At 34.2% G+C, this 144,179-nt stretch overlaps 1 protein-coding gene across 1 annotated transcript; it reads right to left on the minus strand.

Annotated features, from left to right (window-relative positions):
* Window positions 1-53,297: 53,297 nt before the first annotated feature.
* On the minus strand, window positions 53,298-54,059 carry LOC308264111 (jupiter microtubule associated homolog 2-like; the record flags this gene model as incomplete). Its single annotated transcript, XM_080697239.1, has 1 exon — window positions 53,298-54,059. One exon carries the CDS (start codon window positions 54,057-54,059, stop codon window positions 53,298-53,300), a length of 762 nt encoding a protein of 253 aa, XP_080553365.1.
* Between the last annotated feature and the right edge of the window lie 90,120 nt (window positions 54,060-144,179).

A 144,179-nucleotide genomic window follows, 5' to 3' on the forward strand; every position in this document is an offset into this window, starting at 1 on the left:
CTGCGGCCTCCGAGGCCGGGATGAGAGCCTGCCATGAGGCAAGGCTGGTGCTGGAGGCAGCAAGGCTGGGATAAGAGTCTGCTGGGTGGCCCAGCAAGTGCTGAGGCCTTCAAGAATGGGATCGGAACTTGCAATGTGGCATACACAGAGAAATATCACAGAAAATAAAAAATCAGATGCTTTCCCTAATATGCAAAAACTAGGAAGAAATGGATAATAGGAGGAAATCTAGTTGAAGAAAGGGCCCTTTGGAGGATCAATTAAGGTGATCCATCAGAGGGGATGGTATGGGGGAAGATGGAATCTCTTTAAAACACATGATGTACATAAACAAATATATCAAAATTAATCACTAAATCAAGCATGGGATTGAGGGAGGGGGAGGGAATGGAATGGGGATTGGATAAAGGCTAATTGGATGTTATGTGCTTGGTATCCTCACAAGTCTTGTATTCCATCTTAATATTTGACTACAGTGTACCAATAAAAATATATTAAAAAATTTAAAAATTAAAAATCAATCACAAAATGGCACATTCTTCACAAAAGGATACATAAAGACAGCCAATATACATATGGAATCTTATTTGATATCATTTAGAAAATAAAATCATCATGAACTATCATTCATACCTGTTCAAATAGCTACAGTAAGGTCAATCATTTATAAAAATGTAAAGAAAATGGAATGTTCTTGTGTAGTTAATGTGAGTTTAAAAGGTAAAATCACTTAAAAAGACACTTTGTAGTTCCTTATAACAAAGTACTATATATGGTAACTTGATGGCAAATCAGTTACATACTCAGATAGTTACCTATAGCAAGTAAACTCATTTCTTAATGAAAAAATGTACAAAAAATATGTTTATAGCCAATCTATTTAATATTATTTACTTATTTATTTTGTGATATTTGAGATTGACTGAGTGCTCAGTGTCATTCTATGATTTAGCTCTATCCCCAAATTATTATTATTATTACTATTATTATTATTACTATTATTTTTATTATTTGAAATAATATCTCCCTAAATTTCCCAAGATGGCCTCAAATTATGATCTTCCTGCCTCAGACTCCAGATCAACTGAGATTGCAGGTGTCTACCACAACTCTTGTTTGCATTTTTATTTCTAATGACCAATCGTGGAACAATTATCTATCAAAAGGTGAATGGTAAAACAAACTTTGGTTTACTTAAAACATAAGTAACTACTCAATAGTCAAAGAAGACTACACATTCATGCAAAATGGGTGAATCCTGAAACATTATATTGAAGCTGGGTATAATGGAACACACCTGTAATCTTAGTACTTGAAAGACTGAGATAAACAAAATCAGAGGTGAGAGGACTGCCTCAGCAAGCTATGAAATTCTTAGAAAATAATGAGACCCTGTTTTAACATAATAAGGTAAAGGGTTAGAGCTCAGAGATAGAATGTTTCTAGATTCAATCTCCAGTACCACACACAAAATAAATTCTCAACAAAAAATAATATTAAACACAGAAACCTACTATATAATTTGATTCATAGGAAATTCTAAAATAGCAAAATAAATTAGTATAATATAAATAATTCTAGTGTTTTCAAATAAGAAAATAGTTATATGTTGGCAGCATAGGAGCCCTGTAGTACTTTCTGGAGTGTTTAAGGCATTGGCTCCATTTTTCTATATGTTTCAAATCTTGATTACACTAATAACTACATTTTTTAAACCTGATCAAATATATCTTAAAGCCTATTCAGTTAATGTATAATATAAAAATCCAATTAGTTTAAAACCTAATGGAAACATGAACCTATTCAAAATATCTAGAATATTTTAAGCATTATAAATATAACTATTTTATGATATTTTATTATAATTTTAGCTGTTTCTTGTTTATATCTTGGTGAAGCAGACCTAACGCTAAAATTTTAATAATTTTATATTTTTAGAAGATAAAATCATAATAAAAGGCTTAGAAAAGACTAGAGAAAAATAATAAAACAATTTTCTTTCCTTTATGCTTAGGAGAGAGTATTTTCTACTTTATGGAGAGAATAATTGAATAGACTTTTAAAATTCAACTGGAAAATTAAGTAGCAGCAGTACAGGATATACTAATCCTTCATTAACTTGCATGTGAATATGAAAATATAAGAAATTATATTAAAGTACAATATGAAGAATGGTATTTCAAAATTTCTCACAGATCCTAAATAGACTGTAAGAAATTCCCAAAGGGAGTAATATATACAATGTATACCTATGAAAGCTTTTTTAGTAATAGGTTCATTAGAATATTACTGGCAAGAAGCAATCATCTAGCATATAGCAATCAACAAGGTAATAAACAGAAATATTTTAAGGAGCAGATGGTTAATGATATTAATTGATCTGCTGGATTATAAAGAAAAAGGTCCAATCTTATAGAGACCTTGAATCTACACTGAAACTTTATTTAATTTTATAACAATCTCATAAAGATAGTGAAGGCTTGAGTTTTTTTTGTTTTTTTTGTTTTTTTGTGTTTTTTTTGGTGGTACTGGGGTTCCTGGAAGCCCTTCTACCTCCGGGCTACGCTCCCAGACCTATTTTATATTTTTGAAACAGGGTCTCTTACGCCAGCTCGGCTGGCTTCAAACCTGCGTGATCCTCCTGTCTCCGCCTCCCAAGCGCGGGGATTACAAGTGTGCGCCACCACGCCCGGCAAGGCTTGAGTTTTAATATCATATTTCTTTCTGAGTCTTATTAAATTCAAATTTTAGCATGATTATCAAAGCTTTATTAAAATTATCCCTTTTGGGTTTTTTTGTTTGTTTTCTTTTTTTTTTTTTTTTTTTGCGGGTCTGAGGATAGAACCCAGGGACCCAGGGGCATTCGACCTCCGAGCTACATGCCCAGCGCTATTTTTATTCTTTATTTTGAAACCGGGTCTCTCTGAGTTGCAGAGGGCCTCACTAAGTAGCTGAGGCTGTCTGCGAACCGCGATCCTCCGGTCTCAGCCTCCCGAATGCTGGGATTACAAGCATGCGCCACCCCCGCCGGCTCTCCCTTTTGGGTTTTTATAAAGAAAAGAATGGATGAACAACAAATCTATGTTGTTAAAGAAACATATATTATTTATATTTAAAAGAAATATGGGAAATCTCAGTTCCAGATGTGTTTTTTTCTTTATCCTTTTTTTCTTTATCTTTTTTGCCTAAAGATTTTTATTACTTTAATATTGAGAGAAAGCTTTCAGGAAGGCTACTTTAAAAACATGATAAATTAGTCATTGCCACATTTGGGATTTTCTAAATGTAAGCATTCTAAAGATCAGTTATATAGTGATTTTATGTTGGTACTGAAACATGGAAAATGTGTGTGTCTGTTTGTGTGCCTGCACACGTACAAGTGTGTGAATGTACACATATGTAATTTGAGAATAGATAAACATGTAACTTATAAATCACATATTTCTTATCCATCTACTAATAGATACAATATCTTTAGCAATAATGCAGTCTTCAACAACTGTATCTAATGATAACAGATTCTATGAAAAATAAGCATTTCACTTCCACATATGAAGACTATTTAGTCCAATTAGAAACTGAGCCAGCCTGTAGTGATGTTTTCCTTCCTTAATTTTTTTATAGAAAGATAAGTAATTGATTAGAATGGTTTCATAATCATGACTAGAAAATGAATAAAATTTAAAAAATAATTCCACTTTAATATATAGCAGTATATAACTCTTTGCACTAACATGAGTATATAAAATAATAATTATGTACTTATATAGAAGTAAAATACCCTATTTTCTTTTTAAAATGCATTATTCTCGGTATGCTTTATTTTTGTCTCTTCTTATTTCTTTAAATGACCATATTTTTATATATTGAGAAATATTATCAAATATTTTTCTTTTGGCTTTCGATTAATACCTACCCTTAATGTTAAATATTTTACATTATTTCAATAGGAAAAGCTTCAAAATAATTGTTTAAAAATACTCAGCAAGGTTTAGAAGGAAAACAGTTTTCCTTTCATAAAGGCTATTTTACTAGCTCTCCTGCAAATGCTTATACTGTATAACTACCATTGTTAGTGCCTCTGTTTCACATCTGAGATGCCTTATTTTATTAAAATGAAATTTCAAAGACACAGTAAACTTTTACCCATCATGTTATTCCCAAGGTTATGTTAGAAGATATATTTGTCTTGCTTAGCCTAAATTCTACTTCCCTTTCATCTTAATCTTACCAAAATAATTGACAAAGATAAAATAACAAATTTTGATAGGAATTGCCAAGACATCCTGCTGCCTCGGCATCTATGTGTTGAGACCCCCCACTCCACATAGTTAATCGGCAGAACGCCCCGAGAAAGAGGTATCGTCTCTGGCCAAAATATCCCCCACTTTTACCCTTCATGACTATTAATGATTCCCTTTAACTTTCTACACGAATTGCTCCAGTGATGTGAAATTAGGACTATAAATAGAAACTGAGTCTGTGGAAATAAAACCTCTAATAATTTGCCTAAACGTCCTTGGCTTTGTTCAATAATAATAAAAACTGGCCAGAATTCAGATGCTGTGATAAGCATTCCAGCTGCAGCAATTACAAAGGGTCTCTGACCCTCACTATCACTAACTTAGGTTAAGCTATTAACTCAGGTAAGGTAGTTCAGTTTAAGGAAACTTTGTTTACCCTTGAGATCCTGCCTAGAGACAGAGAAGATAAAAACCTTGTGTGTGACCTTAAAGCAATTTAGTTGATAAACAACTTAGTTGCCCAAATACAATAGACTCAAGGAGAAAGATTGGTGGCTTTTACGCCCAGTGTAAATATTCCTGAAGACAGAGAGGCTGACCGCATGGTTAATGAATATGACAAAATAAAGGACAGACGTTCTAAATATATATGTATGAAGGAAAGGAAATACCGTGTAAGAGTAAGAAAAGCATTTTTGCATGAAGAAGAGCTTATCATAAGAAAGTCCCAACTGGGAAAGAAAGGAATTAGAAAGTTAGAAGCAGGTTGCAGAGGGTTTGTGACAGAGAAATGGGTTATTAAAGATGGTTAGACTTTTAATAGGCTTATTGTCTAAAGAAGAGTGTTCAGCAGTTAAGGAAATATATCTGACAATTAAAACCAAGAACTTTGTGGTGTTGTTTGTGGTATTTTGTCTGCAAAACTGTGTTGTGAGTTTGCTTAAGCTTTCAGATTTAGGAGATAAAAATGCCAACACCTGGAGAAACTTTATCACATCCACCTGAATCACCACGTCTCCCCACACTTGCTATATGAACTGAGCCCAAAAGATGGAAAGTTCCAAGAAAGCCAAAGAAGATTCCCCGAGAAACCCCCAAGCCTTGGCCATGCTTGTTTATTTTGGGAAGTGGCCCCCTGGGACTGCTTATCTGCAAAGACCTTGGAAAAGAATCAGGAGTCAGGAGTCAATCTCTCGAAGATCAACAGCCAGCTGAAGGACTAGTTTTATTACCTTTGTTTACATGTCATTCATTATTACTTCACAATGATTACACCCACCTCCCTTTTCTCTTATTATTAACTTTACTGGTGAAAGGTATAAATTTCTTGGAGTTTTTGTAATAAAGTGTCATTGGCTCAAGAAGCCTTTGTCCACCTCAAATTCTTTCCCAAGCGCCGTACCTAAAAACTTAGGGAATTCATAGAGGGGAAGGAATTGCTGCAGATAAGTTTCTGCAGAACTCCACCTGCCTTTTGCCCCATCTTTCTGAGGCTCCCGGTCGCGAGTGGACTTGCCCCCACAGGACTGAGCCAAGGAATAATATATTCACTTGGATAGTAGAAAAAATGAAAACACAACTTTTGTGGCATTAAAGTTTAGAAATAAATGGAAATTTTTAAAATGAAAATATTTAGTGAAAGAAATCAATGTAAGTAAAGTGTAAGAAAAAAAAAATACTGGAACCTAAAATGTGGCCTAAATAGGTAACATCAGGGAAGGTAGACAAGTGTCACAAGATTATTCAGAGATGTGAGTAGCTCAGATTTGGAACTCAGACAGGAATTTCATGGAAGAAAACTCAGGATAAAACACTGTAATGGAAATATTCTCTCGGCCTTCCCCAGAGTAACCTAATATGATGATGACTCTGTCTTTCTACCTCTTCCTTTTCCTCTTCCTCTTTCTCTTTCTTCATCTCTTTCTTTTCTTCTCCCCATGCACATACACACTTGGTGTGGCTTTGAGAGATGGATGAGTTATGGAAGAAGTACAAACAAAACAAAAATCCACTTTAAATTTTTATTTATGGTGCATAAACAAGAAACATCTAACATAAAACTTATAAACAGTGTTCTACAGTAACACATAGATGCTTCTCAATGGAGGAGGAAGCAGACTTGTTACCCTCCTTGATGCCTCAGTGAACAGCAATGTAGAGCACTTGAAGACCTCAGAGCACTTGAAGACCTCCTTTCAGGCTTTAGACTCTCTCTCTCTCTCTCTCTCTCTCTCTCTCTCTCTCTCTCATTTGACCATATATAAAGGTAGATACATAGTGTGGGGGCCACAAGGAAGTACGTGCTGACAGTGACAGCGTGATCCAACTATGCAAGTATCCCACAAGTTTGCAGGTGTGTGGTCCCAGCACAGCGAAGGATGCATGCACACATCTCACACATGCATATCACATAGTTATGTTCAATGATTAAGCAAAGTGTAGCACACATGTGCAATGACTAAGCAAACTGTAACATACATGTGGTTGTTTAGTACAGAGCTCTATATAAATGAAATGTCTGCAGCATAAAGTGGCTGTTCACTGTTTATTTTTCTCCAGGTGGCGGCTGCATGTGCTATCTTCATCCAGGAGATCTCAACTCCTTCAGCTGCCCCTCCACCACTGATCTGACAATTGGCATAGCTGTCAGGATTCAGTGAGTTCCCCTAGTGCCCCTCCAGAGAAGCAGCCAGGAACTGGAGGGAATGTGGCCCCAACCACACTGCAGCTCTTATTATTAGCATGCTTGGCAATTTGGACACTGTCAGAATATTGGGATAATGTAGTATCCCTAGCTAGAATGGGACAAGGAATATCCCTAGCCAGAAGAAATCTGAAAGGTTTTATTTTTTATTTATTTATTTATTTATTTATTTATTCATTTATTTTGGTGGTACTGGGGTTCCTGGAAGTCCTTCTATCTCCGGGCTACACTCCCAGACCTACTTTTACATTTTTATTTGGAAACAGGGTCTCCTAAGCCAGCTCACGGCTGGCTTCGAACCTGCGCGATCCTCCTATCTCTGCCTGCCAATCGCGGGGATTACAAGCGTGCACCACCATGCCCGGCAAGATCTGGAAGGTTTTAAAAGCTCTGAAGCCAAAGCCAGGCGTGGTGGCTCACGCTCTTAATCCCAGCATTCAGGAAGCAGAGACCCGAGCATCGCAGTTTGAGAACAGCCTCAGCTACCTAGCCAGGCCTTTCTGAACTCAGTAAGATCCTGTTTCAGAAATAAAAAGGCATGCTGGGTGTGGTGGCACACGCTTGTAATTCCTGTGCTTGGGGAGGTGGAGACAGGAGGATCGCTCAGATTTGAAGCCAGCCTTGCTGGCTTAAGAGACCCTGTTTCCAAATGAAAATATAAAATTGGTCTGGGAGTGTAAAAGGGTTTCCAGGTATCCCAGTACCACTAAATAAATAAATAAATAAATAAATAAATAAATAAATAAATAAATAGGCTAGGACCAAGTGTGGTGGTTCACACTTGTAATCCCCACTCTTGAGAGGCCAAGACAGGAGAATCGTGGGAGCCAGCCTCAGCAGCTTAGTGAGGATCTCAGTAACTTAGTGAGACCCTGTTTCCAAATAAAAATATAAAATAGTTCTGGGATTGTAGCCCAGAGGTAGAAGGGTTCCATTCACGAGTACCACCAAAATAGGTCTGGGAGTATAGCCCAGAGGTAGAAAAGACCCTGGGTCCCATCCCCCAGTACCACAAAAAGGTAAAAATAACAATAAAATAAAATAAAATAAAAAGGCTGAAAAGTAAAGCTGGGGGTGTAGCTCAGAGGTACAATGTCCCTGGGTTTCATCAACAGTACTGCAAAAAAAAAAAAAAAAAAAAGTGCTGAAACCAAAGGACCTAGTGGGTATAGACTAGAAACTCAGCAGGGGTATCTCAGCTGACCTGAGCATTATTGGAATTGGCTGCAATATGCAACATATCCTGGATATATTCTCTATAGCTGAGTATATACTTGGGTTGGGTGTATTACAGGGATGGACTGTGCAGATAACTATTGGAGAATTCCAGCTACAAGTGTGTGTGAGACTATCACATGAATATGTGGAATGAACAGTACTAAAGCTAGAGGAGAACAGTATAATACACCCAGCTCATAGCCCATTCAACTCTCTTGTGTGGCCAGTTATTAAAAACCAATAGCTCCTGGTGCATGAGAGTAGACTATCAGGAGTTAAATGGAGTGACAATGCTTTTGCATGCAGTGGTACCCAACATTTCAGAACTGATGAATTGCCTGTTACATGAACTGGGACAGTTCCATTATGGTGTAGCCTCTTGGCAGAAGCCTGAGGCATGTCATGGCTAGGTGGCACAGGATTTAGCCTCTTGGCAGAAGCCTGAGGCTGTACAGTTATATGATTGTACTGATGATGTTCCTCTTCCAGAATTAGAAGCAGCTGTAGGCAGTTTCCAAGCCACTCTCCAGGAATGGGGGTGGGCTATTAATGAGGACAAAGTTCAGAAACTGGGATATTCTGTCAAATTATTGGGAGTTGTTTTGTTGAGTAAAACAGTGGTATGCCTGGAACAATCAAACAAGAACAGACGTATCTAGTTCTTTAGGGATTTTGGTAGAAGCAGTGTACTAGGAATAGCCCAATTGTATTTTAGTTACAGCTATGGAAAGGGGCAGCATCTTGAATTGTGATCCCATTACAGGTACTGGGTCAGTGATGGTGCAAACCACCTACATATTGAAGATTGGATGTGTTAGGATAAGCAGCCCAGTTATGCCAAAGATGGCGTCTCTCCAGCTTCTCTTCCGGATTGTGCTGGCTACTTCATAGCCAGCCAAAGGGGGCCACGGGATGCCCAACAACCAGTCCCCTGGTAACACACTCACTGGGGTATGAACCAACCAATCATTAAATGTCCCATACTTTGTGTGATCTTCCTCTGTGAGTGGAAGTCCCCTCCTTTTCAAAAAATCCCCAGCTGCTTGATATAAAAGGGAGCTGGGCTGTCTTAATAAAGCTTTTGCTTGCTTTCTTACTTGCTTATCTCTGACGGCTGGCCTTGGGTTTTTTCTGCGCCGGACTTCCACCTTCAGGATGAGCTCCTGAACTCAGACCACCATAATAGGGATAGCCCAAATGCTTACTCTCACAGAGTAGTGTATATATTTACAGCAAGGAGCACAATTTTCTAGTAGCCCCTTAACTGAACATCTACATACTGTGCTTGGGACAGTATATTTCTTAGTGACAGCCCCCTCTACACCCAGAAATGTAGAAAATTCTCCAAACTCCTAAGAGGAAGGGAGGGTAGGACCCCTCAGATAAAGTAACAGCAGGATGTTCCACATTTTGAAGGTAATAGGGAACTTGGAAGTCTCCTAAGGTAATGGCAGGAATGCTCCTTATTTTAAAGGTGATAAAGAGCTCAGAAAACTCCCAGCTGTGACCAGAGGTTCCTCATAAAATGTGAGCACATTGCTTGTATCTTCTTGGAAGAGAAAGACTTACAGATAATGGTTTCTCTTTGCCCTATCATACAGTTCAGGTTAATGACAAGTAATAGCCTGCCTTTTTGGATACACACCTTTGTAGAACTGTACAAAATTCCCATTACTAAGTGTACACCAACCTACCAGTGAAGGCAGCTGAATTCAGTCCTTTCATGGTGAACAGCCTCCACTACTGCAGAAAACTGGATTACTTTGTGAACTTGGACCTACAATACCCCAGAACAGGATGAATGATGCCTTATAATAGAGTCCCTCCTCTCTATTGGGATATGCTATGGAAAATGAGTTGGATGGATAATAGAAGGTGGTACTATAGATGCAGATCCTGTGAACATATCACTTTTTTTTTATAGAACAAGTGGGCTTGTCTGTGTCCAAGTGAATTGTTGGATGGTTGCCCCAAGAACTTTGTTTCCGGAGGTAGTACTATATATGTAGAGCTACAGGCAGAATCCTTGGGCCAACATGTTATGGAAGATTTAACTTCGTCTTGACAGGCTCTTTCGATCTTTAGGCTCAGTTTAATGCTCCCTGGGTCAGGTTGTGTACTGCTATCCTCTAGGGTGTGGAGTATGGGAATCTAGAGAAAGTATAGGCAGTGGCAGCATGACCCCACTCAAGCATGGACATTTGTGTGTCTTTCACAGTTGCAGTCCCTGCAATCCCAGTGCGGTTGCAGGTGTGCATGGTCTATGCATGGTTGTATGCACCTCCAGGGTAATAACAGGTTCACATACATCTCATGCAAGTGCATTGAATGCAGTTATGTGCAATGATTAAACAAAGTATAACATCCATGTGCACATCTGCCCCATTTTGTTCAGCAACCTATCTATGGAATATGTCTGCAGAATAGTCACTGTTTGCTATTCGTTCTCCTTCATATGGCAGCTTCACGTGATTTCTTCATTCTTTGAATTCCACTGCCAGCAACACATCTGGCCCCCAAATGGGCTTCTGATACAAGGTCAATTATGCCCAGAAAAAGAAGATATTTTAATCACACTTTGCTTCACCAAAGCAAAGAAATGGTGGTAGTTTAAAGTCTTCTTTGTTTCTTTGCTTTGGTTTTCCACTTGAACACTCTGTAGAAGTGAAGTGTTGACTTAAGCTTGAAAGAAAAACATTTGTTTAAAAAAAAATCCCTACACCTCACCCAGGATTCAAGAAACAGTTCTCTTCCTATTTGAGAAATCCGCATGTGTCAAGTTTGAATGGAGATATCTTACTTGGGCATGTATTACATGAGTAAAGAAAGATGTTTTAAATTTCTATGACCAGCAAGGTCATCTCATAAATTTCCATATCAGGATAGATTTTTTCTGAAAAATAAATAAATAAATGTATGATAGTTTCACCTAAAAAAAAAGGAAAAAATATTCTCTGGTAAGAAAGAAAGCAAAAAGAAATATTGAAATGTTATCTTTAAGTCATCAAAAGCTTGGTATCAGACAAATGAAACTGTTATGTGAGATTATCATCATTAATATTGGATAAATTGCTATAGAACTAGATGTCAACCACTAAGCCAAGCATGGGAAGGAGGGATGGGGAGGGAACGGGGTGGGGATCGGATAGGGGCTAACTGGGTTGCATGTATGTCTACAAAAGTTTTTTTTTTATCCCATTATGATGTATGAATACAGTGCACCAATAAAAAAAAATTAAAGTTGTATTTTTCCAATTTAAGCCATATTTCTCTCCTACTTACTGGTTTTACTGATAAGATGAATTCTAGGGCATGATGTACAAAAGGAAGAGGTCTGAAATAGAAGAGATAACATACATATTGCTTAGCAAATGCACCACAGCTTCAAGATAGAACCCAGAGTCTAAGAGACACATCAATGTGCTCAGTAAAGCATAAATAAGGACCTTACCCCTTGATTTTGAAGGTGCTTATTTGCAAAAGTGTAAAAGATGAGTCAACTATTGACAAGCAGAACCCCCAAAGTTTTGAAACAAGAAGAAGTTATGTGCATTTGCAGTGATGTCAAAAATAACAAAAAAACAAACAAAAAGATAGAGAGGCTAATCAGAGGAAAATATTCCTGAAGTCAGAACATCATACTGTGCTAAATTGTCTTTTCTGGTAGCTGAGTAATGAATTTTAAATCAATAGTTCTAGTGTACATTTATATATGAAATTCTCTGCAAATGTGTTTTACTCTTTAACATTGTAGATAAAGCTGTTGTAGCAGAAAATTGCAAATGACTCAGAAATGGAAAAGAACAGATGAGAAATTCTAAAAAAGCTTGACAAATACATGGTGGAAGGATTCTGGTTAGGAGGTATCAAAATAACATTTGTGGACAGAAACATTAATTTTGTAGCATATGCAAAATTCATGACGGTGTTGCCTGAAAATATTTCCTTCCAAATTTTTGGATTTTTCTGTTTACTACTATGCTGCTATGTACATTCTCTCTAACTTAAGTAAGGGTCTTTCTGCTAAGACTTTTTATTTTTATCCTCCACAAAGTGCCCTAGTCTACAGGAACCTCTGCTTTCTGTTTTTTTTTTTTTTTTTCTTCTTCTTCTTCTGATACCTCTAAAATTTTTGAGCTTCTTTTCTTTTCTGTTATAAACACAATACTAAATGCATTTTAGTTAAGATGGAAAAATGAGGGATTATTGAGGAATAGCAAAGAGAAAATTTCCCCCTTAAAAATGTATTTAAGTTTTTCAGTAATTTTTCTATTATTTCTTTACAAGATTAAATACACATATTATGACATTTTTTTTGTGGGGAGGCTTGTGTCTGAGCACATTTTTCTGTGTTCTTTCTATAGTTATGTCTATAACACTAAATTCACTTTCAAATATAGAGAAAATAAGGCAAATGTTTGTATAATGATCAAATTTCTGACGCTTGTCACAATGTTTCAAATCAGCCAAATCAAATTTTTTATTTCTTCTTTTCTAACCAGTTAAAATATTGAAACAAAATAAAATTTATTCAAAGGGCTCTGCTCTTTTATCTCAAAGGTCAGATTAATTAGTTTATTTCTCTTAACCAGGTTTAGGTTTCTTTGTCTCGTATCATTATATTTAATAAACACCCACATTTCATGTTCTTTTTTCTACTTATCTTAGAAATGGGGGCTTCAAAGTGGTCAGGATGAATAATCCCTTCGTAGTTTAACCAGTGGAAACACATGTATGGAGCGATACTCAATGTGAAGCTTTTGTCTCCAGCCATGTCTTTGTACACAAAGCCAATTGGGAATAAAGCCAGGAGTTCAATTACAAATAATACTGCTGGGTGGCCACAGTTTCAGAAACTCTGATAAATGCTAGCTATAGGTTGGCAGTCAAAATGGAGTTGGTTCTCATCAAATTTGCATTCTCCTGAATATTCATAACCTCTTCATCACTGAAGAGCTTGCCAGTGTTAAGAATTAAGATTCAAATATGGCATTGAAAATCCACAAAAGAATTTTTCATTACAAAAGAGACCTAAGATTTCTATTTAAAATAGAAGATAAAAGTACAAGACCAAGAGCAAAGTGTACAATGATGACAAGATAAAACTAGGCATATATAGAAGAGAACAGGAAAGCTAGTGCAAAGTGAGAAACCTTCTGATTCTAACAGAGATGTAATTATTAAATGCATTGTATGTGTTCAACATTGTAGAAATAATAAACTCTAAAGAAATAATAGATATGTTACAAGCTACATCAAGTTTGATTATAAACTCACGTCAAATTTTTTAAAAAGTTGAGTATTTTGGAAAAAATATTACTTAAAATTAAATATATCTTTTGGAAAAATGTCAATTACAAGTTTGTGAGCTAGAGAGTAATTTGTAGGGCCAAAATAACTGCTAAAGGACGAATGATTCTTGTAATGCAGGTACATTTGGACCATGCCAAGGAGGAATGGTTTGATGTCTTAACTCAGGAGAAACAGGGACAAATGTGACCCTTTTTATTCATTTCCTGTATTTGTTGTAACAGATTACCACAAAGCCAGTGGTTCGAACTCACAAAAATTTATTCTTCTGTGGTTCTTATGACCAAAGTCCAAAATTGCATCATTAGATCAGAATATATCAGCAGGGTGAATATACTCATGAAAAATCCAAGAGACAGTCACTTTTTTGCACCTGTAGCTTACAGTGATATTGGCATGTCTTGGCTTGGAGCTCTAATCTCTTTATTTTGTAAAATTGTCTTCTCCTTGACCATTTGAGTCAGAGTGCCCTCTGTCATTCTTTTATGGTCACTATGATTGCCTGTAAAACCTAACTCAAGAATTCTAAGATAACTGTTTCATCTCAGGATCCTTAATTTAATCATGTCTGTAAACATCTTTTTTCATATAATGCCATTTACAAATTTCAGGGATTAGGAAAGTTATCCCTAGGATTGGGACCATTATGCAGTTTACTACAGCATAGCAGCTCTGTGATATGGCAATTAGGCTGAGCCAAATGGGCAACAAAAACAGGTTCACTGAGAAATGAAAAAAAAAGTGTTTGGACAAGAATCTGGAATTACTTTATTAATTAACATGAAATTTAGTGTAATCTATATTACCTAATAGATTACCTAATTACCTAATAGATGGTCTCAAAATTTATTTTGTCCAAATAATTCCTTTTAGCCAATAATATATCATTCCACAAAGTTCCTTTAGATATTTTTACCTTCCAAAGTTTAAGTGTTTAAGTATAAAAATATTTTGAGTACAATGCTATTTAAAAGACATGTAATGATGTGACCATTGTAATCCAATGTAAAATTTTACATTCAACTGAAAGATTATTTATAATATGCTTAATATTCAATCTGAAATTTTTAATAATTGTGTCGATAATTTGACCAACATGTTCCATTTTAAAATAAGATATTACTACCAGTTTAGTATCAAATGGTATACTCAAAAGTAATAATATTTAATACTTAAAAAATCTTTTCTCTCTACTCAGATTGTAACATTTCAAAATTTATTAATTTAAATGTGAAAATTGCTTTTACCTTTTAAATTAAAAATTTAAACAAAAATGAATTTAAGGAAAAGAACATACTTTTATGTATTTTGTGATATGCTACTACTCTAGTCTGATCATTTTTTTTCTACACAGTTTTCAAAAGTACTTAAAAAGTAGTAATAACTGCTTCATAATTTTATGAATGATAAAATAAAAGAGAGGGTTCATTTCACCAACTGACTCCACAACAAATTATCTGAAAATTATTTTCCTAATTTTCTAATTAAACTCCATTGTTTCATTTACTAAGCAGTGTCTGTAAATAATGCATGTTTTAAAATATATTGAAAGTTAAATAAAATCAGAGAGAACTTTATGAAATGTATAAAGATTAACAGAATGATACCAGCAATATATTATCTACCTATCTTTTGTACTAAGAAATTCATGAGTAGTTTTATTTCATATCTATTAAAAACAGCAATGTTTGTAGCTGGGCGTGGTGGCACACACTTGTAATCCCAGAACTTTGTAGGCTGAGACAGGAGGATCGCACAGGTTTGAAGCCAGCCTCAGCTACTAAGTGAGGCTCTCAGCAACTTAGTGAGACCCTGTTTCCAAATAATATATAAAATATGTCTGAGAGCATAGCTCAGAGGTAGAAAAGCCTCTGAGTTCCACCTCCAGTATCACAACAACAACAAAACAACAACAAAACAACAACATAGCAATGCTTGCAATACTGAACCTCAAAGAGAATTTATTTTTAAGTATTTGCATTTTTGTTAATGTAAATTTGTATTAATTTATGTTTTATTTTTATATATGTTCCTACATTAATAATAAAGTCTCTTTGTATAAAATAATATTTCTTTAGGGAACACTATCTAGCCCAGTTAATATCTGTCTCTAGCACTATCTGAAGACTATGTATAATCTGTATATACATATATGTATATATATATATATATATATATATACACACACACACACACACACACACACACACACACACACACATATATGTATATATAAATTAATTCAGGAAAATAATTTCAGATGATGACATCTTCACATATGAATAACTTGACTTTTAAAATATTTTCTATTAAAGAATAAGTTTTTTAAAAATGAATTTTATCTACTCCAGTCAAAAATTTTTAAGTATTTATTGAAATATACTATCAGATAGTACATTGACTCTTTTGGGTGGGAGTGGGTGGGGACAAAGCAACGTTATCTGGTTTTTGAATTACACACACACACACACACACACACACACACACACACGAGAAAGGAAGAAAGAAAGAGAGCTGACTAAACTAGAATAATTATATGTATTCATTCAGAGGTGTCGATTACAAAAAGAAAGAAAACCAGAGGTTTTAAATTGCTGACAGGTCCAAGTAACTAAAGATGAAATTGAGATCAATGCAGCACATTTCATAGAATTTTTACTGACAGCAACCACAGGGGAGAAGAATCATGCCCACTAAACGAAAATGATAGAATTATTATTCTAAAACATTTTTAAAATGAATATTTTCTAAGTTCTTTTGACTCTACTAGAACCTAAAACCATATTCAACAGATTAAAAGGGAAATAAATAAAACAGCAACAAAGAAATCTTCTTTACTTAGAGACTTTTGATCAAATTTTTAAAAAACAGTTTGAGTCAAACCAAAGTCAAGTGTCTGAAACAAGTACATTTTCTGAACAAAGATCAGGGAAGAAAATTGCATTACTAATTGGCACCCATTTCTTTGTAATTTTGACTTTACAGCCTTTGATATCTTTTAACCTAAAGTTCTAAATAACAAAGAATATAGCTGGGTGTGGTGGCTCACACTTGTAATCCCAGCATTCAGAAGGCTGAGACTGGAGGATTCGGGTTCATGCACAGCCTCAGCTATTTAGTGAGGCCCTTTGCAACTCAGTGAGACCCTGACAGGTCCAGCCCGTCAGTGGTGAGGCTGAGAGAGATGATGAGCGCCGACTGCCGAAGAGAAGCACACGGAGCCAGGAGTCGAGTCAAGCAGGATCTCGTTTATTTTTCTCAGGCAACCAAATTTAAAGCAAATAACCACAAGGAGGATATCCAACAGGAAACTATTCTAACCTATCATGCTAAAGGTCACTCTTGCGTGCGGAAAGCACCTAACTTGCAGCCAATCATTATCCAATGCATGAGGGGTTCACAAGCACGGAAGCATTATATGGGCCAATAAGGCTCAACATTACCAAATTGGGCAAGCAGGGGCAAGGGGAGTAGTTATGCCCTCCCCACATCCGTTCGGCACTATTTTGGGCCACATGTTGCATTTTCATTGCAGAAGTTCTCGTGGTTTGTAAGGCCGCAGTTGTGCAGACCCCAACAAGACCCTGTTTCAAAATAAAGAATAAAACTTAGGGCTGGAGGTGTAACTCGAAGGTAGAATCCCCCTAGGTTCCATCCACAGTACCAAAAAATAAAGAGAGAATATAACTATATGTTAAAAAACTCAGAAGGATTCTTACCTTGGAAAGAAAGTTGCAATAGTATTCTGAAACTCTAATTCTTCTGGTATGCTCATCTATGGTAGATTTTATTTAAATTATGAATGTTTTATTATAAAATCTGCTTGTGTGTGTGTGTGTGTGTGTGTGTGTGTGTGTGTGTGTGTGTATGTGTGTGTGTGTACTGAAGATCGAACCCAGCAACATGGCCTATTTTTATTTTTTTATTTTGAAACAGGGACTCACTTAGTTGCAAAGGACTTCACTAAGTAGCTGAGACTGTTCACAAACCATGATTCTCCTGTCTCAGCCTCCCAAATGCTGGGACTACAAGCTTTGGGCACCATGCTGAGCTCCCCAGGGACATGCTACCTCTGAGCTACATCCTCAGCTGTATTTTACTGTATTTAATTTTGTTTTGTTTTGTTTTGTTTTTACTTTTTATTTTATTTTAAAATAAGGTCTCACTAGGTTGTTGAGGTTAGCCAAGAATTTGCAACCTGATCCTTCTGTCTTGGTCTCCCAAGTACCGGAATTAGAAGTATTTACCACTATGCCCATCTTGTTTTTAATTTTAATTATTTAAGTATGTTGCTGTGATAAAGACCCAACATAAAAATGTCTTAAGTAAAATGTGATTTTACTTTTTTTCTAATGTAATGATATTAATATAATCTACCCAGGAACCTAGCACCATGGGATCATAGACCAAGGCCCTTCTTTTTTTTGGTTTGCTATTCTGCTGGTATCTTTCTAAAGAACATGGCCCTAGAGGAATCATTTCCATGCTTGCTTTTATAGACAAAACAGAAATTTATAAAGGAATGGTGGGGTTATTCTTTAAAGTACAATATAAAATTTATATTCACTAACACCCATCACATTCCATTACCCAGCATTTTACTTTATTTTCTTAGAAATGCAGTCTTTATAACATGGTGCTGTGTATCATGTGCCAAGCTATTATCCACATTTTCTACAGAAAAATCAAAAGAAACTCAGTCAAAACATGTAGCTGCCAAAATACATTTTATTCTTGCTTTGAAGGTACTATCTGATACTCAGGAACTGATATGTTTTGATTTATAATTGGAAGGCACTGACAATTTCCTATTTTAATATACTTTTATTGGTGCATTGCAATTACATATCATAGTAGGGTTCAAAGTCATATGAATATACCTGCACACAGCCCTTGGTGTGTTTCCTTGGTATCCCATATGGCTTCCTGTCTTTCTCTGCACATGTCATATTAGTAGGGATACCTTCATGTAAGGATAAGTTACTGCTTAAATTGTTCAAACACCTCAGAACCACGCTTTATGGGAGACATTCAGGGTTCATTCAACAATAACTTTTTTTGTGTGTGGTGCTGGGGATTGAACCCAGAGACATTCTACCTCAAATCTACAACCCCAGACTTACTTTACTTTTATTTGGAAACAGGATCTTTCTAAGTTGTGGAGAGCCTCACTAATTTCCATGGCTAGTCTTGAATCTGCTATCCTCCTTCCTCAGCCTCTTGAGTACTGATATTTCAGGCATGGGCCACCACTCCCAGCTTACTCTTGCAATTCTACCTCAAGACCTTTGCAATTGTGTTGCCTCTTCCTAGAATACTCTTACACTAGATCATAGACAGTACTTACTTCCTCATTTTATGTTTCTGTTTGAAATGTTAGCATGCCAAGAAGGCAATTCTTAACTAATCAATTTGAAATAATACATTCTTTTCCTCCTTTGCTCATTTAAAGTGATTGAATTTTTTCTTACTTAGCATTCATGCATTTAAATAAGTATTTGTTATTTATTTTCTTTTGTTTCACCAGAACATAATTTCCACGAGGAATGGGACTTTCTATGTTCATATTCACAGCGCAATCTACAAGGCTTAGGTGAGTATATAAAGATTTTTTTGGCTCTTAATAAATATTCAGTAAAGAGGTCAAATTATGTAACTGATAAAATTTCTAATAGAAGAAAGCACGTAGTCTTTGAACAATTTTTTTTCTCTCTTTCTCTTACTCTATTTTTTTGGGGAAGGCTTCTGCAGGATGAAGTTACACTCTGAGCCCTGTTTTACTTTTTATTTTCAAACAAGATCTTGCTAAGTTGCTGAAGATCCTTTCAGGTTACTGAGGGTAGCCTCAAATATTCCATCCCTCCGTTTCAGCGTATAAGTACTGGCATTAAAGGTTTTGGGCAGCACACTGACTCAATAAAGCACTTCAAAACATTTTAATAAACCAATGGTTGTGGTAGATTTGCTAGAAAAGTTTATAACTTCTCCCAGTCAACTAAAAATTTCAACTTTAACTTGGCTCAGTCTCATTCCATACAAGATGTTACCTATTACTGTCTCACCCAGGTTAACAGCAATGTATCATCTATGTATTCATATTGTTTTCAAATATGATTGAAACTGAACTAAGTCTTCTCATTTTATACTGATAAAACAGAGAGCGTTTAACCCAAGATCAGATATTTGTACAGAACACTAGGTTCCCAGAGTCATACATAGCTTAGGAAATGTTATGATAAATGGGGTCTCCAATCAAAAGTAGTTTTTAGAACCATAATATATGCAGAGTGTGCAATCCCATGTTTAGAGAACAGGCCCATGCTCCTGGCTTTTAATTTCCATTGGTAAAACATAACTATTTGTCATGAAATACAAGAAATTATTGCTTCAGAGTGTTATAAGTTTTTGACAACAATGTATCTTTACTAACAGAATGTGAATAAAAATAGAGCTATTGCTGCAAAAATAGAATTCATAGGAATATCTGTCTCTGTTACCCTAGGGACACACTAGCAGAAAATTGCAAGATATCATTTCAGTAAAGGATAAAAGTAATTTCAGAAGGTTTGGAAAAGCCAGCCAACTTTCTCATTCATTTATCAAAGACCCTTTAAATCCCATTTCAAAGCAAGTGAAACAACAATAAATATTTACAAATTAAATTAATTTGTACTGAAAGATTTTAATAAATAAAAGGTCAAAAGAACATAGTACAGAACCTTTAGCTCTTTAGAAAATCTGTAAGTAAAATTTGACTTCCAGGGAAGAAAATAACAGAAGAAAATAAAAAGAAAAAAGAGCTATTCAAGAGATATTGGTCTTATTCATAGGCATTGTTTAAATTAAATTTAAATTTTCAAATGGCCTCAACATGTAAATTGTAGCAGGTAGTTAATAACCAAAGCACAGATTAAAAGTTTCCATTTTGATTAGTATTGGAAAGAATTTTTAAAAAGATTTTAAAATAATTAGGACTAGAAGAGTAGAATACTTATTTTCCTAAATTGCAATGGAGAACTAGAGGAATTTTCCAATGGAGAAATAATTCTTTTTGGAACAAGTTCAGGTAATTTCTTCATTTTTGTGTTTTAGCTGTCTTAAATTGATTAGTGTAAAATCACATTTCCTAAATGTTCACTGAACCATGTAGCCAAAATATTTATTTTGAAGCACTGTTTGCATATTTTTGGTTTACTTATTTTTATTGCACATCCAGCATTTCCATAATATAAATTAGAATTTGACAACAATCATACTAACATAACAAAAAAAACTGAAAAAAAGAATATACTCATCCTGAAAAATTGCCTTGGTTTGAGCTGCTTTATAACATTGCATTTAATAAATCATGAAACAGCTGGGTGTGGTGGAGCACACTCATAATCCCAGCATTTGGGAGGTGTAGACCAGAGGAACATGGTTCGCGAACAGTCTCAGCTACTTACCGAGACACTTCACAACTCAGTGAGACTCTGTTTCAAAAATAAAAGGACTCAAAAATAGGTGTGTAGGTATAGGTCAAAGATAGAATGCTCCTGGGTTCCATCCCAGTACTGCAAAAAAACAAAGCAAAACAAAACAAAGCAAACAAACAAACAAAACCACCATGAAACAAAAGTCAAGAACCCTATGAAAGGCTAACTGCAAATACAGATTGAGGGTAGTCTCTGTTAACAAAACATGTCAATGGGAGTTCATCCTATGAAGGAATCATAAGCCTATCGCATGTTCAAGCTGTTTGTTTCTGTTTGTGTTCTTTATTCTTTTTACATGCTTGATTTTAGTAGACATTACTCAAATCTTAAAAGAATTCTCAGTTTCTCTCTTTCCTTCATACCCCACCAAAACATTTAATCAATTTTGCTTATAGTTCTCAAAAATCTGTTATCTTGTTTTAAATTCATGTGTAAAGCCATTGTACCAATTTAAATCAGCAGGTGGAATCTCCATTGAGGTAGTGCCTAAATAAATATCCTACCTCTGGTTGTTTTAAACTCAAAGCAACTGCCTGACCTCAGAGAAATGAATTGAAAACACAAAACTTTCCTATGCCAGACTTTGAGATCCTTCAGTGGTCCTCTGTCATAAAGTTGAAGTTCTGCGGAGTAACATTCTTGTCACCCTGTAACTTGGACCTTACTACTCTCCTTTGCGATTTTGCCTCTTTCCCATTCACTGAATTCCGTGTGGTTCCTTGAACTTATCCTCTAATTACCTATCTCTTGACTTCATTCAACTGTTTTAAAGTGTGTGTTATGTGTTTAGTAAGTACCATGTCTGGAATAATAACAGCAATGATAATAATAATAACTTTTTTTTGTTCCTACTCTATATCAGGTCCTATTGTAAATAATATGCATATAAAAATAAATTTAAATCTAATAACAGATCCATTAAAAAGTACTGTTATACTTGCTTTCCGCATAAGGGATCTAAGACAAATATATTCTAATCATATTATTCACATAAAGCTGTTAGGTTTGCGCGATAAAGAGACGAGAGAGACCAGGGAGCGCAGTGCCAGATTTATTGCGGTCCTCTTGGGGTGAGGCCTGGACAGTCCCGAACACCTGAGGGCCCATCAGAGGCTAGAGGGAAAATGCCTCTCTTTTTAATGTATATGTCTTGGGGTGGGACTACGTGTGATTGCTGCTTCTCTCCATGTCCCCTGCCTTGTGATAGCGCCTGCCTGCCTAGCAGAGTCTCCTCCTCCTTCTCCAGGGTTCTACCTCCTGCGGGTAAGGGGAAGGGGAAGGGACCCAATTTATCAAAAGCCAGCTAAGTTAATTGGGAAGAGTAAATATAAGCCCAGAAAAGCAAGTTTTAGATTTCATAGTGTTGAACATTTTTGATATGTTACTTTTACACATTACTCTAAAGTTAAATTTAGAATCTACAGCTTTCAGAACACCTTCCATGTATGTGTGCGTGTACATGCTTCCATGTATGTGTGAGGTTATACATGCTTGTGTGAAAAAGATGCAGGTTGTCTCTATTCCTTGTGTAGGGCATTCTATTTTCATTGAAATGCAAGCAAGCTGTCATAGTATTGGCTTTATTAAAGGAGATATCAAATCTGTTTCCAGTTTATAACACTAGAATCTACAAGGATCCAAACACACAATATAATGAAAAATGTTTATTATGCTATATTCATATCATTTGTATGAATCATGTTTATATGAATATCAAGGATACATATGCTTTTAGCTTGGTGGGGTGGTGCATGCTTGTAATCCCAGCATTGGGGAGGTTGAAACCAGAGGTTTAAGGTTCACAGACAGCCTCAGCTACTTAGCAAAGCCATTCATGTCTCAGTGAGATCCTGTTTCAAAAAGAAACAAAAGACGCCCGGCGTGGTGGCGCAAGCTTGTAATCCCCACACTTGGGAGGCTGAGACAGGAAGTTCTCGCAGGTCCGAAGCCAGCCTCTGCTACTTAGTGAGGCTCTCGGCAACTTAGTGAGATCCTGTTTCCAAATAAAATATAAAAATGGTCTGGGAGTATAGCCCGGAGGTAGAAAGCCTCTGGGTTTCACCCCCAGTACCACTATATAAATAAATAAATAAATAAATAAACAAACAAACAAAAGACTAAAAAATAGGGCTGGGGGTGTACCTCAGAGGTATAATCCCCCTGGGTTCCATTATCAGTACTGAAAAAAAAGAATATATATGTTTTTAAAATATATGACTTGGTAGTTTTATGTGCTGGTGATAGAAATATTTGTGTGTAACAATTAGTATAAAAATTATGCCTCACAATATAATGTTAAGATAATTATTCAATATAAGTTAGTTTTGTTTTGTTTTGTTTTGTTTTGCGGGCCTGGGGATGTAACTCAGAGGCATTTGACCTCTGAGCTATACCCCCTACCCAATTTTTTGTTCTTTTTTTTTTTCAGGTCTGGGGATGGAACCCAGGGTCTTTTGAAATCTGAGCTACACCCCCCCCCCCCCCCCCCCCGCCTGCCCTATTTTTATTCTTTATTTTCAAACAGGGTCTCACTAAGTAGCTGAGGTTGTCCGTGAACCATGATCCTCTGGTCTCAGCCTCCCGAATTCTGGGATTATAAGCGAGTGCCACCCTGCCCGGCTCAATATAAGTTTTATTACATGGTTAAGACAAAAATGAATATCCATAATTGTTTTTTACATTTGTTTCAAGCAATTTTGTTATAATAGATATCCATTTTGAATGTAGGTTATTTAATTTTGCGAATATCCTTATCTAGTTTCACTATGTTAAATGTATTTTGGGGCACATAATCAATTTCTTTTTTATTTTTAGTTTTAAAATGGAAATGAATTAAACAATATTTTCTTTTTTCAAGTAATATAGTCTTTTCTTCATTTTTTTATTGGTGCATTGTAGTTATATATCTTAATGGAGTACAGGATGGTAGAGACATACATGCACACATCACTTATTTAGCCCTTCTCTAATTCTCATTTCATTCCCACCCCTTTTTTTCTTATCATGTGAAACAATATTTTCAAATCAGGGATACTGGTAGCTTAACTTCTCAGATTTTATTGAGCCCTAGGAAAACTGCTGAGATATTTTGTGGTTTTTCATCATACTTAATATTCTGAAGTCTCAATAAGAGCAAAACAATTTCTAAAAATAGGAACATATCTAAAAAGAAATGTCATTACCCTGAAGGCAGAAATTACTGATACTGTTATTTTCTTTTCAGGTAAGCAAATTTTAGAATTTCTCCATTCCTGCTGGAGAATACTCAGGGATTTTCTCTTTTAAACATCTCAGAGATCATTACATATTTTTATAGAAGTTTTTGTTTATGAAATATTTTTGAAATCTAACTTGTGCTAACTCATGTAAATAATCTTTTAAAACACATGCATATGCATGAAAGTACAAACACACACACACACACACACACATCCATTCTAACAGTGATTATTGTTTTAGAATAAGGAGCAAAATTCAGCAATATTCCTGAATTAAACCTTGCATTTGACTTTTTCCATCTCCAACTACAAATGACAACTGCTATGGTGTTTGATCATTTGACTAGTGCCTATCATCAGATTGGTGGTGGATGGATTCAGTTCCAGATTGCTTTCTTTGTAGCAAAAGCCATTTCTCAGTAAAATATATTTATAGGTTGTTGAGCCTTGCTACTATCCTAATTTTCCATTTCTACTTTCTTTTCTGTTTCCCTACATCAACGAACCCATGGTTACTAAAGCTATCACAGTTGAATATACATTTTGCTTGTCTGGTTTTCCATGTGAAAGAATTGCTCAAAGTCATCCCAATGTTTGTCATATTCTTTTTCATTCCTTTCTCTTCAGATTTTTCTGAAACTTTTAAACTGTTATTAAATTATAGTATATTACTGTCTATTTCTCTTTATCTCTCTTTCCCCTACACACACACACACACACACACACACACACACACACACACACACAATGACAACGTAAAAAAAGTTGTTGAATTGTTGTTTCATATCATGATATTCCTACAAAAGAAAGAACTCATATAATTATATGGACTATATTTTGGCTTTACAGTTTATTTTTTAACAGCAGAAGTATTAATAGTAGTTGGGTGTGGTATTAATTAAGTATTAATACTAGTTGGTTGTAGCTTTAAACCCACGACTTGGGTCCTCCAGTACTGAGACAGGAAGACCATAAGTTAGAGGCTAGAGTCTGCAACTTAGTGAGGCCTCTGGCAACATAGAGAGATCCTGTTTCAAAGTAAAATATAAAATAAAACCCGGGAGTTGCTCAGAAATAAAACACCCCTGGGTTCAATCACCAGTACCACAACAAGTACAAAAAATAGTATTATTGCATCTCTTGATATTTATTTACACACTCAAGGTTTCTTTTTTGTTGTTGTTTTACTTGATTTAATATTTTTGAAATAAATTATCACTAAATTACTGTTTTCTGGCCTTGAATCTGTGGATCCTTATGCCTTAGCCTTCCAAATATTGGGATTAATATGTGTATGCCCTGGATTCACTCAAGGTTTATAAATCTTATACCATATGCTTAGTGAAAAAACTTCCCAAACAGTAATCATTGTGTATATTATGTCATATCACTTAAATATTGCAAGGAAAAACATGACTATTCATCCAAAACTTTTATCAATAGCATGATGAAAGTAAAGTGTAAGTCATCAAAAAAACATGATTTTTCCACACAAATTTTTATATCAAATATAGCAAATAATTTTATGTGTTTATATAAATGTATCACTATGAATCTACTATCATATATAATTATATATGTGCCAATACAAATATTTTTTGTAGTACTGGAAATGGGACCCATTCTACCTCCAAGATCCTCCCCAGTCCTATTATTTTTATTCTATATTGTCAAACAAGATCTTGCTAAATTATAGAGGCCTCACTAAGTAGCTGAGTCTCTCTGCAAACCCATGATCCTCCTGTTTCAGTCTCTGAAGTACTGGGATTACAAGCATGTGTCACCATGCCCAGCATACCAATACAATTTAAAAAAATGCTCATGAATAACTTCCCAAATAAATTGAAGTCAGAATACCACGATGACATATTTATATCCATATTTATAGCAGTACAATTTACAAAAGCCAAATTATGGAACAAGCCTAGGGGTCCAGCAAAAGATGAATAAAATATGAAATTGTGGTATATGTACACAATAAAATTTTACATAGCTCTAAGGAAGGACAGAATGATGGGTGGAGCTAGAGCATACTATGATAAGTGAGATTAGCTAGTCGTAAAGTGAAGGGTCATATGTGTTCTCTCACAAGTGGAACCTAGAGAGGAACTGGGAAATAAAAAGGACTTCAGGTAAACGAGGAGACATACAAGTAGAATAGCCAAAGGAGACTTGGGATGGAAGAAAAGGAGAAAAACCGGAGACATGATAAAGGAAATAGGTAAAGTAATTCTATGCATATATAAATATATATGAAGTTATTAATATGTATCTCAATAATATTTACTGGGAGAGGAAGGAGCTGGGTGGAATTTGAAGGGAAGCACACCACATTCTGTGTCCATGCATGTTACTGTCACACAGAACTTCATTATGTTGTACAATTATAACATAAAAATAAAAGAACATTAATAAATAAATAAATTGAAAACTCAAACTAAGTTCCCTGTTTTATCATCTTTACCAAATATTTTCTAACATTTGATTTTATACATATTTTATTTTTTCTGTTAGGAACATTAGAAAAACAAAATAAGAGTATTCTTATGTTTGGGGTGAAAAAGGCTATAAGTTGCAATAAACATAAGAAAAAAATTCTTAAAACTTTTCTAAAACACCTCTATTAATTCTGAACAAAGAGATAAAATAATTTGGCTAATTTTGAATCAAACTACAGGTCAGCAACAAATAAAATAAGTAGAATTTTTTAAAGACCTCAAGAGTCAACAGAGTAACTTGCATGTAATAAAACGTGGTAATCCTATCTTTTTTCCAAAAGGATTTTTGTTTCCTTATTTATTTATATATTTATTTATTTACTTATTTATTATTATTATTATATTTTGGTGGTACTGGGGTTCCTGGAAACCCTTCTACCTTTGGGCTACACTCCAAGACCTTTTTTTAATATTTTTTAAATTTGGAAATAAGGTCTCTTATTTCAGTGAGGCTGGCTTCGAACCTGCAGGATCCTCCTGTCTTTGCCTCCCAAGCGCATGGATTACAAGTGTGCATCACCACGCCTGCCAATTTATTTCCTTATTAAACTAATTTGGAAGTTATCTGGTAAGTTGTTTTATATGTGGAGGAAAACATACCATTTTGGAGGAAAGAAATTTTTTTTTCTTAGAATAATTGCAGGTGGTAACTATGTCCATGACCTTGAAATATAAAAATAAGCAATTTATTTATTTTTTGTGATATGGGGGTGGAACCCAGGGGCTTTTCTGCCTTTGGGCTATGCTCCCAGATCTATTTTAAACTTTATTTGGAAACAGGGTCTCATAAAGTGTCTGAGTGCCTCACTCAGTAGCTTAGGCTGGCTTTGAACTAGTATGATCCTCTTGTCTCAGCCTCCCAAGCGCTGGGATTACAAGTGTGCGCTGCCATGCCTGGAAAAATAAGCAATTTTAGAAGGAAATAAGAACTAAAGTTCAAAGTATTTATACATTTTTAAAGCTTTTATCTATTATTTTTAAATTAATTTTTTTTTTTTTTTGGTGGTACTGGGGTTCCTGGAAATCCTTCTACCTCCAGGCTACACTCCCAGACCTACTTTTTGATTTTTATTTGGAAACAGGGTCTCTTAAACCAGCAAGGCTGGCTTTGAACGTCTGTGATCCTCCTGTCTCTGCCTCCCAAGTTCAGGGATTACAAGCGTGCACCACCATGCCCAGAAAATTTTAAGTTTATTTCAGAAAATAATTTCTTTTTTAAATGTATATTTTGTATCAATTACTCCCTAAGTTATTTGATTTTATTTTAGTATTTTATTATTTTTAAACTCACATTGTCATAATCAGGTTAGCAATCACATTAATGAAGTCAATTCTCATCCTATAACTTAAAAGCCTTGTCAAAAATAGAAAATATGAGCCTGCCGTGGTGGTGTATGTTTATAATCCTAATACTTGGAGATTGAGAGAGGAGAATCTTAATTCATGGACAGCTTCAGCTACTTAGTAAGACCTTGGCAACTCAGTGAGACCCCATTTCAAAGTAAAGAATAAAAAATAGAGATGGGGGTTTAGCTTGGGGGGTAGAATGTCCCTAGGTTCCAGCCCCAGTCCCACAACAACAACAACAACAACAACAAAAATAGGAAATATGAATCAATCTTAAAAAATCAGAAGCCTTTTTGTGTGCCTGATAGAGACCTAATATCTAGAATATACAAAGAACTCAAGATACTCAACACTAAGAAAACAAATAATCGAATCAAAAGATGGGCAAATGAACTAAATTAACATTTCATAAAAGAAAAAAAATTAAATGCTCAATAAATGTATGAAAAAATACTCAACATCATTAGCAATCAGAGAAATGCAAATGAAACTACCCTGAGATTTCACCTAACCCCAGTAACAATCATTAGAATGGCCATCATTAAAAACACAAACAACAACCAATGCTGGCGAAAATGTGGAGAAGTGGGAACTCTAATACACTGTTGAAGGGATTGCATATCAGTGCAGCCACTTTGGAAAACAGCATGTAGGATCCTCAGAAGAATGCGAATGAACCTACTATATGATCCAGCAACACCACTTCTGAGATTTACCAAAAAAAAAAAAAAAAAATGGAAACCAAACTACCAAACTAATGCATGCATATCGACATTTACAGTAGGACAATTCTCAATTGCCAAACTATGGAACCAGCCAAGACGCCCATCACCAGATGAATGGATTACAAAACTGAAATGTGTATGTAATGGAATTTTACTCAACCATAAGGAAGAACAAAATTATTCCATTTGTGGATAAATGGTTGAAACTGGAGAATATTATGTTAAGTGAGATTAATCAGTCTCAAAAAGTAAGAAATAGAATGTTCTTTCTTTTTTTTAAAGCAATGCTCGTGTTTTTATTTCTTTGCTATATTAACATACAAAAATACACACTGTGTTGAAGCTAGGTAGAAAAATCATAGGAAAATCTCTAGACAAATGAAAGGAAACCATAGATGAGTGAATAAGGAGGTCTAACTGAGAATGATGGAAGGGGAAAAGAGGAAAATTCCTTAAGGTACATGATATACATTCACAAACATATCAAAGTCAATTACTCAGACAAACATGAGAAGAAGTGAGGGAGGAGGGATTGGAAGGGGAATTGAGAAAGGGCTAAATAAGTGATAAAATGCCACTACCATCTTGTACTTCATTAAGATGTATGACTACAATACACCAATAAAACTTTTTTAAATAATAGAAAATATGTCCAGGAGAAAGAAGAACAATAAGCAATAAGGACTTACCCTCATTGAAAATATTTACAATAGTTTTTTAAAGTTACCAGAATTAGGTAACTTATAATTTCTAGAGAAGTCAGATATTTTGCAAACCATTTTGTATCAAAGCTCATAAAAGAAATATACCTAGTTAATAATAATATAATTTATGTCGAGTACTTTCATAAAAAGGGTAAACATTTTAATATTCTTATGTATTAGGAAAGCTTACTTTATTCTTAATTATTTGCCTTGGGATTTAGAATCCTAGTGGAAAATCAAAATAAAAAGAATATAAAAATAATGATAACACTAGACTTCTCAATTTCAGGTTTGCCAAGAAAATGGTTGAATAGCATTTTTACTTCATTTTTTGAGACATGAGGATAAATATTGAATATACTATTTTATATTATTTTTCTATAAAATATACCTACTTCTCTGTAAAAAGAATGATTTTTCTAATAAGAACAGCTTTTGGTGTTAGCAAAGTTCACATTTCAATGTTTGTATTTGATGCTGAGAGGCACGTCAACTACAGGATACTTTCTCCTTTTTAGTGCTTGTGATTAAATCTTCACAAATACCTCCACAAACAATTATATTCTTAAACTAATAATTTTCTTTCAGCTGATAACATTTTATATAAAAACTTGTACATGTGCAGAAAATGTAACAAGGACTTCTATTCATTTAGCTCTTCAATGTTTCCTTTCAATTATATAAAAATTGAATTGAAATTTTATGTAATACTGATTTTATTACATTGCTATTAAACAAATGCTATTTCTTTTCTTTTCTTTTCTTTTCTTTTCTTTTCTTTTCTTTTCTTTTTTTTTGGTGGTACTGAGGTTCCTGGAAGCCCTCCTACCTCTGGGCTACACTCCCAGACCTATTTTTACATTTTTATTTGGAAACAGGGTCTCCTAAGCAGCACGTGCAGTTGGCTTCAAACCTGCAAAACCCTTCTGTCTCTGCCTCCCAAGCACGGGGATTACAGGTGTGCACCACCACACCTGGCTTAAACAAATGCTATTTCTATTATTATTATATATTTAATCCTAATGGGTTTATATATCTATCTATCTTTATATTATATAAATATACCTATCTTTATTTTATATTATATAAATATTATTATATATTTAATTATATATTTAATTCATATATATATATATATATATATATATATATATATATATATATATATAGCTTGAAGGTAGAATGCCCCTGGGTTTCATCCGCAGTACCACACAAAAAAAGAAAATATAAAAATGAAATAAAAAAGCTAGTCATTACATATATTAGATGAGAGATTACTGAAAATGGCTTGACCCATTTTGGATTAGTATTTATCACTTATACACTTCTTTCAATCTTCAAATTATAATGTTACATTATTTATTCTATCTAAGAAGAAGTATATATAGAGAGCGCAATTTGGGAGTAATTTATTTTCTTCAAGTACCATCTGTATAAATGAACAATTTTGTTATTTTTGTACCTTTCTCTTTCTCTTTACTCAATTTTTATAAATATTACAATAAAATTATACAATACACAAAAATAGAATAATTACCTTTATTATTTATGCATTTGTATGTTGATACTGGATTGTCTATCCTTCCTTTAGAAACTACTCAGTTGTACTAATCTACAATCCCACAAGCACTGTATGCTCCCTTTTCCCCTCATCCTTTCCAAGATTTATTATTATTTGTATTTTTACTGGCTGCTATTCTTACAGGAGTGTACTTTTGATTTACATTTCCCTGATTGATAAAGATGCTGAATGTTCTTTAATATATATTTTTGGCTATTTGTATTTCTTGTTTGAGGAAATATATATTAAGTTAAACTGTCCATTTTATTGAACTATTTTCCCCCTATGTAGTTAGGTTTTCGGAGTTCTTTATATATTCTGGATATTAATTGTCTTTCAGAGGAGTAGCTGGCAAAGATTTTCTTCCATTATATATACTATCTTTTCATACTCTTGATTATTTATTTTGCTTTGCAAAAGCTTTTTAATTTGATGTTAGCCAAATAATTAGTTGTGGATAATCACTTAGTCATTTTATTTATTAAAAGAGGAACCATGAGAGAGAATTAAAATATATTATTATTATTTTTTTGCGGTAGTGGGGTTCCTAGGAGCCCTTCTACCTCTGGGCTATACTCCCAGACCTATTTTATACTTTTTTTTATTTGGAAACAGGGTCTCTTTAGCCAGCACAGCTGGCTTCGAACCTGTGTGATCCTCCAGTCCCCGCCTCCCAAGCTCGTGGATTACAAGCGTGCGCCACCACACCCAGCTATTATTTTTAAAAATCTCAAGTTACTGAAAACAGATGAACTAAAAATATTACAATATTATCTTTAAGTCATAAACCAAATGCTTATAGATGAGAGGGTATGTGTTATATAACTCATCTATTCTGAGATTGTAAACATTTGTGATTATCTTTAAGGCATTATTAAGTTTAAATTTTATTCTATTATAAAATGATGTTTATAATGACTATAATTTTGGTAAATTTTAGGCAAATTTTATATAAGTTCATGAGATGTTCGAATTTAAGTATGATCTTGTATAGTTAGTTACATGTTTATTTACATTCTTTTTTCTTGGTGCACTATAGTCATACATCTTAATGGAGTACAAGTTGGTAAGGGCACAAATGCACACATCACTCATTTAGCCCTTCCCCAATTCCCATCTCATTCCCTCCACTTATCTCCTCATATTTGGCTTATTGATTGATTTTGATATGTTTATTAATGTAAGTCATCTGTATTTTTCATATGAAAAAAATAAAGAGTCCAGTTGAGTTTAATTTTATTGTGAAATATATTATACTAATTAAAATTTATGCATGTACAACTCTGCCTAAGTAAAACATTGGAAGACTAAGACAAATTTCTGAGGCTTGATGTTCTCCTATATAATGCTAATGCCATGCCTGAAATGTAAAAATGTCAGATAATGAAGACCTGGTGGTACCTCTGTACATGTTTACAACTGAACATGCTTACCACTGAGCTGTCCATCAACCAAAAAGTTGATTTGATCCATTAGTACTTGGAAATCTTATTTGATGGGGTTTAGATAGGTTCATAGCTATGCAGCATGTTTCTAATGCTGGCACAATATTAAACTGACTATTAAATTAGTTCTTATGCATCAGAAGAATTAATAATATTACTAATCTTATCTTAGTAAAATTTAATTTTTTTCTTATTTGTCGGTTGGGTTTTTTATTTTACATTGAGTTGGGTATAGGATTATAAAAATAGAAATCTAGCAAAACAATACTGGATTCCTCAAGTAAACTACTGAATGGATTATCTGAAAAACAAAAGGAATAAAAATGCAGTCATAGTAAAATAACTCAAGATGCATTACTGTTCTGACTGCAATGATAGCAACTAAAAATATAGCAGTCCATAATTTGCCAATAACTTCAAGAAAAGAAAAGGACAGTTTTTACATTTTTATGTACTTAACATCACAAAATCCATGACAAATTTCAAAAGAAAGTCGGGTAAAGTACATGAATAAGTATTTAGAAAAACATTTGGATTTTAAAGTTCACTTCTAAGAAGTCTTTTTGTTTTGTTTTGTTTTGTTTTCAGTGCTCAAGCATTTGTACATATTATCTTGCCTTGTCTCATACTTTCTCAAGGAAATGCTTTACATTTTACATTTACTTAAAGATACTGTTAAAATTGTAAGAAGAAAAATCAGCAGGAAACAATAATGAAGCTTCATAAAGTTGATCACTATTATATTTTATCTTGCAATTTTTATATGATTTTATTTGTTCTAAAAGAAAAAAATATTATATTCTAGTCTCCAATAATAAGCAGGTAATAGCTGGGTATGGTGGACACACCCATAATTTCAGTACTTGGTGGAGGAGCTGAGATACTAGGATATCAGCTTCAAAACCAGTCTCAACAAATTAGCAAGACCTTCAGTAACTTAGCAAGATATTATTTTAAAAATGAATTAATTCATAATTGAAAAGGCTGGGTAGCTCAGAGATTAAAAAAAAAGTTCCTGAGTTTATTTCCCAGTAACCTCCACACAAATAAATAAATAAATAAATAAATAAATAAACATACTTAGCCTAACATTCTATAAGTGTATGTTAATGTTTTATGATGCATATAAGAAAAATGACTTTTTTTCAATTTTTTAGTTTTACTACCTCAAATAGTAGCAATAATGTTTATAACTATTTAAATTAAGAAATTAAATTACACTGAAGTTCAATTTCTCAGCCATAATATCCATATTAGTTAAGATGTATGAATGATTGTCACTGTAGTGCAACAGAAAGGCCAAATTAAAGTTTGAAAGACCACAAAAGTCACCTTTGATAACAAATAGTTACTACAAACCTGTAAGTCTTTACCTTTATCTCCTCCCTCCCTTTTTCTGCCCCCTCCCTTCCTCTCATTTTTCTCTTAGTGATTTCCTTTAGTGAGCGGGGTGGAACCCAGAGGCTTTCTACCTCCGGGCTATATTCCCAGACCCATTTTGTATTTTATTTGGAAACATGGTCTCACTAAGTTGCTGAGAGCCTCACTAAGCAGCTGAGGCTGGCTTCGAACTTGTGCTATCCTCCTGTCTCAGCCTCCCAAGCGCGGGAATCACAATCCTGCGCCACCACACCTGACTGTTAGCAATTGTTTTTGGTGAAAGGTAAATTGTTGAATGCTTTGACTGCTACATCATTCTGTAATTATTAATGTTAATTAATAAATAGAATTGACATAAAAACTGCCATGTATTATTGAATAAGCTGCCAGATATTGCCACTTGATTCAAACTACACGTTATAAATGGTAGAAATTAGGTTTGCATTAAAATTTTGTAAATGCCAAAAAAAAAGTATTTCAAAGAAACATGTCACCATTCCAAGATGAATATTTTGTCCTAACATTCTTTTCATTTCTTTCTCTTTTTTTTTTGTTACTAAATTCTGTTACAGTATAGCAAAGCAAAACACTCATTGGATATCTTTTTTAATTAAGTTCTTAGAAAACATGAAAAACTTAAAAGAGAGACTAGGAAATAAGTAGACACATCTGGATTTATGCATGTGTTATAAAAAATGGATGAAAGTAAACAGAACTATTTATATAATATACCAAAATGAAACAAATTGATTGACAAGAGATGCTGAAGCGTGAAAATAATTTTAGAGTTGGATTGAACATTCAGTGAAGAGTCAAGTTATTATAGAGCTGAAGAAAAAAATAAAGTCATTTAAACTGTAATCACTAAGGTTCATGCCCTTTAAATGTATCCAGATAAAGATGAATATTCAAGTATTTCTTTTGTATATTTACTTAATATTTTGGGATAGCCTGATTATATTGTAGGTCTATTTGTATTATTACTTTTTTTTCAGTATTGGGGTGGAATCCAGGGGAATTCTACCTCTAAGCTACACCCCAGCCTTATTGTTTTATATTCTTTATTTTGAAACAAGCTCTCATTAAGTTGCAGAGGGCCTCAATAACTAGCTGAGGCTGACCATGAACCCATAATCCTCCTGTTTCAGTCTCCCAAGTACTGAGATTACAAGTGTTCACCACCATGCCCATCTTATTTGTAATTTTTTGAAGAATTTTCAAACTATTTTTATAGTGGCTGAGCTAATTTATATCCCAACCAATAGTATAAAGGTTTCTGTTTACCCATACACTTTATTTTGAATAATAGACATTACAATAAAAATTAAATGTATGCCACAATAGCACTTATTTGAATTTGCTAATACATACTGATCTGAAGTATTCCTATATATCTATTGGCTTTTTTATTCTAATAAAATTTTCTTTTTAGATTATCTGTCAATCTTTAATTAGCTTAATTGGGTTTTGCTATTGTTGATATATTTATATATTCTGAATCTTAATCTGTTAGAATTATAGCTTGAAAATCTTTTCTTCCATTTGTAACGTGTCTCTTCACTGATTGTTTCCTTATTATGCAGAAGCTTATGAGTCGGATATAATTTTATTTTTTAAATTTTGCTTCTAAGAGTTTGGGATCAATATAGATTAGGGAACTGGTAGAGGTTTTTGAACAGATTAGATAGAAGCAGGATAAACAGTTTCTATCAAATTAGGTATTAGACATGGTCTAAAAGAAAATTTACCCATCATGGATTCCATTTCCTTCATGGTGCTTTCCTCCCACATAGAAACATCATGTTACTACTGACTTCTCAGGCACCATTACTCTGGTGATTGTCCAAAGTCAGAAATGTCTTCTCATTTCAGAATTTCTATCCTTTACCACTAAGGAAAACTTGTTTCTTCTGGGCCCTATTCCCTTTAGGCCATCTCTTGATTGTTAAGTTGGTGGTCCATTAATTTGATAAATGAAGACATCACAATACTAACTCAAATTCACTTAAGCTTTTGGGCATCTAAACCAAGTTTATAACAAATCCTATGTGGATTAAAAACAGGAAGTGTGAATCTAATTTTCCATTGGCTAAACTAACTGGATTGGTGGCCATTCTTTTCTTCTCTCTCACATTAGGAAAAGAGCCTGGAGGGAATGGCTCTCATGAATGTGTTTTCTAAAATAGGTGAAATTTCACACTGTTTCTTCTCTTAGAGTTAATATAAATAGAACATTGTGGTGCGGTGGTTTATAGCTGAATTTAGGAGTCAGATTGAATTAGAGTCTTGTTCATACATGTTCTTTATTAGATGAAACCATAGCTATTATTTATAATTTAATACTGGCCCTTTTTCCACTCATGACCATACATATGCAAGACTTTATATTTCAGGAAAGATTGACAGTTTAGATAATTGTAGTTTGCTGTAACTAAAATATGCCATTGATAGATTTAAATAGTGATTGAAATATATTCATGCATATATGTATGTGTGTTAAAATATTTACATATGAAGGAATTTATATACCTAGAAACCTAATATGAAATAGCCCATAAACTTAACATATATGTGTAAATTCCAGTGTATTATCTCTTACTAAAAATCACAAATGTGCCTAGTGAAGGCATATTTAATGAAAATAAATCATCAACACTGACAGAAAAATAGAATTATAATATGTGAATACATTTATTAATTCATATTGCTTAACCAGCATAATGTAGAAATGTCCATAGATATTTGTAAAAAGACTTTAGAAAGATAAACTTTAAAAAAATTACTCAATATCTTACCACAATTATCTAGAACTTGTGCTATAAACTCTGTTTACATGAAGATTTAAGCACCATGTTTTATTTGTTCTAAGAAAGGAATAGAAAGCATTATTTTCTATTTCCCTCTTTATTACCTGTGTTGAAAAGCCAAGAGTAGTGGTGAAAACATTAGCCTTATATCCAAAATTTTAATTAGAGGTTAATGTGCTCAATAAAAAATAAATTCACAATAAAGTGACTTATCTGTGAGAGATGGGAGGAGGGAAGAGGGAAATATACAGCATGTACATTCCTGCAGTCATAAACATATCAAAGTCGACCACATGTAGCATGCCAGACCCCTGGAGAAACTGGGCCCAGTGGCCTGGATCCTGGGTGGGGGTCGCACGGGGCACACCAGCCGGGACCCGGGTCGCGGGACTCTGGGCCCCGGGCTGGACCGCGCGTAGCATGCCAGACCCCTTTAGAAGCTGGGCCCAGTACCCTGGGACCCAGGCAGGGGTCACGCGGGGTACACTAGTCAGGGCCTGGGTCACAGGATTCTGGGCCCCACACGGAGTAGTACGGAGCACACTGGACCCATGGGGAAACCGGGCCGGGTCACAGTGCTACTGAGTGCCTGATCCCACTACCTCCTCAAACCAAACATACTGTCTTCTCTTATTGAGAAAAAAAGAAAAGAAAAGAAAAGAAAAAGAAAAAAGAAAATTATCGGAAAGGGGTTAAGAAGGCCGTTGCGGAAGCCAGGATACTGGAGATACAGACAAAACTTATCCAAATGCAATGAAACTTATGGAAAAATTCCCCGTGAAGGAGGACTGCTGTTTCTCTATATTGTTAAGCATCTTGGACATCATCTGTAAGGAGAGAGTTTAGCTGAGACCAAGGAGAAAGGCAGTATTGAAAGCGGTCTGCGCGATGGCGGTGGAGACTTGTATTCAGGAGAAGCAGAACTCGGATCCTACCAACCTTATTTTTTTTGGAGAAATTACACCAAATTTCGAATGCTACCATCACGCATGCTTAGGAACACTGGACAACATTCAGAGTGGAAAAAGAGCTTGGGAAAGATTTGAAATGGTGGAGGCAGTGGCAATGGCAGTGACCAGTACTCAGGGGAAGCAGAGATCTGATGCATTACACCTGAAACCTTTGAAATAATAACCCCAGAGGCAGTATGCTACCACAATGTACCCTCGAGAATGTGGGACAATTGGTTGGGCGAAGACAGTGCTCGGATTGGAGCCTGCCGAGGGTTGAGGCTGGCGACCGACACAGAAAAGCTGGGATTGGAGCCTGCCGTGAGGCAAGGTTGGTGCTGGGGCCTTTGAGGTCAGAATCGGAGTCTGCCGAGGGGTTAGGCTGGTGCCGGGGCCAATGAGGCCAGGATCAGAGCCTACCATGAGGAAAGGCCAGTGCTGGGCCTCCGAGGCCTGGATTGGAGCCTGCCGAGGGGGTTATGCTGGGGCCAGCGGCCGGCATCAGAGCCTTCCTTGAGGCAAGGCGGCTACTGAGGCCTCCGAGGCCGGGATCACAGCCTGCTGAGGTAAGGTTAGGCTGGTGCCAGGGCCAATGGCCAGCATCAGAGCTTTTCATGAGGCAAGGCTGCTACTGAGGCCTCCGAGGCCAGGATCGGATCCTGCCGAGGAGTTAGACTGGTGCTGGGGGTCAGCAAGGCTGGCATCGGAGCCTGCCGTGAGGCAAGGCAGGTGCTGGGGCCTCCAAGGCTGGGATCGGAGCCTGCCAAGGGGTTAGGCCTGTGCTGGGGCCAGAGAGGCCGGCATCGGAGCCTGCCACGAGGCAAGGCTGGTGCTGGGGCCTCCAAGGCCAGGATAAGAGGCTACTGAGTGGTTAGGCCAGTGCCAGGGCCAATGGCTGGCATCGGAGCCTGCTGTGAGGCAAGGCCACTACTAGGGCCTCTGAGGCTGGGATCGGAGCCTGCCAAGGGGTTAGGCCAATGCTGGGGCCAGTGGCCAGCATCGGAGCCTGCCATGAGGCAAGGCTGGAGCTGGGGTCTCCAAGGCCGGGATAAGAGTCTGCAGAGGGGTTAGGCCGGTGCTGGGGCCAGTGGCTGGCATTGGAGCCTTCCGTGAGGCAAGGCCATTACTGAGGCCTCCTAGGCCAGGATTGGAACTTGCCGAGGGGTTAGACTGGTGCTGGGGCCAGCAAGGCTGGGATCAGAGCTCACCATGAGGCAAGGCCAGTGCTGAGGCCTCTGAGGCTGGGATCGGAGCCTGCCGAGGGGTTAGGCCAGTGCTAGGGCCAGTGTGGTCGGGATCGGAGCTCACCATGAGGCAAGGCTGGTTCTGGGACCTCCAAAGCCAGGATCGGAGCCTGCTAAGGGGTTAGGCTGGTGCTGGGGCCAGCGAGGCTGGCATCAAAGCATGCAGTTAGGCAAGGCCGCTACTGGGGCCTCCGAGGCTGGGATCAGAGCTTGCCAAGGGGTTAGGCCAATGCCGGGGCCATCATCCAGCATCGGAGCCTGCCATGAGGCAATGCTGGTGCTGGGGCCTCCGAGTCTGGGATAAGAGCCTGCCGAGGGGGTAGGCCGGTGCCGGGGCCAATGGCTGGCATCAAGCTGCCATGAGGCAAGGCGGGTCCTGGGGCCTCTGAGGCCGGGATCAGAGACTGCCAAAGGGTTTTGCCAGTGCCGGGACCAGAAGCCGGCATTTTGGAGCCTTCCATGAGGCAAGGCCACTACTGAGGCCTCCGAGGCCAGATCTGAGCCTGCCGAGGGGTTAGGCCAGTGCCCGGGCCAGCGTGGCCGGGATCGGAGCTCACCGTGAGGCAAGGCTGGTGCTGGGGCCTCCGAAGCCGGGATCGGAACCTGCTGAGAGGTTAGGCCAGTGCCGGGGCCAGCGGCTGGCATCTGAGCCTTCCGTGAGGCAAGCCCGCTACTGAGGCCTCTGAGGCCGGGATTGGAGACTGCTGAGAGGTTAGGCTGGTGCTGGGGCCAGTGAGGCTGGCATCGAAGTATGCAGTGAGGCAAGGCCGCTACTGGGGCCTCCGAGGCTGGGATCAAAGCCTGGGATCGGAGCCTGCTGAGGGGATAGGCCAGTGCTGGGGCCAGGAAGTCCGGGATCAGACCCTCTGTGAGGCTAGGCCAGTGCTGGGGCCTCCGAGGCCAGGATCGTAGCCTACCAAGGGGTTAGGCTGGTGCCGGGGCCAATGGCCAGCATCGGAGCCTGCCATGAGGCAAGGCTGCTACTGGGGCCTCTGAGGCCGGGATTGGAGCCAGCTGAGGGGTTAGGCCAGTGTTGGGGCCAGCGAGACCAGAATCAGGGCCTCCCATGAGGCAAGGCCGCTGCTTGAGCCAGCGAGGTCTGGATCAGTCCACCGGGCAGCCAGGCCACAACTGAGGCCGTCAAGAGTGGGATCGGTATTTGCAACGTGGCATGCACAGAGAAATATCGCAGAAAATTAAAACCAGATGCTTCCCCTAATCAGCAGTAACTAGGAGGAAACAGGCAACAGAAAGTGGTCGAGCTATATAAAGGGCCCTATAGTGAAGCAATTAAGGTGACCAGAGGGTATGGAATAGGGGAGGATGGAGCCTCTTTAAAAGCAGGAGGTACATAAACACATGTATCAAAGTTAATCACCAAACAAGCATGGGATCGAGGGAGGGGGAGGGAATGGGATGGGGGCTGGATGAGGGCTAATTGGATGATGTGTGCTTGTATATCCTCTCAATTCTTGTATTCCAATGTGATATATGATTACAATGCACCAATTAAAAAAATAAAAATTAAAAAAATTAAAAAATTAAAAAATAAAAAATAAACATATCAAAGTCAATCAGTAAGCCAAACATCAGAAGAACAGTGGGGGAGATATTGGGGTGTGAATTGGGGAAGGGCTAAACAAGTGATGTGTGCATGTATGCAAAAACCCCACAAATTCACACTTTGTATAATTGACATATTAATAAAATTATTTTTTCCATTTTTATCATCTTAAGCCCATGACAGGTACTAAAGAGAAGAATCAATAAATCTAAGGGAATCATGAAAGAAACAAAAAATAAGTCTGATTTTATTAAGAAGTAATTGAAAAAATGTACTTACATTTTTATCATTATAAATATAATCTATATAATTTATTACTTTATAAAACAGTCCAATTGATAACACCAACAAGAGAAGTATTGACTTAAAATCTAAAATTCTATACTTTTGTGTTTGTTTCTGAAGAGCGTAGTCACTGCTGAAATGAAAACTGCAGACCATTTAAGTATCTCTTGTTAGTAGCTTCATAACCTCTCTCAAAAGTATTCATTCTGGATAAAATATCACTGGAATAATCCACTGGCTGCTTAATTTTAAAGAAAGTGAGTTTTCCAGTATTATAAGACTGGGCTCATCAACAATACTTTTATGTACAAATTATGCCTCTTGTTTCATTGGAGAAAGGGGCTAGGACATTTCCACAGGCTCCTCCTAACATCAAGTGGTGCACTACCTTTAACAAAGGATTAAGCTTTCAGTTTGTAAACCTACTCATTGATCATAATTTAACTTATAAATCTGTCTAGCTTTTAAGTTATTATAAAATATATTTCAAAAACAATTTTTACTGCAATAAGTTGTTGACAGAAGTTCAAGAATTTGAAGATACAAAAAGGAAGTCCTAATGCTAAGGGTGAAAGTCTGAGAACAACCTGGGCAAAACCAAACCCTTGTATAAAAATACTCGAGGAATCACAACATAAGTTACTGAGAGTACCATATATACCACATGCCAGCCCCGTTATTACATAAACAGATTAATGACTCTATACCAAAGGCCAAGCATTAAAAAAGACATACCAATTTTTGACATAAAACTATTTATATCTTTAATGTTCACATGCTATATTTTATTAAAATGAAAATTATAAAAAGAGCATTGAAAATATAGAAAACATTTAAAAAGCACAATCAAGAGTCAAGAACCAATGGAATCAACAGAACAAGCAGAGAATAGTACAGATGTGCTATTGCCATGCAGAGTAAATATGGTAAGTGTGTGTTATATATAGAAAACGTTGAACAGTAGATATCAAATGAATAATTTCAACAGATTAAAAATATAAAAATATTTGTAATATTTCTGTTTTTAAAACTATAAATATTGGTGAAATATATAAAGGAAGATCTAATTAAATACCTAAACATTGTAATAGTTTGATGTTAGGTCCATAAAGAATTAAGTTACATGAGTTCATTAGGATGGATTCTAATTAAATAGTTCATTTTCTTGTGAGAAGAGATGAGCCCACAGACACACACAAAAGAAAAATGACACTGAAAGAAAATAGGCATATGGAAGCCAAGTACAGAGTGTTAGAAGGAAGTAAGACTTTATTCATCTTCATGGCTTCGAAAATAGAATGTTGCTGGGAGTGATGGTATTCGCTTGTTATCCCAGGATTTGGGAGGCTGAAACAGCAGGATTGCGGTTCAAGGACAGCCTTAGGTACTTAGTGAAGCCATCTGCAACTCAGTGAGACCCTGTTTCAAAATAAAAAAATAAGCTGGGCGTGGTGGCGCAAGCTTGTAATCCCCATGCTTGGAAGGAGGAGACAGGAGGATCAAGCAGGTTCGAAGCCAGCCTAGCTAGCTTAAGAGACCCTGTTTCCAAATAAAATATAAATTAGATATAGGAGTGTAGTCCGGAGGTAGAAGGGTTCCATCCCCAGTACCACCAAAAATTAAATAAATAAATAAACAGAATAAAAAATAGGGCTGGGGGTATAGCTTGAAGCCAGAATGCCCCTGGATTCCATCCCTGACAGAAGACATGGACAAAGCCTGAGGAATGAAAGATTCTGAAAGAGTTAAAGGAGATTCTCTGAAAGGTCGAATTCTCCAAAACTCTGGGTGTAACTCCAGTCCTTTCTGGAATTTGCCCTCTAAGGCCCACCAGTGTGGGCAGGGGGCTGATCTTAATCACAAGGTCTATAATGTCACAGTTCTTCCTTTTGTCTTGCTTATGATTAGTGATTTACATGTCCTTCACTTAATACCCCACTATTGTACTTTGGTGTTTACACTTTTCTACTAGGATCTTATGATTAATCTCACTGGAGAAGGGTATAAAGATCTTGGTTTTAGAGAATAAACTTTGTCAGTTGCTCATCAGGCAATTGTCTGTGCTTTCATTTCAGGGCAGCTGCTCATCAGGCAGCTGTTTGGTGTTTCCCCTTTCAGTTCTCTCCCTCCCAAGTCCCAGAGAGGAATCTCCACACATCCCCAGTAACACACACACACACACACACACACACACACACACACACACAAACAGAAAAGAAAATGGAATGATATTAATAAATTTTTTTCCTCATAGAAACTTAGAGATTGGACAGAATTTTGATTAGTATCCTAACATGGTTTATGTAGACACTGAAAAGATTATTTTAATATTTATTCATAAATGAGAAAATTAAAATAACCACAGTGAATTCAAACAGAGCTAACGGATTTTCACTACCTGTTTATAAACAACATATGAAGCTAGACTAAAAGTGTATGATATTTGGAAAGGAGAAAGAAAAAAAATTAGTGTACCAAAAAAGACAATTAAAAAATTGACCCACACATATATGGTAAATATTTCTCAATGAAGAAAAACTGAATTCCCCATATGCATGAAAGCAAAAATACATTCATAATTAATTTTATACAAAGACAAAAATGATTTACAGTACTAAATGTAAAACTCAAATATTTATTTTTAGAATAAAAATAAGAATTATTATGGGCAGATATTTCTAATAAACCACATTTAAGTAACAAATATTAAATAGTTATTAAAACAAAAATACACAAAAATTATGAGTTTCTTAAAATATAGATATCAAAATTGAAAGATTCTACTCAATAAAAGACATTTCTATTTTTTTTTTTTTTTTTGAGGTACTGGGGGTTGAACCCAGAGAGGCTTTCTACCTCCAGGCTATACTCCCAGACTTATTTTATATTTTATTTGGGAACATGGTCTCACTAAGTTGCTGAGATACTCACTAAGTAGCTGAGGCTGGCTTTGAACTTGTTCCATCCTCCTTTCTCAGTCTCCCAAGAACAGGGATTTCAAGTGTGCGCCACCATGCCCAGCAATAAAAGACATTTCTTAAGCAAAAGAAAAGGCAAATAATCTTTTAAAAACATAGCAAATCACATTTCTTTTTTCTAGATAACATAAAGAATACTCAAAAATCAATAATAAAATGCCAAACAGTCTCAAAAGTAAAATCGCAGAGTACATGAGACATTTCACGAAAGAAGATATAAGATAGTTATAAACAGATAAAAATATGCTGAGCATTACTAGTCATTAGTGTACTGAAAATTTATGTGCCAATTAATTATCATTGTAAATGTATGAAAATAAGATAGAAAATAAAGTAAGTTGATAACACTAAGTTATAACAAGAATGTATAGCAACTGTAATTTTAAAATATTGTTTGTGGGAATGTACAACATATTGATACATTCAAAAATAGTTTGCTTTTTCCTTATAAAGTTGAATTGACCATATGATCATGTAGTACCACTCCTAAATATTTACCCAATGAAAATAAAAATGTATATTCTCATAATAGGTAGGAAATTATTCAAAACAGCTTCAAATATAACTCCCTACATCTGGAAATAACCCAATGTCCTACAACTGGGATATTGGAGAGCACCCTGCTGGTAAGCCTACAGGAAGTTATTCTATGCAAAAATAAACAGAAATGAAATGTTAATGTACCTGGCATCCTGAACACAGCTAAACTGCATTTTACATGGTTTAGAAAGCTAAATTCAAAGGTTATGTGTTTTTATTGCTATCACATTTTTATATAAGCAAAATTACTGAGACAGAAGACAGCTCAGTGATTCTCATGATCATGGGATGGAGAGAGAGCTGATTACAAAAGGGCAGCTAAGAAGCTTTCCACAGTCTCCTTAGCCTGACTTTGTTTTAGACAGGCTGGCACATTTGTCCCTATGTTACTGACTTTCCTTTTCTTACAACAATTACTTCAAACTTTAGAAAACTTGTAAAATTTTTAACTTTTTGAGATAGCAAATACAGATGGCCAATGGCCAAATCATATTGACCAAAGCCATGGACCAACTTCATTCCTTTTGTCCTTCAGTAACTTTCCACTAGCTTACCACAAATTTTAGAAATTTCTCATCCTTTTGTTTTGGTTTGAATTGTGTTTAACACAAGTCAGAGAATAGCAAAATTCACAAATCATAATTAGTTGCTAGAGCTGGAAAGCTACAAGGCATTAGCTAAAATATATGAAAAAAGAATAGATAAAGTGTAGAATATTCTCCACTTCTAGTTTATTCAAAATAATGTTTTCTGTGTCTTAACAAAGGAGAGGATCCCATGCATCTGCCTTAAGGCACAGTAATGAACTGAGTTCCAGTTTATCCACCTGAGAGTGTATTTTTTTGACCTACCTTTTGACCAAATTGAAACAGAAGAAACTATTGACTCTTTCTTCCTTTATTTATTTCACAGTATTTATGATATGCTAAATAAAAGAAAAATGTGTTTTATGATAGTCATTGTAATTGGCATTAAAAATAGCCTAGGGAAATGTTAAGTGAATATGGTTTCTAAAAAAACTCCCGCAATCTCCTTTGGTGTTTTCTTTACTGCTTATGTATGTAAATAATAGGGAATCTAAATAAAATTGGGAGTTTCTATGCATACTCACTCAAGTCAACTGTTTAAAATTATTTGAATTTATAAGCTAAATTATACATCACTATATACTTACCTATGCCATATAACTCTATTAAATAGACAAAATGGCATGCACCTTAAGAATGGTTGCAAGCAGAAAATGATCAAACTAATAACTATAATACTATATAGCTGCAATATGGTTTATCTTTTAATATTGCTTTAAGATTAACTCCTATTAAATTTAATGCTTATGAAAGATGAGGCATTCAAATTATATTAAACTAAATGTGTTAGTATTGAATATTTCTTACATATATAATTAACTGACAATTGATGATACATTTAAGTCTAATAACTGGAGAAATATATATTTATAACTAGCCATTGCTAAAATCTAAAACTCAGTGATAAAGGAAAATTCTTTTATCTATGTCTTTGTTAGTCTTGTGAGAGGGATATAAACAAGAGTCTAAATATAACAGTAATAACTAAAATATAATTGTACAATAAAGCTATCATTCTTGAGTGCCAATCATTAGAATTTATTGTCTATAGTATGCCAACTTGTATTTTGGGTCCTAGTGATAAGATCATGAAGAAGACATCTAATAGAGATAATATATAGCAAAGAGAAAAATAACACAATACACAAATTTTAAATTTTTAAGATAAAATAATGACAAATGTCATGAATAACAAATTATGGTGAAGTGGTAAAAAGCAGCACAGTAAAAATAGAAGTTTGGAGGGATAATTTAGATTCAGCATTCATACAGACTTTAATAATTAGGTAAATTTTGAATGAAAATGGCATATAGCATTAAAGAACTAATCATAACACTTTGTAGAACAGGGAAGAAAAATCTATAGCTTTTTGGACAAATCCAGTCTGGCATCTTTTTCTGTAAACAAATTTTTATTGAAAAACAGCTTTCCTCCTTTGCTTAAATGGACTATTGCTGCATTAATGCTTAAATCAAAGAACTGAATAATTGTGACAAAAACCATTTGGCCTGAAAACTGCAGAATAGTTACAATTTGACCTTTAGAGGAAAAGTTTGCTGATTTCTGCTTTAGAGCAATGCTTTTAAATGAACTATCTTTGATAGAAATGTTTTAGAAACTTGGCTGTTACTTATTACTAGTTAGCCACATACAGCAATTAAGCATTTAAAATGTGTTACTATGCTTAAGAATATTAACTTGAAATTTTAATATACTTAATTTTTAAAGCAGTATTAGGTTCACAAAATATTAAGAGAAAGGTGCAGAGATTTTGCATACAGCCCTTCTTCATGCATGCATAGCCTCTAATATGATCTGTATTTCCCATGGAATAGTACAATTGTTAGAACTGATGAACCTACATTGATACATCATTATCATCCAAACGACATAATTTCCATTAGCTTTCACTCTTGGTATTGAACATACTTTGGGTTTTGACAAGTGTGTAGTGACGTGACAAACATTGTAGAATCATGCAGAGTAGTTTTACTGCTCTGAAGTCCTCCATTGTGTGCCTATGCAACCCGCCCTCTCAACTAATGCCTAATCCCCTTCAATCCCTGATCATTTTACTGTCTTCACAGTTTTGCCTTTTCCAAGATGTCAGAGTTGGGATCATAGGATTTATAACTTTTCCTGATTGATTTATTATATTTTTTATTCTATGTTTAATTTTCTCCCATATTTTCAATATTTCAATACTTCATTTTAGTGCTTAATATTATATTTCCTGGATTACTAAATTTTTTTTCCAACTAATGCAGGAAATTTTGGTTGCCTACAAATTTTGGCAGTTTTGAACAACACTGCTACAAAATTCCAAGAAAACTTTTTTACTATTCTTTCTTTGTTAAAAATAGCCATTTTTATGAGTGTGAAATAGTATCTCATTGTAAAATATCTACTTGAATGCTTCCAGCTGCCCTATGTCTATGTTTTTTTTTAAATGTATTTAATCAAGTTGACTATTCATACCAAACTCAATATTAAGCATGGTGAAGAAAAGCAAGTGGAGACAGAGCCCAGGGAAAGCTCACCAAGTTCTGTGTGCATGTATGTCCTTATCACTCCAAAATTCATTATGAAATTATAAAGGACAATATAATTTTATTTTACAAAGCTTCATCTGATTTTGTCAAATATATCCTATTGGTTTCAAAAGAGGTTGCACTAATTTGAAACTCCAACAATAATGTATTAGAGTTCATCTCCCTAATATGCAGAATATAGGGAGAAAATGGATCATAGGAGGAACTCTAGATAAAAGGAGAAACATAAATGATCAAATAAGATGATGTAACTGATGGGAGATGGGAGAGGAAAGAGGAAAATTCCCTAATGTACATGCTGTACATTCACAAACTTATCAAAGAAAATCTCTAAGTCAAACATAAGAAGGAGAGAATGGGGGAGAGAATGAGGTGGGAATTGGGAAAGGTCTAATTGAGTGATGTGTACTCCATAAAGATGAATGACTATAATGCACCAATAAAAAATGAAAAAGTAAAGATCTTATTGGTACTTCTGTCTACAAAATTCAGTTCTTCTTAAGAGGAATTCAGATAAAATAATACAGTTTAACAACAATAAAATGCATGATATCATATAGATAAATTTTATTATACAGGTCATCTATATGTACTACTATAAAGTGACCTCCATGGTATATTATTGATTTAAAATAAATATGAAAACATAATGTACACCTAATTTAATATAAGACAGCTATAAAACTACAAATATGTCTATACATGTGTTTAATTATACATTCTTATATGTAATTACATATTTGAATAAAAACACAAAGAAACACTATACTATCACACTGGAGAAAAATATTGCCAATAAAGAGAGAGAGAGAGAGAGAGAGAGAGAGAGAGAGAGAGAGAGAGGGTCTAGCATGAAGAAAGATAGGAATAGAAACAATATTTTTCAAACTATTATTTTTAATTTGTAATTATAAGAATATTTTACATTAAAAACATTCCTTTAGCTGATGCAATAGAGCATGCCTGTAAAGACATTACTTAGGAGACTAAGATAGGAGGATCACAGGTTAAAGATCAGAGCATGATATAAAAAGGGCTAGAGGTGTAGCTTAGAAGTAAAACTTATTTTCAAACATAAAATGATAATCTAAGATTTATACATATATATAACATATATGTAAGATTTATATACATATAAAAGGTAAGCTAAGATTATATCTCAGTAATTCTAGAATGTGCTGAGAATAAAATATCCTGAGATAGAGAGAAAATGCCTGAAACATCTTGAGTCTTATCTTGTGTATCTTAGAAGAAGCTGTATTTTGAGTTGGGGAGAAACTGACCAAAGCAGACTGAATTTTGTTTCTTTTTCCCATAGAAACAGGATGTTCTTCAAAGCTTTGTTCAGTAAGATTAGTCAGCAAGTGGACAAGGGGAAGTTTCTTAGTTTATTATGTGCTGCTATAACATAATACCTCTGACAGGGAAATCTACAAAAATAATTAATTTCTAAGAGTCTGTAGAGCTCAGAAGTCCAAGATCAAAAGGGTAGCCTTTGTAGAGGACCTTCTTCCTGCATTATCCCATAACAGAGAAAAAAAAAGAGAGACAAATAGTTAAGACTAATTATTATACAAAAATCCACTCACTGAGAGTGGTATTAATCCATTCATAAAGACATAGCCTTCTTGTTCTAATAGACTTTAATTGGGCTCCACCTTTCAGCACCACTTTTTTTTTCTAACATCTGCATTTTTGAGGTTTCCAACACTTGCATTTTGAGTTTAAACGTGAGGGCACCTTTAAACTGTATCAGAAAATTTCATACATATAGCTACGCTTAGAAATGAGGGAGGAATAGAATGAATAAAATAGAATCTTCCAAACTCTGGTGAATTGTTCATCTAAGTGATAAACAGCAATGGTTCCAAATATCACAAAAAGAGATAAGATTAAATGCTTCTAATTGAAAATACTCAATACAGCCTGTGAAACATTTTTGCCAAAAATACTCAACTTGAATTTAATTTAGGCTCTAGAACCAGTTGTTACTTGATGAGAAACACAAGTGTACAAATAGCAATGTGAGGTTGCTGTCCACAAAGTTAAGGCTTTGAAAAAATTACACAAATAAGTGATACTCTTTCTTCAACAAATTGAAGATAATAAATAATTGGATGATAAACCAATATAATACAATTTTAAATAAACTATTAGTCAATTAATATGTAACATTAATTTATTTGATTTGAGTAATGTCAAAAGTTATGAGAGAATAATAAAATAATGGCCATTTTGTCTCACAATTCTGTGAAACATCAGATTACTTTATAATATTAAAAATTAGGTTTATATTTTAAAGGGACTTACTATTTTAAGTTTTTTGCATAACATATTAAAGATTATAATGCAGTTATTTTAAATGTGAATATATCATTTTTCCAATATCTTTTATGGAAAAGGTTATTCTTTTCCTCTCAGGGTAATACTGCCATCATGAAAGCAATCTGAAAGGGGTTCCTCTTATTAAGATTTTTTGTGATATTTGAGAATGATTGCTGCTTAAATTTTCTGGTTGTATTTCCTAGTGAAGCCAGTTGGTTCAGAGATTTTAATACAAAGTATATCTCCTTACAATGCATAGGTCTATTTACATTTTTTATTTCATTATTATTAAGTTTTAGTGTGCTATCTGTACAGGCATTTATCAATTTGATTATTAAATTTGATGTTGAATAATTATTCATAGTATTCCATTATAATCATTTTATAAAATATTATATTAGTAGTAGCATTTCCTCTCTCATTTAAAATGATCATATTGTGTATGTCTATACAAATCTGCACAAATATTCATTGCATCATTTTTCATCAACAAAAAAGTTTGGAAAGATTACAAATATTAACAACTGATAGATAAAAATGAAATGTATCTAAATAATAAAACTAATTCATATTCAGTATTAAAGGGGTATTAATGAGAGCTATATGTTACATCCGGATGGAACCTGAAAAAACAATCATGCTGCGGTAATGAAGCTATTCAGAAAAAAAGCATCTTTCATGATTTTTTAATTTTATTTTTATTGGTTTATTGTAGTCATACATCTTAATGGGGTACAAGATGGTAGAGGCAGTACAACCACACATTACTCATCTAGCCTTTCCCCAATTCCTATTCCATTCTTTCTCCAGATTACTAGGGATGTTACTTCTGATGTTTGGCTTGGAGACTGACTTTGATATGTTTATGAACATACTTCATGTATATTAAAATATTTTTCTCTTTTCCCCTTTCATCCCCTTCAGAGAGTTCAACTTATATGCTCATCTCTGGTTTCTCTTTTCTTATCTAGAGTTTCTCCTATGACCCATTTTTTTTTTTAGCTTCTGCATATTACGAAGAGCAGCAAATTTTTTACTTTTTATGACTGACTAATCTTACTTTGAAATTATTCTAAGTAGTCTAGTTCCATACTTTTTCCTACAAATGATCCAACTTTGTTCATCATTATGGCTGAGTAAAATTCAGTTGTGTACATATCCCATAGTTTTGTAATCCATTCATCTCTTTATGGACATCTTGGTAGGTTCTATAGTTTGACAATTTTAAATTGTGCATCTATGAACATAGATATACATGTATTAGACTGGTAGTTTGGTTTCCATTGTTTGGGTAGATACCCAGAAGTATTATTGCTGGATCATATGGTAGGTTCATTCCCATTCTTCTGAGGATCCTCTCTATATTGTTTTACAAAGTGGTTGCACTAGTATGCGATCCCACCAACAATGTATTAGAGTTCCCACCTCCACATCCTCACCAGCATTTGTAGCTGTTTGTATTTTTTAGTACATGTTTACTAAGTTTAATTCAAGTGTTATAGCTAATTCTGCATTGTAAAAATAACAAAATGTTCCTATAAAAATTGCATTGTGATTAGGATAGGTTTCTTGTTTTGCTACAGCTCTAGAAAAATGTTGGCACCAAATGCAGTTAAGAACAATTTTAATAGCCGGGAGTGGTGGCGCATGCTTGTAATCCCAGCATTTGGGAGGCTGAGACCAGAGGATTGTGGTTCGCGGACAGCCTCAGCTACTTAGTGAGGCCCTTTGCAACTCAGTGAGACCCGGTTTCAAAATAAAGAATTAAAAATAGGACAGGGGCTGTAGCTCGGAGGTTGAATGCCCCTGGGCTCCATTCCCAGTACTGGAAAACAAACAAACAAACAAACAAACAAAAAAACGTTACTAGTGGTGGTTCACTTCTATTAGACTATTTCCTTACCATTATGAGTTAAACAAGTTAGTGGTTTTCAGCTTAACAAGCTAAGCATAATTTATGGTAGTTTTTTTTTTTTTTTTTTTTTTTGGTATTGGGTATTAAACCCAGGAGCATCCCATCAAGCTACCCCCTTGGCCCTTATTTTTTGGTTTTGTTTTCTTTGCAGTACTGGGGATGAAACTCAGGGGCATTATACCTTCGAGCCACCCCCAGCCCTGCTTTTTATTTTGAAACCAGTCTCACTAGGTTGGTGAGTCTCTTTGCCTCCCAAGTCCTGGGATTACAAGTGTGTCACCTCGGCTCTACCTGACATTTTTTAACAGGGGGAAAAAAAAAAACAATCAACCCAGAATAGCACAACACTTTCATAAATGACTTTGAACCACAACTCATCTGAATTCTTAGGGTGTTGCATGATCAAAATGTTTTTTTTGGGGGGCTCCAATATCTGCAGGAGAACTCTTTGGTTGACAAAGCCACATTAGACCCCTCACTGTACCAGGAGTAGGAAGCAGCTCCTGCAGGCACTTAAGCAGCTAGGTCAATTCAAATGTGACTACTGAGCTGTTGCTTTCCCAAAGTGTGAAACAATAGAGATAATTCCAGCACCTGGTATGACTCTGTAGGCCTCAAAGCAATAGCCACACCACTTAGCTGTTCAACAACAGATGCTCACCCTGAGGCAAGCAGGTACCTGAGGTTGCATCTTTTGGGGTGACTGGGAAGGGGACCTCTGCCTGAGAGATGAAGTGGCAGGATCCATGCCAGTTCAGTATGTTTGCTGGCAAATAATAGTTATGACTTTGCTGACAAACTACTTAACCTCCTGGCCCAGGGAAAGCTTACTAAAGGTGGCTTAGCAGCTCTTCTTCCTTTTTGGTGTGGCTGAGCAATAGACATCTTTCTGCAAGGTGTCAAACCAAGTCCAGAGGCATTTCTGTGAAGCTGATTCTTAACCCTGAGAATTCAAGGTTCTCAAACTTGGTTTCTCCCCACCAACCAACTGCACCCACAGATTAAAACACAAAAAGGATGTGGTAAGCCCAGTACCCAGATATAGATCTGAACAGATTTTAACTCCTGCAGCGGCCAGCAGCCTCGGGTATGGGGAGAACTAGGCGTGGCGTGGATGTACATTTCACAGCATCACTGAAGATGAGAGGGACAAAGGAAGAAGCCCTATGTGGACACGACACGTGGAGGACCATGGCAGTCCCTGCAAGAAGGGCAGATGCCTAAGGAGCTGTGGCCAAACGGCTTCTGTGACAGGAACTAGCAACAAGGGATCACAGTAGAACCTTCCCTAAAGACAAGACTGAGGACAACTGCTTGGTTTTGGCTGAATGTTGCCGAGGAAGAGCAATCAAGATGTTTCAAGAGAAGGAAGGATGACAGGCTGGGGATGTAATGAAAAGGAGCCAGCAGGCTCGGTTGCAATCTTGAAGCGGCAGTTCTAGTGATAGCACCGGGATCTGAAGTGAGGCGCTTTATGAAGCTCCCACCACCTTCTTAGTGTTTTGGCATATGCCTCGCTCCTCTATCCCACGGCAAATGACAGGCTGTTTGGGTTTTCTTTCAGCTGTTTGGAGAGGCCTCTTCATAGTGGACGGCTGGCACAAGGACAATGAAGATGTGCCGAGTGCCCTGCTGCTTCACACCATCTCCCTGCCCTCACCCACCGCAGCCTTCTGCTTCATCTGGAACGACCAAGGAGCAGTCACCAGGAAGTCCCCTGTCATCCCCACAGGTGGTCTCCGCAGACTGGAAGGCAGTCCTCTAGATGGCTCTTGTGATGGCAACAGAGCCCCCGAGCAGTCAGCCTCATGCGTCCTTGACCCTCTCCCACCCCTGCTTGTTGGGCTAAAGAAAATGACAACATCTGATACTCTATCTCTTGAGTTTCTGGTCTGGCTACAGGCGAAGCAGTGGCCTCTTGGTAGAAGGAGATGCTGCATTTGCCTCCCGGCGGGTTTATGACCTTGTTGTGAGAGCAAGGCCACAGCCCTAGCCTGGGCTCACGGCTGTCAACCATGGGTGTGGGCTCAGGAACTTGGGTGTGGGAAGCTTCTCTTGCGCTGCCCTTCTCTTCTTGGGATGAGGTGTTTGTGGCAAGTGTAAGACCCGATTTGGGGACTTCTCCTTCACACAGGAGGGCATGGTCCTTGGGTTTGTTTGGATGTGCCAAAGGTGAAGTGACAGTGACTGGGGATCCAAAAATATCACTGGTTTTCCCACCAGGTGGGTTCAGACGTTGCTGGGTTTGCACAGGAGTCAATTCATCAAAGATACCACTTCCTTTGCCCCCAGGCGGATTTGTTCTCTTGGGTATATTCTGAGGTTCTTCAGTTGGCCCCAAAATATTAGATGCTGTCCTATTAGGCCTGCTTGAAGGAACAGCTTCTTCTAGAGTTCCAAAAAGATTATTCGATTCTCCTCCTGGTGGCTTCATGGCTCTGGAGCTTGGCCACTTGGCCTCGCCGTCTGTGCCCTGGAACATGTCCGTCGCCTCCTCCCGCTTAGCTGTTTGTATTTTTAATGATTGCCATTCTATTTGGAGTTCGGTGAAATCTAATGGTAGTTTTGATTTGTATCTCTCTGATCACTAATTATGTTGAGCATTTTTTCATACATTTATTGACTATTTAAATTTCTTTTTTAGTGAAGTGTTTAGTTCACTTGTTCATGTTTTGATTGGGTTATTTGTATTCTTAATCGTGAGTTGCTTGAGTTCTCTGTAGATTCTAGATATTAGTCCTCTATTGGAGACAGAGATGGCATAAATTTTCTCCCATTCTATTGGCTCTCGGGTAAGTTTTTTGATAGTTTTCTTTGCTTTACAGAAGCTCTTCAGTTTAATAAAAATCCACATATTGATTCTTTTAATATCTTGTGCTGGAGTCTTTTTGAGAAAGTTATTAGCTGTGCTTATGTGTTGAAATGTTGGACCTATGCCCTCTTCAATGAGCTGCAGGGTATCTGGTCTAATTCTCAAGTATTTGATCTATCTTGAATTAACTATTGTGCATGTTGAGAAAGTGGAGTTTATTGGTTTTTTTCTGCATATGATTAATCAGTTTTTTCAAAACCATTTGTTGAAGAGTCTATCTCTTTTCAGTGTATGTTTTGGCTTCTTTTTCAAAGAACAGTTAGCTATAAGTGGGCAGATTTTTTTTCTGAGACTTCTATTCAGATTCATTGGTCTATGTGGGTGTCCTTGCATCAATACTATGCTGGTTTAATTACTATGGCTTTGCAGTATAGTTTGATGCCATGTATTGTGATGCTTTTGCATGGTTCTTGTTGCTGAGAACTACTTTGGCTATTCTTGTGATTTTAGTGTTCCAAATGAATTTAAGGACTGATTTTTCTATGCCTTTGAGGAATAACCTTGGTAATTTTATAGGTATTGCATTGAATCTGTAGATAATTTTTGGAAGAATAGTCACTTTGATATTTATTCTTCCTATTCAAGAGCATGGAAGATCTTTTCATCTCTCATCTCCTAAGGTCTTCTTTGATTTTTAAAAATGTTTTATAATTTTTTTGGTAGGGTTTTATACCTCCTTGGTTATGTTTATTCCTAATTATTTTATATTTTGTGGGGTCTTCTGAGTGGAACTGTTTTCTGAATTTTTTTTCAGTGAATTTATGTTTGGCATACAGAAAAGCATCTGATTTTTTAAGATTGATTTTGTATCGAGACACTTTGCTAAAATTACTGATCAGTTCTCTAAGTTTTTGGATGTGGTTCTAGTTTTAGTCTTATAATATCATGTTATCTACAAATAGAAATAGTTTTAGGTCTTTTTCTATTTGTATTCCTTTGATTTTATTCTCTTGCCTTATTGCTCTGGCAAGAATCTCAATTATTATAGAAGAATATATAGAAGAAGTGGTGATAATGGATATCTTTATGTTTTTGGGAGAATTCTTGCAGTTCTCTATTTAATATGATGTTGGCTGAAGACTTATTGTATACTGCCTTTATGATGTTGAGGTATGTTCCTTTTATTTTGATTCTCTTCACTGTTTTTAGCATAATTGTGTGCTGGGTTTTATCAAATGCTTTTTCAGAATTCATTGAATTGATCATGTGATTTTTGTCTTTGGTTCCATTTATGTGATGAATAACATGGATTGTATTTTGTATGTTGAACCAGCCTTGCATCCATGGGATTAACCCTACTTGATCATGGTGTATGATTTTCTTGATGTGGTTTTGAAATACATTTTGCTAGTATTTTGTTTAGCAGTTTTACTTCTAAATTTCTCAAGGCCTATAATTTTCTTTTCTTAAGCTCTCTTTATTTGGTTTTTATATTACAGTAATGTTTGTTTTATAGAATGTATTTAGTAGAATCTCATTCCTCTCTATTTTATTGAATAAATTGTTGCATATTGGCATTAGCTCCTCTCAAAATATTTTGTAAAATTCACTTGAGAAACCATCTGGCCTCACCTTTTGCTTGATGGTAGACTCTTTTTTTTTTTATTCTTTATTTATTTATTTTATTTTTTTTAATTTTATTTTATTGGTGCACTGTATTCATACATCATAGTGGGATACAAACTTTTGTAGACATACATGCACACATCGCCCAGTCAGCCCCCACCCGATCCCCACCCCATTCTCTCCCCATCCCTCCTTCCCATGCTTGGCTTAGTGGTTGACATCTAGTATTATAGCAATTTATCCAAAATTAAAAATGATAATCTCACATAACAGTTTCATTTGTCTGATACCAAGCGTTTGATGATTTAAAGATAGCATTTCAATATTTCTTTTTGCTTTCTTTCTTACCAGAGAATATTTTTTTCTGTTTTTTTAGGTGAAACTATCATATATTTATATATTTATTTTTCAGAAAAAATCTATCCTAATATGGAATATGACTTCTAGATACCCAAAACGATCTTGAAAAAGAACAAAGCTAGCAGATATATATTTTCTGATTTCAAACCATATAAAGCTACAATAATTGAAACAGTGTAGTACTGTTCTAAAGGCAGATATATAGACCATTGGAGTTAAATACAAGCCTAGAGCTAAATTCTTCCCTATATTGTCAAGTTGTAGACTCTTTATTGTTGCCTCAATCTCTTTGATTGCTATTATCAGTTTAAATTTTCTATATCATCTTGGTTCAGTTTATGTGTTTAGATAATTGTCAATTTCTTCTACATTTTCAGTTCTGTTAGAGTATAATATTTTCTTTTTTTATTGGTACATTATAGTCATACATCTTAATAGAGTACAAGATGGTAGAGGCATACATGCACATATCACTTAATTAGACTTATACAATTCTCATCCCATTGCCTCCTACTCTCTCCTTCTCATGTTTGGCTTAGTGATTTATTTTTGACATGTTTGTGAATGTGCACTGTATATATTAGGGAATTTCCCAATTCTCCCCTTTCATCCCCCTTGATTGGGTCACCTTATTTGTTCATCTATAGTTTCTCCTTTGTGTAGCATTCTTTCTATGGCACATTTTTTTCCTAGCTTCTGCACAGGAGTATAATTTTTCTAACTAGTTTCTGATAATCTAGATTTTCATGTTATTGGGAGTAAAATCTCCTTTTTCATCATTTATTCTAGTAATTTGAATTGATTCTCTTGTTCTTTGGTTTAGGTTGGCCATCTTGTTTATTTTTGTTCTTTTGTTTATCCATCTTGTTTATTTTTGGAGAAACAGGTTTTGATTTTGTTGATATTTTGTGTTGTTCTTTTATTATTTATTTCATTGATTTCTTCTCCGTTTTTAATAATTTTATTTGTTTTACTGGCATTGAGATGAGATTTTTTTTATATTTTTCAAGGGCTTTAGGCATGTCATTAGGTTATTTGGTGACTTTTTTGTTCATTTTTTATGTGGGCCCTCAGTGCCAAAATTTTTCTCTTAATAATACCTTCAAGGTGTCCCAGAGATTTTGAAATGTTGTGTCTCTATTTTTATTTGTCTATAGGAATTTTTTTAGTTTTATTCTGACTGCTTCCATTACCCATTCCTGGTTCAGCAGTGTGATGTTTAGTCTCCAAGTTGTTATGTGGTTAATGCTGATCCTTCTTATAGTTGATTTCTAGTTTGTTTCTGTTGTAGTCTGAAAAGACTCAGGGGAGTATGTCACATCTTTTTAGTTTGCTCATGTTCGCTTTGTGGCCAAGGTTGTGGTCTGTTTTAGAGATGGTTCCATGAGCAGCTGAGAAGAATGTAAATGCTGCTGTAGTTGGGTGGAATATTTTGTATGTGTCTGATAAGTCCATTTGGTTTATGGTGTTCTTTAAGTCTGAGGCATCATTACTGACATTTTGTCTAGAAGACTGGCCTAGCAGCTGAGAGGAGTGTTGAAGTCTCCCAGTATTATTGTGTTGGGTTCTATGTGTGGCTTAATGTCACAAAGATTTGTTTAATGAAAGTGGCTGCACCTATATTTGGGGCATAATTGTTGATCTTTATTTCTTCTTGCTGAATTGTTCTTTTTACCATTAAAAATGACTTGCTTTGTCTTTTCTGATAAACTTGGGCTTGAAATCTAATTTGTCTGATGTCATAGTTGCTACTCCTGCTTGTCTTTCAGTTTGGATGACATGGACTAACTTGCTCCAGCCCCTCACCTTTAGTGTGTTATTTTAATTAATTATGTGATGTGTTTCTTGCAGGCAGTATACAAATAGATTCTGTTTTTTAATATATTTGGCCACCTTAAGTTTTTCAATTGGCGAGTTGAGGTCATTTATTTTCAGCATGATTATTGAGACATGCTTTTTAATTTCTAACATTTTGAGTATTATTTTCTACAAGAGGTAGTATTTGTTGTTCTTTGCTTAGTTGTTTCTTTGATAGAAATTATTGTTTTCCTGGTTACTACTACTTTTGAGGGAAGATTTTTATTTTTTCATTTTATTTGAGAGACAATTTTGCTAAATAAAAAAAATTTGACTGCAAGTTGTTTTCTTTCAGAGTTTGGAATAGAGTTTGGAATATGTTGCTCCAGGCTGTCCTGGCTTTCATGACTTAGGTTGTAAAGTCTGGACTGATTCTAATTGGTTCATCTCTAAATTTCACTTGGTTTTTTATTTTGCTGCCTTTATGATTCTCTTTTTTGCTGCTACAGTGGTCAGTTTTACTACTAAGTGGCGAGGCAAACCTTTTCTTTTTTCTCTGATCTTGTCTGAATGGGGTTTCATAAGTGTCCTGTACCTGTGTATCAAAATAAATTAATTGTGGCATGATTATCTTCTAAGAGGCAGATTCTACTCTCCATGTGGTCTAATATATTGTTTATAGTTTCTACTGATGTCTTCACTTCAATCTTTCCCTTCCTTCAGAGCTTCTTTGTGATTTCTGTTCAGGATACATCAGATTCTTTGTTTATTTATTTCTTTTTATTAAGCTTTCTTTAAATTCCTTTCAAAAATTCTGTATCTTTTCTACTTCTAAAGTTCTGATTTGTCCTTCTAATGATCTCTGCAATTCTGTGTTGTAGGATTCTGTTCTTATGGGGTTGTGGAAGCTCATTGCTTCCTTGCTCTTCCTTCTTCTCATAATTTCAGGTTTCTTAAGTTTGTATCTTTGTTACTTTTGATAGCCTTTTCTCACTCCACAGGTGTCAGCTAATATATACAAGGGCAAGTTGTGTTGTATTTAGTGGAGAGGGTTGAGTAAAGAAGAAAGTGATGAAGTAGTAAATGCAAGAATAAGGTAAAGTAGTAGAAAGGATGGAATAGAATGAGAGTTTGAGTTTGGTAAGGTAATATATAGTAGAGATTAGAGATAGTGAATATGTAGTAGGATTTTCGTAACCAATGTAAAGTGATATAAGTGTATAGTGATATAAGTGGATTTAATACATGATAAGGAAAAAAAAGAGAAAAAAGGGAAAAGTGATGAAAGAAGAGAGTAAATATTTACAAGGGAAAATGCTTGTAAAAGGAGTGGGGAAAAGAGAAAAAATGCACACACAAAATAAAAAATAAACAAAAATAAAAAACAAAACAACAAAAAAATAATAAAACCCTACAAATCTATGAATATTGAGCATACTTGGCCCCTGCAATTCTCCTTTATCTGTGTGAATTTTTTAAAGCATTTTAAGGCTCATATTCTTTAACAGGTTCTCGAGCATATTGAAACCACTCTCATTTCCTCTGTAACATATTGTAATGATGTCCATTTATAGCCCCACTCTTTGTTCTCCATCAATGAATGGGACCCCAGCTTGGTGTTTTTCTCTGTACAGGTGCTGAGTGCCACTGGCACCTTTCTGCTAAATGCCTGGGTCTCTGAGCTTTCACAAAAGACATGTACATGAGACTCTCTCAGTCTATGCATGCAGCAGATATCACTGGGTATGTATCTAGTGTTAAGCACAAGTCTTCATGCTTCCCACCAATGCTTAGCCTGCATCTCTCCTGTTTGCATAGGCAGGCTGTGCTGTTGGAACCAGGCCCAGTGTGCACAATGAAGTCTGGTTTCATCATAGCTTGGTCTGGGTTTGTCTGACTTCTCCCTGGTCTCCACTATTGGGTGGTCTATGGTGATCTCTGAAGGCCTTACTAGGGCTCCGAGCCCTGAGGACTGTAGGCCTCTGTTCCTGAGTAACCCTGGGAGCTGTCTGCTAATACATACCTCTTCTGAGTCTGACAGCAGGTTCTAACCTCACCTTCACCAAGGTGAACTGCAAAATATCAGACCCTGGGAGTCTATTGCTTTTTGCTCAAGTTCCTGTGGCCACATCATACAGTCTCACATGGGGACAGCTGGTTCATTTACAGTTTTTTCAGTCACTAATCTGAAACTTTGGAGTATGCAGTGAGCTAGGCTGCCAGTGCTGCAAGTTGTAGCCTAAATTCACATAGGAGAAGCTAGCCACTTAAAATTCTTATGACCTGCAGCTGCTTACTTTTTCAAGTCAGTGGCTTTTTTTTATATATATATATACTGGGCATCTCTAGAGGTACAATGCTGATAGTCCTGGCATGGTGAGACAGGATGACACCACTGCAGCCCCTGTGGCTGTAGCTTTGGAGGTGGCTGTGATACTTTTCTGCTCCCTGATCTGCCTTCTAGACTCGTTTCTGCCACATTTCAAATCTTGTTGCTCTTTTCAGATTTGTGCTTGTTTCTTTTGTCAAGTCACTGTTTTTATGGCAATAGAGATTCAGTGTCAACAGGACTGATATGTTCTGCTTCACTCAGTCACCATCTTTCCAGAGGTTACCAAGATGATTATTATTTTTAAACTCCTACACTTTTGTTAAATATATTGTTTTAATATACATTATTATTATTTGGATAAAATGTGCAATAGAGGAATATCATGGAGAGAGAAAATCATTTTTATTAGTACTGGAAAAGAGGCACATTGAAGAACTATCAATGAACTTTCTTCAGGGTGATGAAACTATTTTGTGGTAAAAGTTGTATGACTATGTGAATATACAAAATCAACCCTATACTTCAAGTTGGGTTTTTATGGTATATCACCTATATATTAATAAAGACATATATAGCATGAAGACATCCAATACAATTCTAAAGAATTTGTTGCTACTAAAATAGGTACATTGTTTTCCATTTTGATAGAATACACTCCCTTTTTTTGCCAAGTATCTTATTCAGCTATTGTAAATAAACATAAAACTTATAATTTAAATTCATTTCCAATTTATTATGCAAAAAATTTCTATTTTCTAGATAAATTTAACATGTTCTGAAAATAATGATAACGTTTATAATATTTTATTGTGTGCCAAGTGCATTATAATGTATATAATAATAAATGTTTGAAAGCTGCATTTGTTAAAATAAACCTTATTTAATAACAATACAGTTTTATACAATAATGAAATGATCAGCACCATATAACTAATTTCTATTTGCTATTTTCTTTAAATTGACAAATATGCTTTTTAACCATTTAGTAGATTTAGTACTTTATCCGAATTTTAAATATTTTTAAAATATTTCCTGAACTACCGGCTTTAGAGAATCACATTTAAGAACATATCAGTAGCAGTTTGTGTTTTGCATGAACATTAACTGAGTTCCTGTCATATTTTGCCAAAGTAAATTTATTACTTTTAATATAATCTTTTTGTGTTTATAAAGTGAACAATGATAACCCATTTAATTGACTTGTGATAACCTAAATTGATACAAATACATAGAAACCACTTGATAATATTACATGATAAGTAAGAATTAACTGCTATCACTGCCACCTCAAGTTGAATTATTGAGTATCCTTTGGAACTCTGTTACTAACAAATATCTCTGCACATCATGCATTACAGATAATCCCTAAGTACTCTTTACCCAACCTGAGTTCTTATTTATAGAACTATTTATTTAGTATAATGATGATGTAAATTTTCTACTATTCAACACACTTTAATTTTTTAACTAGTTAGATTGTCTCCTCATTTTCTTGGTACTTAATTGTCTTTAACAGCCTCTTTAATTGACATAGTCTTTAACTAAAATTTTTTAACAAAAAATCACATTGACAGAATCTATTACGCATTGGACTTTAGTGAAGTTGTAAATTGGAGATCCGTTATGTACTACTTTTTATAGTTTTTATACCTTTATTAGTTATTGGCTCATTGCAGACATATCTCCTTTTGAGGTTCAAATAACATATAAACATAAACATATAGAACACATGGTGTTTTTCCCTCCAGATATCACCCTACTGCCCCCACTTTTTATATTTATTAATAATATTATTAGTGATATCTTCTTATGACAGGATAACATTATTTGAACTTTCTTTTCATCTGTTTTTGCCTCCATCCACCACTACATTTCTTCTCCAATCTATTTTTCTTCAGGTCTCTCTCCTTATTTAGGTAAAGTCCCTTTTTTTTTCTGGCTTCTACATAAGACAGAAAATATTTGGCCTTTGACTCTATACCTGCCTGATTTCACTTCTCATAATAATCTCTAGTTTTATCTACCATTCTGCAAATGATATTTCTTTGTTCTTACATTCTTCAATTGGTAACTGAAACAAAAAAACTTACAAATTTCTTGCTATACTATTTTTGGTTAATTTACACTTTGGCTATATTGTATATATTTACAGAGTAAAAATGCTATTTTTCATATTGCCTTTTCAGTACATATTGTATATGTTTTTATACTCCAGCTTAAATGATGTCTGAGGCTTTATTATTATTTATTATAAAGGATAATAATATTTGAGGAAACTGACTCTGAACCTCTCATAATAAAATTCAATAACTAATGGGAAAAATTTGCATTTAATGATTATACATTTTTCACATTGAGTTGAATTTTCAATGTAGACATAGAATATTCATAGATTTTACTGGCTATCAAGATTTTATTGGTGACTTCAGGTGTACAGGCTATTACTGAGGAAAAAACAAAGCAGAGGATGTCATAAAATTAGTAATGATTCTCTACGCTCCTCCTCCCTAATTCAAACAAGAGCTCTCTACTTCAGTAAAGGAAATCTCTAGATATTAGTTTTGTTATTGCCAGAGAAATAAGGAGACAGTTAACTTACAAAACATCTACTCACAGTTCAGTTTACATGACAATTTCCAGGGTTGTTTGCCATAAATTCCTAGCTTCTGGTCTTATTTATAGCCAAATCTTCATAATGCTTCCCTGTGAAGAGTATGCAACTATAATAACTTCTGTCTTGCAAAAATAGTCTATTAAGTCAGATGTTTCATTGCCATAATAATAAAAAGATTAAACCAGTCAAACTGATTTTCTTTCTTTTTCCAGGGACGTCATTGTGAAGTAAAGAGTGAATGGGTCATACTTTTGTCTTAAAATTGTTTTCCTCTTTTATAAGGGGAAGATTACTTATCTGAGAAAGCATGGGTGTGGGGGCTACAGTAACTTCATCCTGAAAATGCAGATGCACTCCTCTTATTCTCGACTGAAGACTGTTTATTTATTTCTCCATGTATCCTTTCTTCCTCTTTAACTAAATATATGGCCACACAAAGAATAGTGTGTCATTTGGGTCAAATAAGCTTTGAAAAGAATTTGTTAAAAAGAAAACTTGAAAAAGGAATGAATCTTCAAAAAATTTGCTGATCTGAAGTATTGGTAAATTAGGTACCAAGAGCACAATACTTTTTATACTTTTGTATTTTTTGCTGTGTATTGTTTTATTGCAGAATATTTTATTGTAATGACACACATTTCTGAGAGCACTCTTACTTTTATGACTTTCATGTGATTGGAATACATTACATAAGTAAAACTTGACTTATTAGTTGAAATAGATGTGTAGTTCCTAAATGTCACTTTACTATAAGTCTATATTTTACCTAATTTACAGGAATGGATCCCTAAAGACAAATTTCATGAACTTTCATTTGCACAAATCTTCTTTTTTAAATGACAATATAATAGAAGATTATAACTTTGCAGACTACACAATTCTATGACTTGGGAAAAGAAGTACCTAAAAATGAATGAAACAAAAAATCCAGAACATATACACAAGTGAAGCTTTTAAGAGGAATATAAATCTTAAAAGAGCTAGATCGCCGGGCGTGGTGGCGCACGCTTGTAATCCCCGCGCTTGGGAGGCGGAGACAGGAGGATCGCGCAGGTTCGAAGCCAGCCGTGCTGGCGTAAGAGACCCTGTTTCAAAAATATAAAATAGGTCTGGGAGTGTAGCCCGGAGGAAGGAGGGCTTCCAGGGACCCCAGTACCACCAAAAAAAAAAAAAAAAAAAAAGAGCTAGATCAAGGATTCCCAAAGTTATCTAACAATTGTGAGCCTGTTGTGGTCGCACACTCTTGTAATCCCAGTGCTTGGGAAGCTGAGATAGAAGGATCAATCTTACTTGGCCAGCCTCAGCTACTTAGTAATGCCTTCTGCAAATTAGTGAGACCCTGTTTTAAAATAAAGAATAAAAAATAGGTCTGGGAGTTTAGCTCAGAGATAGAATGCTCTTGGGTTCAATCCTCAGTACAACAACAGAAAGAGGGAGAGAGAGAGAGAGAGAGAGAGAAAGAGAGAGGAAAAAAGAAGCTTCTCTTTATTTTATTCATTTTAGATAGATAATCTGTAATGTACTCACTTTTTTTTACCTCCGGGCTACACTCTCAGACCTATTTTTTTTTTATATTTTTGAAACAGGTTCTCTTACACCTGTGCGATCCTCCTGTCTCTGCCTCCCAAGTGCGGGGATTACAAGGATGCGCCACCATGCCCGGCACATTTTTTTTTTTTAACAACATTTGGTATCAGCATTTGGTATCAGGGACTGATGTGTGTAAAAATATTTTTAATATATTAAAAAATTTTAAATAAACAAATACATTTTAATTAAAGACAGGTGCTTTGTTTTCCTATTTATTAATATTGATATTAAGCTGGGTATGGTGGCACAGGTTTGTAATCCCAGCATTTGGAAGGCTGAGACAAGAGGTTACAGTTCACAGACAGTCTTAGCTACTACTTAGGCCGTTTACAATTCAGTGAGACCCTGTTTCAAAATAAAGAATAAAAAATAGGGCTAAGGTGTAGAATGCCCCTGGGTTCCATCCCCAATACTAAACTATATATATATATACACACACACATATATATGTATGTATGTGTGTATATATATATATATATATATATATATATATATATATATATATATATTAGGCTCCAGGAAAGTCACCATTTTAATTTTAAGTTACTCAATTCATGTTTTTTAATTTTACAAAATAGTTAAAAAATCAGCAGTAATATCAGAACATTTATATTTCTACCAAAAGAAATCTGAACTTATTAGAAGTCACTCCATTAAAATAAAAGATGAACTTAGGTCTCAAAACATACCTGGATTTGGCACGCACAAAATGCACAAGCGTAACTCTTGCAGCACACATACCCAGGTATCAAAGGCATGGCACAACACACCCCGGGTATCAGATGCAACACACAGGCACCAGGCACTAAGTATAAAGCCCATGTATTGTAGGCAGCAAATAGTGCAGTGCCTGCAACCCAGCTGTGATGTCTTAACAATCTCATTGAGTCTCTTGAAACCTAAGAACTATATTTGTCAGCACCAATGACCAAATGTTTTGATATCTAGGCAGAAATCTCAGGTGGGAAAAGGGCCATTGTGATTTAAGGGTGTGAGCTCATTGAAGCGTCCATCTAAGACATCCTATAGGAGTTAGAGATTATAACCTTTCCAGATTTGTAAAACTGTATTTTCTTTACTTCACAATTTATCTCTTTTCTACCTAATATTTTATTTATCTTAATCTCATTTTTCCCCAACCCCCAAAACTTTTGGTCCCATTATCATAAGGGTTGATGAAGGATAAAGTTCTGTCTTCTATAGCTACTTCTGAGCTGAGAAATGAGGTAGGCCTTGCCTATTCAGGGACCAAAAGTCTTATCCTAACTGATCTAAAAAAGAAATGAGGAAATCGGGGTTTTTTTTGTTTGTTTGTTTGTTTGTTTTGCTATAGGAGGACAATCCTTTGACATTGTGAAAAAGAAGTCATAAACATGTGAGATATTAGCCTCTGACAACAGTAAATTAGACAACAGAGGAATGTCCAGATGCAAAGTATACTGACAAAGAAAATAAAAAATTTCATCCAACCAAGATGTTAACCAATCAACTTCTTAAAAAGGGACATTCACCAAAATATTCTAAATAAAAAAGAAGTGGGTAATAGCTCACAAATTCAAGAGGCATCATTATTAATATTCCTGGAAGGGTGATGTAAAAAATTAGAAGACAAATACGTTGATATTTTTTAGTCTAGATAGATGTAATGTAGTTATAAGAAAAAAATCAGCTGGGCATGGTGGCACACGCTTGTAATCCCAGCACTTGGGAGGCTGAGACAGGAGAATTGTAGGGTTCAAAGCCAGCCTCAGCTACTTACTCATGCTCTCAGCAACTTAGAGAAACCCTATTTTCAAGTAAAGTATAAAATAGGTCTGGGAGTATAGCCCAGAGGTAGAAAAGCCCCTATATTCCACTCTCAGTACCACAAAAAAAGAAAAAACTTACAAAATTAAGACAATAAGATTTCTTCTGATTCAATCCTCTTGATTCACCTAACTGACTCCTGGATTCAAGGGTAAGTGCCAGAATCTGAGGTTAGAAAAGGCCTCCCATACAGAATTTATGTAGACTCAGTTGGAGAGAGGTTTAAGGAGCAATTCAAATTCTTAATAAAGATTTGGGCAGTAAAGGCAATCAGGGCTTTGAGGTCTCTTTGCATAGCTTTCCCAAGGTGATTTTGACTTCTAAGTTAGCCCTTTCCACCTTTGTTGATGATTGAGGGTGCCAGAAGCTATGGAAATAGTAGGTCATGCCCAAAGTTCATGAGATCTCATGTTACCTTTGAGATGAAGGAAGAACCATTGCCACTTTGAAATGACCTGTGAAACCCAAATCTAGGATTAAGTTTCTTTAATAATGCCTTGACAACTTCATAACCGGGCGTGGTGGCGTACGTTTGCAATCCCTGAGCTTGGGAGGCAGAGACAGGAGGATCGCGCTGGTTTGAAGCCAGCCCCGCTGGCTTAAGAGACGCTGTTTCCAAAAACAAAAAGGTATAAAATAGGTCTTGGAGTGTAGCCTGGAGGTAGAAGGGCTTCCAGGAACCCCAGTACCACCAAAATAATTAATAATAATAATAATAATAATAATAATAATAATAATAGTAATAATAATGTCTTGGTAACTTCTTGAACCTTTTTAGTTCAGGAAGGATATGATTCTATCCCTCCAGAAAATGTATCAGCAAAAACAAGGAGCTATTTATATCCTTGAAAGTTTATTTGCCAGTCTTCCCCAGGAAATATGCCTCATCATTGTACTGTGTTAAACAATGGTGGTGGCCTGGCTCACCCTACTCCTGGTTTATCACAGATGTAGAGGAGGCAAGCCCTTGTGATCTCTTTAATGGTAATTTTGAGGCCTTTGCCTCCAAAGGCATGGACAAACAAAGTGGCCAGTGCTCTCCTTTCCAGATGGCATGAGTCATCAAATTTTTTAATGATTTTCCATTGATCAGCCTGGGATAATAAAATTATATGGTCTCTTTGCCTGGCCCACCAGCCACTCTTAGTGAGTTTATATTCATTCTGATTTGCCCATTTCTTTTCAGTTTAAGTATAAGATGGGCTTGTATTTAAGTTTTGGGAAGAGGGGCTAGAACCATTTTCTAAATGTTTTACAGTATTGCCCATTTAGCATTATTTTCTGCTAATGCATTTTTATATGCTATGGAGAAATTGTCTTTATGGTGTATTTTGGTGTGTATTACCAGTATCTGGGCAGGTAACCACACTGCCTCCAGAAGAAAGAGGATTTCAGGACCACACTTGATGGGAAATTTTTTTTTTTTCTTTTAAAAGTCTCTTTTCTCTCTAGTTTGCAGTGGGCACATGGAGAACTAAGAAAGCATACCTAGAATTTGTATATAAATTAATTCATTTTTCTTTTCTCAATTGCAAGGCTCGAATCAGGGTAATTATTTCAGCCTTTTTTGCTGACGTGTTTGAATGAAGTGGCTATGCCTCAATTATCTCCTGAAGGCTCACTACTGTGTAGCCTGATTTCTGAGTTTCCTCACTCATGAAGCTGCTTCCATCAGTAAACCATTATACATCAGGGCTAGTAGAGGCTAATTTCTCAGATCAGGCCTGCTAGCATACACATGCTCTATAATTTCTATACAAGAGTAGACTAAATTCAAGTAAAGTAAAGTTGCTGGATTTAAGGTTTGACAAAGCTTGAACGCAATCTCTGCTGACTCTAACAAAAGGGCTTGATATTTAGTTAGCCATCCTCCAGTTAGCCATTGATATCCTTTAATGTTAGAAACTCTCTGTATCTGGTGATGGTGGGGTTTGAACTTCTAGTTAGTGTCCTAAAGTTAATTTAGCATTTTTCTTTACTAGGAATGCTGTGACAGCCACAGCTCACAGTCAACCAGGCCACTGACACTGAACCTAATTGTTTAGAAAAATAAACCACAGGCCTTGGGATATCTTCTAGTATTTCAATAAGGACTCCCATCACCATACCTTGATTTTCTTCTACATGGAGCATAAATGGCTTACTTAAGTCAGAAATTCCCAGGGCAGGCAGAGACAGCAGTAAAGCCTTAAGTTTTCAAAGTTATCTTATTGTTTTCCCAGCCACTCCATGGGCTCATGATTAGACTCTCAGGTGGTCTCATTAAATGGCTTAGATAAAGTCCAAAACTGGGAATCCAGATTCTGAAAAATTCAGCCATACCCAGGAATGTTCTAAGCTTTCTCTTGGTCTGAGGTGGTCCTTTTTTTTTTTTAAAAGGACTGAGAGTTTTAACTCCCCTAGAGTTAAGATGTAGCCCAAGTATTTTGCTCTTTGCTGTGAAATCTTAGCTTTTTGTGGAGACACTCAGTATCCTGCAGCTCCCAGATGATTGAGTACTTTGACAGTACTGTCATCAGAGTCCTCTTTTGTACAACCAAATAAGAGTACTCAACAATTAATATAAAAATAAACCTAGAAAATTACAAGAAAAAATAATTATACATCTAATAATAAAGCTGATAAAAAGCAGATAGAAAATATAATGTTAAAAAATTCTGAATTAGAATTAAATGTGAGCATGTATTATATAAATCATGTATACAAGCACAAATACACACACACACACACACACACACACACACACATATATATATATATATATTATAATGTGCATAATATATATTATATACATTCAACTTTCTTCACCTAATAACGTGCTTTCAAATGTCTCTTTTCCATCCATATTTATTTATGTTAAAGCAATCCTCACTTGAACTTCCACATTAGGCCTGCTTCAACATGCAAAGCTCCTTTCACTTTGGCTTATAAACCACAACTCTCTTTTTAGCATCAACAACTTTTTTTCTTGCTAATATATGACTTTTTCTAAACCACAACTCTCTTTTTAGCATCAACAACTTTTTTTCTTGCTAATAGAATGACTTTTTCTCTCCCTCCAAATTAGTTGAGTATTGACCCAGAAATTTTCTTTATTACCAAAATATTGAACATTACATATATTAATTGTTTTCATAGTTATCTGCTTTGTTTTTGGAGTTTGTCTTTCTATAAGATTCTTTTTTAGTAATATTAACCATTGTTTCACGCAGATCTAAAACTCTACCCAAAACATGGAATATGACAAACTTTCAACAATTGATAAAATTTGATTAGAAGATAAAACCAATAATTAAGTCAAGTAATATATTTAAAAGCTTTATTTGTAAGAAAAAAACATTTTCATAATGCTGTTTCTTTTAATCACTTATTGTTTAAATTTTTTTGAAAATGATGCATTAATGAATCATCTTTTTGTCTTTTAAGTAACATCTGTTTTTTACTATTGATACTACATAAAACATGCATTTTCTTGATTTTGTGGTGGTAAAGATTGAACCCAGAGCCATTCTAAATAAAGAATAAAAAATAGGGCATGAGGTGTAGCTCGGAGGTCGAACGCCCCTGGGTTTCATCCCCGGACCCGAAAATAAATAAATAAACAAATAAATAAATAAATAATTATCCAGAGAGCTTAACTATGAATTTCTTACACTGTCTACTTCAGAAGATGTCGTGGAAGGCCTTGTATGCAATATTACCATTACTTTATTTATTTTATTTTATTTTTTGGTGGTACTGGGGTTCCTGGAAGCCCTTCTACTTCCGGGCTACACTCAGAGACCTATTTTATACTTTTTATTTGGAAACAGGGTCTCTTCAGCCAGGAAGGCTGGCTTCGAACCTGCTTGATCCTCCTGTCTCCGCCTCCCAAGCTCGGGGATTACAAGCCTGCGCCACCATGCCTGGCTACCATTACTCTAAAATGCAGAATAATGGCAGAAAGGAGCAAAGTTGCTAAGAAGGGAAAGAGCTGGAAGAGAAACAGGGAGAGAGGGAGACAAAAAGAAAGGAAGCAGGTGAGTAAGGCCCAGATAACAATGAAGTGTCAATGCACTGCTTCAGGTAAGACTGCCAGAAAGCAATTCATAGTTCTAAAAAACAAATTTTTTCTGTGTATGTTGTACTGGAGTTAAAATCAAAGGGCCTTACACCACCAAGATATACCCCTACTCTTATTTTTTAGTCTTTATTTTGAAATAAGGTCTCACTAAGGTGCAGAGAGCCTCACTAAGTAGCTGAGGCTGGCTCCAAACCTGTGATTCTCCTGTCTCAGCCTCCCAAGTACTGGGATTGCAAACACTCTAAAAGAACACTTGTGCTAAATACAAGCTAAAAACAAATAATTTTATAAATGTGTCAATTTATAAATGATTTGTAATCTTTTAGTTTCACTCTGATACTTAGCTTCCTTTGGATTTTATAAAGCTCTCTATTAAGTACTTTCTAGTACAAATGTGAGAATTGGGCCTTGTGTATCTTTACTATTTTTTAAACTCCTAGAAGAAACTGTCTTTACACTACTCACCCACCTCAGACAATTTTCCACTTGGTCAAGCAGTAAAGAGTGTAAAACACACAATAATGAGATATAGAGATGAATTTATAGTATATGTATTACATTAGCAGAAAGATGTTGAAGGGTTTTCTTATTAGATTATCCACAACAAACTGTATTTGTTGGTGGTGCCAGTTGAATAAAAATCACTGAATAATGTCTCTATTTCTTGTATGTTAATTGGGTTTCCAGCAACCCTGGCTAATTAAAGTGAATTAGGAGAATATTGGTGCAACAATCACAAAGGTATTGAACTATAACCAACATTTAGACTTTTTGATTACTGAAAGCAATTCTCATAAAGCATGTTTATTGAAAATGTAAAGCAGAATTACTTCTCAGTACAATTCTCCCTTTCTCAAGATTATTTTATGTGTGTACCAAATATGTAGATTATAATTTTAATTATAGTGCACATTATTTAATTTTCAAATATTCATTTTATTGTATGTGCCACCCAGAAAGCAGTATACGCATTTAAACCATTATGAAGGTTGGGGTAAGTTAGTTAACTCATCCAGTTAGCAGCATCAGTACTGCCTTTAAACACAAATATTATTTTTATGTCTTACCTGTACTAGGACATTGAGTTGTATTTCATTTTCTCTTTGTTTTCCCTACTAGACACCTTCAAAAATAAAGGAACAAACATGAAGAATCAAATGCAGGATAGGAACTCTGTTGTGTTGATCAATGACATAATTCAACCAGCAAAAACAAGTTTGGCCTTATATTTGCCATCTGTTGTGAATGGTATGTTGTGCCATCCTGCCTGTCTGTTTAATAATTTTGTATGCTTCCAGTTCTCTGTTCAGATGATATTAGAAAGTTATTGGGTTGAAAAGTGTATGATTTTTGAAAGTTCACTAGAAAGAGTTATGTACTTAGAGCAAAGTAATCTGGGTTAGGTAAAAAAAAAAGTATATCACATTTTATATACAGTAACTTATTTATCTATAATTTTCTTATCATTTGCTATGAGACAATAGTTCTTTAGAGGTAGAGAAAGGGGAGATAAAACCTCGGCTCTTGTTAAGTTCAAAGCATTGGTAGAAGATTCAGTTATGAAACGAAAATACAATACACCTGTGTAGACAATAAGATTAAAAAAACATTACTTTTTATTGGTGCATTGCAATCACACATCTTGATGAAGTTCAGGGTGATGGAATCATATATGCACACAGCACTCTTTGAGCCCTCTCCCAGTTTCCACCCCATTCCTTCTCTCTCTTCACCCTCAGCTGCTCAACACAGTGATTTATATTGGTGTTTATGTATATCATGTCTTCTTGTTTATTTATTTATTTATTTATTATTTATTTATTTGCAGTACTGGGAATGGAAATCAGGGGCATTCTACATTCAAACTATACCCCCAGATCTATTTTTATTCTTTATTTTGAAACAGGGTCTCACTAAGTTGTAGAAGGCCTCACTAAGTAGCTGAGGCTGGCCGCAAACCCCGATCCTCCTGTCTCAGCCTCCCAAATACTGGGAGTAAAAGCGTGCTCCACCCCGCCCAGCTTTATGTCTTCTTTAATTCTTCCATCTCCCTCTTATCTCCCTCTGTTAGGTTCCCTCCTTCACTCCATTAAGGTTTTCCCTCTGTGTGGAGTTCCTAATGTGCCCCAATTAACCCCTAACTTCTACATGTGGGAGAATGTCCAACATTTTACTTATTGCGACTAACTAATCTCACTTGCATCATATTCTCCAGTTCCATCCATTTCTCTGCACATGACATACTTTGTCCTTCTTTATGGCTGATCAGAGTTCTAATTGTATATATCCCATAATTTTGTTATCCATTCACCTGTTGGTGGGTATCTTGGCTGGTTCCATAGCTCGGTGACTATGAACTGTACAGCTATAAACATAGATATGCATGTATTGTATGATAGTATGGTTTTAATTCTTTTAGGTAGACACCTGGTAGTGGTATAGCTGAGTCATATGGTAGGCTCATTCCCATTCTGAGGATTCTCCACACTGTTTTCCGAGGTGGTTGCACTCATTCTCAACTTTACCAAAAATGTATCAAAGTCCCTACTTCTCCATAATTTATTTGTATTTTTAATGATTACCACTCTTTTAATGATTACATTCATTCATTTCATGATTATCATATCATTACCATTGGAGTTAGGTGAAATCTCAGAGTGGTTTTGATTTGCATCTCTCTAATTGCTAATAATGTTAAGCATTTTTTGTCATATATTTTTTGGCCATTTGTATTTCTTCTATTGTGAAGTGTCTAATTTGTTCACTAGCCAATATTTTTACTATTATTTTTTCCTTGGTCAGTGAGTTTCTTGAGTTCTTTGTATATTCTTGTTATTAGTCCTCTGCAATGATCTCTCATTCTGTTTGCTATCTTTTGAGGTCCTAGATAGTTTTATTTTCTGCACAGCTGCACTTCAGTTTAATGTAATCCCACATATTGATCCTCCTTTAAATTTCTTATGCCTTTGAGGTTTTATTGAGGTCTGTAAAATAGCTGAAATAATTGATCACTGGGAAAATTTAATTTAAAAAGAAGTCATCAGGGAGAAACGAAATAATATCATATAGAAACATGAAGTAATGAAGAAAACAGAGCTCATTAATTTCTTTTTTCTGATTATTTAAAACTCTTTAAATGATAATAAACTAAACTATAATAAAGTAAGTATTACTTTGAATTGTGAAGTTAAATATATGCAAACATTTTTCCAAAATTACAAGAAAGGCAAGGAAAAAAGAAATAAAAATATGAAATTTTACAGGCAAAGTTATACTTATGTGGTTGCATAAGAAATTTAATTGTCCAAGAGTCAATGAGAAATGAACATCAAAATTTGTGGTAAAATTATTTGCTAAGTATAGTTTTATATTGTTGCAAGGGAAGTTCAAAAGCTATGTTATACCTCAATGTATCAAATTCTCTGAAAAATTCTGATATAAAATAGCTTAACCTATTTTAATCCATTATTTCCAACCATTTGATCACTGAACCATTTTGTCATCATGCTAGGAACTATTAATATCCTAGAGAATACACTAAGGGGAGCTTTAATCTAGCATGGTTCACTACTTATTGAGCTACTGGAATTTTATTGATATCTCCTCCTGTTAAGACCCATATGTAACAGCATGGTCTTTGATGCCAACTAGCTGCAGTTTGGAGGTCTTAATGCCCCAATTACAGGCTGTGTAAATTTGGGCAAGGTAACTAAGATATTTGTCATTCACTCTCTTTTCTGCAAGTTGGATAGAATAATAAATCTTCAGAGAGCTATTGTAAAACTAAGGTATAATCTCCCTTTGCAATGCAATTCATCAGAAAATTTCTCAGAAAAATTTTACTTAGGTAAATAGATTAATCTATGGAAAAAGCATCTGAAATTATTATAGTTTTTTTTCTTTTCTGATACTTGAGTTTGAACCTAGGGACATTCTACCTCTGAGCTACACCCCCCAGACTTATTTTTATTGTTTTAGACAAGGTCTCACTAGGTGGATAAGAGGCTTACTACTTGTTGAGGCTGACCTTGAACATAAAACCCTTCTGTCTCATCCTCACAAATACTGAGATTATAGGACTACACCATAATAACTGGCTTAGAATCTGATATTATTTAATTTAATTTGTGTTTTGAATAAAATGAGTAGAATTTATTTACCAGAAATTTAATACAAAATAAATCATATGAATGACAAAAAGATAATGCAAACTAAGTCCAATTATCATCTTTTTGAAGATATATTTAATTGGATTCAGGTAAATTGTATCATTTTATATGTTTCTAAACAAAATAGTAAGATAATAATCAGGAAGGTAAGAGTGCTTATATGTAATGAGGTAAAACTTTTTAAGGTAGATATTTTCAATTCCAAATAAATAAGAATGGTGTAGTAACTGGGCTTAATGGTGCATGCCTGTAATGCTTGTACTGTAATTCAAAGATGAGATAGAAGGATTGCAGGTTAATCTAGTGAGACATTGTTTAAAAAAAATAGAACTTGGGTTGTAGGGGGGAGGTAGAATGCCCCTGGGTTCAATCACCAGCATCACACACACACATACACACACACACACACACACACACACACACACACACACACTCACATACACACAAACACACACAGAGATTTGTGTCTAGTACCAATAATAATTAAATAAATAAGAATGATGTAAGCATGTTATGCTTTCATAGAAATTTACAGTAACAGCCGGGCGTGGTGGTGCACACTTGTAATCCCCCTGCCTGGGAGGTGGAGACAGGAGGATCATGCAGGTTCGAAGCCAGCCGTGCTGGCTTAAGAGACCCTGTTTCCAAAAATAAAAAAGTATAAAATAGGTCTGGGAGTGTAGCCCGGAGGTAGAAGGGCTTCCAGGAACCCCCGGTACCACAAAAAAAAAAAAAAAAAGAAATTTACAGTAACATGTAAAAATAGATTAAATTTAGCACAAATTATATCAAACTCAAAGCAATAAAATGGAATTTTCCTCAACCTTTTACTTTTAACTTTCTGAATATGTGGTAGTATAAAATTTGGCAAATAGCTCTCATACAGTCATACATATGGGTAAATTTTAATAAAAAGTATAGTCTCAACATTCACTATTCTTACAGACTACTAGATTACATAATATTATTTTAGCTAGCATTAATTTTCTTCTTTCTTAGTTTAGGTGTAGATGAATGTTGTCTACCTATATCATACATATTTCTAACGCATGAAACTAGGGTATGTTTAGCAAGTAAAATGTAACTATACAGGTTCTTTTCCCCTAGCTTATAACTAGTAAAAAGGAACAGATTCAATTCTGACTTAAATACATATTTGGATGTTATCCTTGCTGTTGGTAGGTGGGGGCCATATGTTCATGATTTCCTGACTTTTCTGCTTCTACACATAGTTATGTCTGGACAAATTCTATGTCAGCTATCAGGAGAGGTTCAAGAGCCAGAGTAGAAGCAAAAATAAACAGGAAGAAACTTTGTGTTTGATTTTTCCTTTAATATACAAAATTAACTACCTCTTAAACTCATCCTAGTTTTGGAGATTCTTCATAATAAATATGTGAGATAACATGTTTCTTTCATGATTATTCAAATTGAGTTAAGATTATTGCTATGTGGTTGTTATTAACTTCAATTGAAAATGTACTGAATGGAGTAAAACACCAGCAACAATGACAAATTTAAGAAACATGATTGATCTAAACAATGCATGGTTAATTTTAAAGATAACATAGTATTTTACTTTTATTAAATTACAGAAATTCTAAGCGATGCACATTCATAGTAAACATATATGTGCATCTTCCAAAAGTTAAAAGTTTAATTTTACCATATTACTCATAAGATAAAATATTTTGTTCCTAAAATATATGTTTGTTTTTTTGTTGTTGAGATTACCCCCAAAAGGCAAATAAAGCCAAATATACTAGAAAAAGGTGACATAAAGAATACATTAATAATTAATTCTTTACAAAGTGTGTATGTAAAAATAGATTTTTGCTCATTTCTTCTTCTGTTTTATTTATTTATTTATTTATTTGTTTATTGCAGTATTGGGGAAAAGAACCAAGGAGCATTATACCTCTGAGCGACACACCCAGCCCTATTTTGTTTTATTTTGAAAGAAGGTCTCACTAGGTTGCAGAAATCTTCACTAAGTAAATGAGGCTGGCTGCTAACCGTGATTTTCCTGTCTCAGCCTCCCAAGTACTGGGGTTATAAGTGAGCACCACCACACCTTGCTCATAGTGGTCATATACATCTGACAAAAGGTAAAAGATTATATTTACTACTTATAAGCTGAAATTTTTTGTTTCTAAAACATGTACTTGGTTTATTTGTTGAAATCGCTCCATAAGGCAAATAAACCCAAATATACTAGTAAAAAATTAACATATACATAATATATTAATAAATTAATTATTCACAAAATGTGTATGTAAGAATAATTATTTGCTCAATTCAATTAATATTATCTCTAATTTTTCTTATAATTTTATTTTGTATTTTCTCTTTCTATCCAATTTCTTTTAAGGGGTTTCAAAATACTTTAAAATAAAAGGGTGAAAAATATAAAAAGGGATAGTTTGTATATTATGCTTGTTTTCCTACATTTTATTTTTTTTAATTTTATGAACTATTTATATATAATAAGGTTATTCAGCAAACATTCAGCTGGTTGGTAGTATTATATTAATTTTGACTAATATTAAAGTGACATTACTGAAAGTAAAACTTTCCAAATTATAATAAAAGAAATCTTTTTACAAAACCTCATAAACAAAGCAACTTAAATTTATAGCATTTTTACAATGAGAAGCATCATTTTTTTTTTTTTTTTTTTTTTTGTGTGTGTGTGTGTGTGTGTGTGTGTGTGTGTGGTACCAGGGATGAAAATCAGGGGCATTCTACCTCTGAGTTACAATTCCAGCCCTATTTTTTAGTCTTTCTATTTTTGGAAACAGGTTTTTTTTTTCTTTTGTCATCTTAACTTTGCTTTGAAAATATCACATCTTTGAAAATGCAAGCTGGGTGTGGTGGCGCACACTTATAATCCCAGCATTTGGGAGGCTGAGACAGGAGTATAAAGGTTCATGGACAGCCTCAACAAATATTTAGTGAGGTCCTTTGCAAATCAGTGAGACCCTGTTTCAAAATAAAATAATAAAAAATAGGGCTGGGGATGTAACTCAGAGGTAAATTCCAGTACTGCAAAAAAAATAAAGAAAGAATGGAGAGAGAGAGAGAGAGAGAGAGAGAGAGAGAGAGAGAGAGAGAGAGAGGAAGAAGGAGAATAAGAGGAAGAAGGAGAATACAAATTATGGTAGATAAACTATAACATAAATAATAATTGAAGGATTTTCATGTAAAAATAAATATCTTAAAGAATTTTAATTAATCGTTTTTCTTAAAAGAGAAAAACAATAACTTCCCTGAATATTGGAATTGTAAAATTTTTGTAATATATTTTTACATAATCAATATGATTCCATGAGTTTAAGCTCATGCGAACATTTAAAAATCTCTTTCAAGCTAAATGTAGTTGTGAACGCTTGTCCTCCCAGAACTTGGAAGGCTGAGAGAGGAGGATGGCGGGTTCATGGCCAGCCTCACCTACTTAGTGAGATTCTTTGCAATTAATGAGACCCTGTTTAAAAAATAAAGAATAAAATACAGGGCTGGAGATGTAGCTTAAAGGTATAATGCCCCTGTGTTCAATCTGCAGTACCAAAATATAATAATAATAATAATAATAATAATAATAATAATAATTGTATATACATAAAAAAGAGAAGTTTTGCACTAAAACTTTTACCCCTTTTACGCATTGGAAAAGAAACATGAATTTTTTCATTAGCTACAGTTGTCACAATGTGAGAATTTTTCATTTCTATGAACTATATATGAATTAAACTGCATTTGAGATATCCAAAACTTTGTAGATCATAAAAATATATGAAATTCAAATATTTATTCTTCATACTAATTGAAAATCAAATGTGCTTCCCTATGATTTGGAGAATGGTTGGGATGAGATAATAGCAACAGCAATGATGCTAGCTATATAAGAGAAAAATAGCAATATTTGCTCCCCATCTTTTGTTTTAAATAATTCTCCGTATATTGTGGAGTTTTCCAATTTTAAGGTATTAAAATACTTTACAGCATTTACATTGCTAATTGGTCAAAACAAGTGGTCATCATTTAATAATAATATATTATCTAAAATAATTGGTTAAAATAATTGGTAACATGTTTTCAGGAGGACCATTGAGAATATTATTTGTTTCTAAAAAAAAAAAAACTGATTATAATTAAGGACTTGAAACAGTAAAACACCAAAAGAGGAAATAAATATTCTCCTCCCAGCCTCTGTGGTGGTACATTGCTATTTTCTCAGTACTTGAGAGGTGGGACAGGAGGATCATAGCCCTGAGGAAATTGTCAGCAATGTAGTGAGACCCTCAGCAAACCAGGGAAACCATGTTCAAAATAAAACAAAACCACTAGAAGTGTAGCTCCGAGGTAGAATGACACTGAGTTCAATTCCTAGTAACACATACACACACCTACATGCACACATACATACATACATACATACATACATACATACATACACAATACATTTTCAACATAGATCGGCATTTAAGAAAGAATATGTCATCAAAAACTCACATTCGCCGGGTGTGATGGCGCACACTTGTAATCCCCGCGCTTGGGAGGCGGAGACAGGAGGATCCCAAAGGTTGGAAGCCAGCCGCGCTGGCTTAAGAGACCCTGTGTCCAAATTTAAAAAGTATAAAAATAGGTCTGGTAGTGTAGTCCAGAGGTAGAAGGGCTTCCAGGAACTCCAGTACCATCAAAACAAAAAACAACAACAACAACAACAACCCTCATATTCACACATTGGATTCATCAATAGAGCACTTGAATAACATACATGAAGCTCTTAATTTGATCACTAGGACTGAAAAAATACAAATTCATATTATTTAGTAAAAAGAAACTTAGGCCCTTTGCAACTCAGTAAGACCCTGTTTTGTAAAAATAAATAATAAAATATATAGGTCTGGTGGTGTAGATTGGAAATAGAATACCCCTGGGTTCCATCCCTAGTACCAGAAAGAAAGAAAGAAAGAAAGAAAGAAAGAAAGAAAGAAAGAAAGAAAGAAAGAAAGAAAGAAAGAAAGAAAGAAAGAAAGAAAGAACAATCTATTTTTTAAAAATTCTGATTTCCCAGACAGGCAGAGACCTTAAATCTATACACATTATAAACTTCTTAGGAAGTCATTTTAATTAGTTATTCCTCTAGAAAATACTGTTTAAACTACTGCTGGGTTTTCCTCATGGTCTGAAGAGTTACACATTCAATTTTTTAACTTTTTGTTGGTGGATTGTAGTCATAAATCTTAGTGGAGAACAAGATGGTAGAGGCATACATGCACACATCACCCATTTAGCCCTTATACAATTCTCACCCCCTTCCCTCTCCCTCCCTTCTGCTCATGTATGGCTTAGTTATTGACTTTGATATGCTTATTAATGTACATCATGATCACTAAAAAATTTCCCTCTTCCTCCCTCCTCAGGTCACCTTATTTGCTCATCTATAGTATCTCCTTCATCTAGAGTTCCTCCTATGATCTATTTTCTCCCTAGCTTTTACATATTAAGGAGAGCATCCAATTTCTTATTTTTGTGACTAACTAATCTCACTTAGCAAAATATTCTCCAGTTCCATCCATTTCCCTATAAATTATGTAACTGTGTTTTTCTTTATGGCTGAGTAAAATTCCATTTTGTATATATACCATAGTTTTGTAATCCATTCATCTCTTGATGGACAGCTTGGCAATTGTGAATTGTGCAGCTATGAACATATATACGCATGCATTAATTTGATAGGTTGGTTTTTATTCTTTTGGGTAGATACGCAGAAGTGGTATTGCTGGATCATATGGTAAGTTCATTTCCATTCTTAGGATTCTCCATACAGTTTTCTAAATTGGTTGCACTAATTTGTAGTCCCTCCAACAATATAGTAGAGTTCTCAATTCTCCACATCCTCGCCAACATTTTTTGTTAAGTTTTGAATGACTGCTATTCTAGTTGGACTTTTGTGAAATCTCAGGGTAGTTTTTATTTGGATCTCATTTAGCATGATGTTCACCAGCTCATTCAATTTCCCTGTAAATGGCATAATTGTGCTTTTCTTTATGGCTGAGTAAAATTAGATTGTGCACATGCCCAATAGTTTTGAAATACATTCATCTGTTCATGGACATCTTGGCTGGTTCCTTAGTTTGGCAATTTTGAATTGTGCAACTAGGAACACAAATAGAAAAACATTAGTTTGGTAGTCTGGTTTTCACTCTTTTGGGTATATACCCAGAAGTGGTATTGCTAGATCATATGGCAAGTTTGTTTCCATTCTTCTGGGGATCCTCCATACAGTTTTCCAAAGTGTTTGCACAAATTTTCAGTCCTACCAACAACTGTTCAACAAATTCAGCATGCTGTCTGCATACAAAATAAATCTTAAAAAATCAGAAGCTTTTCTGTATACTACCCATAAATCCAATGAGAAAGACATCCAGAAAACACTTCCACTCAGGATATCCCACAAAAAAATAAAATATTTAGAAATAAATTTAACCAAGGAGGTAAAAGACCTCCACAAAGAAAGTTATAAAACATTGAAAAAAGAATCGAAGAAGACCTTAGAAGATGGAAAGATCTTCCATGTTAATGAATAGGCAGTATAAATATCATCAAAATGGCCATACTCCCAAAAGTATACCCATTAAATTACCAAGGTCATTCCTTACAGACAGAAAAAATCAGTCCTTAAATTTATTCGGTGTTAAACATTTTAAATCACCCATTTTATTGCTTTAAAAATAAAAAAAAAATACTTTTTTGGAAAATGGCCAACCTATAATTGTGATGTCACAATTATAATTCTTGACTTCTGATGTCGAGGAAGCTTCATAGTAAAAATCTTTGTAGAAAATACATTTTCTCTAGATATTTGAAAGAAGCCATTAAATTTGTTTTATATTTATCTGAGAGAAGAAGAGTAAGTTGTGATTCTTTTTTTTCTTTCTTTTTTTTTTTTTTTTTTTTTTGGTGGTACTGAGTTCCTGGAAACCCGTCTACCTCTGGGCTACACCCCCAGACCTATTTTCATACTTTTTTATTTGGAAACAGGGTCTCTTAAGCCAGTGAGGCTGGGTTTGAACCTGAGTGATCCTCCTGTCTTTGCCTCCCTAATGCGGGGATTACAAGTGTGTGCCACTATGCCCAGCAAGTAAGTTGTGATTTTCACATTTATCAAATCCCCCCAATAAGCCTGTTCTCAATGATTAAAAAAAGACCCCAGGTGTCCCTTGAAGTTTCTAGGACTGGTGTGCTTGCTCTGCTTTCTTCTCTTGTTATAGCTATTAATTTTAGTAACAATGTTGTAGAAAAAAGCTCAAATAATATTATATATATATATATATATATATATATATATATATATACATAATATGTATAGGTAAGTGGAAGGAGTAGGATAGAATTTGGGGGAAATACAAGTACTGAGTGCATATATGTTACTAGCATCTTGAACCTCATTATGATGTTATAATTACAATACACCAATAAAATTATATTTAAAAAAGACTTTTGTGAATAGTCAGTGTAGAGTCTAATGAGTCTTTTAAAATATTCAAACCAGTGTAATCAGTGTAATACTGATTTAATGAAATGTTTTTGAAGTCTAAATTTATAAAATAGCTGTATTTTCTTTATTTGGAACAATCGTAGGTAAATACTTTTTTTTGGTTCTCATCTTATTATGCTACTATTTTATTGATTATAACATGCTAAGTATAGAGTTAATTATGTAATTCAAAGCCGTATGGAACAGTTCAAGTTCTATTTACTATAAAGTTCCTTCTATGAAACAGGTAATATTTTCTTTTTTGCATGCCATATGGTCTTGTAAAACTACTAAAGTCTGTTACAACAAAAACAACCAAAGCCAGGCGTGGTGGTGCACACATGTAATCCCCGCGCTTGGGAGGTGGAGACAGGAGGATCCCGCAGGTTCAAAGCCAGCCGTGCTGGTTTAAGAGACCCTGTTTCCAAATTAAAAAAGAAAAAGTATAAAATAGGTCTGGGAGTGTAGTCTGGAGGTAGAAGGGCCCAGGAACCCCAGTACCACCAAAGAAAAAAAAAAGAAAAACAGAAACAACCAAAGACAATTTGAAGATGAGTGGATGTAGCTGTCTCCCAATACTCTTTTTACAAAAGAAGGCAGGAGTAAGTTTATGCATCAGTACTGTATCCTTCTTGCTATAGAGTCAAACATTCAGACATAAATTTTAATAGTTAGATTGATATTTGTTTATATTTATGTGTAGTCATCTTTTATTTATTTATTTATTTATTTATTTATTTATTTATTTATTTATTTATTTATTTTTGATGGTACTGGGGTTCCTGGAAGCCCTTCTACCTCCGGGATACACTCCCACCGGCTACACTCCCAGACCTATTTTTTTTTAACATTTTTATGTGGAAACAGAGTCTCTTAAGCCAGCGAGGCTGGCTCCGAACCAGCGCGATCCTCCTGTCTCCGCCTCCCAAGCGCGGGGATTACAAGCGTGCCCCACCACGCCCAGCTTCGTAGTCATCTTTATATAATTGATCATTTAGATTCCATACTTTTTCTAGTACATTTTGTGAAGTGTTTATGTTGGCATTATTTCCCTGTACCAAATGCTTAGTTAGAGAAATAGAGTAAATGGGTATAGAAGATACAAGTTCCACCTTGAATATTATTAATACTCCTTCAGAGATGAATGTTTCCATCTTTTGTACTCCAATGTATAATTACATTTAATGTCAGACTTGTCCCAAGATCATCTTTAAAACTTGTCACATTAATATAATTTGTATACTTACAGAAAGTATATGTATCCATTTCATCTGAATTTCTGATAGCTGCCAAAATGAAAATGCCATAATGAGTTAGAAACTTTCTCCTGTCACATAAAATAAATCAAAATATTTCAACATTTATTATAGCAATATACAGCAGTGTTGTGAAAAAAAATAACACTAAATTTATTTTTACAATCCAAATTGTATATACTATCTTCAAGTAAAAAATTTAAATTAGTGCAAAGAAGAAAATTAAAGAAATATAGATACAAAATGTTAATAAATATTACCTTACTATATTCAGATGATGATACCTGAAATAAAATTAAAATGTTTCTTTAGCTATTTCTATGATTATTTTTGACAGAATTTTTATACATTTAAAAGTCTTATAATTGGCAAGCACTTAGTCTACTAATTATTTAAATTATTGGGACTTTAAAAAGAAAAAGGAGCCGGGCATGGTGGCGCACGCTTGTAATCCCCGCTCTTGGGAGGCAGAGACAGGAAGATCGCGCAGGTTCGAAGCCAGCCGCACACGCTGGCTTAGGAGACCCTGTTTCCAAATAAAAATGTAAAAATAGGTCTGGGAGTGTAGCCTGGAGGTAGAAGGGCTTCCAGGAACCCCAATACCACTAAAAAAGAAAAAGAAAAAGGAATAAAAGTTTTATTCATATATTCATTAAAATAGTGTATAGTGTCAAGAAAAGTGAATTGTAGATCTTTTAGGACAATAATTGTACTTTAGTTAACACTAAATAGAAATAAAATTGTAAATTTTATTTTAACCAAAAGGCAATATATGATAATTATTTTGTGTATTTCCATATAGTATGCATTATCTTACTTATGCAATTTTAAACCAATTTAAATATGCACATTTAAAACATGAAAACAAAAGATTAGACTCTAAAGTATAAACACAATTAAACCTAGTATATAAAGTTAAAATGTGCTATCCTTCACATTTTAATCTCTATTGGAATTTAGTTCTTGAACTTTTTACCTATTAACTCATTTGCTTTGTCTCTGCTTCTTGTATTGGAGGGAATTTTTTTTTTTTTTTTTTTTTTTTTTTTTTTTTTTTTACACAGGGCTAGGGGGAATCATTCTGTTCACCTCATATTATGCCTAAATATTCTTTTTAATGGGGTGTATTCTATTCATTTCTGTAGATCCAATGACCGTGACTGACTAACAGCCTATGTTTAAATGCATTTTTAATAATGCCCCTGAAATTTGGATTTTTGATGATCCAAACTTTTGTTGATTTGGAAAAAAATAATTTTCTGAATAATAATTTTAAGGATTCAAACAGGTTAGAATTATCTATAGCAACATGATGAGAAATTCAGACTCACCTGTTTACCTAAATGGCTAAATGAGGTAAGAAGAGAAGATCTAACAATCACTTCTGATTTTTATGTAAGATATTCAGAGATGCACATATTTTTAAATATTAAACACTGGATACTGATTTCTGTCCATAGTTTAGATCTTGGTTGATGAGAACATCAACCACTTGGAATAAGGTTCAGAATAACAGCAGCATGCCCAGTGCAGTTCTGGGCAGAGTCAGCAGGATGGATGTTCTGTTAGTACATTGCCAGAAACTCCATAAAAATCATTCAACAAAACTCTACTTTTAATTCAGGTAAAAACATGTGTGTTCAAGAGATGATAGATTTGATAAACAATTAGTTAAGTGAGTGGCTAAAGCTTAATAACTTTGAGAATGCTTTGGTGCAATAACATTTTAAAAGAATATATAAAATAAAAAACCAAACCATACATACTTATTAGTTATTTGTTATATTGCAAAATTGCCAGCAGAGAAGAATATAGATTAATCATGAACTTCTCTGCTATTTTTTTAAATAAATTGTTTTAATGGAATAGTGGCACTCTGATGCATGGCTATTTACCTTAATATTATAATTTCAAATATAAATTAACCTAGATTAGATAGCTACTTCTAACAATGGTAAATTTTAATTATTTATGATGTCAAAATGTAATTATTGTTAATATCTGAATTAAACCCTTTATTTCAGGAAGGAGATTTATACTTTCTTTCTATAAACTCTTCCACCCAACAGGTGAAAATTAACATTAAAATAAAGTTATGCAGTCACATTTTATTCTTTTCTTATATTTTGAATGGCCAGTTAGAAAATAAAGCAGGACTAAATCTGCTTTATTCAAATAATGACCCATTTTGTTTGACTAGATGTACTTGGCAACACATCTTTTAAAGAAAATCTAAACATGAAAGTCATAACATTTTACTTTTATTTTTATTACTCTGCTAGATAATTAAAAAATATCCAGCAGTTCATTTGAACTCTTTTGTCAGTTTCTTGGGTTATAATTAAAGTGTAAATAACATTATATAAAAGCAATCAATGATATATAAGAGAACACTCTAGAATAATTATACACATTCCAAACAAAGATGTATACTTAAAAATCAATAGAGAGCTGAATGTGGTGGTGCATGCTTGGTAATCCCATTCAACAACTTAATGAGACCTCTCTTAAATTAGTGAAACCCTGCTTCAAAATAAAAAATAAAATAAGGCTGGGAATGTAGCTCAGAGGTAGAATGCCCCTAGGTCCTTCCCAAGTATCACACACACACACACACACACACACACACACACACACACACACACCATATACACACACAACATACACACAAAGGCCTCAATAGAGCTTATATGATTTAATAGTATAGCATAATAAATAATTTATCTAAACACAAACAGGAAGAATAGGTAAATAACAAAAAAGACAATTATAAAGCAAACTATCATTTTGCTGCTATGAACATGGGTAGGCACATGTTATGGTAGTTCTCTGTTTTCAACTCCTTTGGAAAGATACCCATTAGTGGTATAGCTGGATTGTATGGTGAATCCATTCCCAGTTTTCTAAGGAATTTCCACACTGATCTCCATAGCAGCTGAACTAGTTTGCACTCCCACTAGTTGCAGAGGTTTCTATAGCTTTTTTGAAAATATCATGTCACATCTAATCATGAGAATGGCAGAACAAATATAGTGAAATTAGAATGCCTCCACCAGCTTGTACCCCATTAAGATGTATGACTAAAATGCACCAATAAAATTTTTAAAAAGAAGAAATTAGTCTGAATATAGAGATGAGATAATTTTATCATGATGAAAGTACTGCTTCTCAAGATGTACTTTAACAAACATATCATTGTGAATCACTAAGCCAAACATGAGAAGGAGGGAGAGAAAGGGACTGGGATGGGAACTGGGTAAGGGCCAACTGAGTGATTCGTGCATGTATGTCTCTACCATCCTGCATCACATTAAGATGTATGAATACAATGCACCAACAAAAAATTAAATTAAAAAAGAAGACATACAAATTCTAAATGCATATACACTCATTAATTAAACTTCAAAAGCAAAAATCTGAGAAGCAAAAAAAACTAAACATAAACAACTATGGTTATTTGAAGAGAAAAGTACCATATCTGAGGTTATTGCTAGAGATTTAAACAGTTTTCTCCCTGTGAGAAAAGCTTAGAGCAAAGCATGAACAGGAGAAGGTCTTCTAGGTCCTCTGAGGTCATTGGCGAAAGGCTATAGTCTTCAAGACCCTGCTTGCTGTATTTCTTTATCCTCAAGTTCTCTAAAGCATATCCTGTTCTCAGTACACCTTAGGGAGGCATTTGTTCTAGTTATCATCAGAATGTTCCCAGGGCTGGTTCCCAGTATTGAACTCAGAATACTGGCATTGTTAGTTTTTTAATGATTAAACACAATTGTACTGATTCTGCTACCTGCATGTACCCCATGTGTATAAAAGTAATAGGCTCACAAAAAAGACTGTCAATTGTTCATCAAACAGTTGTCTCTGTATCATTCAGATCTGGACTCCCCAAGTCCTGGGGTCCTCGAGACCCCAATAGTCCCAATAAACTAAAAAAAAATCATTGATAAATATAGTATATAGAAGGTATGATACTATTCATGGCTTTAGAAATTCATTAGGATATTAGAATGTATTCACTAGAAATCAGGGTTGTCTAACATACGTAGATGAATAGAAGAATATTATGTAATATAGGATAAAAATTATTTTAAAAACTTGATATGTTATTTTGTTAAAAACTGTGTGTGTATTTACAGAAAATAACTTTCCACTTTTTTCTCTTTCATTATTTTATTTGTGAAGTGATGGCTGTGATTTATTTACATAATTAACACTTTCTAAAGAATATAAAATAAATTCTTACCCATATTATATTTTGGATTTCTTATACTATTACTAAACTAACTTTCAAACTAACCTGTATTTGTTTTTAATAAAGGTGCTAGATTGTGATCTGAAACTGAATTATATTTTAGCCTAAGGACTCTGCATATATATATATATATATATATATATATATTTTTTTTTTTTTTGAAAATCTATTCATGTGATTCTAATATGCACTTCTGAATAAGTAATACCTAATAACAATACTATCCATTTACTATTCTCTATTGTCAGTCATTTTAGGAATATAAAAGTAGGTTCAAAAAGGATCCTGTCCTGTGGAGTATACTTAATGGGAGAGAAAGGAGAAATGTGAATAATTTGCATAAATCAGAAGACACAATAGACACCTTAAACTGTGTAAGAAATTGCTTTCAAGTGGAGGTTTAGAAAGCTTCCCAGGAATTATGTATTGGAGACAATATAATATTTTAATTTCCAAAGGACTGTGTGAAGGCCAAATGAAAAATGAAAAATTATCATGACTGAGCAACTCAGTTCAAAGAAACCTGACTTTTAAAGGTGAAAGGTAAAAGTCAAGTTTGAAAAGCTAGACTAAATCAGAACATCAAGCTTGGAGTAACCAAAATATTAATTCAAAATTCGCTATATAGGCAGTTGGAATGCTATTGAGTATATTTAAATAGAAAATCTCTCCTCACTGGTATGAAAAGAGATTTACTTAAAATGCATACATAAAAGAACATTTAAATAATTAGAGGATAAGAAATTCAAGACAGAGAAAACACTACTGGGTTTGTCTTGATTTTTATTATGTAATCCCAGTAGTACTCTACCTTTAGAAGTGTATTCTATTAGCATTTAATTGTCTACAACAACCCACAAGAGAAAATACATCTAATAACATAATGAGTCCAGAAGAGCTTTATATAATGATAAAAAAAAATATCTAATTACTTCTGTTGGTTGGCTTGGATTTGAACATGTGGAGTTAGAGACATTTTAAACTTTCTGTGCTTGAAACAGAATAGAAATATGAATCATTGTCAGCCTACTATTAGGCTTAAATTGGGTGAAACTTTATCTCTCAGAACTTAGAGAAGACAGAGACAAATTTATATTTCAGAATTTTAAAAATGATTTAACATATAATTTCAGTTAATGGCAGAAATTTAGACTAACTGAAACAATAAAATATAATATTAAGCCAGTTTTTGTTTAAGAAAAGCTGCCCCTTCTTTATCTACATTTTTGATCAATAAAATAAAAATAGAATATGAGCTAACATAAGCATGACACTTTTAATAATACTTGAGATATCATAAGGGCTCAGTAAGTGTTAATTATAAATCATTTTGTAATATGATTTTCACAATCCATATTTCTTTCTAGAGTGTTGAAATGAAAAATGTTTTATATAGGAACTATAAACCACATAAAAAAGTAAAGAATTTTACACTTAACAGAAGAGGCATCCAGCCTAGTGGAGCAGGCTACCCAGATATGGATACCATGGAAGGAACCATGGTCCTGGTTTCCTGGCTTTTGTCCTTTATGAGGCTTTTAGCCACAATACTCCTTTTACTCTTTGTCCCTTGTCTCCTAACCTGTTAACAAAGTTTATTTCTTCCTTTTATTTCTAGATCCAGAATATCAAATTCAATAAAACTTGTACAGGACTGCCAACCCCTCTAAAAAATGCACCAACTACTTTGGGGAACTTCTAGGCTGTTCTGCCTTCCCAGAACTTGTCCTGCCCCAACAGTCCCTGCAGAGAGAGCAGGAGCAAGAGGTCCTTGCATGTCTACATTCTTGTTCAGCTGAAACAAACGGCAGGAGACAGGTCCTCACCCCTGTTTCATAAATGAGTCCAGGATCTCTAACTCTTGAGGGGGAATGCTAGGTAGTTAGAATAAAGATGAGAATTAATGAGATAGGGGGATCTGGGAAGCCTTCTTGAGAAGAGATAAGAAGTTTCTCCTGCCCAGCTGTGGTTAGCGATTTTCAGCCTTTACATTGCAGCTTTAGGCACCAGTGGGAAATTTTTCAAAATGGCAAATTATTACAGTCCCACTAAGCTCTGGAAAAGCTCAGGAGTGACTGCTGCAAATTACTGTACATTAGGAGGGGTAAATTTCTGGACAGTAGAAGAACTTGTCATGTAGTAGATCTTTCCCTTTTTCTATTTCTAGACAAAATCACCCAAAAAACACTTTATGCTTACCCACCCTCAAAAGAAGTGACCCTTAAACATTATACAGGTACTATATAAAGATATGGTATGCTTGTAATCTCCACATTCGGGAGGCTGAGACCAGAGGATTGTGGTTCGTGGACAGCCTCAGCTACTTAGTGAGGGCCTCCGCAACTCAGTGAGACCCTGTTTCAAAATAGAGAATAATAAATAGGGCAGGGGTGTAGCTCAGAGGTCAAATGCCCCTGGGTTCCATCCCCAGACCCGCAAAACAAAAAACAAACAATAAAAGACATGGTAGGATCTGATCAAATACTGTCTACTTATTTTTTCCTTAGTAAATGATAATAATCTGTAACAAGTAAGAAAACTTTTTTGTCAAAAACATATTCTTCTGGTCAGACCCTGGGTCCTGGGCAGGGGTCGGGCAGGGCACGCCGGACCCCGGAACAGCTGGGGCCCGGGTCACAGGACTGTGGGCCCCAGGCAGAGTAGTGCGGAGCATGCTGGACCCATGGGGAAACCTGGCCAGGTCACAGTGCTACTGAGTGCCTCATCCCACTACCTCCTCAAACCACACATACTGTCTTCTCTTATTAAAAATAAAAAAAGAAGGAAAAGAAAAAGAAAAAAGAAAAATATCAGAGAGGGGTCAAGAAGGCCAAGGTGGATTCCAAGAAACTGGAGATGCAGACAAAACTTATCCAAATAAACTGGAACTTTTAGAAAAACTTCCTGTGAAGGAGGACTGCTTCTTCTCTACATTGTTAAGAATCTTGGACATCACCTGTAAGGAGAGAGGTTAGTGGAGACCAAGGATAAAGGCGGTATTGAAAGCGGTCTCTGTGATGGCGGTGGAGACTTGTATTCAGGAGAAGCAGAAATCGGACCCTACCTTATTTTTTTGGAGAAATTACACCAAATGTCGAATGCTGCCGTCCCGCATGCTTAGGAAGACTGGACAACATTCAGAGTGGAAAAAGAGCTTGGGAAAGATTTGAAATGGTGGAGGCAGTGGCAATGGCAGTGGCCAGTACTCAGGGGAGGCAGAGATCTGATGCATTACACCTGGAACCTTTGAAGTAACAACCCCAGAGGCAGAATGTTACCACCACGCACCCTCGAGAATGGGAGACAAATGGCTGGGCGAAGAGGGTGCTCGGATTGGAGCCTGCCGAGGGGTGAGGCCGGTGCCTGGGCCAGCAAGGCCGGGATCGGAGCCTGCCGAGGGGTTAGGCCGTTGCCAGGGCCATCAAGGCAGGGATCGTAGCTTACCGTGAGGCAAGGCTGGTGCTGGGGCTTCTGAGGCCGGGATCAGAGCCTGCCGAGGGTTTAGGCCAGTGCCAGGCCAATGGCCAGCATTGGAGGCCCTATAGTGAAGCAATTAAGGTGACCAATCAGAGGGTATGGAATAGGGGAGGATGTAGCCTCTTTAAAACGCAGGAGGTACATAAACAAATGTATCAAAGTTAATCACCAAACAAGCATGGGATCGAGGGAGGGGGAGGGAATGGTATGGGGCCTGGATGAGGGCTAATTGGATGATGTGTGCTTGTATATCCTCTCACGCCTTGTATTCCAATGTGATATATGATTACAATGCACCAATAAAAATAAATAAAAAAACATATTCTTCTTTTCAGACCTTATATTTGGTATATAAATAATATTATAAAAATTACCCAGTGATAAGGAGATGGTCAGGAATTTGGAGGTTAAAATACTCAGAGCTTATTTTAGACAGGGAATATTTTCTATCCCCACTAGCTAGAGAAAAATCATCATAATTCATAAATCATAAGAGAAATACTTATAAAATTTTCTTTACTATTAAAGCAAGATGAACCCTAGAGTTAACGCTGTTTTGTTTCTACCTTATGAAGATTAATATAAGAACATCAAATATCGAATTATTTAATTTGAATTAACTGAAAGACATAAACACAAAAATATATGCTATCAGCAAGGTGAGATTCACAATGTCTTATATTCATTAAGAAGTCATGCAGAATCCAGGAGTGTTGGAACATCTGTGTAATCCCAGTACTTGGGAGGCTAAGACACAGGTTTGAGGCTAAGATCACAGGTTTGAGGCCATACAGGTTTGAACAATTTAGCAAGACTTAGTTTCCATATAAAATTTTTTAAAAAAAGGGCTAAGAGTGTAGTTTGGAGTTACAATCTTTCTGGATTCAATTCCTAGGGCAATATATACAAAGAAACAGTAAAATACACACTGTAATGAGGAAAAATAATCAGTTTAAACCTATTTAAATATAGCACAGCCTCGATGTTTACAAAATTGTGGGATATACACACAACGAAATTCTACTCAACCATAAAAAAGAACAAACTTATGGTCTTTGTGGTAAAATGGATTAAACTAGAGAATGTTATGCAAAATGAGATTAGCCAGTCACAAAAAATGAATGGTTATATATTTTGCCTCATATATAGAAACTAAGGAGAACCTGGGATACAGAAGAGATTCCAGACAAGGAAGAGTAAACTTCAATAGAGTGATTGAGAAGCCTAAGCGAGAGAGGTGGGTAAGGGGAAGATCTGATAAAGAAAACACTTAAGTTGATGCGATGTACATATGCAAAATTATCAGTGCCAATCTCAATATTGTGTACTGGGAAGCGGCAGGAGAAGAATAGGAGTATGTGTAGGATGGGAGGGAAGCCCAACAAGTACTATAGCAAAGTATGTTTCTATCACTCTGAATTTTATTAAAATTTATTATAACAATGACCAATGAAATAAAAAGAAATAAAGAGCATCAAGAATAAAATTAGTGGGCAAGGATGCTATGACTCAAAACTCTCATATATTAAAAATTTGAAGAAATATTGATCATGATATCTAGAAATATTATGGTGTTTAAAAGAATAAAAATCAATTTCTAGCTATATAAACTAAAATTTCTAAAATCAACGTCTAGACATGAAAAATGTAATTTATATGAACTTGGGACTAAACATAATATTAGACATTATAGAAAGATAAATAAAAGATAAAGAGAAAATCTGGTGTAGTAAGCAGAACAAGGGCCCCAGGAGATGTTCATGTCCCATACCTTAGAACCTGTGAATGTGTTACTTGACATAACAAAAGTTTTTTTTAAAATGTGGAGTTAAATAAGGAATTGTTCTAAATTATTAATGTAAGCTCAATGTAATAATAAGAGTGTTTTTAAAAGAGTGTTTTGAAGAGAGAGAAAGAAAAGGAGAGGAAAGGAAAGGAAGAGAGAAGGAAAGGGAGAAAGGCAGAGAGAGAATGTGCAAAACACAGCAAGGGAGAGAAGACTCATGACATTCTTTAATACACTTGAAAACAGTTCATCATAAACATCAATGAGGAGCTTTGTTTGGAATAAAACAGTTCCAAGTACATTTAAACTAATTTTCTATTATTTTGTATGTTTCTATAAGTATTAAGCTCTGAGACTAAATTCCCACATAGCCTTGTAAGAATAATCAACAGTGACAGGAACTTTTTTTTCTTTTGAGGGATAACAACACAGGTAGCTCCCCAAAAGGTGTATTTATTTATTTGAGGCTTTTGACATTGAAAATGAGAACCATATTTTTTAATTGGTGCATTGTAATCATACATCTTAGTGAGGTACAAGATGGTAGAGGCATGCATGCACACATCACTCATTTAACCCTTCCTCAAGTCCCATCCCATTCTCTCCCCCACCCTCCCTCTCATGTTTAGTTTAATGATTGACTTTGTAATACCTAAATATGCATGTACATTCTAAATATTGGCAAGAAAAAATTAAATATTTTAGAAAATTTTGGAGTTTAATAATTTATAATTACATTACTACAAAATTAAAATTAGATACATATACAGCAAAATTGAAAGACAATCATTATGGTACTATTTATAATAGTATAAAAATTAGAATCATTTGAAAGATCTATAAATAATTGGTTACATTTCTTTAAGAAAAGGCTTATCAATGAAATAGTATATAGCCATTTATAATAATTATATTTTTTGATAATTATTTATGCTTCTAGTAAAATTTGTTTGTAATTCTACATTTTGGGTTTTTTTTTATAACCCATGGATAATCAGCATGGGAACATAGGTTGAAAATACACAAGTATGGCCGGGCATGGTGGCTCACGCTTGTAATCCCCGCGCTTGGGAGGCAGAGACAGGAGGATGGCGCAGGTTTGAAGCCAGCCACACACGCTGGCTTAGGAGACCCTGTTTCCAAATAAAAATGTAAAAATAGGTCTGGGAGTATAGCCCGGAGGTAGAAGGGCTTCCAGGAACCCCAGTACCACCAAAAAAAAAAAAATATATATATATATATATATATATATATATATATATATATATATACACAAGTATGAAAAATATTTATATTCAGCCCTGAATATACTTTATACTACTGAGAGAAAGATTCATATTTTGGAAAGTCAAATATTTAAATATGAATAACTACAAAAATTCTTTCCATATAAATTATTGAAGGATATAAAATAAGTAAATATATTGGATATAACATAAGCAGATAAATTACAAACCAAATAATATATACCCTAAATTGAATAAAAGAAAAACTAGAGTGCCTTGCATCAGTATAAAAGTGAGTTAGAGAAAAAGATAGGACTATGCTATAAACATTTAAAATTGGATCCAGTTCAATATGTATCTCTGCGCTGGGTGTGGTGGCACATTCCTCTAATCCTAGTGTTTGAGTGGCTGAGACAAGAGGATTGCAAGTTCATGGGAAGCCTCAGAAATTTAGTAAGGCTCTCAGCAATCTAATGAGACCCTTTTTCACAATAAGAAAAGAATAGGACTGGATCTGTAGCTCAAAGGTAAGGCCCCTGGGTTCAATCCCCAGTATAACACACAAAAATAATACCTCTGGATTTTACTTGCTAAGCAGCTATACAAGATGTATGATAAAATAGCAATAATTACTAAAAAGATTAAAAAAAAAAAAAACTTTCCAAAGAGCACTTTGTGATCTATGGGAGCTGATGAACATTGTCTTAGGGTAATAAATAATTTTATTAAACTAGATGTTAAATAGTAGCTTGAACAAAGGTTTTAATACGGTTTGAGCTTAAGGATATTTTTTTCCATATCTCCTGAGTCAGTGTTTTTTCTAAAGAGAAAAGGTCCATCAAACAGCCTTCAACTTTTCTACTCAAGAGACAAACTTTTCCACTTTTGTGACTGTCTTCAGAACAACCGTATTCCTTAAACATAGCATGAGTTGAATTGTAAAATAGAACTCATTTAAGCCACAATCTGGACATCTGACAGTGTTGATACTTCTAAACTCCCCCTCCCATAAAAAGATTTGAAATGTTTGGACTACTCAGAGCTCATTATTTTGGAATCAAAAGCCAAGGGCGTCCCTTGGCTTTATTGTATCATCTAAGTCAATTGAGTATAACCAAATTTAAGTAGCTACATATGAGATGTTTTTCTTCATACTCAATTTTCTATTGCCAAGCCAATGAGGGATAAATATTGTAGTATTAGAAATAACTAACAATCCAATAAAGAATTTTAAAACATTACTCTAAAGGTCTAGGTACATCATTTTGTGTGTGAAATGGAAAGGGAGAGAGCAAGTGGACAGTTTTTGACAATTATAAAACTGTCTCTCATTGATATGATAATTCCCCACCCAAAATCTTTAGAAAAAAATAAATTTTCTAAAGGAAAATTAGATACCATGTCTTAATTCAGGACCTGGAGTGTCTCAACGAAATAAAGCTCAATCAGCAAGCTGCATTAGTTAAATTATGTGACCCTATGAATGTACAAGAAGGAGTGAGTGACAACCTTTGAAACAATTTTTCACCTTACTTGAGAAGCTGCGTTATTTTAAACCCAATTTGAACCTTTTCTTTTTAATCTATGTTTCTACTAAAAAACAAACTATATTTGCTTGAACATAAGTGTTCTTAAGGATCCTGAGAAAAGTTGGAGATCAATTAATAGGTTTAATGTTAAATAATAAAGACTTTCAGGGATGCACTGGAACGCACTGAAAAGAGGATTGGTCTACATGCCAACTTTTATAGATGCTGTTTCTAAATTAAACCTTGTTATCAAATTAAATGCTTTCAATATGCTAACAGAAAAGTGAGTTTGACATCAGGAAAGGAGTGGTAAAGCCGATAATTTAGAAATAAGTACATATTTTTGCCGTGCAGTGTTAAGAAAGATAAAATTGTTAGCTGGGCCTGGTGGCACATTCCTTTATTCCCAGTACTTGGGAGGCTAAAACAAGTGGATTGAAGATTTGAGGTCAGACTCAGCATTTCAGCGAGGTCTTCAGCAACCTAGGAAGACCCTATTTTAAAATAAAAAACAAAATAGGTGGTCTAGGAGTGTAGCTTGGTAGTAAAATTACCTGGGTTTAATTTTCCCAGTAGAAATAAAAAAGATAAAATTGTCATCAAGGTGTTGGTCTGCTTTCCTCTTTTAGAAATAGAAAATGCTGATAAGTGTGTGGGCAGGGGTGTTACTCTGAGAAAGTTTCCTTTGTGTTTTCTTAGGCTGCATTGTACTTTGCCTTAGAGACATCATGGACTGGAGGTGAAAATTGCATTGCTCCATGTTTTGATGGAAGTCCTATAGAGGCGTAATCATAGCTTTGCTAAATTAAGAGGTTGAGAAAAATTAATCTGCTCATTTCCTCTATGGAATAGACAAGTAGCTTTATTCACTCTTCCCTTAGACCTCCGCCAGGCATGTGGACCTAGGATTTTTACATACCCTTGCCAGGAGCATCGTTGACCTGGGAGGGGGACGGGGCAAGAGCTCTGAGTTATCGGTGTCAGAGCAGATTATTAAAGCAACAAGCCAACAGGAAAGCATTTAATCAGTTATTGTGAGTTATGAGAATAGTGTAAAGCCAGAGAAGTACCAAAGCACTCTGCTCCATTTCCTCCTGAAACCAGGGGTCAGGGAGATCAATCAGCTTGTATTTGATGGTTATCTCATTTGGGCAGTGCTGAAACAAAAGGCTCTTGTAGTTTTGAGGACATTGGGAGGAAGAACAGGAGGAGGAGGAAGAATTAGGAACAGAAAAATACTGAGTACAGAGTCAGAATGGGGTTAAGTGTTTGGAAAAAATCCCCTTCTTCCCCATTGTGAAAAGGTATTTGCAGAAATGCCTGAAAGAGAAATTGGCTAAAGGTCTCAAATGAAGAAATGTAGGCACAAAGGTGAATGGCCAGGAAAGTAAATATGCTAAAATCAGGATCAGTCAGGACAGGGAACAGCATTTCTCATGAGAGGAAGCAGTGTACTGTCTGTGCACAGGTCTGTTGGCTAGAGGTAGCACATCACACTCCTGCCTCCATGAGATCTGCTGAGTGAGATATTTCCAACTGTCTATGGAAGGGTTTGAAAAAAAAACACATAGATTTTTATTTAGGTACTGATTTCTCAATCAATTTTATTATTTGAAAAATAAATTGATACAATTGACTTGCCTTTATCTCACAAGACTATCAGAAGATTTTTTGTGAGTTAATACATACTTGATTGTACAATCAAATAATGATGAATAACTTTTTCTTTTTTTATAAGGAAAAACCACAGTAAGAATCAACAATAAAATTAAAAACATAGAAAATTTAGGTTTTATCTACTCATTAGCATGATACATTATTTAATTTTAAAAGAATCAAACAGAAGTCAAATATAAGTTAATGAGCGGTTATGGAGTAATCAAACCAATCTTTGATGTATTAAATAATTTAAAAGCCTAATAGATAATAAATAAAATGAAGAGCAGCATAAGAAAATAATTTTGGCTTTTCAATAACCTCATGAAACCAGACAATTATTTAAACTTTTGACCAGTTTTCATCGAGTTTGTGATTGAATGATTAATTCATTTTCTGAGTATGTAGACATTGAAGCAGCTTCTAGATGATTGAAAAATAGTATGACAAGCTTCCAACCAAACACAGCAAATCATAGTTGCCTATCTCATTCTTCCACTCACAGGAAGCTACAAGTATAGATAAGAAAGAAATCTAAATATAGTTCATATGTATGAATATTAAATATCTCCTAATACATTAGGGAAAGAGCAATTTCCTTACATGACCAAATTTTGTAGCTATATTCCATCTTATGTTTGCCTGCTGTCACAGAAAATGACTTGTGCTCTCATGTTGGGATATGCTGTAGTGCGTAGCATAACCTTGAAACCAAAGAAAGCAAAATTATATGAGAACATTTTTATAAAATATGTCTATTGGATCATTTCATCCTTGGGAAACAGACTCAGGTCCATACACTTTTGCAGAGAAAATAATGTGCCTTTTTCTGAACAAAAGTCAATTGAACACAGTTTCATACAAAAGATTAATAATATTTAGTTTTTTGTACTGTTAAAGTTTCATAGTGCTTCTTTTATGCTCTTGAATTAATACTAAAATTCAAATATTACCTATGATAGTGCTTGTTTTACATATTTTAGTGAATTAAGTAATGTAAGCCTAGAAAAGAAAACAGTATTATCAAATATGGATCAAATGTAGAGGAAATATGGGAAAAGGCAGTATGGAAAACAGCATTGTAATTTCTCTTAGATCATTATTGCTCAGTTGAGGGTGGAAGAGAAGGGTTTTATGCTATTGTGGTAAATGAGGTGATGATATTTGGCAGTGCTTTTGTGTTTTAGGGAGAAATTCATCAAGTTCTAGAAGCAAAAGCAAAGATTTATATTAAATGTCATGGACAGAAACCAAATTGAATTTATGTTAAAAGAATAAAGCCAGAATTTTATATTCTATAATGAAACCACTGCTCATTATATTTGAAGATTTAAATAACATGAACTTCTTAAAGTTTTGATTGGTTAATCCATTAAAATTAAATAATTTATTTGATATTTGTGCTAATAAGACAAAATTGTAAAGAAACATGTTTTATAAGAAACTATAGTTTATTTTTTACTTATAAATCTGTGTGTGTGTGTGTGTGTGTGTGTGTGTGTGTGTGTGTTTGTGTGTGTGTGTGTTACTAGGAATTGAACTCCAGAAAAATCTATCACCAAATTATAACCCAAGCCTTTTTATTTATTTTAATTTTTTTTTGCAGTATTAGGAATTGCACCCATAGACATTCTGCCCTTACTTTACACCCAGCTCGATTTTTTTTTTTTTTTTTTTTTATGGTGGTACTGGGGATGGAGCCCAGGGGCATTCTAAGTTTGAGCTACAACCCCAGCCCTATTTTTATATTTTAATTAATTAATTAATTTATTTATTTATTGGTGGTACTGGGGTTCCTGGAAACCCTTCTATCCCTGGGTTACACTCCCAGAACTATTTTTTACACTTTTTAATTTTGAATCAGGGTCTCTTCAGCCAGCGCTGCTGGCTTCTAACCTGTGAGATCCTCCTGTCTCTGCCTCCCAAGGGCGGGGATTACATGCATGTGCCACCATGCCCAGCTTATTTTTTTTATTTTGAAACACGATCTCACTGAGTTGTAAAGGGCCTCACTAAGTTGCTGAGGCTCTGATGAACTGTGATCCTCCTGTCTGTTCCCCTAGCCCTATTTTATTTTTTATTTTTTATTTTGAAATAGTATCTCACTGATTTGTGAAAGTATCTGAAGGTTGCCTGCAAACCTGTGTTTCTGTCTCAGCCTCCAAGTACTAGGATTACATGTATACACCACCACACTTGGCCAGCCTCAGCTATTTATTTATTTATTTATTTTTGGTAGTACCGGGGGTGGTACCCAGAGGCTTTCTACCTCCAGGCTATACTCCCAGACCTATTTTTTATACTTTTTTTTGGAAACAGGGTCTCACTAAATTTCTGAGAGCCTCACTCAGTAGCTGAGGCTTGCTTCGAACCAGTGCGATCCTCCTGTCTCAGCCTCCCAAGCGGGATTACAAGCATGCACCACCACGCCCTGCTCTTTTTTTTTATTTTTTGTTTGGAAACAATGTCTCGCTATATTGTTGAGGCTGTCCTCAAACCTGCTCTCCTCCTTTCTCAGCCTCTTGAGTACTGGGATTATAGGTGTGTGCCACCATGGCTGTCATATTCATCTTTCTTTAAAAGATCTAATTGTTATTAAAGCATCTCTATTATTATGCACAAATTATTTAAAAATGTATAATCTATGCATAAATTATATCTGTAAATTTGTTTTAAAAATAACCTATTTACAATTTTTTGGTTTAAGAAAAATAAATATGCCTAATATTTTTGACATCTAGATAAATATTCTATATAGGGACATCTACTAATTAGGTGGCAGAACAAATAAATCTCCAGAAGTAAACCTAATAGCGACAGGAGTACAATTATAGGAGTCTGGAAAGTTAATACTTTTTAGCCTAACTGATCAAATTGCTTACGTCGGTTATTATTCTTTTAAACGCCTGACCAAATTCTGACACTGTAAAACAAGTCTTAATAAGTCTTTCTGAGATAAATGAAAAATATCAGCTATATGTTTTTGAGTAACCTATGCATTTATCATCAACATTTTTTTAAATCATACAATTTTAAAAATGAGGATTTTTCTTTCAATTTTATATTAATATTTGAGATTATTACTAATGAAAAATTTATTATAAAATTTAAAATACTATAATACACATTTGTATGTTAACACTGTACAACAAAATTAAAAACAAACTTTTCAAGATGCTCAAATTACTTTTGATAAGTTCTGTAGGAGAAACCTATTATTTTTTATAATTTTTTTGCAAAATTTACATTTGGCTACATTAATCACTGACCATCCTTTGGCGATCAAGGTCAATGGCTTTGTGTGTCTTGCAGGCTGTGATTTTCATAGAGGCAAAATTAGCTGATATCCCTTGTGTCTGACTGGGGAAATAAAGTTAAATAACTATTTCACTATCACCTGAAACATCTTCTGAGTAAGGCAAGAGCTCTGCTTATGGGCTCTACAACACATGCTTCCTTGAAAAGAGGATGTTATTTTGTTTGGTTTGGACAGGACTAAGAAAAAAGTGGTAGAATATCATTGGTCACATAAGTTATTTTTATCTTAAGAAGAGTTGTCTTAAACATGTTTTTATGAACTACTAGATTTGATAATGATAAAAAATAGCAGTATCTACACAATCCATTATAGCTTATTATAATACAAGCATTACTAGAAATACCATGTTTACAATAAAATATTTAGAAAATAATTTAAGCTGAATATGCTACGAGTATAATACTCATGATGTAGAGAGATCTCAGGCAAGACAATCTGAATGACCTATCATCTTAGATATCTATTCCTTTCAGTTCATATCAAGATCTATATCACACGTTTAAAAAATATCCATATGGTGTCTGTCAGCACTCTTGTAGTAATAATCTATATATCTGACTACATAATTTAGAGGAAAGAAGATTTACTTTTTTACTGTTTCAGGCTCAGTCCATGTGAGGCTGAGGACCCTGAATCTTAGGGCATTGTGGAGAGATACCACATGGGCTGTGTTCACATCATGAAGGACTGAAACAAAAGAGTGAGCAAGGGAGTAGGAACTCTTTATATTATCCCCAAAGTTGCATCTCCAGGAATCCACCTCCAGTCACACCCTACAGGCCCACCAGGTAAATCCATTACAAAGAATTTACTCAATTCTGGAATTACAACCCTCATAGAGGGGCGTGGTGGCACAGGCTTGTAATCACTGGGCTTGAGAGGCGGAGACAGGAGGATCGCAGGTTCCAAGCCAACCGTGCTGGTTTAAGAGATCCTGTTTCCAAATTTAAACAAAAAAAAAAGTATAAAAGTAGGTCTGGGAGTGTAGCCCAGAGGTAGAAGGGTTTCCAGGAACACCAATACCACAAAAAAAAAAAAAAAAAAAAAAAACTCATGACCCAATTCTCAGTTCCAAATGTTAAGTGAGCTCTTTAGAGGACACTTGATATCTAATTATAACATTCTGCCCCTGGCCCCTAAAGAGCTCATGCCCAACTCAAAATGCAAAATGCATTTAGTCCCCTCCAAGAGTTCCCACAGTTTTAACAATTCTCACATTGCTGAAAAGTTCCAAAGTCAAAGTCATCTCTGAGATTCAAGATGAGCCCTTGTGTGCCCCTGTAAAAGACAAGGAAGATTAAAATAAAAGGCAAGTTACATGCATCTAAGATAGAAAAGAAGTAAACATTTGCATCACCAATGGGAGGAACTGGGCCATAGAAAGAAGAAATGGGACCAAAACAATAAGAAAATTTGACAGGGCCAGGATTTGCTCTTGCAATTCCACTTCTGGCTTCTATGAAATTTGACAGTCAGAAGTAATCTCTAAGGTGACTTGGTGGACCCATCCCTGTGGCCTGGATGATTGATTGCAAAGGGCAGTTTACCGTCTCTTCCAGCCTGTATCTATGGCTGCCAGCTAGCAGCCTTTCTTGCAGTCATTTCACACTTCTGCCATGTCTAAATCTCCGCAGTTTTTCTTGTAACCTTGGCTTCACCTTCACAGCTTCATAAAATGCCCAATTTAGACCTGTTTGCAGGGATTGTGATCCTGCCACATGTTGTCTGACTTTCCAGGCCTTTCTTTGAAATCTGGGGGAAGTCTCCATGGCCCCCCTTTTCTAGTAAAATCAGCATTATGTGGGCTCTGAGATGGGTGGCCAACAGAAAAGGCAGCCACGCCCTCCTTAATTGTTGCCTTTTTAATTAAGGCTGGTGGGCCTACTCCATCCAGGCCCCACTGGCCCCAAGACCATCTGGACCATCCCTGGCCCCAACTCCATCTGTCACCTCCATCATGGCCAAGACTAGCCCTGCCTTCATCATGAACACTGTTTGCTCCTTCCTTTCTGACATATTACTTCATCCTAAAATATCATCTCTCTCGGATGCAGCTTTACACAGATCTTTCTGGTCAAACTGAAAATCTCTAAAATCTCTCTGGTGGTCAGGATTTCAGCAAATGGGAATCAGTGTGGAAAATAAAAGAAGGACTTCCAAGGAAGAGATAAACTGTAATTGATCGGATATATCTATGTTCATAGCAACATGAAAGGCTTCAGTCCCACCCTTGCTGGCCCCAGCACCAGCCAATGCACAAGTATCTATGATCATAGATGCACAACTCATCAGCCAAAATAGTTCATCAACAGATGGGTGGATTACAAAACTATAGAATTTGTACACAATGGAATTTTACCCAGTCATAAAGAAGAACAAAATTATTGCATCTACAGGGAAATGTCACCAAAAAATAAGAAATCAGATGCTTTCCCTAATATATGAAAACTAGAAAGAAATGGGTTATAGGAGGAACTCTAGATGAAGAAGGGGCCCTATAGAGGAACAATTAAGGTGACCTATCTGAGAGGATGGAAGGGGGGAAGATGGAAATTTTTTAAAGCACATGATGTACTTAAATAAACACATCAAAATCAATCACTAAATCAAGCATGGGAAGAAGGGAGGGGGAGGAAGTGGGATGGGGATTGGATAAGGGCTAATTGGGTAATGTGTATATCTCCACAAGTTTTTTTTTTTTTTTTAGTCCTTTAAGATATATGACTACAATACACCAATAAAATATATTTAGAAAAATAAAATAACTTTCCTTTACATTTCACTCTCAAAATTCAGTGTCCAGTTCACTGAATTTGGACATCAACATCCATAATCCATAATGCAGTTAGAATATTGTGCTGTTATGTTATTTCCTTCAATTATTTAGCTCATTGTCCTTAGTTTTTATTTATTTTTTAATTGATGCATTGTAATCATATATCTTAATGGAGTACAAGATGATAGATATATACATGTACACATCACCATATTAACCTTTATCAAATTTCCACCTCATTTCTTACCCCTCCCTCTTTCTCATGTTTGACTTAATGATTAACTTTGATATGTTTGCACATTATGTACCTCAGGGAATTTCCCTCTTACCTTATTTAATCATCTATAGTACCTCCTTCTTCATCTGGAGTCCCTCCTGTGACCCTTTTTCTCCTTAGTTTAAGCGTATTAAGGAGAACATACAATTTCTTACTTTCTGTGACTGACTAATCTCACCTAGCATAATGTTCTCCAGTTCCATCCATTTCCCTGTAAATTACTTATTTGTGTTTTTCTTTATGGCTGCACAAAATTCTATTGTATATACTTCTCATAGTTTTGAAATCCATTTATCTGTTGATGGGCATCTTGGCTGGTTCCATAGTTTGGCAATTGTGAATTGTGCAGCTATGAACATAGATGCACGTGCCTTAGTTTGGTAGTTTGGTTTCCATTCTTTTGGACAGATAACCAGAAATGGTATTGCTGGATCAAATGGAACCCTTAGAAGGATTGGAGCTCATTGTCTTTAAATTCAGTCCTAGAGAAAGTTTCAGGACATGGGAAAATGCAAATAAGTTCTTTGCCAAAGGATAAGACATGTGGCCTCTATTCCAATTCTCTACAGAGTCCTCTTTGTGCTCCAGATTCTCCTGAGCACAGTTTCTACCTTCCCTTTACTTTTCTCTCAAAATCAAAATTCAAAGAGTCACAATCCACATGGTCAGACTTAGATATAGCAGCAATCCTATTTCTCTGTTACAGTTATTTGTACTCATCAGCATTCTTGCACCTATAATCTAAATATCTGACTATACAATTTAAAGGAAAGAAGATTTATTTTTTTACAGTTTTGGGCTGAGTCCTTGTGAGTTGGGGACTACAGATCTCAGGGTATTGCAAAATGAGAGCACATGGGCTGTTTTTACTTTAAGGAGGCCTGAGGCAAGAGAGGAAGCAAGGAGAGAGGGAACACATTATTTAATCCCCAAGGCTTTACTCCCAGTAACCCACCTCCAGCCACACCATATGGGCCTACCAGGTATCACCCAGGTAATTCCATTACAGTGGATTTTTCACTTCTGAAATTACAACTCTCATGACTAAATCATATTGGCTTCAAACAGTAAGTGAGCTTCTTAAGAGGCATTTTATATCTAACTATAATATACATAAACATAAATACATATATAATATATAAACATTAATATGTATTCATATACATATAATACCATGTTCAACATATATTAATAATATATTATTTTAATAATATAGAGAGAACCTGAGACTTGTGTTCAATATATCTATAATATAAATCCTGGTACTTGGTTTATTAAACTTACATTGAACAAATATATTGTAATATAACACAAGTACTAGGTTTTCTTTATTTTCTCATTAAGTGGCACTTACACTCTAAATTTAAGCAATTAAAAACAAATTTATGCATGTCTTTTAATGTATATTTAACTAGAATATATATTCAAAACTAATGTGGCTAACATCCACACTGTGTGTATATCTAGTTTTAATCAACATAATATTAATAAGTGGCCATGGGTCAGCTTGCAGTATCATCAGCAGAGGAAGAAATGTTCCTCTTCAGCACTGACAATATCAAAGTAAAATTTTTCCAACTTGGTGCTGATACTGACATCTCTTTCTAACTTTAATATGCACTTTCTATGTCTTATTGTGAGCTTGAAGACATATACTGGGCCATAATTTCTGTATTACTTATGCAGTGACCTTTTTATTTTTATCAACTTGTGCTTCCCTACATTCTGTTATTATCTTTTGATAATAAACTTGTCCTCATGAATAAACTGAAGATTCTTCTTGGGTCTCTCACATTTTTTATTCTCATAGGCAGTGAGTGTGTTCACCCTGTTTTTCTTTCCCCTGCTGTCTAATGTTTTTTCCAGTTCCATTGCACAATCACATTCAAGTTTGGATTTTCTCTTTATTGAGAAATTTTCTTTTGACTTTATACTTCCCTATATTTTATTCCTAATTCAATTTATCTATTTTTAAAACTGCCATTTCTTTATTTGATTGCCTAAAAATTTTCTATGAATTTCTTGACCCATTCTCTACTTGACTGAGTTCAAGTGATTGTTGGTGTAGACTTGTAATCTTATAAGTATGTGAGAGCAGACACTAGACCACAGCAGAGATGGAAAAATGGATCTTGAATAATGCTGGGATGGCAAAAATAAAAAAGTGGGGGAAGAGAAAGCAGAAAAGTTTAGCAAATTTTTGAAGATTGCTACCTACTAATTGGTGATTTGTTGTTTTAGGTAGATGAATGGGAGATAGATAGATGATGGATAGGTAGGTCATGGACTGACAATAGCAACATGAAAGAGGGTATTAAGAAAATTACAGATGTCATAAATAATTAAAAAACAGGGTAACTTAGCAAATGTCAATAGAGGCAAACAGAGTAATTTTGTCATTATATTTAAAAAATGCACTCCAAAAAAAAGTAGAAGTTTTTGCCAGAATAAGCAAGCAATAGAAATTTTAACATAATCTGTTACTGTAATTTTATGAAACTATTCTATGTTATATGGAACACAAAGAACAGCAGATTATTTTTTGGGTTTTTATTTCTCCCACCCCCAAACATAAAAGGGTAGAGTATTATCTTTGAATTTTACCATGATCTTCATACTGAAGTTTCAAAGTCTCCATATGGCTTGCTCTTAGAAACCACATTTTGGTACAAACAACAATTGGGGAAAGATTATTGTAGTTGTTTACACATTATTTTTTTAAAGTGAATGTTATGGTTTAAATTCAGAATATCCTCTAGATCTTGCAGAGATAAAGCAGCCATGTTGGAGGTGAGGCTTAGATGGCTGAAGAGGTATTCATGGTAGGTATAGCCTTGGGAATTACATATAGTTCCTCCTCCTCCTCCTCCTCCTCCTCCTCTTCTTCCTTCTTCTTCTTCTTCTTCTTCTTCTTCTTCTTCTTCTTCTTCTTCTTCTTCTTCTCCTTCTTTCTCTCTCTCTCTCTCTCTCTCTCTCTCTCTCTCTCTCTCTCTCTCTCATTTCTGGCCTTGTTAATGTGAAAAAAGAAAGAACAGATCTTGTACTTTTCTCTCTCTTCTCCCTGAACCATGCCCTGAGCTCTACAAACTTTACCTGGCATAATATGAACTGAACTCTTGAAATCTTTAGAACTGTGATCAAATGAGCCAACCTACCTTCTTTTCTTCCTTCCTTCCTTCCTTCCTTCCTTCCTTCCTTCCTTCCTTCCTTCCTCTATGTTGGTGGTCAGGTGTTTTGGATGGCAGCAGTGACAATACTGAGTAAAACAGTGAGAAAATGTCAATTTCCAAAGGTTAAAAAAAGAAAGAGAAATTGATGAGAGAGATACCTCCAACCTTTTCTTTGAAACATCCTATTACTTCTACCACTCATTGCCACTCAAATATGTATCCATAAAAAGAAGATCTAACCCTCAGAAAGCAGAAATAAATGAGAGTCAGCTTATGTACCTCTGGCATCATAGCTAAAGGAGTTTAAATATTTGAAGTCAATATAAATTCTAGGCTTTTAGTACAAGTAAGAATATAAATATACCAGTAAGCAACTCGAAGATGTGCTTGAAATTTTGTAATCGATCATTTACTCTAATCATGATTTTGTGCCTAGTTCAAAATAGAATGATCATGTCACTATCCTTAACTTTTAACCTTGTTTTCAGCCTTCTTGAACTTCTCTATACATCCTAATAGACAAATCAATTTAACTTCTCTGGTATCACTAATTTACTTTTCTAGAGTGCCATGATGTCAAGTGATTGAATTATGCTTAGTAGAAGGGGCCCAAAGTATTGACGTCTACCACTTTCAAACATGGATCATGGTCTTAAAGAAACTTTTTTCTTCTTACACTTTAACCTTATAGATCATAGTTATGTTTCTGAGTTTCAGGATGCAGTCAAATTAGAATAGTAGTAATTATCTCGTGTAGAAGAATTGCTTTACCAGAAAACATATGCTGAACTTGACTATTAACATATATTTTGTTACATTATTGACATTTAAATATTTTACAGTAGTTAGTTGCTTTAATATTTTGGTTAATTTGCTTGCATTGGTTGTCATCCAACTTCTTTTTTCTGTTTTGCAACTTCTTCTTCCATTCATGGCTTTAATTACTCTCTCATCATATTATTATCTTGCATGAAAAGTTTTCTTCTAGGAGAAAATTTTTATTTTGCATACTCTACAGATAAAAGTCGTGTTACTTTTCACCCAGAAGTGAACAAATTAAATAAAAAGAGTTTTAATAAAAATCTGTTATAATTGTAATTTATTTCATGTTTTATATTATCTTTCATATATCTTTCAAATATTTCTGTACATGCCCATTTGATTTATATGCAATGAAAACTTAAGGCATTTGTTGTGGCTTTAAAAAAATCTACTTCACTAAAAATTCACAAACAAATCCATCTCATTAAAAGGATGGGTAAAAAAAGTAGAACAAAAGTCCTTTAGTGATTATGAAGTAGTATTTAGTTATTGTCATATGATATATATATATATATATATATATATTTTTTTTTTTTTTTTTGGGTGGTACTGGGGTTCCTGGAAGCCCTTCTACCTCCGGGCTACACTCCCAGACCTATTTTTACATTTTTATTTGGAAACAGGGTCTCCTAAGCCAGCGCGGGTGGCTGGCTTTGAACCTGCGCGATCCTCCTGTCTCTGCCTCCCAAGCGTGGGGATTACAAGCGTGCACCACCATGCCCGGCCGTCATATGAGATATTAATGCATTTTTATTGATTATATTTCATGTTATGTGTTATATATTAAATTTGGATGAGTAATATCAAATAGACACCACTTAAAATGAAAGTAAAACATTGCTTTTTAGGAAATATATAGCTTGTTCAAACATATAGTCTGACCACATATTTACAGGTGTTCAGATAATATCTGAGAGAAATTGAGAGGCTTCAATTGAGTTGAGGCTTAATCTGCGAGGTAAGAAATTAATTTTCTTTATAGTCAGAAGAAAAGATGGTGAAAAGTTCAACAATAAAAAACAAATTCCTTGTTTAGTTCCTAATGTAATAATAGTCCTAAAAATAGATAATAAATGGAAGAATGATGAAAAATAAAGCAGGGTCAGGATCAAGAACTTATTAACCACAATTAAAAGTTTGAAATTGATCCTAAAAGCAAAGGTAAGTCTCTAAGTCTCTCTCTATATTATATATATATATATATTATATTAAATTATTATATATATAATATATAATATATAATATTATAATATATATATGATGGGTATTGATCTCAGGGACATTCTATCTCTAAGCTATATTTGAAAACCTTTTTATTATTTATTTATTTATTTATTTATTTTTATTTTTTATTTTTATTAATCCATTGTTGTCATACATCTTAATGAGGTACAAGAAAGTAGAGGTATATATATGAACATACCATTTATTTAGCCATTCTCAATTCCCAACCTCTTCCCTCTCCCTTTCCTTCTCCTCATGTTTGGCTTAGTGATTGATATTTATGAGTGAATGTCATGCACATTAAGAAATTTCCCTCTTCCTCCCTCTCATACCCCTCAGTTAGGTACCCTTATTTGCTCATCTATGGCTTCTCTTTTTTCATCTAGAGTTCCTCCTACGACCCCCTTTTTCCCCTATCTTCCACATATTAGAGAGAGCATCCTATTTGTGATAGATTTATCTCACTTGGTATAATGTGTTTAAATAAGGTCTCACTGGTTAGCTGAGAATCTCCCTAAATTGTTTAGGCTGGCCTTAAACCTGTGATCCCATGGTCTCTGCCTTCCGTGTACTGAGATTACAAGGATGTACCACCATATCAAATTGCCATTGAATAATATTAAGCATGAAAACAGCATGCTTAAATTTGCATTACAATTAGTGTATTAAGTAATTTTAAAGTGCAAGAATAGATGTTAGAGGTTTGTTTAGGAAATGGTTAATATAGTTTGAGGAAGATGTGATGCCACTGTATAATCATTTTAGTTTCTTGGTTTTAAATACCATATTAAAATATTTTATTTTCTTGTTTTATTCTTCTAATTTACTTTCTGGAATTTAATCTTTTAGATATTTAAGTGCACTTAAAAAGCAACATATGAATCATTTATTAATCTGCTTCAAGCTTCATGTTGCCATCCTTTTGAATTTATGAAGAAAATTATTTAGTTTCAACTCTGGTCTAAGGCTATGACTTTGAAGGATATATTAAAATAAAGTGAAGACATTAATTAATGTGTAAACTACTTGTGAACTTCTGCCAGCAGTATGATTTGAAAAAGAATGATGACTCCATTTAACAGTCAATCCACTAACATAAATCTGAATTCAGCACCTAGAAAAGAAAATGAGTACATGGGAAGTTAATATGTTTAAGTGCCAGGGATATTACATCTATTTTTGTATTTTAGTTTGTATCTCATTGCTTAAAACCCTATTTTTAAATTCCTGAGTTTTCTTTGCTGAATTCTGACACCATCTTCCTCTTTCTCTTATACTCTCAAGGCATACCAGCTGTTTTATGTTATGCTTTATTAATTAATGGGGAGTAAATAAAAATTGTGTCAGATATGTTCATGGAACTGTCTGATGGACTATAAACATAATTCAGTCTGAGGATATGTTTTTTAGTCTTCCACAGTATTGTTCTAATAGAATATAAAAATTTGTATGTTTAGTGTAAATAAATAAGAAACATTTGAATTAATACAAAATTTGCTATTAGTAGATACTAAACATTTTTAACATTTAAAGTTTAAATTGATTAATATATGTGTAGATAGTATAAAATAGATTTTTATTTTATATTGCACACAAATTTATACTCATTCCACAGTTCTTTTGGGAAAGTGATGTACCCAGTGACAGGACAGCATAATAACACTTCAAATTTCTGGAGTTTTAAATTAAAAAATATTTATGCCCTATAATATTTTAATATGAAATTTTATATTCAAATTATTTTGGAAGAACTACGGGAAGCATGAATTTCATATAATTTTTTTATAATTTCAAAAAATTTTTCACAGTTTCCTATTGCAGACTGATTTGTGACCTTTTATAAAAGTATATTTTTATGGTTTTTATGGTTCTCTGGAATAAAAAATGATTTTTTCTTAAATAGTAGTGTATGTTTTATGCATTCATACTGAAATTAGTTTTATTGAATCTTATACTATGTCTCAACTATATTTACCTAAATAATTATAAAAGTCATTTTTCAGCTTTCAAACATGTAGAAGCCAAGAGTTACAAAAGTAAATCCCAGTTAACTACATGTAATAAATAATATATATATACACATATATATGTATATATACATATATACACACACACATACATATAGATATAGGTTACTATACATACACCAAGACTATATATATAATGTGTATATATGTATGTATATATAAGTAAGTATATTGCAAACTAAATGTCACATTAACTATTATAAAAGTATATTTCATAAAATTGAATAAAATAATAAAAGTTTATTAATATTTGAATTTTATATTTTCTAAAAAGAGTAGATTACATAAAAGTGTATTTTTACTATTTTTGCATTATATTCCTAAATATTAACAGTGATTATATCCAGAAAATGGAACAGAAATTTAAAAATAAATTTTTTATCTTTATGTTGTTTATGTTATTTACAATAAGTATTTATTTAGTTTTTAATTTAAAAATAATTTTAAAAACAATATAATTTTATCTATTCCAAGAGAAGATAAGACAAAGTGAAATAAAATGTTTAATATTGGATCAAGCATATTTATTAATATTATTGTACATTGAAATTTATAAAAAGAAGCATGTTACTTTGTTTTAACAAAATATGAAATAAACACAAATTAAAATGATAATAGGCACTATTACTTAGTCAATATAAATGATCTGAATGTAGGTCAAGAATGTTTTAGATAGCTGTCGTAACAAAAACATGTTATTGGGTGAAACATACAATTATATATACAGAAATATGGTGCCAATGGCTATATCTCTACAAATAATACTGGACTAAATAAATTGATGAGCAAATAAAGTTTGTTCATGTTCTCTAGTGTAATGCAGAAGAAACCCATCTATTATCTCAATAGAAGGAGATCCCTTAAGGTTGTTCAGAGAGTCTTTAGGTCTGGGTTAAACTGAGTTTTGAATGTGGTTAAATAATTAGGATTGATACATTTGTTTATGTACCTCCTGTGTTTTAAAGAGGCTCCATCCTCCCCTATTCCAAAACAAGCATGGGATAGAGGGAGGGGGAGGGAATGGGATGGGGACTGGATGAGGGCTAATTGGATGATGTGTGCTTTATATGCTCTCAAGTCTTGTATTCCAATGTGATATATGATTACAATGTACCAATAAAAATAAATTAAAAAAATAATAATTAGGATTGATTAATAATTATAACATAATTATTTAGCATTAGTGGATTCAGCAAGAAGATATTCTCAAAGGAATCTTGAAAATTTTATTTTTGCAGTATATAATGGTGAAAAGATCTACAAAATTAAGCTACTTTGGAAAAATAAGTAGATAGTTAAGGTAAGTTGATTTTCAGAAGTTTTTTTAGCAAACATAATTTTGTTTCATTATTTATCAAAAAATTTCTAGAAAAAGAGCTGTTATGCTGAAATAGATGATCTAAAGTTTTATCTCTAATATTTAAACATGTGGAAGCAATTTTATATACACTTATATAATTTCTCAATTTGCATATGTTCAATAGATTTTGTTACATTTGATATTATTACATATAGCAAAATTTGCATATTATAAACTGAATTTTATCATATATTAATTGTTATATTACAAAGCAAAACTGTGCATTTGAAAACAAAATTTTATACTAATAAGAGCTTGACATATATTGCCTTTTTATAATGAGGAATAAATTATTATTTGTACATAATAGCTGAAAATAGTTGCAACTCTTTGTATTAACATTAATGTAAATGACCTAGAACTTTTAAAATCACAAACCAATAAGTATTTTGGATAGTTTCAAAACAAAACCTGTAGCAAAATTAAAGGAGTAATATAGCAATTAAATATTTCACAATGTCCATTAAATTTAGGTAAGTTTCAAATATTTTTTGCCTTATTTTTGGCTTATAACATCAAAAACAACCTTAACCTAATAATCGATAAATGCAATTATTTTGTTAAATATTAATTATGTAGATCTAAGCATTACCATTCAAATAATTCAAATATTTTACTGTTTGCTGAGAAATGCAAATTATAATTAAAAATCAATTGCTTTTTTGGCATGATCTTTCTTTTTTTAATATATTTTTACTGATGCACTGTAGTCAAACATTCTAATGGAATAAAAAACTTGTGGAGATAAACATTCACACATCATCCAATAAGCTTTTATCCAATCCCCATTCCACTTCCTCCCTCAACCTTGTTCCCATGTTTGATTTAGTGATTGACTTTCATATGTTTAAGTACATCATGTGCTTTGAAGTATTTCTATCTTCCTCCCTCCCAACCCCTCAGATAGGTCACCTTAATTGCTCCTTTTTATGGCCCCTCCTTAAACTAGAGTTCCTCCTATTACCCATTTCTCCCTTGTTTTCGCCTATTAGGGAAATCATCTGATTTCATATTTTTTGTGACATTTTTCTGTAGGTGCCATAATTTTGTTCTCTTTTATGGCTGGGTAAAATTCCATTGCGTACCATAGTTTAGTAATCCACTCATCTGTTGATGGACCTCTTGTCTGGTTCCATAGTTTGGGAATGATGAATTGTGCATCTATGATCATAAATACTCGTGCATTGGCCGGTGCCTGGGCCAAGGAGGCCAGGATCAGAGCCTGCCATGCGGCGAGGCTGGGACCAAGAAAGGCAGGGATTGGAGCCATTCATTTGGCAAGGGCCAGACCTGGGCATGCTGCACAGCAAAAGGCCAGCAGGTCCCTGAAATGATGTGGTCAGGAAGTACTTGAAACTTCTGCTGCCTCACCCCATCTCTTGGAAGATCTCTAGATCCAAGTGACCTCTATTAAAAAATTTGGTGGCAGTGCATCATTTCTTCAAAGTCACTCACCTTCTGGTTGTCATGATTTCAGCAAATGGGAAATGGTGTGGAAAATAAAAAAAGTACTTCCAAGGAAGAGATAAACTGTAATTGATCCAGTGTGGAGAAGTAGAAACTCTAAAACATTATTTTTGGGATTGCAAATTAATGCAACCACTTTGAAAAACAGCATTGAAGATCCTCAGTAGAATGAAAAGGAACTTACTATATGACCCAGCAACACCCACTGTGCGTATCTACCAAAAAAAAAAGAAAGAAAAGGAAACTACCAAGGCAATTGAGACTATTTTAGTATAATAGTACAATAGTATGCCCATAAACTCAAATTTAAATTAGAAGTAAATCATATCAGGTATGTGTTTAGTGAATGAAAGTAATTTTTTATTAGGAAGGCAATTAATTGTCATCTGAAAATGTTACAGTGAACCAAAATATTTTATTCCTAAGAAAGGTGGGAATAGATCCACCATACGATCCAGCTATACCCCTCCTGGGTATCTTTCCAAAGGGGTTGAATTCAGAGAAATACAGCAACATATGCATACCTATGTTCACAGCAGCACAATTCGTAATAGCCAAAATATGGAACCAACCCAGATCTCCATCAACAGATGAATGGATAGCAAAACTTTGGGAAATACACACAATGGAATTCTCTTCAGCCATAAAGAAGAACAAAATTATATCATTTGCAAGAAGATGGAAAGCCCTGGAGAACATTATGTTAAGTGAGATCAGCCAAGCACAGAAGGAGAAGATACATATGTTTCCTCTAATAAGCCCAAACTAGAAAACACAGAGGATACTAGTGCGACTCCAGATAATGGAGGGGAAATATCAGCAAAGTTTGAATGGAAAGATAGGAGAGGAGGAAGGCTGATCTTGATTAATGAGGGTCTACATCAGAATATGTGTAAAATTATGAATATGACATGGTTAACCTGGACAACCACTGGTGGGAGGGGGGAAGGGAAAATGGGGGCGGGGGGAGAGGGCACCAAATATAGTTTAAATGTATACCTTCTATAGCACCACTGTATTCCTTGACTCTTGGCCATGCTATATCTTCAAAGTAACTAGTCAAACACATTTCAACTTTGTCTCTTTCTCTCTTCCTCTTGCCCACTGTGACTCATTCTTTTGCCTTGCTCTTCTAAGCACCCTTCTTATTATATGAAGTTTACCTGGATAATCCAAGATAATCTTTTTGCTTCAAGAACCTTAACTTAATCACATATATAAAAATTCCTTCATTATGTAAAGTCATTATATTTACAGTATGTTTTTAGTATTAGACTTAAACATTTTTAGGGGGACAGATTTATTGCTTTATTACTATAATCTAGTTCATTAATCTTTTATTTTTAATGTTTAATATTCTGTTTATCCCAAAGAATATAAGTTTATAACAGAATTTGTTGTTTGTAACTCCTAGAAAGTGATTTTCTTCTTTATTATTCCTTTTATATTTTTACCTACTGTGTTCATGTTTTCTTTTCATTTCGGAAGATAGGAAACAGTTTTACGGCATTAAGTATTCTTGTCTACTAATTTTATTATCAATATCACTTTGTCAACAATATCACTTCTGTTTTGATATTGATTGATTTTTTTTCTCATATTTTTTCTATTACTGCTTCATTGCCTATCTACCTAAGGCTTTGGTAAATTCTATCTTATTCCACAGTAGATATTTTTCGGTCTATATGTATTGTAAATTTTATTATGGAATGCTGGTAAATACATATAAACAGTGATAGTTTCAGTTTTGCTTTTAACCTTTACTCTTTGGTAGGACCAGCAGAGCATAAACACGAAGGTTAATTTTGCTCCAACACCGAGATAAACCTCTTTTAAATTCTTTTCAGCATTCTGAATAATGAGATTTTCACTTTTACTGATAGAAATGGAAAGTATTTGCTGTTCTCTGTGAGCTTTGAGTATACCACTCTTAAATTTTTAAGTAGTTTTTTCCCCCCTGGCTTTTGTTATTTTATCCATATAATTAAGCTTATTAATTCTCAATTAAAAAATTGGGAGGATTATCTTTGGCTTTCCAGAGCTCTCTTTTATAATCTTTCTCCTTACCATTTATCCTTCTGATAAACTTCAGATTGATTCTTCAAATAAGGAGGATGTCTAGCCATTTTTGTATTTTCTAGCACTTTTCTATTGCCTTGAAACTCACTCTAGGCAATCATTTCTGGCATGGTAAACCTTACATTATTTGATTCCATCTCTCAGTTATCACTGACTTTTATGGCTGATAATAATGTACAAAACTATTTTTAATATATTTTCTGAATTATTTTGTTATATATTATTTTTATTTATGTATTTATTATTTATTTATTTATTTATTTATTTATTTATTTATTTTTATTTTTTTTGTGATACTGGGTTTGAACTCAGGGGCATTCTACCTCAGAGCTACAACTCCAGTCCTATTGTTTTTTTCTTTGTTTTGAAAGAGGGTTTCACTGAGTTGTAAAGGGCCTCACTAATGGCTGAGGCTCTCTGCAAACCATGATCCTCCTAAGTCTCCCAAATGCTAGGATTACCAGCATGTGCCACCACGCCCAGCTTCTTTTTTATTTTTTTTAAACCGGTACATTGTAGTCATACATCATAATGAGGTATCTGTTTTCATCTTTATGATTATTTTTTTCTTTTAGTTTTAGATGGAAGCATAGATATTAATATGATTACTTCATTGCGGCTAGGAGTGAGGTATTCTATGATTTCATTTGAAAAGTACAGAATTAGATTGTTGGGAGCTAAAAGAAAAGTTAAAAATGTGGACAAATAAATATTCCAAAGTGTATATCAGATTTTCCTAGAGACAGTTTTTAAAATGTTAGAAAAAAATATCCAGAATGAATTAAAGAATGTTCTTATAATAAATACTTAAAAGGAAAAAAAGAGAACATTTTGAAAATTATATTATTGACTTGATTTTTATTTCTAGTTAAACATAATCAACTTATTAAAATCCTGAATGTCTAAAAGTGACTTATTATGTCCAAAGTTCAAACATTAGTTACTGGTGAAGCAAAGACTATAAATCTGATAGTTTCACTAAAACACATTTTTATATATTTTAACTCTCTTTTATTAAATGCTCAATTGATTTTTGTTTTTTATTCTATTCCTTTACTTTTACAAAAAAAAAACTGAATGTGGGATGAGTAAAAGAAATGGGAAAATATAAAGAGAAGAGGTACAATTTATCCTAATTTTTTGGAAATATAATTCAAGCCCAAATAATCCAATATAAGTGTCATTTTTACTAGAACATCTCATTTCACATTAACACATTTTATAGAAAAACAAGTCAGCAATAAACCCAAGAAATTTTCCTATAGTTGTTGACTATCAGACATCCTGGAGTTAAATTCCAGGTGCATTCAGAGCTGCTTTTATGCCTAGCTCAACTCTTGACATTTATTAGAATTTTAATATTTGAGAAGAGACATTAATTTTCTAATTGTAAAAATTGCTTTCTTGGTCTTGTGTTTTTCTATTCTTCAAGCTGCCTTTTATGTATTATTTATTCTCTATGAGACGCTAAGACCATGATTGTATTATATTCATTTCTATTGTCTGTTTTTCCTCAGGTTTACTTAACAGTGCTCAAGTAGTACTTTGAGTCTTTTCCTGATGCTTTGATTTCTTATCATTGGACAATTAGCCAAATGAGATGAATCATTATTTTAATTGTGAACATTATTTTTATTTTCCAGAGGAAACATGTAATTTTGTTCTTCTGTGTTTCAAAATGGTGAATCTGCAGTTTGCCAGATGATTGTTCACTACAAAAGGCTTTGTCTTCATTTTAAACTGAGAACAAATTGGCACACACAAACGAGAATTAACAATCAAAGAGCACATCCTTGCACCCAAATAAAAAATACTTTTAGAAGAAATATTCAAATGAGTCTACTTGAGAAACACTTTCACATGTTCTTGTTAAAGTACTTAAAAATAGTTTCGTCTGAGCTAGATGTGATGATGATACATGCCTGTAAATCCAGATTTTTGAGAGACTGAGACAGGGAAGATTGAAAATTCAAGGCCAGCCTGGGCAACCTAGCAAGATTTGTCTAAAACAAACAAATGAACAAAAAATGTAAAAGGGTTGGGAGATGTATCTCAATAGTAGAGCACTTTTTTTCTAACATGGGTAAGGCCCTGAGTTCAATACTCAGTAACATAAACGTTTAAAAATAATTTTATCTTTATTGTGTTTCAGTAGTTGTTACATAAAGAGGGGGAAAGCTACGTGAATTGAAGGTAAATATCTAATTTCCACAAAACTAGTTTTGGCCAAAACCCTCAAAAATACAAAATGAATAAAAGAGCCAGGCGTGGTGGTGCACACTTGTAATCCCAGCATTTGGAAGGCTGAGACCGGAGGATCACGGTTCGTAGACAGCCTCAGCTACTTAGTGAGGCCCTCCGCAACTTAGTGAAACCCTGTTTCAAAATAAAGATTTAAAAACAGGGCAGGGGGTATAGCTCAGAGGTCAAATGCACCTGGGTTCCCTTCCACAGACATGCAAAAAAATAAAAAATAAAATAAAAATAAAAGTTTCTTAAAAAATGTTGCTAGGAAAAAATGCCATCAACATACAGAGGAACAAAACTAAATTTTTACCAGTTACAAATGTCAGTTATAATTGACCCAAGACTTGAATGTAGATTACATGTAAACAAGAACTTTTAGAAGAAAGCATACTAGAAAAAATATTAGATAATATTCTGTGCAGAGTATTTTTTTAATGTCCTCAACTGCAAAGAAAAATCGACAAATGGGATTAACTCAAACAAAAATCTTTATAACAAAAAACATCAACAAAATGAACATAACACATAGAGAATGTGAAAAACATATTTGCAGCAATCTTTATTTTTATCGTGTGTTTGTGTGTGTGTGTGTGTGTGTGTGTGTGTGTGTGTGTGTGTGTGTTTTGCTGGGGATTGAACCAAGAGCCATTTCATTTCCAAGCTATATCCGTATCACTATATTGTTTTATTTTTATTTTTAATCAGATTTATTTATTTATTTTTAATTTTTATTGATACACTGTAGTGTATTTATTGTGGTGTATTTATATTTATTGATACATCTTAATGAAGTCCAATATGGTAGAGGCATACATGCACACATCACTCAGTATCTCACTAAGTTGCTGACAGCCTCACAAAATTGATAGACCTTGCTTCAAACTACAATCCTTCTGATTACAGCCATGCACCATGACCATGTCTGGCTACAATCATTATTGTATTAGGATGATTTTTTTCTAAAACCAAATTTAAATCAAGAAATAAGAAATATATGCTTACTTACTCTACAAAGTTATTTAAACTCAAAATAACATCTGGATATTAATCATTATAAGTGTGGATACATTCTTGATGTAGCTTTCAAATTATTAGCTATATACAACTGAATATAAAATGAGAAATTTAGCCAGGCGTGGTGGCACACGCTTGTAATCCCAGTACTTGGGAGGCTGAGAAAGGTTTGTACAAGTTCGAAGCCAGCCTCAGCTACTTAATGAGGCTTTCAGCAACTTAGAGAGACTCTGTTCCCAAATAAAGTATAAAAGATGTCAGGGAGTATAGCCCGGAGGTAGAAAAGCACCTGGGTTCCACCCCCAGTACCACACAAAAATAAATAAATAAATAAATAAATAAATAAATAAATAAATAAATAAATACATACATACATACATACATACATACATAAAATGAGAATTTTATAAAAGTTCAAAGGGTTGTATTTCTGAATTATGGCATATACATGTAAAATCAGAGAAGAGATTCAGAAGTGTTCTGTGTCTGGAAGTGATTGTTTACATTACAGACTGTTAAGGAGGACTCTAGTTCTTTCCCTCACATACACCAGCTCAGTTGTTGAGGCTTTAAATTATGGAATCATAAACACAGAAGACTTTGTTAATATTAATTAAGAAAGAACAAGCAAAAACACTTGAAACAATTATTAAAATATTTTAATTTATTTTATTAATTAAAATAGACTTGCTTTAAGTATATAACCTCAAGTATCAAGAAGCTATAAGATTGAATGTGCCTACCTTTTAATATATCGTTAAGGGGTCCAGGCGTGGTGGAGCACACTTGTAATCCCTGCACTTGGGAGGCCCAGACAGGAGGATCACACAGGTTCGAAGCCAACCTTGCTGGCTTAAGAGACCCTGTTTCCAAATAATATAAAAAATTAGGTCTGGGAGTGTAGCCCAGAGAAGGGTTCCATCCCCAGTACCACCACACACACACACACACACACACACACACACACATACACACAAAACATATATATATATATATATATATATATATATATATATATATATATGTCTACATTTGAGAATTTTGAGGGTTGGTAAGGAGATAACAGATAATAGCTCATTTGCTTAATTTGTATTAATTAATAGTAATTTCATCTGACTTCAAGACTAATAAACTTAAAGATGCATAAATCTAAATGAAATCACTGAGGTATTTGAAACTAAATGAGATAAAGTGCTTAACTATAATAATTAAAGACATTGGATATCTATTTACCCATACACATAACTATATATTCATACCAATTAAGAAAATGAAATAGACTTTTTAAGAAAGTTGCTTTAAAAGCAAAACAAAATAAAACACAATAATACAACTTATATTTCTTATCCTGATGAGTTATTTGCTATTTCATTTCAATCATATAAAAATGGAATCATATAAAACTCAGACAACAAAGTCTGAGAAAAACCAAACTGATCAAAATCAAACTGATCAAAAGCAGAGAAAGACATGACTAATTTTTCTTCCATTATATTTGTACATATGAAGATTTTTATAAAGAGGCAGAGAGATATTAAGCAATTTTGTTTCAAAATCTGTAAAGTTTATAGGTGTCATACTAACTCTGAGAAGATTTTATTATTTTTTAATAAAGTGCTTTTATTGTTGCATTATAATCTCACATCATGTTGATGTAAATCATGTTGACAATGACATATGCAAATAGCATTTGGTGGGCTCTCTCCCTCCCTGTTTTTCCCCTCCCCATGCAGGGTACAGAAACACATTGATAAATTCACATTACATAGTAAATTGAAGTATTTCTATTGGTGAACTTTAGTCTTTTTCTTCCCCTTCCTTTACACCATCTTCCTGTCTCCATAAATGTTTCTCCTCCATATTTGGGAGTCTCTCTGGTATCCCAGTTGCTCCCTAGCTTTCAAAAGTTAGAGAAAATATATGAGTTTTCCCTTTCTATGACAGTCTAATCTCACTTAACATAATGTTTGTGTATCTTTTATTTTATTCCATTGGTCTGTCTGGGTTTTTTTTTTTGCCAATATGATGCTACATTTAATATATATATGTGTATATATATATATATACATTTACTATATAATATATAATATATAATATATAATAATATATATTTAATATATAGTATATATAATATATATTTATATATAAATTATATATATAATTTAATATATATTTATAATATATATATTTATAATATATATATATATAGTATAATTTGAAGTCAGGAATTGTGATGCCTCCTGCATCATTCTTATTGTTGATAATTGCTTTGGCTATTTTGGGTCTTTTGTTTATCCATACAAAATTTATGACTGATTTTTCTAGGTCAGTAAAGAATGACAGTATTTTGATAGGTATTGCACTGATTCTTTAAATCACTTTTGGTAGAATGCCCATTTTGATAATATTTATTTTGCCTATCTAAAAGCAAAGGAGATATTTCCATTTTCTTACATCTTCAATTTATTTCTTTAGTGTATTATAATTTTTATTGTAAAGTCTTTTTCCTCCTTGATTAGGTTTATTGGTTTTGAGATGATTGTAAATGAAATTGTTTTCTGGATTTCTTTCTCAGTGGATGTATGGTTGACATACAGAAAAGCTATTGATTGTGTTTTTAATGATTGTCATTCTAGTTGGAGTTAGGTAAAATCTTAGGGTAATTTTGATTTGCATCTCTCTGATTGCTAATGATGTTGAACATTTTTCCATAAATTCATTGGCCATTTGAATTTCTCCTTTTGTGAAGTGTCTATTTAGATCACTTGCCCATTTTTTAATTGGGTTATTTGTTTTCTTAGTGCTGAATTTCTCGGGTTCTCTGTAAATTCTAGATATTAGTCCCCTATTGAAGGAATACTTGGCAATATTTTTCTTCAGTTTTATCAGTTCTCTGTTGAGGTTCTTGATAGTTTCCTTTGTTTTACAGAAGCTCTTCAGTTTAATGAAATACCATGTATTGATCCAACTTTTAGCTTCTTGTGCCTTTGGGGTCTTGTTGAGAATCTATATACCTGTTCTTATGTATTGCAATGCTGGGCCTATACCCTCTTCAAAGAGCTGCAAGGTCTCTGATCTAATTTTCACATCTTTGATCCATCTTGAATTGACTCTTGTGTAGAGTGCGAAAGTGGGGTTTAATTCTATTTTTCTGCATATGTCTAACTGGTTTTTCCAACACCATTTTTGAAGAGGCTCTCTTTTTTAGTGTATTTTTGGCCCCTTTGTAAAAAATCAATTGTCCATAGCTGGCTGGCAAGGATGTGGAGAAGTGGGAACTCTAATATATTTTTGGTTCGATTGCAATTTGTGCAACCACTTTGGAAAACAATATGAAGGGTCCTCAGAAGAATGGGAACAAATTTAAAATATGATCCCGAAATACCACTTCTGGGTATCTACCCCCCAAAATGGGAACCAAATTAACAAACTAATGCATGGGTATTTAGGTTCATAGCTGCAAAATCATTATTGTAAACTATGGAACCAGCCAAGATGTACATCAGCAGATTAATGTATCACAAAACTATGGGATATTCACCCAATAAAATTTCACTCAGCCATAAAGAAGAACACAATTATGTCATTTACAGGGAAATGGATGGAACTGGAGAGCATTATGTTAAGTGATATTAGTCAGTTGAAAAAAGTAAGAAATCTGATGCTCTTCCTAATTTATGAAAGCTAGGGAGAAAGTTATAGGGGAACTCTAGACAAGGAAATATAAACCATAAATGAAAAATAAGGAGGCCTAACTTGGGGGATGAGAGGGGAAAAGAGGGAAATCCCCTAATGTACATAATGTACATTCACAAACATATCAATGACTAAGCAAACATGAGAAGGAGAAAGGGTGAGGGAATGGGTGTTGATTGGGGAAGAGCTAAATGAATGATGTGTGTATGTATTCCTCTACCATCTTGTACTCCATTAAGAAGTCTGACTATAATGCACCAATTTAAAAAAAAAAAAAAATATATATATATATATATATATATATATATATATAGAGAGAGAGAGAGAGAGAGAGAAAGAGAGAAAAGCTACGATTTTTTAGGTTGAGTTTGTAAACTGCTACCTTGCTGAATTAGTTAATCAACTCTAATATTGTTTAGTTGAATTTTTAGGATCTAGATATAGGAGTATGTCATCTGAGACAAAGGTAATTTTATTTCATTTTTCTATTTGAATTTCTTTGATATCTTTTTCTTGTCTTACTGCTCTGTCAAAAGTCTTAAGGACTATATTGAAAAGTTAGTGATTATCCTTGTCTTGTTCCTGGTTTTAAAGGCAATTTATGCATTTTTTCTTCCATTCAATATGATTTTGGCTTTGAGTATGTTGTATATTACTGTATGATTAGGTATATTTATTATATTCTGGTTTCAGCAGTGTTTTTAACATTACTGGATGTGAGGTTTTATTGAAGGCTTTTTCAGCATCTATTAAAATGATCATGTGGTTTTTGTCTTTATTTCTATTTGTGTGGTGGATAACATGTATGAATTTACATATTTTTATCCAGTCTTGCTTTCCTGGGGTGAAATTTACCTGATCATGATGTATAATTTTCTGATGTGATTTTGAATGTGCATGTCTGGTATTTTGTTTAGAATTTTTGCTTCTATGCTCATCAAAGATATTAGCCCGTAATTTTCTTTTCTTGAGGTATCTTTATTTGGTTTCAGTATCAATTTGATACTGGCATCATAGAAAGAGTATGGAAAAATTTTATCTTTTTGATTTTTCAGAATTATTGTGAAGTATTCAGTTTATTTCTTCTATAAAGGTTTTCTAGAGTTGAGCTGGAAATCCCTCTGGACCTGGGCTTTTGTGGATGACAGAATTTTTATTGCAGCATCTACCTCTGCTTGCTATTGATCAATTTACTCTTTTTCTATATAACCTTTGTTTAATTTAGGTAGGATTTATGTATCTAGAAACCTACTGAATTCATCCAAATTTTTCAACTTATTGGAATATAAATTTTCAAAATAATTTTTATTGTCCTAGAATTTTTTAACTGTCTGTGGTGCTAATTTTTTGTTTCTGATTTTAATAATTTGACTGATTCTCTCTCTTTTGGTTAGGTGGGCAAGGAGTTTATCAATCTTGATAATCTTTTTAAGAAAGCAGCACTTTTTGTCGGTTTTTTTGATCCTTTGTATTATTTTCTATTTAATTGATTTATGATCTGATTCTAATAATTATCTCTTGTTCTACTAGCTTTGGGATTAGACAGTTTCTGTTTCTCTGGGCCCTTGAGGTATGTCATTAAGTTGTTTATTTAATGACTTTATATTTTTATGTGGGCACTAATTGCTATTATTTTTTTCTTTTAATAATATCTTCAAAGTATCCCATAGATTTTGGTGCTCATGTCTTTAGTTTTATTTAATTTTGGACTTTTTTTATTTCTCCCTTTATTTTTTTTTCTGATGCAGCCCTCACTCAAGATTGTATCATTCAGTCTCCATATATTTTTGTAATTTCTTATGATCTTCATCTTCCATCTCCATTCTTCCGTGATCTGAGAATATTTTATGGTGCTTAATTATAATTACTTAATTATCATTAATTAATTAATTAATTAGAAGTGACTCATTTAGTCTCTTTGGATATATTTTAGCTTAATGTCTGTTTTTATCAGATTAGAGTGTTTCTGGTAGAGAGAGTGTTGAGTTCCCATTCCATAGATGTGTTCAAGTGAAACCTTGTTCAGCCCCAAGCCTTCTAGTCACCATATGCCACCACTGTTCTCTGTCCAAGGCACATGTCTGACAGGGAGAGATTGTACAGTTCTAAGAATAAGTCTTGGATCAGAGCCTGCCATGAGGCAAGGTCGGTGTTGGGGCCAGCAAGGCCAGGATCAGAGCCTTCCATGAGGTGAGGCTGGTACCGAGGCCAGTGAGGCTGCATGAGAGCCTGCTCTGCAGGGAGGACAGTGCTGGGGCCTTAGAGGCCAGGATCAGAGCCTGCCATGAAGCGAGACCAGTTTCGGGGCTTGTGAGGCTGGGATCAGAGCCTGCAGAGCAGTGAGTCTGGTGCCAGGGCCAGCGAAGCCAGGATCAGAGCCTGCCATGAGGCAAGGCCAGTGTTGGCCTCTGAGGAATAGGATCAGAGCCTGCCATATGCCCAGGCCAGTACTGGAGCATGTGAGGCCAGGATAGAAGATTGTCATTTTGTGAAGCTGGTGCTGGGGCCTCCGAACCTGGGATCTAAGCTTGCCTTGTGGTGAGGCCATTGCCAGGATCTCTGAGGCCAGAATAGGAGAATACTGGATGGCAAGGATGATCCCAAGGCCTGCAAGGCCAGGATTAAAGCCTGCCATGAGGTGAGGCAGGTTTCCATGCTAGTGAGTTCGGGATTGGAGCCTGCAGTACAGTGAGGCTGGTTGCCGGGCCTGCAGGGCCAGGATTGGAGCCTGCTATGTGGCAAGGCTGGTGCCAGGGCCTTCGAGAGTGAGATCGGAGCCTGCAATACAGCAGCCACAGGGAAATATCACAGAAAATAAAAAATCAGATACTTTCTCTAATATGCAAAAACTAGGAAGAAATAGGTAATAGGAGGAAATCTCATTGAAGAAACGGCCCTATGGAGGAACAATTAAGGTGACCTATCAGACGGTTTGGGAGGGAGGAAGGTGGAATCTCTTTAAAGCACACGAGGTACATAAACAAATATATCAAAGTCAATCACTAAATCAAGCATGGGATCGAGGGAGGTGGAGGGAATGGGAAGGGGATTGGATAAAGGCTAATTGGGTGATATGTGCTTGTATATCCTCATAAGTCTTATATTTTACTGAGATGTTGACTACAATGTACCAATAAAAATATATCAAAAAACAACCAAATGTAGCATGTGATCCTAAAATAAATCTAGGATCAGAAAAACATTTCTGAACTTTTGTTATAAAGGTGATTATTAGGATAATTATGAGAATTTGACTAAGGTCTGTAGATAAGTAATTTCTTATTTTAATGGTTGTGTAGGAGAATGGCTTTATTCTTAGAAAACACACACTGAAGTATTTAGAGGTAAAAGAGTATGTAAAACTTACTCTCAAACAGGTCAGGAAAGAAAGTATGCATACATACATACATACAAGGCAGAGGAAGTGGGAGAGAACAAGAACCAGAATGATAAAGCAAATATGAAAAAAAATTTAACATATGAGGAATATAAGTGAATGTATATAAATATATAAGCTTGTATTATTCTTGCAACTGTTCTTTAAGTTTGAAATATTTCAAAATAAACAGTTTAAAAGTGAAAGTAAAGTAAATCATTAGAGATATTGATAAGTACTAGAGAAAAAATAAAATATGGTAATATTGCAAAGAATATTTGAATTGGGGGCTGGGGATCAGGACAGAACTTAAATTGGAAGGTCAGAGAAATTAATATCTGAACCCTGACTTAAATCAATAGAAACCACTCATTTGAGTATCTGAGGCTTAGAATTCCAGGCAAGGATATTCGACATGTAGTATGGTGAAAATGTACTTGGTGCTCACAAGATATAGAATGATAAATGACCATAAACATTTGGAAAACTGCTTACGCTTACTTGTAATCATAAAATAAATAATTCAAAAAGTAAAAAAAATTTAAAAATCCATTTCTAATGACATAGCATATAATATTATTAGCATGTTAGTTATTAGAATCCATTGTTAATTTATACTTAAGTTATAAGCAACTAATTTGTTTTGGAAAAAATTATATGTATATGTATACACGTATACATTTATATATAAGCACATATGTGGGTGTATATATAGATATATACATATATATGTTCATATATGTTAGTGTACATGATTATATAAATGTTAACAAAGATCACTCCATCCTTTTTCAAAACATTACTGTCTTCAAACTGAAACAAATTTCTATTGGTATCTAAATTCTTTCATTTATATTTTTTCTTTCATCTGTTAGTTTGGGTTCAAAATGTCCCCCAAAGGCTAATGTGTTGAAAGCATATCCTCAGTGCAGCAGGATTCAGAAGTGAGGTATGGCTAGAGCAGGTGGCTCGCTTTGGGAATTATATCTGTCTAAGGTCCCTTCCTCCCACTCTCTCTGCTTCTGGCTGAGGTGATATGAGACTACTGTCCTTCCTCCATGCCTTGCTGCCCTGACTTGTAGCCTGTGAACTATCAACTAAGCTTCCAGGACTGGGAGACTGAAGAATTTTTTTTCCCTCTAAGTTGTTCTTGTTAGGCATTTTGATCACGGCCACGAGAAAATCAGACTAAAACACAATTCTATTGAAAATTTTATGATTCTGAGCTTTTCAACAGCTGTTTATTTCAGTTTGTGACATAATTAGATTTGGAAAGCATACATATCCATGTCTGGAAGTTATGTTCAATGTAGTATCACTAATGTGTAAATCAATATTGATTTTTTTCTGGAATTAAGCCAGTGAATGTTTATTAAAAGGAAACACAGAAATATAGATGAAAATCTGTTTCATAAATTAAACCTATTTCATACTACATATCAGCCTTACAAAAAAATTTATCCTTTTTAGATGTTCATTTCCTATTGTGTGAAAAGGAATAGGTAGAAAATAGTTATAAAATCAATCTGTATGTTAAACAATCCTGTATTTTTTTATGCACAACAAAAAAATGCTTTAATATATTTTAAAAGTATTGTCCAAATAGCTGAGTTGAAAAAATTTAAATATGAATTTTCTGTTACAGAAGTTGTATGATGTTCACATTTTGTTTATGTTCTCTACATGCAAGTCTGCAAAGGGAGGACTGAGCACAAAGGGGGCATGACTCACTGAAATACTGTAATCGAATGAAGTAAGAATTCTAGAGCTGTTTAAAACAACTCATTAGCCATCATCTGGATTACTTATTAGAGACATGAAAAGCATGTAATAACAATTGAGCTTCTCTTAGGAAGTGATTTTTCACTAGAGATGAATATACATTGTATTTTGGGAAGAGTTTTCTGAGAAAATATCTTGTTCCATATCCATTTGAATCTGAGGAGGAGTGAAAAGAAAATGAAATAAACAAACAAAAATCTATTCTGGGCCAGAATTGCATTTTTCAAACATAAATGCTAAATAAAACTTTTCTTTCTTGAAAACTCACTTTGAATTTTTCACTGAAAGTTCATATGAAGTTGCTTTTTTGCATTTTTTACAAACTGATCATTAAAATAAGATTATCTTTTATTTTAATTGAGAAAACTATGTTTTAAAATAATTATTCAAATTGTGAATATATTTAATAATAGAGAAGTTATCTTATGTACAGATAGCTTCCAGTTTCCGGTTTTTTGTTTGTTTTGTTTTGGTCAGTACTGGTAATTAAATCTGAGATATTTTATTATGAAGCCACACAGCCAGCCATTTCCATTGTTTATTTGAAATAAGGCTTCACCATGTTCCTGAGAGTATATTACACTGTGGAGTTAGCCTTGACCCTTTTATTCTCTTGTCTCAGTCTCCCAAGTACTGGGATTTCAGGCATACACCACCACACCAATCAAGTTTCCAGTCCTTTCATTTGTGAATCAGTGATATAAAATTGATTTTATTACTATTTCTGCTGGGTTATTCAAGAGCTATCAGTTTACCTTTTGCTTACTCTCTGTTATTATGATTCAATTTCATATAATATTATGACTGCTATCTTTATTTTATGACTTTTATATATGCATTTTTTCTCTTGCATTTCCATTTTCACAGATAGGAACATAATCAATGTTTACCTATAATTTTGAATACATTGGTGAAAAGTATATTTGGATGGCATTCACATTGCATTGAAAATATCAGATTTATAAATTGCAAATGTATTATTTAATTTTATTAAAAATACTTGAAAGAAAGCTCAGCAAATTAAATTCAGGAGAACATGAATCATATATGTCTATGAAGTAAATAAGTTAATTTTAATATGAGATTGTAATTACAGAGATGAGAAAGAAGCAAACTCAAACTGTCATAAAAAGATCTATTCTATGTGTATGGAGAAATTCAGTGATAGAGATTAGTAAAAAAAATAGCATGTTAGGTTCAAGAGTGCCTATATAATTCATATCTTTTTATTTTTTATTTAAACTTCAGCTCTATGAGTACTTAGAAGATATACATATATATATATATTTTTTTTTTGGCAGTACCAGTGATGGAACCCAGGGACATTCTACCTCTGAGCTATACCCCCAGCCCTATTTTTGATTCTTTATTTTGAAACGAGGTCTCACTGAGTTGCAAAGGGCCTCACTAAGTAGCTGAGGCTGTTCTCGAACCACAGTCCTCCTGTCTCAGCCTCCCAAATGCTGGGATTACAAGTGTATGACATCAAGCCCAGTTCATTGGCCTGGCATGGTGACGCATGCTTGTAATCCCCGTGCTTGGGAGGCAGAAAGAGGAGGATCGCTCAGGTTCAAAGCCCCAGCCTCGCTGGTTTAAGAGACATTGTTTCCAAATTTTAAAAATATAAAAAAAAAATCCTGGGAATAGAAGGGCTTCCAGGAACCCTAGTGTCACAAAAAAAAAAAACATATATATATATATATATATATATGTGTGTGTGTGTGTGTGTGTGTGTGTGTGTGTGTGTGTGTGTGTATTTAGTGTTCTGGCTTCTGACGTCATTTTATAAAAATTCTGATGTTCGCTGTGCGTGGTGGCGCACACTTCTAATCTCCGCGCTTGGGAGGCAGAGACAGGATGATGGCACAGGTTCAAAGCCAGCTCCGCTGGCTTAAGAGACCCTGTTTCCAAACAAATAAAAAATATAAAATAGGTCTGGTAGTGTAGCCTGAGGGTAGAAGGGCTACCAGGAACCACAGTAACACCAAAAAAATTCTGATATTCTAAATTCTAATATTCTCTATACAAATATACATAAATATTATTTTTATTTATTTGATAGAGCTTATTTCTATTCCTCTTTCTTCTACCATAGTGGAATTTGTGTGTTTATTTCATCTGCTTAATATATCAATTAACAAAGTAGTTTTAAAATGTTACAGAAGAAGCCAGGAGTGGTGGCGCACGCTTGTAATCCCCGCACTTGGGAAGTGGAGACAGGAGGATCGCGCAGGTTCAAAGCCAGCCGCGCTGGCTTAAGAGACCCTGTTTCAAAAATATAAAATAGGTCTGGGAGTGTAGCCCGGAAGTAGAAGGGTTTCCAGGAACCCCAGCACCACTAAAATAAATAAATAAATAAATAAATAAATAAATAAATAAATAAAATTACAGAAGGAAATAAGTGTTAAAATTTTATTTGTCTAACAAATGAATACTCATTTTTATTTTGAAACTTAATCCTATGGTTTTATCTCAAAATTTTCATATATATATACACATAGATATATACATATACATACACATATATTTATACACTTTTACTGATGTGTTTCAATCTCAGATCATTATGTAGTTCAGAGTGACAGGAACATGTACATGCACACAGCTCTTGTTAAGCTCACCCCTGGCTTTGTTCAAACTTCATTTCCTTCCTCATATATTATATTGAGATTAGCATTGGTAATTTCACATATGCACATAACTCAGTGGCAATGTTTCCTAAATATTCCTTTTATGATATCTTTCTAAGGAAATAAGCATTTTGTCTTTCAGCAATAATGCACTTATCTTCTACAACTAACCATTGACAGTTATTTTTTCTTGTAAGAATACCTCTAGGAAGAATATTCTCTGGAGGGTGATATTCTGTGCTATGTTGTTGACATTCTCTTATGAATGATCCGTTCCTCTTGGTTTGTTCACACTTTCTTCATCTACCTCGTCATTGATAGACACTTAGATTCACCTAAATTGATTTCGTATCCTGGCTTTTGGAATGGCAGGCAGCAGCCTTTGACCAGAAGTCAGCCTGGTGGAGATGCTGACACACTCTGCCACAGGTCTGTGCTGGTGTTTGAGTGAAAGTCAGGTACTCGACTCACTTTTCTTTCCCCATGCAAGCGTGTCTCACTTGCTTGTGATAGGGTTGACACTAGTACCACAAAACTGCACTTTATCCTTTCTTCAAAGCGTCTTTCTTATTCTATGCTCTATCAGGTGCTACAAACTCTCACCTGAATTTCTTAGCTTCTGTTAAGGTATTGTTTTTCTTGTGTGAATGTTTGTTCAGATCTTTTGCGGGGACAAGTACCATGTTGCTGATGTCACTCACAGATAATTACTCTGCTGCATACCCATGGTGTCCATGATTCTCTTTAGCTCTCTTTCATCTGCTGGTTAATCCATACATTATATCTGTGTTGTATGTGAGAGACTGTGAACTTGTGAGAGAGTGTGTGTGTGTGTGTGTGTGTGTGTGTGTGTGTGTGTGTGTGTTACTGTGACTGGAAGACTGGAACCACCCAGGGGCATTTTACTCTCAAGCATCCACTACCTTATTTTATTTTAATTTATTTTGAAAGTTTTCTATTAGGTTGCTGAGGGCTTCACCAAATTGCTGAGGCTGACCTCAAATCTTAAATTCTACTGTCTCAGCCTCACAAGTACTGGGATTACAGGATGCACTACCACAACAAGCTACATTTGTATTTATTACAATTAGAGGTTTTATATGTTGAAGTTATGTTTGTCTGGTTTTTAACATTTGCCTTTCACCTGTTCATATTTGTTTTGTTCTATGTTTTATAAATATGAGGCACATTTTAAAATTCTATGTCAGATAAATGTTTCCAAAGTCAAATTTCTTTCTTTTTTATGAGGTACTGGGTATGGAACCCAGGGGCATTCTTCCTTCAAGCTACATCCCCAGCCCTATTTTTTATTTTATTTATTTATTTATTTATTTATTTATTTATTTATTTATTTATTTATGCATGTTTGAGGACGGAACCCAGGGGCATCCAACCTCCGAGCTACACCCCTGCCCTATTTTTATTCTTCATTTTGAAACAGGGTGTCACTAAGTTGTAGAGGGCCTCACTGAGTAGCTGAGGCTGGCTGCGAATTTCAATCCTCTGGTCTCAGCCTCCAGAATGCTGGGATTACAAGCATGTACCACCACACCCAGCCCTTTATTTTGAAACAGGGACTCACTGAGTTGCAAATAGCCTCACTAAGTAGCTGAGGCTGTTTGAGAACCACAATCCTCCTGTATCAGCCTTCTACGACGTGCTGGGATTACAAGTGTGAGCCATCACTCCAGGCTGCAGAGTCAATTTTCTGATTGTTAACTCTTCATATTTACTTTGGAATTTTGTCTTACAAAATTTACAGCATTTACAATATTTACAGCATTTGCTGTAAATATTCAAGTAAAACTCTTTCAGAGAAGATGATGTAACTTAAAAAGTAATCTGAAGATGATATAACTCCATTTGAAAGTAAATTCACTACCGGGGGGTTGTTTAATTATTCAAGAAATTTAATTACTCAAGAAATATTCATGTGGACGTGACAGTAAATAGCAGCAGTTACAAATTCTCAGAGGTACTTTTTTGGCCTTGATACCATAACAAGTTCTTATTTATTTATATTTTTGTGGTGCTAAGGATGAAACCAGTGACCTCAGGCATGCTAGGCAAGAGCTACACCCTCACTCTAGTAACTTTATTTTCTGTTTTCCTGAGAGTAATGGGTTTATTCCTTATCTTCCTGGTGGTGACTATATAGCTGCTTCAGTTACCTTAATTATGTGGGTCCTCTAACAGCCGCTGGCTTCAGGCCTTATCTACTACCTCCTTCTCTAATACAGCTGTTCAGAGCTCAGAAAAATATTAAGTGTTTAGATTGATTTTGATACATTTTACTAGCCAGAAAATACAGTTCTCTTAAAATTCTTGGCATATTCTCTACATTTGCAACAGCTTGACAATAGGCATAATTGTATCTATACCTCTCTAAATGTACATCAACATCTATGGATAAAAATATAGACTGAAGACATAATACACATATATAGATAAAATATGTTTTAATGATATAATTAATACATATACTAAAAATTTCATCTTCAGTTTCAACTTTTAAAGCTCTTTTCTCTCTCTTAATACTTATTAATACTTATCATAAATATTATAGCACCTAGTATTAGTGACTGCCTAATATGTTATAGCTTGATGCTAGTCGTTTAAAGGCATTTTCTTCATTAATTACCTCAAAGAGCTCTTGGAGGAAGATATTGTTATGATCTTTAATTTTATATGAAGAGATTGAAGTTTAAGGATAAGTAGCCTGTCAAAGATCCTATATCATATACTTTTCAAAACTAAAACTTGAACTCAGTATGTGATCTACAAAATTCTTAGTAATTAAACTCGTTATTTTTTATTCTCATAATAATGTTAATTATTTTTTAATCTAAAGTGGCCATAATCATATACATGTCCTGTTGCTGTATTCTTATGTTTTCAGAACATGATTCAGAATAAATTTTTATGTAACACCATGGTTCTAACTATAAATGGAAAAGCACATGTGTATATATTCTCTCATAAGGAAATTGGGGATTTCTTTGCTAATTGGCTTTGAGATCCTAGGATTAAAGGTTTAAGTATTATCTTTATTAAGGATAAAAACTAATTAAACTTTTAGTCTCAAATAATCATAGGATTAAAAAGTGTCTCAAGTATATGTAATGGTTAATTGAAATAAGTTGCATCTTTACAGTTCCATACACATCTACTTTGACATTTACCCTTCTATGATTTCATTCCTTTTTTGTCATTGGTCAGTGATAAAATATTTTCCTTTTTATTTTGGTAGAATATCACAATAGAGATTTCACATATGTATATTATTAATGATTGTAGTCCTTCCAGCATGCACAACTTGCCTATGTAATAGGATTCCTCAAGAAGAAGCCCAAAATTCTACTTTAACAAGTGATCAAATTCCATAGGAATTATTTTCACACTGTAATTAAAATCATTTCTATGACTAAGGAGACATATTTCTGTTAAAGAAATAATGAAATTAAAACAATTTATAACAAAGTTGTAAATATTCTCTTGTTTTCCATTGCATTTCTGTTTATTCCAATGTGATTTTGGATAGTTAAACAAATTTGAGAAAGGACATGTATATACATGAATAAGTAAAATATTGACATTTTGGCTTTCTACTTTTTCAAAAAGATTCAACAGGCTATCAAAAATCACTCATTTAGCCAGGCGTGGTAGCGCACGCTTGTAATCCCCCCTTGGAAGGTGGAGACAGGAGGATTGCACAGGTTCGAAGTCAGCCTCTCTGGCTTAAGAGACCCTGTTTCCAAATAAAAATATAAAATAGGTTTGGGAGTGTAGCCAGGAAGTAGAAGGCCCCTGGGTTCCATTCCCACTACCACCAAAACAAAAAACAAAAAACAAAAAAAATCACCCATTTTCCAGGCAAGAAGTATTTGACTTAAAGAACTAAACATCTGTAGAAGTTTAAAGTTAACAGCATATTCTAATGCAATTTGTTAAATAAGTAAAGAATGCATAACAGATATTGCCAAAGGAAATTACCCCACTAAATGGATATATACATATTTCATCAATCTCACTATAACAATAAGCAAAAGCTATTAAGTATCTTTATTTCACATTTCTCATAAAGAGTTCTAAAAGCATATAAATAATAATAAATTACAGAGTTAGAATCTTGGAACCTGGAGTAAAGAGACTTTTCACTTTGTTATCATGAGCAAAGCTTTACAAAAGAAAAATGGAATTTAAGCTTGATGTTTTCAATTATTTTATATTATTTTAGTACTGATTTAAAGGGGAGGATTTTATACTATTTTAGTACTGAATTAAAGATTCCTTAGACGTTAGCTTGCACGACAAATTTTTTAAACAACTCTCTGTCTCTCCTATATTGTAGATCACTTCTCTACCAGTAGATTTTCACAGCCTTGGCAAGTAGATTTTTTTGAAAGTTTAGTTTTTTGAATAGTTTGAAATATTATTTGGGAGTTTCTCCAAATTAGATTTTGTGGTATTCATGTCCTATCCAAATAAATCGATATCCTTAAATTACCATTGATCCTTAGAACTAAGATTTACAGGTCTGTTTATGAGTTCTTATCCATATTTTTGGTAAGACTTCATTTTCCACTAGTCTTATTTGTCTGCATGTCCTTCACTCCTGCACTTGGGGAACAGAGAAGTTACTCTTTTTTTTTGTACACTAAAATGTAGCAAAAGTATCTGGCAGCATCTTAGAACTTATTATCTATATATTACATTAATTTACTACTCAATTAAAGATACACCAAATGAGTATGTTTATCAGTGCATAGAATATAGGATAGTATAAGTAAATGCTATAGGTAAAGATAAATTTTGATTGGGACCAAGAAAACCTACACTGAAGAAACTGAGTCAATTGTAAAAGATGCTCTAAAAATGCTTTAATCATTATGCAAAATTCTCATCAGGAATAACTAAATAGTTCTCTATAAATTATCCTCAGTAGTTTAGTGGGGTTCAGAATGGGGAATGAAGTATATTGTGAAAAATCATAAAAGTTCTCAGGTGAGAATTCAGGTACTACTATTGAAGTTGGGCCTGATCAGCCTGAAACCAGACACTGAATATAGACTGATTTATAAAAGCCATTTTCACATTTCCCTATAAGTAAATGCAATTGAGGAAAAGCCTTGGGGCACTAGATCTGTATGTGATTTAGAAAGGATGAAACTTAGAGATTTCATATAGACACAAATCCCTTTTTCTGGACTTTATAGCTAGCAAAATACTGTGTTATGCACTGGAGGTTAGGTAGGAAATATATTCTATTCCTTTATATATTTAGTAAAAGAAGAAAGAATTAATAGTAGATTAGTATACAAGGAAATAGTTTTTATTTCAAATAATGATATAAAGACTAAAGCTACCATTGCATCATAAGTAATAATGATAAAATATTTAAATTTGTTGGTGTGTATTTAAGAAAGATGAATTATTACTGAAGCTAGGGATAAATTATCTAGAGGAAACAAGCATCTTTGGAGAAAATGGAGGACATTATGCTAAGTGAGGTTGCTCAGTCACCAAAAATAAGAAATCAGATGCTTTCCCTAATATACAAAAGCTATTAAAGGGAGAAATGGATAACAGGAGGAACTCTAGATCAAGAAGGAGATTCTATAGATGAGAAAATAAGGCAATCTAACTGAGGGGATAGGAGGGGAGAAAAAGGGAAACTCTCTAAAGTACATGATGTACTTAAACAAACATAAAAGTCAATCATTAAGCCAACAATGGGCAAGAGGAAGGGGGAGGGAATGGGGCGGGAATTGGGTAAGGGCTAATTGGGTGTTGTGTGCATGTATGTCTCCACAGTCCTTTATCTCATTAAGATGTATTGCTACAATGCACCAATAAAAAAAAATGAAACAAAAAGAATAAATGGGGTTTTGAGACAGAAAATAATTGGACCTTCTCAGGGACTACCAGAAACTCAGTGTAGATGGAGTGTTAATAACTTTCAATAACACCACAATGTAGATTACATCCCAAAGAGAAAGACTCAAAAGTTCTTGATGTAAGAGTCACAGAAAAATCTTCTCAAAAAGAAATGAACTTTCTAGAATCACAGCCATATAGTAATTTTTGGTATATCAGAGAATATATCATTAAAGAACTTTGATATATATATATATATATATATATATATATATATATATATAATATATACATATTACATGTATAATATATATACATATTATATATATAATATATATACATATTATATATATAATATATATACATATTATATATATATATTACATATATATATATAGTCAGATTTCCACCTAAAGCCTAAAATTTAGAAAATTAGAATTTCAAGATTTTATATAAATATTATAAAATCTGAGTAATAAAATTGCACTGTCCAACTCAAATGGACAAGAAATATGGATCACTGTAGTTCGCTCACAAAAGTGAGCAGGCAACAGAAAAATCCTATAATATAAAATATTATAAATATAAATATAATAAAGAATAAAATATAGACCTAGAAAATATTTCTTTAAGCTGTTAAATAGCTAAACATAGCAATCTTCTAGTGACAAATAGGAGACAACATCTATCATTTTATTTTACTATATAAGCCAAAACATTAGTTTTTTTTCTTTATTTAAGTTTTCAAACTGCATTATGTTAGTATCTTATGATATGCTTATTTTACTTGCCTGGCATCTCAAAAGTATAAGTACATTAACTACTAAAACATATATTATGTAGGCAGGACACTAAAACATAAAGAGCCAACATACTTTAAGTTAGTTTATAAACTCAATTTACAGTAGTGTTTATCTTCTTAATGATATTTCTTTGTTGCTAACTTAAGAAAACTATATTTTGTGAGCACATATGTTTGTATTTCAATAATACTTTAAAAATACAAAACCTTGGTCATTATGAATTTCACCACCACAGTGGTTTAACTAAGGATAGTACCTCTTCAAAAGCCACCATAATGAGCACAGTGTGATAAGAATGATAGAACAATACCAAACTTAGAGATAAGGCAAAGCATCTGTGGGGGTTGCATATTAAATGATGTGGGATTTGAATTTATCAACAAAATAAAAGTTCCTTGAGTAGCCACCTCAATTTGAGTAGGGTCAGGTTAATTACTTGGACAAAGATTGCTTCTGTTTTTAAGAACGGCAGGAAGAACTTTTCCTATGAAGTCTTTTCTTCCAGAGATATAGTTAACATCCACTTATTAAATGATTTTTCTATAATAAGTGGGACCATTTCTTTGTGATGTTCAAACATTTGTTCAAAAAGAATTATATTTGCTTGCAGAGATATTTATGATTTTGCAGAGATACACAATTTTGATGGTCTTGTTTTTAGAATTTAGCAATAAAGTTTGCATTGTTCATTAACAAATATTCTCTCTTAATTTTTGGTTAAGTATTCTACATAACTCACAAAATGAATTGAAAACACATAATAATGTGATTAATAATCAAGGTTTATGTAAACCAGAAAATACATAAAATTTATTATCAGTAAAAATAGAAGTTATTATTTAAAAATTAAGTTTTCTGGGTATAATAAGTCTAAAAAATTCTTCAAATTCATAATAAAATATTCATTTGACCCAATATAAAAAAATTTATCCTCCCACAGTACATAGTTAGGATGGGAAGGAATAACTTTTTCTGGCTTTCAAGATTTTGTTATATTTACCATGGATTTTCATTTTTTTATTTCTTGTGGTCCTGAAATTTTTATTCATAGTGAAATTTAGATATCTCTGTATTTCATCTAATATTTACTTTATAAATTGCTTGGCAATATGGAAACTTTGATATTTCAGTTTTTCTTCTAAAAATTAATAAATTAAACTAGATGTTCTATAAGTATTTTTATTAAATTCTTTTGTTTTGCAGGTATAAACAAGGACTAGACACAACCCCATTTGAAAAAGAGCTATATTAAATTTAGAAAAAATATTGGCTGAAAACAATCCTTAGGTTCATTGATTAGACTTGAAGGAAGGACTACACTTCAAATAAATTCATTCTAAAGAAACAAAAACTGAGAAATACCATGTGGAATTATTTGCATGTTCATATTCTAAATATCTGATTAGTAGGTAAAGCTTAAGAAGACCTGAATGATACTAGATGCATCTTTTATTCCTCCTATGGGCAGGATATTTATAGACCACAGTGGCTTCTTATGTTATGGAACGTAGTTCATCTTTATTTACTTTAGTCCCTATTCTTTTTCCTGTTACTCTATTTTTCATAGGTACCAATGGGTCAAAGATATGCCTTTTGTGTGGTATATTTAGTTAAATAATTTGGCTTTTTAAATAAAAGAGAATTATTCATTGATTTGAAATATTTAGTAATGCATGTAAGGAAGAAAGTTAAATGACGAATGGAATACTCAGTCCTTTGTTACCTGTCTCTGTAAATGTATTTAGTGAATGTTATTTTTTCTCTTACACCAAAGTCTCTAATATTCTAAAATATTGTACTTTGAGGACAATTAATGATAAATTTTCTAGGAGATGAAAAGCATTAAAATTTAGTAAATGCATCATGTAGATCATAATTGAAGAAATTATAATTTCTCTATTATTTAGAGCAGATACCAAATTTATTTCTTAACCACGTTTCCATAACTTTTGGACTTTGTCAAGGGCCCAGTCAGGGACCAACTGTGTGATTGCAGATGGTGAGATTCCTGGGTGAAGAAAGAGCACAGAGCTGCCATTCAGTGAACAAACAGCAATTTTATTCTTGGGCCCATCCCTTATTTAGGGTACCAGACAAAATGGTGCATGTCCCATAAACCATCCATGTGAGCATACATGGCACGTCTTTGGCTGGACAGGAGCATGTGTATATGGAGCAAGTCTATATCATCAGCATGACAAGTTTGTGAACATTGTGTTTTGCCTAGTCGTACCTTACACAATTGGGGAGTGAGGTGTGTGTACATCTTCCATCAGACTGTACTCCCTCAGGACCCCCACAGATTTCAATGACTAAAACATTGCTTCTATCACACCTTTATCCTGCCCCAAGGTATGATGGGTCTGCTTTGCTTGCCAGGGATATTTAGAGGTTTTCTGTTTATGGGTCATGACACTTGCAAGCTGTGCAGTCTTTACAAATACGATTTTTACACAATCTACACCATAGCATTTTTATGTCTAATAATATGAACCAATTAAATGTTACTAAATAGAATTTATTGAACTGTGCAACAATATCGAGAATTCTGGAAAAGAAACTATTGAAACATGAATAGGTTTAAATGGTAAAAGAAAACAGGAAACAAAATCTTGAAAGCCAGAAAAAGTTATTTCTTCCCATCCTAACTATGTACTGTGGGAGGATAAATTTTTTTATATTGGGTCAAATAAATATTTTATTATGAATTTGAAGAATTTTTTAGACTTATTATACCCAGAAAACTTAATTTTTAAATAATAACTTCTATTTTTACTGATAATAAATTTTATGTATTTTTCTGGTTTACATAAACCTTGATTATTAATCACATTATTATGTGTTTTCAATTTGTCTTGTGAGTTATGTAGAATACTTAACCAAAAATTAAGAGAGAATATTTGTTAATGAACAATGCAAATTTTATTGCTAAATTCTAAAAACAAGACCATCAAAATTGTGTATCTCTGCAAAATCATGAATATCTCTGCAAGCAATTATAATTCTTTTTGACCAAATGATTGAACATCATAAAGAAATGATCCCATTTATTACAGATGAAATATTAAATATCTTTAAATAAAATAGAAATATTATTAAAGTGGAGAGATGTTCAAACTTAATGAGTTAAATTTTAATAATGAGCATAAAGTTATAGATAATAAATGTATAGCATAGATTAGAAGTAAAGAACAAGGGCCCGATATAATCTAATTTTTCCTTACCTGAATATCTGATTTTGTGTTTTTGAGGCCATTCTCAAATCAACACTAAAGTTGCATTTAAATATAAAACATTAGAAATAATATATCTTAACCAGTGATCATTTTTATACAAGTCAAATGGCAGCTGCTTTTAATATCTGCATAGATCTTTTAAAGAAAAGTTCCTAGTTTTATTTTGTTAATTAATTAATTAATTAATTTATTTATTTAGTGGTACTGGGGTTCCTGGAAACCCTTCTACCTCTGGGCTATACTCCCAGACCTATTTTTATATTTTTATTTGGAAACAGGGTCTCTTAAGCCAGCGAGGCTGGCTTCAAACCTATGTGATCCTTCTGTAATCAATCCCCAAGCGCTGGGATTACAAGTGCATGCCACTATGCCTGGCTAAATTCCTAATTTTAAAAGTACAATAATGACAATAATTCCTGAGGTTAAGAAAATGACAAAAAAAAATGTGCTGTGTGTACTTATGTGCATATATGTGTGTATTTTCTTTTGTGTGTGTATGTTTGGTTCTGAGGATTAAACCCAGTGGCATTCTACCTTTGAGCTACACCCCCAGCCCTAATTTTATTCTTTATTTTGAAAAATGATCTCACTAAGTAGCTGAGGATGGATGTAAACTTGCAATTCTCCTGTCTCAGCCTCCCAAATACTGGGTGTACAAGCATATGTCAACATGCCTGATTGTGTATACATTTTAGAATATTAAGCAGCAGTATTAAAATTAATACTAGAGTGAAAAATTAGTATCTTATTCTATATATTTAGATATAACATACAAATTATTTGGAGAAAATTATATTTTCAAACTCCAAAAATGTATGATGATATTCATATTAGAAATGAGTGAATACTCCTATCTTTAGCCACAAATAAAAAGGATCAGTTGACATAAAAAATAAAATAAAAAAAGATAATGTTAAAAATATTTTTTTCAGGATTTCTTTTTAACTAATTAGGTAAAATAAGCTTGGCATAAGACTCTTTAATACTAATCACTATTATTCTAGGTTTCTGGCTTAGGAAAGAGTTTCTTTTTCAGTGAGTTAATAGCATAACAAATTATTAGTAATGAGTAATAGCATAATGAATTATTAGTAATGAGTAATAATTTGTAATAATGAATTATTAGTAATTAGTAACTGCTAATTAGTAATTAGTATTATTACTGATATTATTAGTAATCATTGTGCCAGTTTGAATTATCCAGGAAGTAGATATCAAAAAATAATTCAAAATACAAAGTGCATATTTTGAATTTATAATTGCATGTGTGTGTGTGTGTGTGTGTATGTGTACGTGTGTGTGTGTGTGTGTGTGTGTGTGTGTGTGTGTGTGTGTGTGTAGACGTGTGAAGTGGTTAGAGAAGGGAGAAGAACCTCAGATTCAAATGTTCTGCTAAAAAGATTTTGGCCACATCCATGAAAATTCATAATGCAAAGATGATTGTTAGAAGAATCCTGAGTTGGATAGGATTGTTTCTGCTTACAGCTTCCCTGTGTGCAGTTTTTCCTTAGAATTAATGTGGAGTGGATTCTGAAAGGGTCATGACTGGGCCCAGTGATCAACTAGGCTTTTCCCAGCAGGACTTTCCTGAAGGTGATATCTGACTGTTTCCATGTTATGATGGCTTTCACAATTTATAAATCACAAAATGTTTTCTATATTTTAATTATTGTTTTTAAGTATAAGTTATGTCTCTATAGTGACTTTATATTGTATTTTATACACTAGAAACACTATTCTAAATTTTTCCTATTTTTCCCCTTACAACTGCCAAAGACCCAATGGTTAAGTAATGTTGTGAACCCTTGACCTAAGGTAAGAGACATGAGTGAGTAGCATATCAGGCCAAATTTCATATTATGAAATTGTTTCCATATTTATGTATCAATCTTCTAAACAACTGCTCAAATTAAATTGAGTAGTCTGACTGAGTTGTCTGTCTGAAAGCTCTTCCATGAAATCCTGTCTGGGTTAGCCTGTCACCACGGCACAGATGTCACAAGAATGATTTTGCCTGATAATTTAGAATTATTTATACTTCATTCCAAAAGTATCTTAAATTTGAACTTTAGAAAACAACTACTTTCACTCTTTCTTTTTAAGAAATAAAGAAAAAAGAAAAGAGAATGTCAAAATCTTAAGAAGATAAAATGTATTTGAATTTGTAATTTGAATCAGGCTTGATGATTACTTAAAAAACTGTTATATGCTTGGTTACTGTTTAATACATATTATATATAAATATATTAGTATATTCTATAATATTTATAAGTATATATTATTTACAAATATATTTATAATGTAAGATACATAAACAGTGATATTGTTTATTTATATAGTATATTAACATTAATATATAGTATTCTATATTATATGAATAGAAATATATAACATATATTAGTATATAATAATATATTATTAATATATTATACTGGCACATAATATATTGATAATATCCTTATATATCTGAGCAAACTCGAATTGTAGCAAATAAGCAAAATATGGTCTCGTCAACCAGGAATGTTTATTGTAATTTTGATGAAGACAAGTTCTTTATTTGTTACCATTCTATGCAAACTATTGTATTTTAAGGAAGAGAGGAGAGAGAATACAACCTGGAAACCAGTATGTATAGTCCTTTTGCCACAGGGCTCAGCTGGCTGGGTCAGGATCTTAGGTCCTATTCTGTTGTGAGTCAGATTCCAGTGTTCAGGCCTGACCATACCCAGTGTCCAATCAAAACCAAAGGTGAGGACCTGCCCAACAGCTACCAGCACAGCTGGCCAGGTCAGTATCCAACCTCATTATCGGTGGTTGAAACAGCCAGGTGGCAAGACTTCTTGGCAGAAGAAACTGTATTTTTCATCTCAGGTGCTGACATCATAGTCTTTAGGTTGCTGGTATTAAGCATGGTTGTCAAGGAGCTCCTGGTCAGCAGGCAGTGTGCCTGCACATTACCTATTATGGCTGGACATTGTTTCTGATGCCTATGTGTTGTCTCTGATACCGTGTGTGTATTGCACCATGCTTGTGTATGCTATGAGAGTTATGTTTTCACATTACACATCATGTGTGAGCCATGCTTAAGTTGCCCTTTGGCATCAGAGCCCCTTATTAAATGTGTTCTCTGTGTGTTTGCGTCTGTGTGTGTGTGTGTGTGTGTGTATACATACACATATATGGAGAGATTTTTATGAGAAATTTGCACATGCAATTATGTGGCATGAAAAATCTAGAGTGAGAGGGTGCAAGAAGATCCTAGCACACATTGCTTTAGCAATATAATTGAAGAGAATAAATCAGAGCAAACTGTTGACCGCGCGCGTGTGTGTGTGTGTGTGTGTGTGTGTGTGTGGTGTGTGTTTGTGTGTGCGCGCACGCATTGCAATACTACAAAAGACAAATGGAGAACTATATTATAAACAATATTTAAAATAATGTGAAAAACTGAACTGATTTTTGTTCAATATTCTCACTAATATAATCCAAAGCAGCTGCCTACACAACTTAGAGGAAGGAAGATTTA

This window comes from Muscardinus avellanarius, assembly GCF_963383645.1.
Source record: "Muscardinus avellanarius genome assembly, chromosome: 6".
NCBI classification, from domain to species: domain Eukaryota; kingdom Metazoa; phylum Chordata; class Mammalia; order Rodentia; family Gliridae; genus Muscardinus; species Muscardinus avellanarius.